At 38.4% G+C, this 143,843-nt stretch overlaps 10 protein-coding genes across 18 annotated transcripts in view; 5 read left to right on the top strand and 5 right to left on the bottom strand.

Annotated features, from left to right (window-relative positions):
• Positions 1-908: 908 nt before the first annotated feature.
• On the bottom strand, positions 909-22,587 carry LOC311306168 (uncharacterized protein; the record flags this gene model as incomplete). Of its 3 annotated transcripts, XR_014630146.1 has the most annotated exons (9): positions 909-1,392; positions 1,434-1,840; positions 1,936-2,266; positions 4,826-5,018; positions 12,221-12,358; positions 12,628-12,813; positions 13,745-13,833; positions 14,118-14,201; positions 22,341-22,587. XR_014630146.1 is itself a non-coding variant. In XM_084434421.1 (8 exons), 7 exons carry the CDS (start codon positions 22,585-22,587, stop codon positions 1,959-1,961), a joined length of 1,245 nt encoding a protein of 414 aa, XP_084290547.1. In that variant the 3' UTR covers positions 909-1,840; positions 1,936-1,958. The 3 variants fall into 3 exon arrangements, 2 of the variants coding, with proteins under 2 accessions (XP_084290547.1, XP_084290546.1); XM_084434421.1 differs by having other exon boundaries at positions 909-1,840; XM_084434420.1 differs by having other exon boundaries at positions 909-2,266.
• Positions 14,325-26,087, top strand: LOC311306169 (uncharacterized protein). Of its 5 annotated transcripts, XM_084434423.1 has the most exons (8): positions 22,958-23,382; positions 23,490-23,555; positions 23,681-23,769; positions 23,866-23,957; positions 24,118-24,223; positions 24,778-24,848; positions 25,023-25,144; positions 25,347-26,087. In XM_084434423.1, exons 2-7 carry the CDS (start codon positions 23,530-23,532, stop codon positions 25,116-25,118), a joined length of 480 nt encoding a protein of 159 aa, XP_084290549.1. In that variant the 5' UTR covers positions 22,958-23,382; positions 23,490-23,529; the 3' UTR covers positions 25,119-25,144; positions 25,347-26,087. The 5 variants fall into 5 exon arrangements, with proteins under 5 accessions (XP_084290551.1, XP_084290550.1, XP_084290549.1 ...); XM_084434425.1 differs by lacking the exons at positions 22,958-23,382; positions 23,490-23,555 and adding an exon at positions 14,325-14,906; XM_084434422.1 differs by lacking the exon at positions 25,347-26,087 and having other exon boundaries at positions 25,023-25,340.
• A 2,875-nt stretch (positions 26,088-28,962) lies between these two features.
• twnk (twinkle mtDNA helicase) lies at positions 28,963-35,686 on the bottom strand. The gene is made up of 6 exons (XM_084434419.1): positions 35,572-35,686; positions 33,692-35,079; positions 33,026-33,266; positions 31,794-31,901; positions 31,316-31,457; positions 28,963-30,025 (listed from the first exon to the last, which is right to left on the bottom strand). The coding sequence occupies exons 2-6, from the start codon at positions 35,052-35,054 to the stop codon at positions 29,681-29,683; spliced, it is 2,199 nt and encodes a 732-aa protein (XP_084290545.1). The 5' UTR covers positions 35,055-35,079; positions 35,572-35,686; the 3' UTR covers positions 28,963-29,680.
• A 297-nt stretch (positions 35,687-35,983) lies between these two features.
• mrpl43 (mitochondrial ribosomal protein L43) lies at positions 35,984-37,608 on the top strand. Its single transcript, XM_084434427.1, has 3 exons — positions 35,984-36,124; positions 36,566-36,672; positions 36,845-37,608. The coding sequence occupies exons 1-3, from the start codon at positions 35,994-35,996 to the stop codon at positions 37,051-37,053; spliced, it is 447 nt and encodes a 148-aa protein (XP_084290553.1). The 5' UTR covers positions 35,984-35,993; the 3' UTR covers positions 37,054-37,608.
• A 4,375-nt stretch (positions 37,609-41,983) lies between these two features.
• On the bottom strand, positions 41,984-68,520 carry sema4gb (sema domain, immunoglobulin domain (Ig), transmembrane domain (TM) and short cytoplasmic domain, (semaphorin) 4Gb). Of its 3 annotated transcripts, none has more exons than XM_084435111.1 (15): positions 68,368-68,520; positions 65,207-65,492; positions 55,306-55,457; positions 55,160-55,222; positions 54,542-54,640; positions 54,334-54,424; positions 54,140-54,253; positions 52,141-52,295; positions 49,225-49,400; positions 46,512-46,650; positions 46,137-46,359; positions 45,455-45,570; positions 45,195-45,349; positions 44,201-44,262; positions 41,984-44,115 (listed from the first exon to the last, which is right to left on the bottom strand). In XM_084435111.1, the coding sequence occupies exons 2-15, from the start codon at positions 65,451-65,453 to the stop codon at positions 43,136-43,138; spliced, it is 2,772 nt and encodes a 923-aa protein (XP_084291237.1). In that variant the 5' UTR covers positions 65,454-65,492; positions 68,368-68,520; the 3' UTR covers positions 41,984-43,135. The 3 variants fall into 3 exon arrangements, with proteins under 3 accessions (XP_084291237.1, XP_084291238.1, XP_084291239.1); XM_084435112.1 differs by having other exon boundaries at positions 41,985-44,115; positions 68,402-68,494; XM_084435113.1 differs by having other exon boundaries at positions 41,985-44,115; positions 65,207-65,489; positions 68,368-68,466.
• A 1,110-nt stretch (positions 68,521-69,630) lies between these two features.
• mfsd13a (major facilitator superfamily domain containing 13A) lies at positions 69,631-81,352 on the top strand. Its single transcript, XM_084435115.1, has 9 exons — positions 69,631-69,828; positions 72,666-72,908; positions 75,329-75,408; positions 75,496-75,945; positions 76,693-76,813; positions 76,910-77,006; positions 77,190-77,361; positions 79,251-79,444; positions 79,937-81,352. Exons 2-9 carry the CDS (start codon positions 72,744-72,746, stop codon positions 80,170-80,172), a joined length of 1,515 nt encoding a protein of 504 aa, XP_084291241.1. The 5' UTR covers positions 69,631-69,828; positions 72,666-72,743; the 3' UTR covers positions 80,173-81,352.
• Positions 81,353-82,784: 1,432 nt separating this feature from the next.
• trim8b (tripartite motif containing 8b) lies at positions 82,785-92,566 on the top strand. Its single transcript, XM_084435114.1, has 6 exons — positions 82,785-84,603; positions 88,587-88,682; positions 89,011-89,244; positions 90,289-90,320; positions 90,430-90,545; positions 90,671-92,566. Exons 1-6 carry the CDS (start codon positions 84,031-84,033, stop codon positions 91,312-91,314), a joined length of 1,695 nt encoding a protein of 564 aa, XP_084291240.1. The 5' UTR covers positions 82,785-84,030; the 3' UTR covers positions 91,315-92,566.
• A 15,367-nt stretch (positions 92,567-107,933) lies between these two features.
• Positions 107,934-110,379, bottom strand: arl3b (ADP ribosylation factor like GTPase 3b). Its single transcript, XM_084435122.1, has 6 exons — positions 110,117-110,379; positions 109,537-109,680; positions 109,314-109,430; positions 109,179-109,229; positions 108,908-109,093; positions 107,934-108,820 (listed from the first exon to the last, which is right to left on the bottom strand). The coding sequence occupies exons 1-6, from the start codon at positions 110,117-110,119 to the stop codon at positions 108,773-108,775; spliced, it is 549 nt and encodes a 182-aa protein (XP_084291248.1). The 5' UTR covers positions 110,120-110,379; the 3' UTR covers positions 107,934-108,772.
• Positions 110,380-113,192: 2,813 nt separating this feature from the next.
• sfxn2 (sideroflexin 2) lies at positions 113,193-120,972 on the top strand. The gene is made up of 12 exons (XM_084435120.1): positions 113,193-113,336; positions 114,618-114,800; positions 114,885-115,055; positions 115,130-115,228; positions 115,453-115,528; positions 115,842-115,927; positions 116,030-116,090; positions 118,384-118,450; positions 118,560-118,609; positions 119,022-119,071; positions 119,180-119,227; positions 120,127-120,972. Exons 2-12 carry the CDS (start codon positions 114,643-114,645, stop codon positions 120,224-120,226), a joined length of 966 nt encoding a protein of 321 aa, XP_084291246.1. The 5' UTR covers positions 113,193-113,336; positions 114,618-114,642; the 3' UTR covers positions 120,227-120,972.
• Positions 120,973-121,293: 321 nt separating this feature from the next.
• Positions 121,294-143,843, bottom strand: part of timp2a (TIMP metallopeptidase inhibitor 2a) — a 25,658-nt gene continuing 3,108 nt past the window's right edge. The window contains exons 2-5 of the mRNA XM_084435121.1: positions 126,377-126,477; positions 126,179-126,290; positions 125,137-125,261; positions 121,294-123,677 (exon numbers count right to left, since the gene is read on the bottom strand). Coding sequence (XP_084291247.1) covers positions 123,480-123,677; positions 125,137-125,261; positions 126,179-126,290; positions 126,377-126,477 — 536 coding nt within the window. The 3' untranslated portion in view covers positions 121,294-123,479. The remainder of the gene's footprint in view (positions 123,678-125,136; positions 125,262-126,178; positions 126,291-126,376; positions 126,478-143,843) is intronic.

Raw genomic sequence — 143,843 nt, forward strand, 5'->3', positions numbered from 1 at the left:
CAGATTGTTTGGGTCGATTTCCATCCTTTGCAATCAATATTTAAACGATTATAAATTGTAGGGTATAAAAATATCCTGAGAATAGAATTATGTTCACAGCACCAGAGAGTAATCTTGACGGCACTCTCAAGAAAATGGATAAGCAGGCTACATCATCAAATGCACAAATATTACACCATTTAAACATTATTAAAAATACATAGGCTACTGAGTTACTAAAACAATCTTTGTCAAAGATGTTACGATCCGCTGTTTTTAAAATGCTCGTTGAAAAAGGGGTAAGCAACATAAAGTACAGTTTGTACTGTACTGTATTTTATTTTTCTAAACTGTTTTAATTATTTCTTTTATTATTTTAATTTCTTCTATGTTAAGCACTTTGAATTGCCATTGTGTATGAAATGTGCTATATAAATAAACTTGCCTTGCCTTGCCTTGCCTTAAAAGGACACGTGAGGCAAAGTGTAGTTTAAACATTTATTATACGGCTAATTAAAACCAGATTTCACCGCTGCGTGCCTCATTCTTTCACACTCTTCTTATATACTCAACAGGAGCCATTAGAGCAATGGGGCACAGGTGCGCCTCCGATGTCCAAAATCCTGAACCATCCCTTTAAACTACTTCTGGTGCTCATAGAGTGCGCAGTTAAACAGATTTCAAATGTCAATCACAATAGTTTATTGTGAGAAACAATTAAGTGTGTGTGTTTGTGTGTGTACTCACTCTAAGTGGGTGTGCTATACCTCTCACAGCAGAATTGAGTGGGTAAATCTTGGCTGTCACACTGGAGTGCAAAAAAGTTAATATAGTGTTACGTGTGTAAACGGGATGATTGCGCAACACTTATGTGAGATACTGTTGCCATGTGCAAGTAGCAGAAACAACCAGGAATACCAGAGTTACGTTGAAAACGTTTAATTTGAAAAGGTATGAATGACGTTACAAAACATGAAAAAATTATCAAATGTAAAAGGAAACCGTACAGTAAGAAAACAAGAGTGTCGCCAAATAAATGAAATAATCAAAACATAATTCCCATAACTTTTTTACCCAAAAGAAAAATGCAGAAACAAAACCCGAAATTGTCAGCATATACGCCGCCTTAAATAAACTACGCTGACTAAATAAAAAACAATAAATACAATGCGTGGCGATCACTCTCCGACTAAATAACATAAAACAATTCTCACTACCGTGGTCTTTAAAGATGGAATACGCACGCATATAGATCACACGCAAAGGCCTCATTATGATTCTGCGTCGAACTCACGCCGTAGCTATGTCGTAGGCTGTGTGTAGCGCGCGTACTCTTCGGCGTACCCTGACATGCACCTCTCCAAAAATGTAACAAAGCGTCAACTCTATGCGGACGCAAGCGCTGTGATTGGTCTGCTAGGACCGCTCCCTCGGGTTTCACATGCTCCCTCTGCGCGCGTCAACGCGGACAACGACGCAGAAGTATAAATGAAAACCAACGCGTTGCCTACAGCGTAGAGGCTCCGGCGTAGGTCCGACGCAGAAGTATAAATCAGCCTTAAACAGTGTATCCCATCGGCAGCAATACTAACAAACCCCCAAAGGAATGTTAATCTCTGAACCCCTATGAAAGCAAAAGCAAAAATATAAATCATAAACAATCGTAAACGTGATCATGATCTCAACAAACAACTCAAGGCATGGGAAGTTGGCTGAGATCTGGCGCTGATCTCCCTCGCTCTTGGTCACTGGGCCTTTTAAACCAGCAGAACGTCTGTGGATTGGTGGAACGTCAGTTCTGATTTTAACGTCGTGACGTCACATCTCTTATGGGCCACCAATGATCACCACCTTGGAATAACTAATAGAAACACAATAGATTTACGTAACAATATAAATGCTTGTTTTTTCAGTTTTACAGTTTTTGAAAGGTCCAAAAGACTGGTGTAAAGGCACCTCTGATTGGTCAAGGGGTGTTCTCATGCTGCCCTGACAGACTTGAGCTTGTGCTGTTGGGCCACAAACTGAGCCTTCTGTATAGCCAGCTGAGTGTCTTCCTCGCTGATGTCCAGATGCCACACAGCCCTGACTGTGTTCCCGGCATGGGGGAACATCAGAACCCGGACCCCTTGTCCCAGAGCCTTCACCTCCTCTTCATCTACACCTGCCATCCGTTCGCAGAACTCCGCTGAGCTCATCTGGCGGTCCCGCAGACAGAACCTCAAAATGTTGCTTTCCACGGTGGTCAGATCCACCCGGTACAGAGAAGGGTCACACTTTATCAGCGCTACAAAAGAGAAGGTGAGAGACGTTACATTAGACTCTTGAAATAGAACTGTGGATATTTAAACTGGACCTGTTCCATGTAACCCAACATGAGACATTAAAAATGATTAAAACAATTTTAAATAGCTCTTTTCAAGGCACTGAATGGGGACTGAAATGTTTAAGCTTCAAAAAGGACACAACAGCAGCATAAAAGTATCATGTGCGTTGTCCGTATGACTAGTGCACTATATTCTAAGACTTCTGGAGTCATACAGTGTCACATGCCTGTCCTGTCTTGTGCTGCACATGGGTGTTTTGTTATTTTGGGCCATGTGCTCGTGTCATTGTCTGATCCCTCCCCCTTGTTATCTGATTATTGTTTGAGTTCATCCACCTGTTCCCTCCTGATTAGTTTTCCCTTTATAAGTCCCCTCTTGTTTGCAGTCTGTGTCGGTACGTTGTCTAATGTTTCCTGTTCCCTGCGATCCTCCAGTACGTTTCATGTTCTGTTTTGGATTTATTAGTTATGTTTTCCCCCTTGTGGGTTTTGTTTTGTGTTTATGTTTTCTTTTGTAAATAAACATCATTCTCCTGCACTTGAGTCCTCGCACCTTTTTGCATTGTACCAGCCGTGACATAACGTACCGACCACATGAGGACTCAGCGGAGAAGAGGTGCGCAACCAGTCTCCTGTTCGCAATGGGAGCGGATGCTCCAATTTAAGGAGCTAGTCTCCCTCCGTCAGCAGGGGACGGAGGTGAGAGAGTTCAGCCGGAGGTTCAGTAGCGCAGCTGAGGGGCTGAACCTTAGCAAGGAGGCTCGTAAGGATTTATTTAATCATGCGCTTGACGAGCCTATGGACTGGCTGATCCGAAGAGCATTTGATTGGGTCAGTTTTGAGGCGATGGTGGAGGGTCTCATTCGCCATCGGGAGAGAATTGCCAGGGAGGTGGTCCCGAGTCCGGTGGTCTCAGTTCCGGTGGCCCCAAGAGGCAGGAGGGGGAGGAGAAAGGTTCCCTCCGTGACTGTGCCGGTGATCCCAGTGCCGGTGGTCCCAGTGCCAGTGGCCCCAAGATGCAGGAGGGGGAGGAGAAAGGCTCCCTCCGTAACTGTTCCGGTGGTCCCAGTGCCGGTGGTCCCGAGACCAGTGGTCTCGGTTCCGGTGGTCCGGAGACGGAGGAGGAAAAGAAGGGCCTCCTCAACGACTTGTCCAGTGGCTCCTAACCCAGAGACCATCCCGGAGGTGACTACCATCCCTGATGCGCCGCTCAGGCGCCCTGCCCTGCCGGCCCCGTCCGAGCTGCTCGCCCTGCCGGCGCCACCCCAGCGACCTGGCACGTCTGCCGATCCGGAGACTGTTCACATCCCGTCTGCCGATCCAGTGTCTCCGGACAAGATGGCCGCCGCCGAGCCGGTGTCTGTTCCTGAGCCGGTGTCCGTTCCTGAGCCCTGGCCGCCCGAGGGAAAGTCTCCGCCCGGGCCGCCCGAGGGAAAGTCTCCACCCTGGCCGCCCGATGGATTGACATTCCCGCCCAGGTCGGTTCCTCCCGTCCCGGAGGGGAGGGGGTAATGTCACATGCCTGTCCTGTCTTGTGCTGCACATGGGTGTTTTGTTATTTTGGGCCATGTGCTCGTGTCATTGTCTGATCCCTCCCCCTTGTTATCTGATTATTGTTTGAGTTCATCCACCTGTTCCCTCCTGATTAGTTTCCCTTTATAAGTCCCCTCTTGTTTGCAGTTTGTGTCGGTACGTTGTCTAATGTTTCCCGTTCCCCGTGATCCTCCAGTACGTTTCATGTTCTCTGTTTTTGTTTTGTATTTATTATTTATGTTTTCCCCCTCGTGGGTTTTGTTGTGTTTGTTTTCTTTTGTAAATAAATATCATTCTCCTGCACTTGAGTCCTTGCACCTTTTTGCATTGTACCAGCCGTGACATAGTCACTTTGTGTGAAGAACAAACCGTCATTTAAGTCATTATTCACTGATGTAATTTTAATTGTAACTGCTGCATTCATTGAGTTAGTGAGCAGAACTCAAGGACCGAATCTGTCCGATTTAATAATAAATAATTAAAACAATCTTTTTTGCCTTTTGGAGCTTGAGCCCTCTGAAATGACTATTGACAAAAGCAAAAAAAACAAAAACCTTTTGTCTACCCTGAAAGAACTTTAAATGGGTTTCTAAGAACACGAGGGTGAATAACTACTGCAATGACTTTTAGTTTTGAGTGAAATATTCCAGTGACTTTTTATTTATCCTAACCTCTTCAGTTCTGACTTTTTTTATGCTTTTAGTGTCCGATTTTTCAGTCAGACAGGTTCAGTATGCATTATTGCCGAATGAGCATAATTAGATGACATACAAAATGGTGGTGCCATTAACTAATTTCAGCTACTGCGAGTAAGAGTATTTTATATGCCTAATATATTCCTTCTGATTCTTTTATAATAATTATGTCCTAAGAATACTTCATGAAAGCCATTCACGCTCAGGCTAACTATTGTAGTAAAGCATCATGTGTACAGCGCTTGTGTAGTGTCATACTGAGGGTTCAAGGAAATATATGGGGTTCTGTCACCTTGAGCAAAGCGTCTGGCGTTCCTGTGGTCCTCCTCCAGTCTGCCAATCATGTCTGACAGGGCAATCTTACCAGCTGCTGCCAAGACACCCAATTGGAGCATTCCTCCGCCAAGTACCTTGCGGGCACGCACTGCTCTCTGTATGAAATCTTTTGACCCACCTAGCATGGTGCCCACAGGTGCCCCGAGTCCCTGCCAAAGAGCAAGTCAGATCAAATGAGCCTTTTTGTTTCTGCATTGTGTGAGATTTCCAGCTCTTTGCATGAAATTTAATAGATAGGGAATTAGGGATAGAGAAAACAAAAGAGAATCTATGAAAGAAAACATTTGCAGTACAGTTCAGATATAATTATTGTATTAAATGGATGCAAATTTACAAATAGCATCCACTTTAACGCATTTAATATGCTGAGGGTCATTCACACAGAATGTTTAGTGTTAAAAAGGTTTTTTTTTTTACTCGCCTAAAAGGTTCATATACTGTACTTTAATTTTATATTCTTCCCGGAAGCTGTTATTTTAGTAGCATTTATATAGTATTTTTATGTGCTTGTGTGCTTGATATGCAATCATCAATACAGATGATTGCATATCTGTATTGTTTGACAAGAGTTTACAGTTTGACAAAAGCACAATGTTGTGTTTTACACAAATATAAGTAGGCTAAACACTTTGCAGTTTTAAGGATGTCCTGTATGAACAAAATGACGGAGTACGTCTTTGTTTCCACTGTTCAATCGCACCCGCTCGTGCCTCTCTCTATCTGACACACAGTAAAGATAGTTTTGCAGTACGATATTCTTTTGGCTATTGTCCCGCCGTGCGGTGTCGTAGACATGCAAATAATATCTCATTTCGTGATTCATGAAACTGAACCCAGTTTCATCTTGACCTGCTTGATTTGTGAATTTTTTCACAGCAAAGCTTTTGTCCGTAAACCGTTTGGTAAGTCCGCTAGACAGGAATTTGTTAAATAGCCATTATTCACGTTTAACATCAATTTATAATAAACACACAGACCCGCTGGATTACAAAAACACTTGTTTTATATTGAGCTTGATTTGTGAAAACTTTCACAGTGCAGTTTGGGTCAGTTAACCCTTCCCTGAGTGTTTTAAATTAACCATTATGATTTGTGATTTTGTATTTATTGTCAACGCGTTGCAGCAGCTGGCAGACCTAGAGCGGGTTAGCCAGCGCGCTCATTGGCTGCTCTGCAGCAACTGCAGCAGCCTACCACTGAGCCCTGCGTGACGTCGCGCCCTCACGCGTCACAGCCCGCCAGAATGGGGGGTGGCTTAGCGTATAAAAGGACGGGCTCGGGGGCTGCTTACCTGATTTTCATCTCTTCAGCGAAGCACTCCGCATCGCTGGATCCTTGGGAAGAAGCCGCAGCCGTTGAACAGCGACAGTGCAAGCCTAGGACAGCACCTGAGGAAGCCAGACGATTCTCGCCGCCTTCAGCCATCCATGCCTGCCACGCTATCCGGCGTTGTATCCTTTTTTCTGCCTGTGTGTGTTCGCCGCTGCGACACACTCTCTCCCTAAAAGAGCGCGAGGCGTTTTTGTCAAAATGCCTCGCATTTCCTGTGGCTCTTGCAGAGTCCCGCTCAGTGACGGAGACCGCCACGTGATCTGCGCTCTCTGACTGGGCCGAGACCACGCAGCCCTCGCCCTGTCTTCGGGCGGCTGCGTCCGCTGCGAAGATATAACTATGTTGACCCTGCGGGCTTAACTTGACATATTCGACGCTGAAGCTGCACCTCCACCTGCCTCTGCTGGACCGCGCAGAAAGAAGCATCGCTCCTAGAGGCAGTCGGAGCCTGCCATGGCCTACAAGTGCTCGCCGGAACTTTCCCCTAGAGCCTCGCTATCTCCCTCTCCGCGCTCCCTTACGGACTCACAGATGCCGGCCGCCGTCTCACTGTTGCCGCCTCGGGAGATGAAGCGGAAGGAGACGCTATCGATGACAGCTGTTCCCTCCTGGCTTCAGGAAGTGAAGACTGGTTGGGTGCTTTCTACCTAGCCACACGCCCGCCTCTAGGTCAGCACCCTTCCTGCCAGAGCTCCACAACGAGCTCGCGAAGTCGTGGAACTCACCATTCTCCGCGAGACTTCACTCCTCCGTCTCCTCGACGCTCTCCCAAGTGGACGGCGCCAGTGGGACGACACGGCGCAAGTCCATTACCCCTGTGGAAGAGGCAGTATCAGCACACCTTTGCCCGCCCTCTGCGGGATGGTGTGCAAAGGCTGCCCTCCCGTCTAAAGCCTGCCGGGCCACTTCAGCTCTTGTCGGCCGCGCTTTCACCGCCGCTGGACAGGCAACTTCCACCCTGCATTCGATGGCAGTTCTCCAGATTCTCCAAGCCGATCTCCTCCGTGAGTGGGACGAGAAAGGCCCGGACCAGTCTGTCATCACGGATCTAAGGAGCGCGACGGACCTTTCCCTTCGTGCTACTAAATCCGCGGCCCAGGCTTTTGGAAGGTGCATGGCCTCACTCACCGTTACAGAAAGGCACCTTTGGTTGATGCTTACAGACGCTGAGGGAGACGGAGTGAGCCGTATTTCTCAACGCCCCGCTCTCTCCTTTCGCCCTCTTCGGCCCAGCTGTGAGCGGAATTGTCGACCGGTTTTCTGAAGTGCAGAAAACCACACAGGCCATGAAGCTCTTCCTGCCTTGAGGCTCGAGCTCCGCTGCAGGCCGCTCTCAAAAGCAGCCTCCTACACGAAGTTCTACCCAGCAGTCCGCCCAGCCTCCGCCTTCGCAACGACGCCAAGGCGCTCGCCAGAGATCGCGCTCGTCAAGCCGCCACAGGCCGCCTCCCCCGCGGGGACCTCGGCCTAGGATTGCGCTGAAACCTGAGCCCACGAAGTCCTAGCAGCCGCAGGGAGGAGAAGATGGTTGAGTCCCGCCACGGCCTGACGGCCATCAAAACGTCTCGCTCTTTCAGTTCCCTTAAAGAAGGCGACTGCAGATGTGTATTTTGCAGCCAATGAGCACGTTGTACAACCCGCTCGCCTGTATCCAAACGCCGTTTTTATGGTGACCCAGAGAAATCTCATAAAGAGTGTAATTTCTGGTTATCCGGCTCACGCCGATGGTGTTTTGAATGTAGAGAATGTGCCCGCTTCCCAGTGTTCACCCCTACACACAAGCACGGTTCCCCGTGTCACTCACTCTTGCAGAGCCCACTCTAATAAAGCTAGCATGTGCCGCTCGAGTGTTAGATGTAGGAAATGTGCCCACGAAACAGTGCCCACACCTACTCACTGCCCGCTTTGCCACACAGTTATCCCAGGGAACAAAACACAAAGCCGACTCACACCGGCTATGTTGTAAACGTTAGGCCTGTGTCCGCTCACGAGCGCTCATGCTTACTGATAAACACAACACGCCCGGCGCTACACACGTGTCCCGGGCTTCTCTCCATGAAATGTTCCCCGCCCAAGGTGACCGGGACATTACATGTAAACAGGCCAGCCGCCGCTTTCAGTGCGCCGCTGTATTCAAGCATCGAGAGCGCGCTCACCGCGCCTATACCTCTGATTCAGGTTCACGGGCCCACGCTGTATGGAGACCGGAACCGAGAGGCCATTCTACCCCTAGCTATGCATGCAAAACCATGGGAAGCGATTCCGGGAGTGTCAGAATGGGTGCTGAATACAGTAAAGCAGGGCTATTCGCTGCAATTCGCCCGCCGTCCCCCGCGCTTTCTTGCACGGACCAAGATGGTGAATCAAGAAGCAGCACACCTACTTCGCGCAGAAATAGCAAAGCTGCTATGCATAGGGGCCTATGCATAATCTATGCATAGATTTTCTGAATGTAAAGCCACAACAGTGTATTTGTGAATTTTGGAGGGCTCTTATTTTGTAATACAACATCAGAATGTCCTGAAGCGGTGCAAGTGACACGGTGAGAAGGTGTACTCTCCATCTGAGGTGAAATTGGGCTGTGTAAACTAGGATTTTTTTTTAATGATTTTCTGAATGTAAAGCCAAAACAGCGTATTTATGAATTTTGGAGGGCTCTTATTTTGTAATACAACATCAGAATGTCCTGAAACTGTGCAGGTGACACTGTGAGAAGGTGTACTCTCCATCTGAGGTGACATTGGGCTGTGTAAACTAGGATTTAAAAAAAAAGAAGAATTTCTGAATGTATAGACACAACAGTATATTATTATTTTAAGATAGATAGATAGACAGATAGATAGACAGACAGACAGATAGATAGACAGACAGATAGACAGATAGATTGATAGACAGATAGATAAACAGATAGATAGATAGACAGATAGATAGATAGACAGACAGACAGATAGATAGACAGACAGATAGATAGACAGACAGATAGACAGATAGATAGACAGATTGATAGACAGACAGATAGATAGATAGATAGATAGACAGATAGACAGACAGATAGACAGATAGATAGATTGACAGACAGATATATTGATAGACAGATTGATAGACAGATAGATAGATAGAGATAGATAGATAGATAGACAGATAGATTAATAGATAGATAGACAGATAGATAGATAGATTGATAGACAGAAAGATAGACAGATAGATAGACAGATAGATTGATAGATAGATAGATAGATTGATAGACAGATAGATTGATAGACAGATAGATAAACAGATAGATATACAGACAGATAGATTGATAGACAGATAGACTGATAGACAGATAGATAGACAGATAGACAGATAGACAGACAGATAGACAGACAGACAGATAGACAGACAGATAGATAGATAGACAGATAGATTGATAGACAGATAGATAAACAGATAGATTGATAGATAGATTGATAGACAGATAGATTGATAGACAGATAGATAGATAGATAGATAGATAGATAGATAGACAGATAGACAGATAGATAAAATAGATAGATAGATAGATAGATCTAGACACTTCGGGGTGGCGGCTGGCTTGACCGCAGTGTCAAATTCGCGTGTATCGCGTCTAGTTCGACGCTTGAACATTTTGAATCCATTCGCGAATAGGACGCGAGCGAGCGTTTGAAGTGACGCGCGTACAGAGCTAAGGTGGGGCTACAGATTAGGTGTCCCTAAAGAACCCGCATTGGCCGCATATGTCTATGTCTATCAGTAGATCCGCATTACATTAATTAATATCAAGTCAAGTCAAGTATATTTGTATAGCGCTTTTCACAATGCAGATTGTATCAAAGCAGCTTCACAGTATTAAATTAAAATAATACAACAAGGTTTGTTTCTACTGGAATTTATTGATTGATAAATTAAATTAAATATCCCCAAAATATCCCTAACTGAGCAAGCCAAAGGCAACAGTGGCAAGGAACCGAAAAAACTCTATCAGGTGACCTAATGGAGAAAAAAAAAAACCTTGGGAGAACCCAGGCTCAGTCGGGGGCCAGTTCTCCTCTGGCGTTTATGAACTAGAGACCGGAATTAACTGTAAGATTAAAAGTATTATATGAATGCCTGGCTGAAGAGATGCATCTTTAATCTAGTTTTAAACTGGGAGAGCGAGTCTGAGCAACGAACAGTATCAGGAAGGCTATTCCAGAGTTTTGGAGCTAAATGTGAAAATGCTCTCCCTCCTTTGGTGGATCTGGATATCCTAGGTATGACCAAAAGCCTCGAATTTAGTGATCTTAAAGAGCGCAATGGATTATAGGGCGATAGAAGATCCGTTAAATAGACTGGAGCTAAGCCGTTTAGGGCTTTATAAGTCAGTAGCAATACCTTGTAATTAATACGGGACTTTATAGGTAACCAATGTAGTGATGTTAAAATCTGTGTTATATGATCATATTTTCTTGATCTAGTAAGAACTCTAGCGGCGGCATTTTGGACTAACTGTAGCTTGTTTATTGAGGATGCAGGACAACCGCCTAATAAAGCATTACAGTAATCTAGTCTCGAGGTCATGAATGCATGAACTAACTTTTCTGCATCAGAAACTGATAGCATATTACGTAGCTTAGCAATGTTTCTAAGGTGATAGAAGGCTGTTCTTGTAACATATGAAATATGATTTTCAAAAGACAAGTTGCAGTCTAGTATAACACCCAGGTCTTTTACTGTAGAGGATAAAGTAACAGGACATCCTACTATGTTAAAGTTGTATTGTGAGAGGTTTTGTGGGCGGTTTTTTGAACTGATAAGTAGTACCTCTGTCTTGTCTGGATTTAATAAAAGAAAATTATGCGTCATCCAGTCTTTTATATCTTTAACACACTCTGTCAATTTGGATAATTTAGCGTTTTCATCCGGCCGTGATGAAATATATATTTGAGTGTCATCAGCATAACAATGGAAACTAATTCCATGTTTCCTTATAATATTTCCAAGTGGCATCATATATATTGAGAATAATAGAGGGCCTAACACAGATCCCTGTGGCACTCCATAGTTTACTGGAGTTATGATCGATTTTTCCCCATTTAAATAGGCAAAAGGATAGCGGTCAGATAGGTATGATCTGAACCAGCTTAATGCTTGTCCTTGAACACCAGTATAATTTTGTAGTCGATCTAAGAGTATTGTGTGATCTATAGTATCGAACGCAGCACTAAGATCAAGTAAAACTAATATTGAGATACAGCCTTGGTCAGAAGCCAAAAGTAAATCATTTGTAACAAGCGCAATTTCAGTGCTATGGTGCGGCCTGAAACCAGACTGAGACTTTTCATACATGTCATTTTCTTGCAAGAAAGAGCCCAGTTGAGCGGACACAACTTTTTCTAATATTTAATTAGAGTAATGTGCACGCGAGTTTTATTTATTTTTATACTGTGTATTCTCCGTGTAAATCCATGCACCGAACCGGGACGCTCGTACCGTTTCGGTTCAATACGAATACATGTACCGTTCCACCCCTAATAGATATCGGATCATATTTTTTTTCTCCCCTCCGATATCCGATCTAGCGTGTTGGGCCAGTATCGGCACGATACCGATGATGTGGATCCGATAGGGACATCCCTAAATCAGACCAAATATAGATATGTTTATAGTTTCAGCACAATCTCTCTAGTCGTATTTGTCACATAATTCTTCAGCATTTTAAAATAAAAAATCATTTTAAATAATGATTAAAATATTGATATTATTTAAAAGTATTATTTAAAGTAATACATTTTTTAAGAATAAATTTTACTAAATCAACTAATATATTAACATCCCCCTCCTATTAATATATAATTACCTTAATATTAGACTTTGACTGCTTAGACTGTATGGAGTACATTTCATGTAGCAGAACTGAATGAACCAGAACAACTATCTGAACTTCATGGTTACATAGCCTGTATAAAAAGAGCCATGCAAGAATAACAGAAATATTATATATTACACTAAAGTGGACACTAAACCTGTGATTGCTTACCTTGTTCAGACACACACTGACAGAGTGGCAATGCTGCAGTATAACAGATGGCTGGACGGCAAGAGCCACAGCTGCATTCATCAGCCTCGCTCCATCCATATGGACAGCCAAACCAAACTTATCAGCTACGGAGCGAAGCTTTGAGCAAGAGACACAGGTATAGACATAAATTCAGTGCAATGCAATTCAATCAATGAGCAAAGGTGTAATATGTGGATGTGCCTCATTTGTCAAATCTAAAGCAGAACCTGTGCGTGCTAGAGTGCTGAATAAATCAGTCTTTGTTTAATCACTCGTTTACTAAATGGAGCGATTGTGTCCTATTGTTCAGAGTTCAGCCCCAGGTGTCTGGCTGCCTCAACATATTCTCTCTCACACATGTTTAATGAACTTAACTAATATCTAACCTCCTGCAGGAAGGAGAGTGGGAGGACGCGCCCTCCCTGAATATTGTGCGTGTTTTCCACACAAACCAGGCGGGAGCGTGGGTAGTGTGGGTTAGGGTAACCGTGACGGATCTTGGAGATCAGCTGGTCTAGGTCAAAGGTGCCATCGCCAAGGGTGGTGACTGTTGCAGAATGGACGCCTGCTAGCTGTGAACAAAAAAACCCACATTTTTCATCCTGCTGATAATGTGGTACACAGATGTTTTTTCAACTATGGGCACTTTTAAAAAAAATAAGCTCTCTTAAAGCACACTTTTCATACCCTGACTAGTTAATTAAATCCTGGCATATGAAATAGTCAGAAAAATCAATTCTTTTTTTTTTTAAATGGAAGTTTATTGAACCGTTAGACACAAAAAAAATCTACAAAAAATGCATGTGTTTTTTTGTTGTGTATTATATTTAATAATATTTTGTATGGCTCATATAGTATGACATCAGTAGAATATGGAGGTCATACTTGACAGAAAAAAAAAACAGCTCAATTTTATATTTAAATGCTAATTTTAAATATGATATTTATATGGACAAAAAATAAGATGAAATTATATTCTTTGTCCCTCTATATCTCCCAATAATATGTATTGGTAAGATTTTATTTGAATGTTTAATTTTATGATCAAAGCACTTAAGTTTTTATTGTGGGCGGCAAAACATATGCAGTGCAATACAATGATGATAGATAGATGCACAAATAAATGTTCCACAAAAGTATTATGTACCATATTTGACACTCACATTTTAACACGGTTTTAACATAAGAGACTTTAAGTAAACAATCTTGCTGATCACAAACTTTTGAATGGTAGTGTACATGCGTCATATAATTTTTTTTCTTTCTAAATCATAATGATAATTTCCACCACATCTCAAATCATCATTGTGTTTAATAGCATTCTGTGGTAGAACATTTAACCTTTTGGAATAAAATAACAGAGTCAGACTCCTTTGAATATGTTACATAAATCACGGAGCTGTCATGCATTACTTAATTCAATTTAAATTGACATAGGATTGCAAGAATATTAAATACAATTCTGAGAAAAAGAATACAAATATATCCCCCATTGGTTCATACCTGTGCACTTCCTCCTTGCTCATAAACATGAATATGAGAGAGATCACCTACTATCATCTCATCACCCCGCTCTCTGCAGTGAACCATAACTGAGAGAGAAAGAAGGAAAAAAAACATGAGGGCAACATATGTGTACATTACTGCAGCATCTGGTCACTAACAATTCCTTGAATAGTGAACTATTTCTGTGAGCTAAAGCACAAATCAGTATTATTTTCAAATATCAGAATTGATTAGACAGAGGCGGCTTTTAGGCAGTGACGCCGACCACAGCCACTGCAAAATACGTGTGAATTTTACCTATAAGCTTTTACCAAGTGACAACTGCAAACAAGTTTTATTAATAGCCCTGGGCACTATCCTGCAATCTCACCTGCAATCAGGTTACTCATCGTTCCTGTGGGGACATATAGAGCCGCTTCCATGCCAAACATATCAGCAGCTATTTTCTGCAGTTCTATAGAAAGAATGGGAAAAATACAATGTATACAATGTATAAAAGTATGCTGATCTAAATGTCTTAATGCATGAACATATGTAAACAACTGTTTTGCATTGCACATATAATCACTACCGTTGAATCCAATGGAGTCGCTGTGTCCAGTTTATAGGCGGGCCAGAGGCGAGCTAAACAGATGACGACAGCGCTGTGACGTCGAAGTCATTAGTAAACAATAGTGGGGACGGCGAGATGGTGTCGATGTAACATCACTCTGTTGTCGCTCTGCAATATGAAGTAGCAAACCTCTTTTTTGAACAATTAACACGAATTGAGGGCTTTCAAATGCTATCCTAATACTTGACAACTCGGAGACTTCTTGAATAAGACATTTATCTGCTACGTGTTTCCTTACTTTTTCGGCTTTTTAAAAAGTTGTCTGAAGTTAGTGGCTAAAAATACCACTTTCTGATAACCTAACGGCTAACTTTACAAACGGACTGTTACTTTTACTCGGCCAGTAGCCCTCGGTTGACCCTCATATTCTTGAAAAATGGACAAAGAGGAAGATATTAGCAGCATTATGCACTCATACGCCAAGAAGGCTCCGCAGGTCGGAGATGGAGGTAACTTTGCCGGAGGGCTCGGACTCGGCGCTACCATTGCCAAACGCGCCGAAGCTGCGAGCCGCCAAGAGAAGTCAAACAATTGATGACAATGAAGGTCAGTCTGTGCCCAATTCTGTTCTGCTAATAATAGGCTTGTTTGAGATGCGCCTTGCCTTGAGATCAAAGGTTGATATCGCGGGATTTACGCTCGTGCTACAGTGTTGCTAATAAACTGGATGTAGCCTAATTTAAGTTCTGTTGCTTTAATATGAAAATAAATATATTGAAGACACCCAAAATACTTATTTAATTCCATTCAAAATACGTGTTTATAAATTATTTTTACTTTAATACGTTTATAGTCTGTAAGGTTATATATATATATATATATATATATATATATATATATATATATATATATATATAGGCCTATGATATATAATATAGGGCTGTGAAAAGATTAATCGCGATAATATATGTGTGTGTAGGCCTACTGTGTATAATTATTTTGTATATATAAATACACACACATGCATGTAGGCTATATATTTAAGAAATATTTGCATACATATACTGTATATATTTATATATAATTTATATTATGTATAAATATATTTTTTTATATAGGCCTATAAATAAATAAAAAAATCATAAATATATATACATGCATGTGTGTGTATTTATATATACAAATTTTATTATACACAGTACACACACATTATTTAAACACAAACTTTTATTTTGGATGCGATTAATCGCGATTAATCTTTTCACAGCCCTAATATATATATATTTATTTATTTATTTATATATATATATATATATATATATATATATATATATATATATATAGGCCTATATATATTTTTTTTTTTTATACAATGACATCACATAACCCATATCACACTGTCAGAAAGGAATATTCACTCATAATTTATACACACAAAAACATGATATCAGAGTTTTAAAACCAAACATTTTAAAAGAGATCAATACATCACGGTTGTTTAAACCAATGAACAAAGGTATGTCTTCAGCAAGTCGTTTCCCATCATGCGTTTGATCAGCGCAGTCGGTGGAGAGCAACTGCGCTCGACTGCAGAATCCGACAGGTGCGCCTTGCGCTCGCGAGAGTGTTTTGACATACGTCAGCATGACATCAGAGCCAGGCGGACCGCAGTCGGACATATTTCTAACCGGCATGCATCTCGCGGTGGTTCTGCGCAGATTTTGCTCATCTCAAACAAGCCTAGTAATGGAGAGTGTTAAAAAAATGCAAGAAGAGTCATTGAGGAGGTTGCAGTCGTTCGTTGGAGGCGACAGTTAAAGATAATAGGCTACTTGCTCCATAAAAAGTGTCACAGACTCTATGGAATATATGTGGAAACAAGTAAAAGAAGCAACAGACAAAGTCAAAACCCTAAAGAAAAAAGTTGGGAGTCCTGGAGAAAGAAAACGGTGTGCTCCGTGACAGGTGCAATCAGTGCTGTGCCTGAACGCGTTCATTAAACGATCGTTCATGAACTCGTTCATATTTTGGGCGAACGTGAATTGAACGTAGGCTACTGTATTACTGCTTGATGAACGTTACTGTGAACTCGAAAAAAACACCCAATCTGGCAACACCAGACACCAGTGTCTACTGACTCTCTTGTTCGATCTCGTTCATCAAAATGAACAAATCTTTTTTCGAGTCATTTCGTACATTTAAGGGGCTTTAAATGTTATACTATTAACTGGCAAATTCCTTGTATAAATCATAAAAATCATTAAAAAAAAAAAATCATAGTGCAGTCAAAAATCGTTTACAGGGAACATAAATATTTACTTTACCTTCCGAGTCTGCAGCAATCATTTTGAAAAATAATATCTCGCAGCAACATGGAAAAAAGGACTATGAACTAGTTCATTTTTGGAACTGTGAACTTAGTTCAAAATTTTGAGTATGAACTGAACTAGTTCATTTTAAAATTTGAACTTTGAGCTAGTTCATGTAGAAAGTGTACTTTCCCAACACTGGGTGCAAGTTCTACAGTAAATGTTAAACAACAACAAAAATATGATTTAAAAAAAAAAAAAAATAATAATCTATAAAATAAAATGATCTAATTCACAAACAAAATAAAAAAAGTATTTTCAAAGGGTTTACCTAATGTATTTACAAAGTCACCCAAGGTTATCTACGTATTTATTTTCTACTTTCGCTAAATTTGCTAGTGTGAATAATTTACACAATAACCCTGTTGTAAAGCTGCTAGAACCTACTATGAGTTGTATAAATGGTAGCAACTTTCTACTGATTGGATGACATGAATATGGGTCATCATCTGTAGATGGATATAGCCAATATAGGCCTTTTTGTTTTCAATAGACAATGCTCTCAATGCTGAATATCATCTTCTGGTTAGGACTTCAGAAAAGGTGGGTAGAACGAAAAAATGAAGGGTACAGATAAAAAGCACAAGATAGAAAGACAGAATGTTAGCCTATTTCCTTTTTTGTATCAAACAATTTCTGCTAGGTAACCAATTAAAGTTACCAGTGGCTCTTGTAGCTATCATTTAAAAATCAGTTCATTGTAAGGTTAGGCTAACGGCTCTTATATAGCCTACTTGGAGAAGAATGTCTTTAAATGTTTTCATCAAAGGACATGGCTTTATTTTGGGGGTAGATTTATCATAATATGTATACAGAATTTACCTACATTCCTTTTGCTAGGTTTTTTTGTGTGTGTGTGTTTAGAGAGAATATTGTGTATTTTTTCAGCTTTCAGGTTATACCTGATATTGTTTTATGTCTTTAATGTCTATTAATGCCAGGGGTCTTAAAAATAGTGTGAAACGCAAGGCTTTGTTTTTGTTTGCAAAGAAAAATAAGACAGAGCGGCTGCACGAGGGCTGATGACGACACAGCTGTTCCACGATTGGCCGGATTCACCGCATGACAACGATCACGTGTGTTTCGTGTTTATTCGAACACCTTTAGTTCCTCCAGAGAATGTCTAATAAGGCGAGAAGTTTCACTCTCAGTACACTTCCGGCTTCTGAACTGGTTGCAGTTCCACTCTGATTCCATATGAGGGCGCTCACAGGACGAGTGCAGAATGAATGGAGGTCTATGGCGCTATACCAATCAAAATCCACTTTTCTCAGGATATAATTTGTCTAGTCATTTGAATGTTGTATTCAAAAGGAGATGCAAAGAAATTACACATTGCTGGGTGTTAGATTTTTTAGAGTCACTTATTTGCTTAAAAAAAAATGTTTTAAAGTGTCAATGACGTCATACACATCGTACGACCAGAGATACTGCTTTACGGCAATCCTTCAGTCACTCTGGTGCTTTCGCGCTCTGCACTTTGTTTTCTCTCGAGGCATCGACAACACAGCTGACACAGGTAAACACACGTGCTAGATGAGTTTCTGTTTTGTTTGTTTCTGGTCCCGCTTCGGATTCCACGATGCCATCAAGCGGTATCTCTGGTCGTAATCAGTCCTTCACTGACCAATCAGCGTTCATTAGCAGAATGCTAGCGTGTTATGGGCAACAACAACTCAACCTGTAAGAAATCGAAAGGACATAAGTACTCGTTCATTCAACTTTCGACCTATAACCCATGTTGAACTTGCAAAACCTACACTCAAATCTGAGATTTCTCAACGGCAATCGGGTGAAAGAGGCAAATTTAGCCGTCTAGCCCCATTGACTCCCATTCATTCTGCACTCATGGGCGATCGCCCCCAGTGAAACTCTGGTGGAACTACAACCAAAATTCGGTACAATAGGACTTAATAGGGAGTGGGCAGGCTCTCCGTAGATGGGCTCTGGTTCCTCTAAAGCTCACAAATAAAAAAAATTATAACAGTAACACTCTTTCATGTAGTTGCGATGGTATATTGTGTCATGTTTATCAAATTAAAACTGATTAAAAAACGTAGACTCCACTTCATTGATAGTAGCCTAGCTTATGTTGAAATTTATTCTTGTTCAAACAGCCGCTGTTTGAAACAAAGTATTGAATGAAAATGTCTCTGAAACATCTGCGTATTATTTGGCAAATATTGCATTTATTTCACTTCAGCTGTGGTAAAGTATGCAAACACCACGTGAGCGGTCACTACGGGAACCAGAAAGTGTCCGACTTAACGTCTCCGTTTGCAGCTCCTCCCCGCCTGCACGCGGCTACTCTCGCCGATCGGTTACATTACATCCAGCAGCAGCCGATGTCAAACACACCTGGGGTGTGGTAGCGCCTCGTACCCAGAGCCATAAGGCTTGTTCGACTTGAACCGGCGCTGCACAGACCGATCGGTGAATGACATCAAAGTACCGCAAAAGCGAATAGAAAGTAGACGGCTCCTATATGCTTTTGAATTGCTCTCGCGGTACTTTGATGTCATAAACCGATCGGTCTGTGCAGCGCCGGTTCAAGTCGAACAGCGACACTCTTTGATGTCGCCGCTATGGCTGTCACGTGGTTCATGTAAGCCTCAATAGTTCCAAAACACACGCTGGCTGTCATGTTCTTCTATGGGACAGACAGCAGCGATTGCATTATTGAACGGTAAATATAAAATAAAACACTCCCAAGTACTTTTTTCAGCTATTATTGCATTTTGTTAATGTCAGTTTTGCATTTGGAGAGGCAGGGTGACAACGAAATACTGTATATTAGGCTACTTAAGTTTAGGCTATATTTTTGGAGGGAAAAGCTTAGTGTTCATGTTCGCATGGGTAGTAGCACTGGCTTTGGCGGCTCTAACTTAACTTTTCCATATCATTCATCTGATGATGGACGTCTCGTGATATTTATTTTAGCACCACTGGGCTGTATGATTGCCGTGATTTTGCTTATAAATTCCGATTCAGCCATTAATGGCCTACCTTCGTGATCACGCAAAGAGGTCTGCCGTGGCGGTCCGTTCAGAATTCGCTTAGAAGCTAGCCCACTTCTTCTGATGAAACTGGCTACCCCCAGGACCACAACGTGAAACATGATCATGTTAAGACTAAGAATATAATTTTAAGATTAAGCCATACATATTATCAAATCTATAACAGATTAAAAACAAATTTACGCTTTTATGTTTGGGGTTAGGTAAGTGCAGAGTGAAGATTTTTCTCTATGGCTCTGGGTTAGTGTACAGAGGCTAAGAGTAAGGGTAGCTGTAACTCAATCCAAGTAACTTAAGCAATTAACTAACACACTTGTAACTTCTGTTACAGCTATTGAGACATCAATTAAGCATGGCTGACAAATGAAGGTTTCAAAATAAATATTTTTTATTAAACAATGACAGACAACAAAAATGTGTTCTTGTGTGAGTGTGTGAGAACAAGAAAAACAAAAACCAGCTGACGAAGTCGCATAGCTAACTAGCAAGCAGGCAATGCTAGAAAATTGGTTGAAACAACCAAGATAAAATATAAATAATTACAAATGAAGACCAGTATAAGCATCGCAAAGGGCCTCTGATACAATATAGACAGTTGACAATTCAAAAGAGGTCGATATTTCAGCAATATACAGTACCAGTCAAAAGTTTGGAAACACTACTATTTTTAATGCTTTTGAAAGAAGTCTCTTATGCTCATCAAGCCTGCAGTAAAAAAAAAAAAAAAAAATAAAAATAAAAAAAAAAGAGTAATATTATGAAATATTATGAAAAATTTTGTGATGCAAAGCTGAATTTTCATCAGCAAGTACTCCAGTCTTTGGTGTCTTATGGTCCTTCAGAAATCATTCTAATATGATAATTTGATACTCAGTTATTATCAATGATGGAAACAGTTGTGCTGTTTAATATATTTTTTTGGAATACTTTTTTCAGGATTCATTGATGAGTAAAACGTTAACAGCATTTATTCATAAAAACAGCATTTATTCAAAATAAAAACATTTCTAACAATATAAATCGTTACCATCACCTTTTATCAATTTAACGCATTCTTGTTGAATTAAAGTACTAATTTCTTAAAAAAAATAGTTATTGTTCCCAAACTTTTGAACGGTAGTGTATATTGTTACAAAAGATTTCTATTCTAAATAAATACACTTCTTTTTAACTTTTTATTCATCAAATAATCCTGAAAAAAAGTATCTCAGGTTATAAAAAAATATTAAGCAGCACAACTGTTTCCAACATTGATCATAAATCAGCATATTAGAATGATTTCTGAAGGATCATAAGACACCAAAGACTGGAGTACTTGCTGATGAAAATTCAGCTTTGCATCACAAAAATAAATTACATTTTAAAGTATATTAAAAAAGAGAACCATTATTTTAAATTGTAATAATATTTCATAATATTACTGTTTTGTTTTTTTTGTTTGTTTTTTTTTAACTGCAGGCTTGATGAGCATAAGAGACTTCTTTCAAAAGCATTAAAAATAGTAGTGTTTCCAAACTTTTGACTGGTACTGTACCTCTGGAACAACTCGACGCGCAGCAATGATGGGGTCCAACGCCCAAATGACACTGTTTGGAACTAATCCGATCTTCAAATTCCGGAAGTAGGCGGTTAAAAGCGCCGCCATTTTTTTCGGTAAAAGGGGCGGATCAAGAACACATCCGGGGATTTGAACTGGACTTGGCTAGATGTGAACTTTGAATTGGAACAGTACTTGGGCAGCGACTGATGACGTTTCACAAGTCCACAAGAACGCATATTGAGAAACGGACTATGGCTCTGCTCGTAGCCATAGAATGTAAAAAAATAGCTCCTACCATAGTATGAAGGGAGGGCGTGGTGAACCTGTTCATCAGGTTCCACGTCACGCAGTACCGCAAACATCCAATAGGAAAATTCAACTGCAGTAGCCACCGTTCAACCTGAAGCACTCAGACGTTTTTACACCATATATTGTAGAATTAAAACACTTTTTACCCAAATGTCAAAAAAGTTACTCGAATCAATGAACAGCACTAATAAAGCCCCATTCTTACTGATCATTAACTAAAAAAAGTTGGTTTGGGGTTTAGTTACCCTTTAACACCTTGTAATGTAATGCTATGTAATCTGATATTAGCTCATGAGAGCTAATCGGAAGAAAAGTAGTTCTTATTTAACAAAAGATGCAGATCATATTTATTCATTATTCATGAATAATGTCTGTGTCCTTGTCAAGTTGTTTAGCAACTAACGTTTTGATTATATTTTTTTTATATAACTTTTAGATTTTTGTTTGAAACTATTCTCAATTTGTTGTAAGATGTATTTGTCAATTATGTAGAAATTATGTATTATATTTTATTTTGTGTTTATCTTTATGTATTCCCTTGGCAATGGTCTTATGTTATTGTTAATCGAGCATAAAAAATAATAATACAAAAAAAATGTAAAAGTGTTTAACTGATGCCATAAATGCCATTACAGAAACAACGGGTAAGAGTAGGCTAAACACACCATGTGAGAGCTATGTGACGTCTATTTCATCTGTTTTTATGCTTTTAACTGATGAAGCCCACTTAAACACGTCTGAAACCTCTTAGTTTGTCACAACAGAAGCACACACAACAGTGACTGCGTGTCAATATCTAACCAACCATTGACCGTAGGGTCTTCTGCGAACACATCGTCTCCGTCCTCAGCCTGGGCCATGGCTCGGCGCATGGCTGCTCCGGGTTTGGTGACGGTGTCGCTGCGGAGGTCCACCGTGCGAACAGCTGATCCCGTAGCCGCCTGCGGAGACCCGGAGTACAGCCGCACCGGATCCACGCAAACAACTCGACGAGGTTTGTGTAAGCAATGACGGACTAAACGAGCTGGAAGCGTTAGTGTTTTGGAGCTCATGTCTACGTGTTTGACTTAGGTAAAGTTGGTTTTATATTCGCGGACTTCCGCGTTCAATAACTCGTGAACTAAAAGTTGTGAGAAGCACCTGGCTGCAGCCTGCAAATTTGGCCGGGGGTGCACCTGTACACCACAATGCTTTTCATTGGTTAGGGGCAAACTGATGACGTCGATAGGGGCGGGGCTGCACGTCTCTTCCCGCCAACATCTCAGGTGTGTTCGACATCGGCTGCGGCTGGATGTAACCGATCGGCGAGAGTAGCCGCGGGGAGGAGCTGCAAACGGAGACGTGAAGTCGGACACTTTCTGGTTCCCGTAGTGACCGCTCACGTGGTGTTTGCATACTTTACCACAGCTGAAGTGAAATAAATGCAATATTTGCCAAATAATGTTTCAGAGACATTTTGATTCAATACTTTATGTACTGCTTCATACAGCGTCTGTTTGAACAAGAATAAAGATAAACATAAGCTACTATCAATGAAGTGGAGTCTACGTTTCTTAATCAGTTTTAATTTAATAAACATGACACAATATAACATCGCAACTACATGAAAAGAGTGTTTACTGTTATAAAATGTAAAATGTGTACCTTGAATGCAATGTAAGTCGCTTTGGATAAAAGCGTCTGCCAAATGCATAAATGTAAATGTAAATGTAAAAAAAACTGATTTGTGAGCGTTAGAGGAACTGGATAAACATGAAACACACGTGATCGTTGTCATGCAGTGAATCCGGCCAATCGTGGAACAGCTGAAACTTGTTTCCAACAGAGGAAAAAACTCAAGACTGAAGGTATGCACAGGACAATGTTTTTTTTTTTTTTGTAGGGCCTTTTTAAGTGGATTGTAATTTAATAGATTTTATTAACTGGTTTTGTAAATAATTATTATCTGTTTTAGTGTGATCCAATAAAGTACAGTGTAATTTTGGGAGCCGTCCATGAGCCTGGTCACTGGATATTGGCAGTAAGACCAAGCACCTTGCTCTGTGCATTGCTGACATTTGTTGAGAGCTACAATATTACCAATAGCTGTAAAACATGACTAAAATGATACTATACAATAATATATTGTAATATAATAATCTACAGGCAATCTTTCCGGCTGAAAAAAGGAGCCTTGTGTTGGATCCCCTGGGCAATGGGTCATTCAAACTCAAACACTGTTTGGAGTCCACAAGGTAATTGTTGTGTCCATATATGCAAGTTGTTCCCTTTTAATTACAAAACTAAAATATGTTTAAATATGTTGGCATTATTTTGTCTTGCCTTTTCAGGGCCTTCGTCAGAAAACGAGGCTGCAATGTTTCCAGGTGGATGGCCAACACAGCTCCACACAGGCACTTCATGTGGTGTATTTGTTCTGAAAGTAAGTTTGTTTTTGTCATGCTGTGTCCACTCTATTATACTGGTGTCTACTTCATTATAGCAGTAAAGTATTTTAAAACAATAGTTTGCTGGTTTATATAGTACCTATGTATTTATTTACTATGCACTAACAAATCAGTTATAAGCATGTGTCATATTAGTATGCAGAGAAAATTCTGGCAGGGGAGCCTCTGACGTTTTCGAACAAGACCTCAGCAGTAAAAGAGTACAGGAATCAGATAGTCATGACACCGCTGAATGAGAGTGGTACGTTTTTTTAATTATGTACTTTTAATTATTAATTAATCTTATACCATGGTCCATGTGAGCGGCTGCACAATAGAAGTGCACAAAATATCACTTGTTGTAAGTCTTCAAGAACTCTCAGTACAAAAATTTGTGAAAATTCAAGACAAAGAACTGAAAAGAACAGAACAAGTAGTATAAATACACAGGAGATAATGAGGTAATTGAGACAACAAGGTGAATGGGATAACTAATCAGACACAATGGGAAAACTGGATCAAAAGACAGGCACTGAACTAAAACAAAATAAAACATAACCCTGACACCAGTCAAATTTAGAGCTCAAAACATCAATGACAGCTTTTACTTTAACTTGTGCTGGCAAATGACCATGGTATAAGCAGGAAAATCCAAGGTGAGCTGTGCATTAAACAATCTGAATGCACTCCTCTGAGCCTCTTTGCCTCTGTCATGTAGCTAGCAGTGGATTATCCCTTACATACAATATGTTATTTAAACGATTAACACATTTTTACATTTATTGATAAGTTACATTTCTTTTCAATGGTAACCAGATGACCTTACCGATTTATGCCACCATTGTTGGGAGAAGAATGTGGTGGAGAAAGGAAAGACAACACCTTGGGTAAAAAAAAAAAAAAAAGAGGAAGAAGCTATTTTTTATATAAAGAAATCCATCATAGGGCTCTGATCATTCTGGGCCTGGCCTGTCTTTGCTAGAGTAGGAAATATATGCATCACGGTTATATTTAACTCATATTCACCCTGAAAATGATCATTATTATCTTTGTTGATACAGATCCAGTGTGATATGTGTGCCCGGTGGTTCCACATGCAATGTGTTGGAGAGCCCGACCCCAAGAATTTCTACTGCTGTGCAGCATGCCAACTTTAAGTTTTCCCTCCCCTCGCTTTTTCTTTGTAAATAGTTTTAATATATTAAATAATTTCTAAATATTTGCTTTCACTCCTGTTGCTTTTAATACTTGTAAATAGTTGTAATATTTGAAATCATTTTGAAATATTTGCTTTCCCTCCCTTTGCTCATCATATTTGTAAATAGTTGTAATGTTTGAAATAATTGTGAAATATTAAAACTTTTGTCTGTTTCTGTTCATGTCAGCCCAAAATGATTTCTACTGTAAGAAGCTGAGGAGGTTCAGACATCATCAGAGTGACTTTGGAGGATTTCACCTTCATTATGGGTGAAATAGAGGAGGGTAACAGAATTTGGTGACCTTTAAAATAGCCTTATCAGATTTGGTGACCCTATACTGTATGTCTGTTTCTGTTCATGTCAAAAAAAATAAAAAAAAATAATAATAATTCTTGTATTGTAGTAGGCCTACCCTCCCTCACCGCCATTCTCATTGACTACTGGTTGGTTCCGCAAATTAAACATATATCCTATAACATAATATCCAATTATAACATATTATTCTGAATAGCAAAACAAACTGAGAAAAAAAAAACTTTTCCTAAACGTGCACGGACGTCAGGGTCGTTCTCGCGTGAATGTTTAATGAACAACACTGAAACACACGTAAGGCTACTCTGAAAAAAACACACATTGAGCTCAATCTGGGCAAGCAAATAATCATTTATGGTGAAAATTACCAGCATTTCTAAACAAACGTGTCGTAAATACTTCACCTTTGGCTTATAGTCAGAAGTTACGCTGTTTGCGTAGATCATGCAGCAGAGTGACAACCGCGCCCACTACAGTCACATGACGGTCACAGAATCTGTTGTAACACCGGTGTGGTGAATTATCCGGTCACTTTGGTGTGATGAGTCCGGGCTTAGGACGCAAGCAATGCGATTGGTTCAAAGCACGTTTTATGGGTAATCGGCTAATCGCTTTAGTGCCTGGTTACAAATCATACAAAATCATTTTATTATAGAAGACGTTTGTACTACGTTTGTACTACGTTATAACAAGTCATTAATGTATTTTAAATTATACGTTTCATATACTAGTATTTAACCAAAGTTATATATTTTGAAATTAAACATTTCTCGTTGTTAGTGTGTTTTTTAGTTAGCTTAGATCATCGGATAACGTTAAAAAACACACTAACAACAAAAAAATGTTTAATTTCACAATCTATAGCTTCGGTTAAATACTAGTATATGAAACGTATCATTTAAAATATATTAAATACATTAATGACTCGTTATAACGCAAACGTGTTCTATAATAAAATGATTTTGTATGATTTGTTACCAGGCACTAAAGCGATTACCTATAAAACGTGCTTTGAGCCAATCGGATTGCCGAGGTAGCCTACCTGAGAAAACGTTTTGGAAAAGACGGGCTATGGACCCAACCAACTCTATAGGAGGGGAGGGGAGAACTCCCTCACATGGTACAACCAAGGGGCAACATTCTCATCTGAAAAATGAAGCCTACCCGGAAGTGCGAAAAACTGCAATACATCGAAAATCCGCTAGGGGAAGGTCCCAAAAGGGAGCAAATGTCCATAGCCCCCATGTTAAAATGTCCGTTTTCACAGCATAAATTCATGTTTTTACAGGTTGGTCCCATGGACTTTTATTGTATTTTTCGATAGGTTCCGAGTGCCTGACAACGGCGAGGGTAGTGAATTTTTTTCTAACTCGTTAGTTCAGATAGTATTTAGATATAAAATGTATGACAATAAGGGCGTGGTTAACTTTGATTGACAGCTTGATTGACAGCTGACAAGGCAGCGCCATGGAGAATGACAACATAAGAAGCGTAATTTTTTAATACAGTTGACATATAATACTGCTGTTTCTGTATCATGAAATGTAGTTTTAAGAGTTTTTCAGGCAGGAATGTAGTTGTTTAAAGCTCAAATCTGTGGTTTATTTATAAAGATTTATGAAAATTGTATCCAGTTGTGAGATCCCGCGATGACCGGGCGCTCGGCGTTCATGTACCCCGCCTGGAACAGTCTTTCCTCGGCTTGTCGTTTGGAGGTTTGCCTCTGTCTCTGGCGTCTCTTTAGTGGTTAAACATGAGATATAATTCGTCTTGTGTATATCTAACGGGCGATTTTTGGTTTCGTGAATCTATCATTTGTTCCCTGGCCAATTTTTTACAGTCTATGGGTACAACCTATTTTTTTACAGTCTATGCCATGGGTACAACCCATGCAGAGTGCTGCGCGTTGCGGTGTCAGAATGCGGAACGTGTGTAGCCTAATGTAACTAATGTGACATTGAAATGTGAGGAAAAGAAGAAAAAAAAATCCTCGACTGGCCCAAAAGTGAAGCGGCCCACCGGGAATTCTCCCGATTAACGTTACCCACTCCGGGCCTGGTTGTTGCCCATAACACGCTAGCATCAGAGAATGTCTAATATGGCGAGAAGTTTCACTCTCACTACACTTCCGGCTTCTGAACTGGTTGCAGTTCCACTCTGATTCCATATGAGGGCGCTCACAGGACGAGTGCAGAATAAATGGAGGACAATGGCGGTATACCCCTCAAAATCCACTTTTCTCAGGATATAATTTTTTGTCTAGTAATTTGAATGTTGTATTCGAAAGGAGATGCAAAGAAATTACACATTGCTGGGTGTTAGATTTTTTAGAGTCACTTATTTGCTTTAAAAAAGTCTTTCAAAATGTCAATGACGTCAGAATGCTGACGTCATTAGCAGAATGCTAGCGTGTTATGGGCAACAACAACTCAACCTGTAAGAAATCAAAACGACATAAGTACTCGTTCATTCATCTTTCGACCTAAAACCCATGTTGAACTTGCAAAATCTACAATCACATCTGAGATTTCTCAACGGCAATTGGGTGAAAAAGACAAATTTAGCCGTCTAGCCCCATTGACTCCCATTCATTTTGCACTCATGGCGAGCGCCCCCAGTGGAACTCTGGTGGTACTACAACCAAAATTCGGTACAATAGGGCTTAATAGGGAGTGGACAGGCTCTCCGTAGACGGGCTCTGCTAGCATTCTGCTGATGAACGCTGATTGGTCAGTGAAGGACTGATAACGACCAGAGATAGGCTACCGCTTGATGGCATCGTGGCATCCGAAGCGGGACCAGAAACAAACAAACAAACAAACAAAAAACTCTTCTAGCACGTGTATTTACCTGTGTCAGATGTGTTGTCGATGCCTCAAGAGAAAAGAAAGTGCAAAGCGCGAAAGCACCAAAGGTCGTACAATGTGTATGACGTCATATACATTTTAAAAGACTTTTTAAAGCAAATAAGTGACTCAATGTGTAATTTCTTTGCATCTCCTTTCGAATACAACATTCAAATTACTAGACAAAAAAATTATATCCTGAGAAAAGTGGATTTTGAGATGATATAGCGCCATAGACCTCCATTCATTCTGCACTCCTGTCCTGTGAGCGCCCTCGTATGGAACCAGAGTGGAACTGCAACCAGTTCAGAAGCCGGAAGTTTACTGAGAGTCGAACTTCTCCCTGACTTCTCTCCTTATTAGACATTAGGCTTGTTTGAGATGTGCCTTGCCTCGCCTGTAATGTATGCAAAGGTAGGCGGCTGCAGAGGAGTGAAAAAAGTGCAGGCAACCCGGACAGTTCTCTCTTCTCGCAGTGGATCTGACACCTGCGAGATCAAAGATGGATATCGCGGGATTCACGCTCGTGCACAGTGTTGCTAAAAAAACTGGATGTAATTTAAGTTCTGTTGCTTTTATATGAAAATAAATATAATGAACAAGACACCCAAAGTACGTATTAAATTCCATTCCAAATACATGTTTATCAATCTTTTTTTTTTTATATGACGTGTTTTCTTTTTAAATAAAAATTACAATGCATAACCCAGAGATCGCATTGTCAGATAGTTTGGGAATATTCACACAACGTATACACATAAAACATGCTATCAGAGTATAATATTTGATTTTTTTTTAAATATGAGGACCTCATTTTAAACCACCACTGATTTATAAAGATTCTACTTTCATAACTGTCTACAAAACACTTTATTTACAGTTTTCACAGCCTTCTTTAAATAGCTTATGTGTGACAATGAAACAGAAATAGATCACATTACAGGTTTCACATTACATAAAATTTATTTACATTAATGAAATGTATGGCTGGATCCCTTCAAATGCAGCTTCATGGGTCTTGTCTCATATCGTTACCCTCATAGCATAATTGCCTACGTCCTATTTAAAAAAAAAAGACCTATAGGCAATTATGCTATGAGGCTAACGATATTTTAAGTGCTTTTTTGCTTCTTAAAACCACCAAATAACAATTTTTAAACAAAAATAATTTGTTTCATTTTGGTGCATATAAAACATTGTATGTATTAAACATTGCATAAAATGTAAGGGGGTCTAAAAATACTAACTATCCACCCAGAACCACCTCTATAAACAAACAATGAAGTGTGTTAACATCATAACATTACATTTTCATGTATTACACATTTTATTTGAATTCATGCAAACAATGATTTCTCTGAGCTACTGATTTTTTCGTTCTCCATCTGTGGAACCCTTTCCTGCTGCTGAGCCCTTAACCGTCTTGGTCTTGGCTTTTGCAGACTTGACAGGTTTCTCACTTGTTTCTTTGAGTTCAATCTCCTCTGTTTCCTCTGTGCTGTTATTCTTGTCCCCTGTCACCTTACGAAGTTTCTGCTTTCCTTTCACAGGAGCAGTGAAGGTAAGCGAGGCTTTATTAAATTCTAAGGGAAAGATCCCCACGTCCCCATCAAAGCGGTTCTTGGCCACCTGAAGGGACCTCCGGCCAGGACACGTCACCAACTTCTTCTCCTGAAGGATGAGCACGTTATCTGCCTCCTGACTGGCCTGATATGAGGAAAACTATACATTAGACCTGGTAGATTTTATTATACTGTAGTAGTAGTATAGGTTTTAATGCCATATCAGCATCTGAGGCTATCTTCATGGCAAAAAATACAATAAAAATAAAAACCAAACAAAAAGAAAGAAAAGTACAGTAGTTAAGATTATATAAGATGTTTTACATTTACATATGATAAAAATACAAAAACCTTTTCTGGTAAAATATTACTAAACAAGTCCTTAAAGAGATAGTTCACCCAAAAACGAAAATAAGCTCATGATTTACTCACCCTCAAGTCATCCTAGGTGTATATGACATTCAGAGTTATATTAAAAAATGTCCTGGCTCTTCCAAGCTTTATAATGGCAGTGAATGGCTGTGTATTCCTGTATAGCCCATCAAAGTGCATCCATTCATGATAAAAGTGCTTCACACTGCTCTGGGGGTTAATAAAGGCCTTCTGAAGTGAAGCGATGTGTTCATGTAAGAAAAATATCCATATTTAAAACTTTATCGACTATAATAACTAGCTTTCGGCAGACGGCCATACGCAAGTCGGCTTACGCCAAAAGAGTAAAAGAGTAACCCGTGGCGCATGTATGACGTAGGATGTAGGAGTAGCGTAAGCTTTGATGCCTCTTGCGGTTCAAACAAACAGAGAATTTAAAAATTCTCATTTTAGACTTCTAATTCGTGGCTGGTGTTTTGTTTTATGCGTGGCCCGCGTTCGTCATTACGTTGTGCGTCAAGGTCTAGGGTTACTCTTTCGCCGTAAATCGATGCGTATGGCCGTCTGCCGGAAGCTAGTTATTTTAGTCGATAAAGTTTTAAATATGGACATTTTTCATTACACGAACACATCGCTTCTCTACAGAAGGCCTTTATTAACCCCCAGAGCCGTGTGAAGCACTTTTATCATGGATGGATGCACTTTGATGGACTATACAGGAATATACAGCCATTAACTGCCATTATAAAGCTTTAAAGAGCCAGGACATTTTTTTATATAATTCCGATTGTATTTGTCTGAAAGAAGAATGTCATATACACCTAGGATAACTTGAGGGTGAGTAAATCATGGGCTAATTTTCATTTTTGGGTGAACTATCCCTTTAAGTGAGCTAACTACATAAAAATGTATTATACATGGAAACTAAGCATGTAAAATTTCGGTGTATGTAAATTGTACAATGACAATAAAGAATTATCTATCTAAAATCTGGATACCAAGTTTACAGCTCAACTGAAGTTGCAGAGGAATAAACATGCAGAGATGGCCTTTATCTACCAACCTTGGCTGTGCCAAAGATGGATGCTGTCTGCAGTTCTTTATCATCCTCCTCTTTCCTAGGGTGGATAATTAAAGTCACGTGACAGCAGCTGTTTGTGGCAAACTTCCTGAATGCTCCAATTATGTGGTCTTGTACTGCAAATCTGAGAAAAATCATTTGTAAGAATACATTATCATTAGTAATCCATATATTAATTATGAATAAAGTTTCCCACACGTTTGGGACAATTGTAATTATTTGATTAATTGGTAAGGATTTTAAAATATATATATTTTATAGAAGTCTGACTCAGAAATAAAAAATTCAAGCTGAAGAAACACTTGATAACTAAGCAATGAGCACTATAGAATTTCCATGACTATTTAAGATTCCATTCATTTCCATGATTTTTCCAAACTTTTGAAATTCCTCTATATTTCCATTTTTTTCAGGACCATGGGAACTCTGAGTAAATAGCGTATTAAAATTGTTGCCTCACTTGTCCAGAGACAGGTTCTCTTGGCCCATCATAAACTGCAGGTTGTCAATGATCACATGACTGATGTCATACAGGTAAACGGCATGCTGCATGGTATCCAAGACAGTCCTGTACAGACATAAAAATGGCATTTCATATTTAAATATCATGAGAAGAAGCTGGTCATCTGCAAAAGGAAAATATAATAATCTATTTACAGGGCTGGTCAGAATTATTTGCCCCCCTGGTAAATATGATTAAAGATGGCTGTAAAATATAAATCTGCATTGTTTATCCTTTTGATATATATATTTTTTTAAATGCACAAATCTAACCTTTCATTGAAGTAAAAGAACTGAAAGTGGGGGGAAAATCACATTATGAAATAAATGTTTTTCTCCAAAATGTGTTGGGAATAATTATTTGCCCCCTTTTATTAAATACTTTTTGCAACCTCCTTTTTCCAAGATAACAGCTCTGAGTCTTCTCCTATAATGCATGATGAGTTTGGAGAACACCTGACAAGAGTTTCTGGACATCTTGTTCAAATACATGGCACCATGGATTCGATCAAATACCAACAGATAAAAAAATCTAAACCTGACAACCTCTGCTAGAAATCTTATAACGGGCCATGTTTGGATCTTCCAACAGGACAGTGATCCAAAAACAAATATCAAAATCAAAACAAAAATGTGTCATCTGCATCTGCAATGGCCATCCCAGTCCCAGACCTGAACCCTATTGAAAATGAGTGGGCTGAACTGAAGAGAAGACGCACCAACATGGATCTGGGAATCTGAAGGATCTGGAGAGATTCTGTATGGAGGAATGCTCTCTGATCTCTTGTCAGTTATTCTCCAAACTCATCAGGCATTATAGGAGAAGACTCAGAGCAGTTATCTTGGAAAAAGGAGGTTGCAAAAAGTATTTAATAAAAGGGGGCAAATAATTGTTCCCAACACATTTTGGAGAAAAACCTTTATTTCATAATGTGATTTTCCCCCCACTTTCAGTTCTTTTACTTCAATGAAAGGTTAGATTTTTGCTCATTTTTTTTAATAAAATATCAAAAGGATAAACAATGCAGATTTATTTTTTACAGCCATCTTTGATCATATTTACCAAGGGGGCAAATAATTCTGACCAGCACTGTAAGAGCCTACATTACAAATCCATATGACTTGCAATACAATACCTATTTACAATCAAACTATGTATTCAATTTTAATAAAAGAATGGCAATGATTTACTTGATGTTCTGCTGTCCATGGAAAGTCATAAAGTAGAGAGGCAGATCCTCAAACTTATCGGCCCACATGTCATATTGGTCCAGGTTCTCCTCCAGCCTTTGCTTGGCAAACTGGGTCAGCATAATTTTGGCCAGGCGCACATTGTTGATTTCAAAGCTGCCCCATAATGTGTTGACACCCTGCATGCACAGATCTAGGGCGCACTCGCTGATGAAGGTGGTCTTTCCACTGCCCGTGGGGCCTGCATATACAAATATACACAAGAATTATTTTTTAATGTAATATTTATTGTTTCTATAATATTTATGCATATATTTATACTTCATTTGTTTATTTTTATATTTATTCAATTATATAAATGTAAAATAATCATATTTATTATTATATAAATTTGTAAAATATAAAAATAAACAAATGAAGTATAAATATATGCATATACAAATATACACAAGAATTATTTTTTAATGTAATATTTATTGTTTATATATTTATGCATATATTTATACTTCATTTGTTTATTTTTATATTTTACAAATTCATATAATAATAAATATGATTATTTTACATTTATATAATTTAATAAATAATAAAAACCTTTGAAGACAAATGGTTAGAGTGTAATTAAAAGCAAAACATAGCAATCCTGCGTTGACTGTCAGACTGTACCTGTAAAAACCGTCAGCTCCCCCTTGCGATGACCTTTAAGGATTCGATTAAGCTCAAGGAATCGAGACCACTGTATACCAGCCACCTGCTCCACATTAGCCAGTTCCCCGTACACATCCTCCCGTAGCTGTTTGAAGGACACAATGGACTTGTGGGCAGCAGGGATGGAAGCCTTGACAATTCGCACCAAGTTCCTGCCCTGGGCCAAAGCCTCACTGGGGCACGGCTGAAACTCCCCTGGCCGGATCAGAGAGCAGCGTTTCAGTCCAAGTTTCCTGGAGAATATTTTTGAGGCTTCCCAGGAGCGCATATCTCCCCCAAGCCACAGTGTGACTTTCTTGAATTGCTCCAGATAAGGCAGGAGGATCGGGGGCAGACAGCTTACACCCCGCGGCAAGGCCAAAGACGGAAGACCGGTAGCCTGACTCACTGCCATGCTGTCCACCTCGCGTCCCGTGAGCACAACCTCACCGTCTTTCCGTCCCATCAAAGGCAGGCCGAAGAGGTTGTGGTAGCTGGAGATTTTTGGTACTGTGGCTTCAGTGTAGACCACCCGTCCATCATCTTTCACGGCAGCAGAAAGCAATTTAACACCCCGGAGGCCCGAGTCACGTCCACTAAACCAGGGGAACACCAGACTCTTAGTGGGTTTGAAGAACCTGACCCCAAATTTCTTCAGTGTGGCATTGGTGAGTTTACCGATCTGGAACATGGCTTTAACAAGCTGCACTTCCTCTTCCAGGAGGTCGGAAAATGGCACGGAGCTGCTCCAAATTCGTTGCACCTCCTTCATCTCCATCTCTATTTCTTCTTGCTCCTCCAAGCTCTCAGGAAAACCCAGCAGCACATTAGGGCTGATGGACTTCTGACCCTCATTCAACATCACCTCAATGCAATCCTGGAGGTCCTCCCAGCTCCCCTCCACTAAAGTCTCTTTACACAGAAACTGTCCGGTGGTTTTATCGATAAACAGCGAGTAGTTTTCTCTTCCAGATCCCTCAGGGGCTGGTTCCAGAAAAATACTCGGAGCATGTAAGCAGCTGTAGCCATCATGGAAAGGGATATCTTTAGAACGAAGATACTGTTTGATATCAGTCACTGTGAGGGGCTGGACAGGGAAATCGATTATAGACTTTGCATCTTTTCTTAACGTTCTGCAGAAATATAAGGCAACAGCGGGTCTTAATCGGTTTGCGAAACAAAACAAGGTTGGCGCCCTAAAAGAGTGCTGCAGGACTGGATTGAGGCAGGGCTGGCAAAAAGATAGATATCTCCAGAGAGAAAGATGAGAGGGTTTACAGGGACTACAGCTCATCCCCTGCAAGAGACAGCCTGCCCCCTTGAGAAACCTGCTCCTCCACATTTGCTGTTGATTCAGAACATCAGACCTGCATTGATTATAGACAATTTGCTCAATTACAATATGCAGTTAAAAATGTGTCTGAAACAGACACTTTCCTGTGATATTGTGATAAAATAATTTCAGTATTTAAACTGTGAATTCCAGTACATTAAGACATTTAGATGAGATCATGAATATGCACTCCATAACAGCAATAACATATAAATCATTAATCCATTCATGTATAACAGGTCATTAGTAGATGTGCATTAAAATAGTTGCAAATGTCATGAAAATATATTTTCATATATGAATGCACATGAACTATTATAATGCTTGCAACGGATTTATTAATTAAAGTTATTATAAAGCGTCACCAAAAATAACTGTATACAGTATATGCATGACCCCTAACGTAATTACTCAACAATGTATTATATACGTGTATCTATAAAAGTAATGAAGCTAGTGAAGAGGAACTTTGGCGGGAAATATGTGTAAGAAACGCATATAGCGTAAATATTTGACATAAACTTACTAAACTGTATGAAGCGCGCCAAACTGCATCATGTGTATGCATGTCCCACTGGTCCGAGCTCCAAAATACTTCCGTGTGAAACATGAAACTCTTGCTGTAGTGTGTTAAGACAAAGCGAATTAGACTGTGTAGCTTTAAATCGTAATGAACATACATTTAGAAAAAAAGTAAGCTGTCATGGTTAAATTCCCTGTAATAAAGTTATTGGGAACTTTCTGTTTGTTACAATATTTCAATCACTTCTGATGCGCAGCTTCTATTTCCACCCGGACGACAATTTGTAACGTACCTGACATTACACATGTCTTCTGACGGCTGTCCTCTAAATCTAATAATTCAACGTGCGTGATATTATTCAAACCAATTCTGACAACAATCAGGTAGTAAGTTGAACTGAATGTTGCAGCTCTGAAGAGGTGGACATGACTGCTCGAGGAACACCGAGTCGTTTTTTACAGAGCGTTCTTCACAATGGAGTGGGCCGCTATGTTTGTCAGCTAAAGCGAATCTCTCTCGTCTTCTCAAAGAAAGGACAGGGCTCTTTAGGAGTCAGGTGGGTTTACATCAACTGTGTTGATCATGTATAATAACATTGTACATAAACTGTGTGATCACTCTGTATGGAGAGTGAATATCTGATTATTTGTATGTTTTAGTGTTGTTTGTGTATCCGAGATAATATAACATCATAGATTATATAAAGTCATAATTTTCAAGAAGTAAAACCTAAAAACTTTATAATAGTAAAATATGAGTATTTATTTTAATATATGACATTTTATTTATTAATTATTTTTAAGTCTGTTAAATTTGTATAAAGATTTTTGTATTATTATTTTGCTGTGGTGTAGTATATGTAATACAGTTCACGTTGCAGATATTTGTGGGGTAATTTAATTTGAGTAGCACGTTTCAGTGACATCCTTTGACATTGTGCATGATTTGTGTCGCTTATTGTAAATCATTTTAATTCTAATGATATATATTCCTCCAGAGATTTCATTGAGGAAGGTGTGGTGGACTTTGCCAAAAATAACCCAGGAACTGTGGTTTACATCTCCCCTCAGTCCTGCAGAATTCCTAAAATAGTAGCGGAATATTGTAAGTCTGACCTTTCCTGATAATTTATCAAAATGATTTAATCTGCTCTGCTGGCTTACAGGTACACCATATTGTTGTTTCTTGCAGTAATGACTAAATGTTTATACAATTTGAAGTTGTCAGATATATATTAAATACCAGTGTGCTCACTGTTTTGATTTGATCTATGCAGTGAACGGTAATGTGAAGGAGGAGATGGTCACCAACAAAACATCTCAGCAGATTGCCGAACTTATAACCAAGATGTCCAACCAGTCAGGACTGGACATCATCCGCATTCGAAAACCCTTCCACACGGACAGTCCCAGCATCCAGGGCCAGTGGCACCCCTTTACAAATCGACCCCCCAGCATCGAGCCAGTGGGCCAACGGACAAAATAAGCATTTTGCTTTATATTTATTCCCTGATTTATGTGCTGACCTGTTGGGTGAGCTGTGAACTTCCTCTGCCACAGCATGAAAATCAGCACAAATTCAACAGTACTATGATCATTTAGATGTTTTAAGCAGTGAACTGTTACTAGACTGTTAAAATCATGCTTTTCTGTTTGATCATTTGTGGCTTGATAAAGTTGATATAACAATTAAATTCTTTATAATATGCCCATCCAACTGTTTCCATTGGGAATTTTTTTAACCTAAAATGTTTAAAAGCAGAGGGTGAGTAATTTTTCCACTTCTTTATAAGCTTAATAAAAGCCTACTTTTAAAATATCGCGTTTATAGTGCATATTCAACGTGTTTAGCGTGGCAAAACAGACTGGACCGATCTGTCTTCCTCTTTATTACTAGTTATAGCACCAAATAAACGAATGACCAAAAGAAAGTATGTTAAAAGATTTAGTATATCTTAATGAAATGTATTATGTCTCATGTAATTGTTTAATGAGTATTTCAAAAGCAGGAAGACGTCAATAAAACAGCTTTCGTAAAGCCAATGACTATAGCATGTTAGGAAAATGAACTCAAGAGAGGAGCATTTTCTAAATATATGCACTATATTACATATTTATTATATTTTTACTCGTCATATCGTTAAAAAACTATGGTCACACTTTAGATTAGGGTCTGATTCTCACTATTAACTATGACTTTAGCCTCAATAAACTCCTAATTACTGCTTATTAATAGTTGGTAAGGTATCTGTTAAGTTAGGTATTGGGTTGGATTAAGGGATGTAGAATATGGTCATGCAGAATAAAGCATTATTATGTGTTATTATAAGTATTAATAAACAGACAGTTTCCTAATAATATGCATTCAAATACGTAACTAGTTAATAGTGATAATTTGACCCTAAATTAAAGTGTTTCAAAAATATTATAACTTTGTTATAAAACTACATTATATCAATATTGTAGGAATAAGTTGTTAATATTAATCTTTAATAATACCATCTGAAAGGTATGTATGTTTACAGCATTAGTTGAGAGAGATTTGTTTCCTTAACATGTAGGCCCTAAACTGTACCTGATAATTAGTCAAATGAATCAATATTGAATCAAGTGAAAAGTTCTTAAAAGAACAATTTTTTTCTTAATGTAGGCTTACATTTTTATATACTAAGAACCATTTTCTACTATTTAGTGCAATAAAAAGTTTCCTTGGATGCTAAAGGATCTTCATGGTACCATACAAATAAATGTGTGTGAAATATGAATTATAATTTTTTTTAAATCAATTGAATGATTTTGTAGGCCTTACAATGGTGACAACTGGCAGCTGTTACACAGAACAGAAACTTTGGGTCAGGAAGTACAGGAAATCATACTATTGCTAGCATATTTCTGATTTTGTGGGACGAAATGAACAATAAAAAAGCTTATTGGTTGATTATTAATCTGAATATTAGGGCAGAAGGGTCATTCTGAGTCAAATCAACGAAATATTTGATTTTGGTCATATTTTTTTCTGTAGAAAGACTAACATAAATAGTGATGAAAGCCAAAATATTAAATGTCACAGTCACAGATGTATATTTACTTAGTAATCCACTACTTTGAAGATTCGTCAAAATGACAATTTTCACCAAAGATTTGGAGTCAAATTACAGGGGGGTAAAAATGACTTTAGAAAGATGGAAGCATCATTATTTTATTTTTACACAGAAATTGGTAGGTCTATTAGTTAAATCTGTTGACTTTAGCCATCTTTGTTTCATCATATGCCATGCAACGGTGACAGTTCAAAAATGGCAAAAAGCACTTCTTGTGTTTTGCACGCCTGTAACTCAAGAAGTCTTAAAGATATGTTAATATCCATTTAGATTCTGGTTCTTAACGAACTTTCCTTTTGGAATCTTTATTTTAAATGCCCTGGTTCAATCCCAGAGATATGGAGATGCGACTCCGTGAGTAAATTGTACACATTTTCAGTGGTCAAAAACCAAATGTGGGTGACTTTGCATACAGCTGATATTTTTTTCATTTAAAAAGGCATATTTGAAGAACAAATAATGTTTAAACTAGAAATGTAGCAGTGTTTTTTATCAACACAATTGCATAGAACATATCTGTCTAATGGCTCCAAAAAATAGTGAATTAGGCTACTCAGTAAATATCCATGACATTTCATATTTTGTCTTGTCTTCAGAATTTTTGAGCCGGTTAGTTGAGCCTCTGGTTGAGTTGACACGGAATGACCCAGAAGTGTTTCCCCCTCAGTCTCTAAGTTGATTGCAGCAGCTGAGAAAGCAACATGCATTGTGTGCGTTTAATCTACAGTGACAGCGACACAAAGCTCGAGCGCACGGGAGAAAAGCTTTTCTCACTCCCACGTATTACTGGCAAAAACGCAATAAACGCAGTATGCCACAGACGTTGATCATGTTGGGGGTGGGAACATTAGAATATGTTGGCTGTAATCAGCGTTAACAGTTTTGGCTTCTTCTTTTTTTAAAAAACAGCACGTTAAACTCCGTTGACAAAACGGAATACATTCAGAACACAATATGGCTTCTTTAGGCTTAGTTGTTTTTTTGCTGCCGCTTGAACAGCAAGGCAGAACAACATAGATGAATTGGTTGCTGGGTAGTAACCTATAGCAAGATAGCCCGAGGCTGGGCATCTAATCAATGCAAGCCATGTTTTAATGATTCAGTTCACAAGAGAAAAGTATATTTATTATGTCCCATTTATTACAACCAGATGAGACTAGTGCTCTGATCACATCTTTTCTCCCCAGTGAAAACAAGCTTGACCTATTATGTGGATTAAAGAAAGTTCTAAATTAAGAGCTGTGTTGCTAAGTAACAGATACATTGGGGACATACTAAGAGGCCTGATACAGATGGGGATCTGGTTAAAATCTCCTACTGTGACAGTCAGTCGTGAGGTTTCTTTCTTGCATGCAGAATGATCTTTAACCTTTGGGTCGCACAAGATACAGAAGCAGTAACAATGATAATAAATGCTTTAATAGGATGTAAACATCAGATATCGTTTTGTAAGAATAAGCTCTAAAATATTGAAACAATATGTACCCGAATACACACCGTGACTGACATGTAAGCATAGCAAAAACTTTGGGAAAATATTAAGTGCAAAAGGTTTTGTGCGATTATAGGGAAGGCAGTGGATATTCACAAACACAATGACAGCAAACCTCTAATATTTAAATTATGATGAATCACAGTTTATGACTAGAAGTATACACCATAGACATACAGCACTTAAATACATGTTAATACTGAGAACAATTCATCAGTGCACGCTATTCCAAAGAAAAAAAGTTTATCTTCGTAATCTCTTACTAAAATATAACTTCACCTTTTCATCTGATGTCCCTAATGCTTTTATGCACAATTGTGCTCACCAAAGTTGCATTTATTTGATCAAAAATACAGTAAAAACAGTTATAACAATTTAAAATAACGGTTGTCTATATAAAATTTAATTTATTCCTGTGAAGTCAAAGCTGAATTTTCAGCATCATAACTCCAGTCTTCAGTGTCACATGATCCTTCAGAAATCATTCTAATATTCTGATTTGATGCTCAACAAACATGTCTCAGTGTACACACACACATATATATAAAGTGTGTGTATATATATATATATATATATATATATATATACACACACACCTATATTATATAAACAAAAACTTTTGTTAGATGTGATTAATTGATTAGACAGCACTACCAGACACCCAATAAAATTTGTATTATATTGACTTGTATAATGTATTTATATCAGTGAAATACATACTGACGCTCATACATGCAACAGAAATTAGTTTAAACTAAGACGGATTAAAAAATGTCACGTAGATCAGACAAGTGGTTGAAGTTTGGGAATGCAACATAACATCTAAATGAGAAGGAAAAGTGAGAGATGGTGAACAAGAGACGAGCTGAAGCACATTTGAGTCAGTGAGATGGCACTCATGTTAGCATCATGACTTCTGGCCAAAAACAAGCACATCATGCGTCTCTTCCTCCTCTTTCTGCTGACACCACTGCTCTCTCTGCATCTTGATGGAGTCCTTGCAAAGCAGTGCTGTTCCTGTCAGCAACACTGACGAACCGAGCAGCACGAGCTGGGAAAGCCACTGGGGAGCGATGACAAGAGCTGACTCAACATCTCTGTGTAACACTGTTTACAAACCAGCGCAAAACCAGGGTCACAATACACACGGAAGACATAAAATATACAGCTATATGGATTTTAGGCCTGTCAATTTAAATGTAATTAAATTAATTATGATATGCTGAATCAAATTAATCTCAATTACTTACAATTGCTCCCAAATGAAAATAGTTCAGTCATTATAGTAGTAAATCAATAAACAGACATCACAAAAAGTTGATATGTTGTTTAATTTGCAAGTACAATTAAAAAAAAAAGTTTTTATGTTCGGTCAGGTGGCATAATTAATTGTTAAAAATGTCATTAATATTAACAACTGTTTAAAAGTTTGGGGTCAGTAAGAGTTATTTATATTTTTATAAGAAAAATTAATACTTTTATTCAGCAAGGACGCATTAAATTGATCAAAAGTGACTTTTACATTGTTAGGAAAAAAATTCTATTTCAAATCAATGCTGTTCTTTTGAATTTCTATTTATCAAAGAATCCTGAAAAAATGTATCATGGTTTCCGCAAAAATATTAGGCAACACAACTTTTTTCAAAATTTGTAATAAGAAATGTTTCTTGAGCAGCAGATCAGCATATTAGAATGATTTCTGAAGGATTCTGGAGGAATGATGCGGATAAAAAAATCTGATTTGCCATCACAGGAATAAATTAAAATATGTTTAAATAAAGAAGTTATTTTAAATTGTATTGTTTTTACTGTTTTTTTTTTTTTCAAATAAATGCAGCCTTGATGAGCCAAAGAGACTTCTTTCAAAACTGACTGAGACCAAACTTTTGAATGATAATGTACCGTATCAGATTTTTTTCAATTAATTGTTCTAAATTACAACATTAAATTGACAGCCCAAAGATAAATACATTTATATCTGGAGTTTAAAGCACCGAATTAACCAGGCATATTTGATCATGATTAATGCAGTAAATTAACTGAATGCAAACTCATTATCTTCCAATCTCTTGCTTCATTTAAACGTTAAAAAGCATATGCCCTCAAAGCTGGACAGCATTTGACAGGGAAATCATGTATCAGACAGAGTCATTCTTCCATTCTGAAATCCATTCACTCCATCTGACACACTGCCAAAGAAATGCACAACTCATCCCTGAAAGAAGCGTCGAGTCCTACAGCTGAGTGGATCTGAAAATGACCACCTCTGTATCTGCAGATGTCAATGATGCATGTGCTAACGCTCCCTGCTCCTGCAATCTGACTGCAATCTAGTGTGAAATTGTGTTGTTAAAAAGTCCAAAGCTCAAAAACATGTGCCCTCACACTCATGAATTGTTGCCAATAGTCTCAAAACCCCAAACTCCTTCTGAATTTTCAATGAACGAGCAAAGTAGTTTTGAAAATGCTGTGACTATTAGTTCTTTGATATTAAAATTATCATTATTTACATCAGGTGCAATTAGGCAAAAAAAAAAAAAAAAAAATCTGTAAACATCTGCATTTAAGCAATAATACCACGTTGATTATGTACAAATATGCATTGCTTTGCTGAGAAAGTCTTTGGACAGTGTTTTGAAGTCTCTTAATTCTCCTTTAAATTGAAACTTATCTAAACTCAGTCTTGCGTGTTCTTGATTGAAGCTCATTTTGTGTTTTTTTACACTCCAAAGTTCACAGTCTAGGAGTCTTTAGCTACAGTTGACAGATGTAAATTTGACCAAACTCAGAAATATTTTCACTAACATATTTTCAAATAAATCATGAGAGGATTCACAAAGGCGCCAAGCCAAGTAAGTTGAAGTTGTATATCGGAGATACTATGAAGAACTTCACAACACAGTTCTCTTAAGTCTTATACAAAATGTAAGCCTCCACACCACATGAGGGCGATATAGTAACGGTGTGAGGTCATGCTACACCGAGCTCTCATCTGGTTGGATGTCCAACTGTGTGTGTTTCCTCTTTTCTAGAATCCTGTTGAGCTCCTCGGTGAAGGAGTGGTAAAGTGGAGACGTTGTTTCTGAGTCCGACTGCCCCAAGAGCACATAGCTGTTCCCGTTCATCTTTCTCAGCACACTGGGCAACGTGGCCGACAGTCCGTTGGCGTATTCCGAGGCGGGCAGGGGCGGTGGCATAGGAAGTGGTGGCGCGGGCGGAGGCTCCTCACTCGGCGTGGTCTGGATGTCCATTTGAACGATCTGTAGAAACTCTCCGTCTCTTGACGTCGTTCTGCTACGCCCCTCCATTCGGCCATTGCAGTGGCTGGAGATGGTTTTGAGCTCAAAGTGCGAGCTCCTCTTTCTTTCGCTTGCCGTGGTTATAGACAGAGCTTGCTGGGAGTACTTCCTGGCATTGGGAGAGTTGTGTGCACAGAAGCTAACGTACAGCAGGACCACCGTTAGTACCAGACAAAGCCCGCCGAGTACAGCCACCAGAGAGATATACATGGCCTCCATGTGCCTGTAGGTCTGGAACTCCGGCCCAGAAGGCAACGGGGCCGGTGGGGGTGACAGGATCTGCTCAACAGGACCACTGGAAGGACTCGGAGTTGGCACGGTTTTGGTGGTGAAGAAACTTTCAGGTAGAGCTGTCGGGCTTCCCGAGAGATGTGATGCAGGAGGCGGAACAGGTTGCACTCGAACCACGTAACTTCGAACGGGAACCCAGACGCCGTTCTCCACGGCGTAACAGCGGTAGTGTCCGCTTTGCTGGTTCTGAGCGCCGATGATGAGGAGGCCGTCGTTGCCTGTGCGGTAGCCAAACTCTACGCCGTAACCCTGCAGCTGCTGACCGTTCAGCGTCCAGGAAGGGGTGGCCAGGTTAGAACGAATCTCACACTGTAACAGCACATCATCCCCTGCCATCACTGCACGTGTCCGGTGCATGACGAAACCTGGCAAAACGTAAGATACATTATTGCTCTATTCTTAAATGTCACCTGACTAGGCTGCTCAGAAATAATTCCCATGCAAACACACCATCATTTGTAATATTAGTACAGCCTCTGCTTCCCATCTGGACGTCCTGGACGAGACTGGACCTACAAGAAACACATATTCACAGTTGCACTGATTAAAGCCATTAATCGAAGCACGCAGAACATACTGGGACACTGGGTCCAAAAATCAACACTCCCCAAGAGCCAAATGGGAGTTAAAATTGGTTTTAGCCAGAAAAGAAAACACTTTCCTGCCCAGTTGGGTGGTAACTTTTTAGGAACTGTAACATTACATGGTTTAAATCACATTGTAAGAACAATAATCTGACCCTCGCTGATGCACGTCTTCAAAAACTTTTACATTAGAGGAAAATTTACTTAAAGAGGTTTATCTGAGACACCCAAAGTTGCTTATTTCTCAATATTCCTCATATGTGACTCAAACTTTTCATTAAGAGATGGATGACCTGCAATGTTTATCATACATATGCAACACAATAACAGCAAAATCCATTTTCATAAAAAAAAAAAAAAAAGTTTTATAAAAATAATGCAAAATACAGTTTCATGGCGGGTAAGAAGTATTTATGATATTATTATATTTGTATAACATTAGAAATATTTCATTTCAGTGTTTTTTTTATTTTTAGGAATGCACTAATGCACAACTGATATAAAAATTCTGGGTAATACTGGGTAATAATAAAGTTAATTTAGGCATAACAACATTTCACAGCATAAAATCCAATAATATCAATAAAGATAAATATTCATTTTTAAATCTGCTATAGCAAAATGTACACTGTTTGAATGATAATTGTAAGCAGAGATAATTATATATCCAATATCAACCTATAAAAATCCAATACTGAATATATAAAAAAGGCTGGTATCTGATAAGGTGCAGTTATATCGTCCATTCTAGTAATGTTTCTTAAATCTCCTGCCATTAGGTATAGCAAAGGAAATTACTTTTGGGAAACATATATAATACATACATTGTGCTGTTGAAAACACATAATGTCTGCTTTTACCTGTTAGCGTAAGATGTTATCTCAGCACATGTTCTTCCATCCCAACCACAGAGTGGATCTCGTGCAAACACACAATCATAACAGGATGTGTAGCGCTCACAGGATGACAGGGGTACTTGCACCAGTCCAGAGGGGGCGCTCACATAGATACTGTTCTGTTGAACAAAAGCACATCCATATTTTGGGATACACAAGTGCTTGTATTGTACGCTTGGATTTAATGCTGGTTTTAAACAGTTGCTAGGTGTACAACAAGCTACCTGTTTTTGTGATATCACCATGTTATTGATTGGCTGTTTCTCGTCGAACAGCTGAAGCTCCTCAATGATATGCACACGGTCTCTGATCTTTACAGCCCTGTGTAACCAGCCCTCATCTGGAGAGAAACACATAAACCAAGTTTCAATCAAATATACACTACCCTTCAGAGTTTTGGGGTCAGTAAGATTTTGTTTTATTAAATAATGCTTTTATTCAGCAAGCATGACAGTAAAGACAATTTTTTTATATATATATTTCCTATAAATGTTGAAATCCTGAAAAAAGTTTCCACAAAAATATCAAGCAGCACAAATATTTTCAACATTGATAATAATAAGAAATGTTTCTTGAGCAGCAAATCGGCATATTAGAATGATTTCAGAAGTATCATGTGACACTGAAGGCTGGAGTAACTCAGCTTTGCCATCACAGGAATGAATTACATTTTAAAATATATTAAAATAGAAAAGTTTTTTTTTTTATCAAATAAATAAGTATTTTTATCAAATAAATGCAGCATTGGTGAGCATAAGAGACTCCTTTCAAAAACATAAAAAATAAAATAAAATCTTACCAACCTCAAACTTTGATAATCTTAATATCAAAATCAAAATAACCTTTTTAATCTTTATATCACAACAATACCTAAAAAAAAAAAAAAAAAAATCAACCCTTAGGCACCTGTTCCAATAAAGAGCATGTCATAGATGAGTCCATCCAAACCCACAACCTGTTGTACAGCGATCTTGGTGTAGTCCGCGCTCCTCTGGAGCAACAGAGGATGTCCTCCCACTGGCTGGATTTGTTTGGACATTAAAGGGTGTCTCCGAGCAAAATTCAGTGTGTTGTCAGGGAGATCCCGGGAGGAATTTAGAAGCAGGGCACGATGCTGATCAGTTATACACTAAAGAGAAAGAAGGGCACTGTTATATAACATTTCACATAAGAGTGATACAAGTGCTCCAATATACCCAAAGAGCTGTCCTACTGATTTATTATAACTAGTATACTAGAAGGGGGCAGTTTATGGGACTATTTTGATTTAGTGCATCTCACCGAGCCAGGCCTCGGATCCGGAACTTTCCCAGTGTACTCCATCCACTTGGAGTCCTGTAGTTCCATGTAAGGCCCATCAAAAGCTGTCTGAACATCTCTGAGTGAATACCGACACACTGCAGACATCTTGACATTTCTCCTGGCAATGAGAAAGAGTAAGAAAGAGGGAGAGATTGAAGGAATTTCGGTTTACTGCTCATCTTACTCCTTAAGAATCACTTATTGTAGTGCTCATTTGTAAGTCACTTTGGATAAAACTAAAAGCATCTGCTGAATGTATAAATGTAAAGTAAATGTGAATTACCAGAGAAAATCATTTTGATTTGTGCCTCAATTTATAAAAAATCATATTTACAGCCATACACTTATAATGCAAGTCTATCGGGCAAGGCATTCCGAAGAGTTAAAAGCGAGTGAAGCTTATATATTTATTAAAGTGGTGCTTATATTATCCCTGAATAAGGAAATTATAGTAAGAAAAATCTTTCTAACATCAGATTTCTGTAGTAATTTACTGATCACAGCATGTAATTTTAATGTAAATACATTTTTCCACTGCATTTATAATCTTTGAAGGATTTCTAATGATTTCTGTATTACTTCATGTTTATAGGAAGGAACGGTTTAATTTAACAGTTTGTGGTAATAAAAGACAATGTCAACAAAGAAGGAAACCAGGTTATAAATACATACTTTTAATGTTTAATGGTTATATACATATTTAATGTTTAAGTGTTGTGTATAGAATTTCAAATCAACGTGTATTAATGTTTCTTCTAGTATAATGCCTTTCCTCATTCACTTCCATTGTACAAACATTACCGTACGCACAAATGTTTTTAGTCAAAATTGTTCTCTGTGGTAAATCACAGCATTTCACAGATATTTCTTTAATAATTCTACTGTAAATAAACACCAAGGTTGTTATCCTGAGTACCAGTGACACCATCATTGCAAACATTGGTGAAAGACCAATTCTAAATGCTGTTGGGCAAATTTTGTGAATTATTTACTAAGTTGTTTGTGTGTAAAAGATGAAGAAGAAATCGACCTGTCATTTTTCTAGCAGTGTTGTCTAAACTTACAAATGACTTGAACCTGTACCTTTATGGAGAAAGGCAGAGCTTCTAAAACACAAAATCACGTTGCGATTTTGTCCAACTGTGGGACGTAACACTATAAAGCCTCAAAATGAAATACTGATGTTATTAATCCTTTTAGGACGATAAAGGGTTGCCACTTGCCACTCAGTGCTCTGTCCTGTTTACTACCTGGAAATGGGTTTGATGGGAGAATTTGGTCCCCAACTAGTCTGTGGACATTTAAAGGACAATTTAATATAGCATGACTCTGCATGCTCTATCTCTCTCTCTCTCTCTCTCTTTCGATTCTGCCAATTCAAATACTGGCCCAGTGCCCGGTGTCCTATTGTGAGTATCCCTGCTATAGCGAGCAAAGCACATGGGAATATTTAGAGATGGGCTCTCATGCTAAAATCCTTCAGTCAAAAAACCTCTGAGAATGAAGATAACAGGGTCACATGCTAGAAGATTAATGCCGCTCCTGTTCAAATCACATTTAATGAGACTGCAGCACCCCTCTCACAGACTAAAACATTTCAACCCTTTAAAACTGAAGGCTTATGTTTAACTGCAGTCTTAAATTTGATATAAAATCAATGTGGTGCCAAAGTTACTGATGAAGAAAAACAAGTTGAAACTACGAAATGCATACAACTGAGTAGAAATTGTCACCTATCTATCTATCTATCTATGATAAAATTGCATTTGAATTTCAATTTATTTTAAAGGGATACTCCACTTTTTTTGGAAATAGGCTCATTTTACAACTCCCCCAGAGTTAAACAGTTGAGTTTTACCGTTTTCGAATCCATTCAGCCGATCTCCGGGTCTGGCGGTACCACTTTTAGCATAGCTTAGCATAGATCATTGCATCGGACAGGACCATTAGCATCTCTCTCAAAAGAATGACCAAAGATTTTCGATATTTTTCCTATTTTAAACTTGACTCTTCTGTAGTTACATCGTGTACTAAGACCGACGGAAAATGTAAAGTTGCGATTTTTTAGGCTGATATGGCTAGGAACTATACTCTCATTCCTGCGTAATAATCAAGAAACTTTGCTGCCGCACCATGGGTGCAGCAGGCGTAATGATATGACTCAGCGCCTGAAAATAGGTCTAATAGGTTAGACAAACTTAGTCCCGGTCACGTTGGGAGTTACCGAGCTGGGGACAATTTCAGGCGCTGCGTCATATCATTACGCCTGCTGCACTCATGGTACGGCAGCAAAGTTTCTTCCGTCTGTCTTAGTACACGATGTAACTACAGAAGAGTCAAGTATTAAATAGGAAAAATATCGAAACTCTTTGGTCATTTTTTTGAGAGAGATGCTAATGGTCTTGTCCGATTCAATGATCTATGCTAAGCTATGCTAAAAGTGGTACCGCCAGACCCGGAGATCGGCTGAATGGATTCGAAAACGGTAAAACTCAACTGTTTAACTCTGGGGGAGTTGTAAAATGAGCCTATTTCCCAAAAAAAGTGGAGTATCCCTTTAAATTGTATTTCTTTGCGTTTAAATTTAAATGACAATTCTACATCCTGTTTGCTACCCTAATTTAAATCTGAATTCTGTTCTCAATTCCCTTCACAATCAAATCTTACATTCTGTCTAAGTGAATTTTCTCACCACTCAAGTCCAAAAATGCCATAGAAGACACTGTCGTGTACGTTGCTTCCCTCAACGACAAAAACGCTGCGCAGGACGTTGAATTGAAGCTCATAATCAGGGATGGCGCACACCAGCCTGGCCTTGAGAAAGGACGTCCACTTCCTCTGAAGAGTCCTCTGCCCTCCAATGTCCCCCTGTGAACGAGAAACAAAAAACAACGGATATGAAAATCATAAATTACACAAAAAAAAGTATTGCTCATTTTTATTAACTCAGCAGAGCAGTAGGAATGACACAATATACATATGTATTATGCGTAGTCTGTAGTTCTTTGAAGAAGTTTCCTCAGGGGCATGAGTCACACTAAAGTAGCTGTAAAAATATGAACAAATAACAAACATAATATCCCCCCATCTTACAATCTAATGGTGTGTGACAATTGAGTTTAAATGACAAATTATGATTATGTAGCTTTGCATCACACTGCAAATGTCAAATCAAAGGTACATTGAAATGAAAAATCATATTTTCATAATCTTTTCTAGATTTCTGCAAACCTAGCCCATGCCTTTTTGCATTATTCACATATAACCTTGAGAGTAGTTCACAGCCAAATGCACCAAGATCTGTTATGTTAAACTCCTGAATTAAACATTTAGCTTGAAATGACACAGTTGTGGGCACAAAAAGCTGTCCTAAATGTGCTCAGAAACAGGCTGGATCAGGCTCTAGTAGTAACACGAGGATCTTGAGATGGCTCAAATAAATGGCATAGAGAGGAAAAGAAAATAGATACTTTTGTACGGTTTCTCCATAATAAAAGTTATCAGCAATGCTGTCACATGATACAAGTATCAGATTTTTGTGTCACTGAAAATAGCTTTTCCCATAAGATCCAAATAAACAGTAATACAGTCATGGTTTTGAAATGTTTTACTTTTATTCTTTTTACCTCTAATGGACTTGTGTACAATGCCTTTAGAAAAAGAAATGCAACTTCCAATTTGGTATACAAACTATATTGAAGTTGAAATGTAGAGAAACAACAGAGAGAATGTACAATGTTAAGTTTGCTTATGAAGGCGCCTGAGCATGCTCAGTTTGATCACCAATACGCTGTCCTGAGGAGGACTTCTGGGGCAAAATATTCCCCCCCCTTCTCGTTATTGCCATGATCACAGAAAGGCATGGCTTGTTTATTTGGAGGGAAATATTTTCTTAATTAATATGGAATGCATTTATGATGTATAATCACTGTAACGCAATGTTTACTATAGGGTATCTTATACATAAGAGCTATTGTGGACAACATGTACTTTTGCAAATATTAATTTTGTGAATTTTCTCTGGATAAGCACTATAAACTTCATGTATCTGCTACTGTGGTTTGTGGCTGATGAAACATCCATAATCCCTTGCGAATTAACATTTTAATGTTGTATTTGTTTTCAAAGCATGGTGACTTATGGTGACACTACTTAGTATTAATAGAGCTTGCAGTAGTAATTAGTGCTTTTGATGAACTTTTATTGTTGTTTTGTGCAAAATCACAGTTAGGGTGATTAGTGTTCCCCTTGGTAAACTTAGACCCTGCTTAATTAAAATAATTTCTCACCCAATGAACGCAACAAGATTTTTTATAGTTTAATAAGTAAGAGTTGTCTACACTTAGAAGACAAATTTGACTAATATTGAACAACATCTAGGAAAATTGGTGAACTTAGACCAAAACTTGTTTATTAGGGTTGGGTTGGAGTATTTAACCCAATCTGTTTAAAGTCTTAAGTAAGCCATCTATTCAAAGTAACCCATCTATTTAAAGTTTTGAGTAAGAACATGAATTTTATTGAGTTGCTTAACTTAAAAAGACTGTTGAACTAGTTACTAAAACATTTTGAATAAGTTATCTTGAATATTCTTATATGTTACCGTTTAAAAGTTCGGGGTCAGTAAGACTTAATACTAAAAAAAAATACTTTTATTCAGTGACAGTAAAAGTGACAGTAAAGACATGTATAATGTTACAAAAGATTTTTATTTCAAGTAAATGCTGTTCTTTTGAACTTTCTATTCATCAAAGAATCCTGAAAAACTGTATCTCAGTTTCCATAAAAATGTTAAACAGAATAACTGTTTTCAACATCGATAATAATAAGAAATGTTTCTTGAGCATTAAATCAGCATATTAGAATGATTTCTGAAGGATCATGTGACACTGAAGACAGGAGGAATGATGCTTAAAATTCAGCTTTGCATCACAGAAATAAATTACACTTCTAGTAAATAGAAAACAGTTATTTTAAATTGTAATAATATTTCACAATATTACTGTTTTTTACTGTATTTGTGATGCAGTCTTGGTGAGCATAAGAGAAAGAAAAAAATCTTTCCGACCTCAAACTTTTGAACAGTAGTGTATAAACCTGTATGTGTACAAGTACATGTGTTTAATGGTGCGTATGAGCGTGTGTGTGTGTGTAGTGTGGCCTACTTTGGACTGGAGCTTCTTTCCCTCCTAACTCAGTAAGTCAAACAGTAAGGGACCTGACCTGCTTCCCAGAGCTGTGAAGTGTTAGGTGAATGCAGGCGTGAAATAAATGAAGATATAACGGTGAGGGGAAACTGTTGGGTGGTTTATCCGAGCACAGTGAAGATGCTAAATGAGATGAGAATAATGCAGGTGGGAGAGCATGTGTGGGAGAAAGAAAGCGAGTGAGAGAGTTAGTTTGGGTAGTGGGGCTTTATCTGCCCGGCAACAGTAGCAAAGCCATAGAACCTCCAGAAACGTGTGGAGAGATGAGGTCAGGCTGGCGACTTAGAAGTCTGTACATAGGAGTGAAAATGTTTTGTTAATGTAAGTTTTAAAACCACATTTGAAAAATACAGATCAACAGTTAAGCTCAACTCAAGATAAATCCCCAACCCAGCTCTTACTTTACACACACGGGCCACCCTGGCCACTTTGGTCTGGCTGGAGTAAGCCGTCGGTTCTGTGTTCCTCTCCGTGAAGAAGAAGTAGAGTTTGTCATCATCCCCGATGGAGCTGTTGATGCTCTCTCTGAGTAAAGCTGAGCCGACAAAATCTGACTCTACGAGAAAAAACATCAGCATTAGCTGCTGCCCACACCACAATGGACCAATTATAAGCCTTACAGATCTTATTGTGTCAGTGAGAAGTTTCAAAGTACAGTCTTTATTGATTCAAAAATAGTGAATCTTTTGGGATCTACTGTTCCTTTTAATAATATTTCTTACTTTTTTATTTAATAGAAAATGTTTCCCTAAAAGTATTGAATTATTAGTGATGCTTTCTAAGGCAGGAGTGCTATTACTTCTCTAAGCAATCAGACTTTTTGATTCTGGCAGATGATACGGCGAGTTAATTTTTCCATTACACGGTAAGTACAATCCATGTACTTTCTTCTCTGAAGGGAATTTATCCATTGTATTTGTCACAACAAGAAGTTATCGCGTCCACATCTGTCAAATGTCATCCGGACTGTCATCCGACAGCCGGAGTTCCGGTCTGGAGATATTTGACTCGGTGAAGAAAATACACTGATAATATTTTGGGATTTCTAGGCGGTTTATTTGATGTCGCATTTTTATTAGTCTTTATTTTTCATAACTTGTGTGCTTGTTCTGGGTGATACGGAGTAAACTGCGGTGCTAATAGAGTCTCATGAACGCGCAAGTCGCGTAGCCGCGCACAGAAGACCAGCGGTAAAGGTCAGGATTTTCGTTAAATAATACACTAAATTTCAGTTCGTTTTTCACCAAACCCTAAGTCTACCCTACCCTGGCAATCCAGAGTTCTCACGAGAGCACAAGTTGAATTTGCTCAGCGAGTTTACTCTGGTGTCGAGTAATGATGCTCATTAAATATTCCCCCTCGATCTGAGCTGCACCAATCACATCGGGTTATCTGATATAGGCGGGCCAGAGGCGAGCTAAACAGATGACGACAGCGCTGTGACATCGAAGTCATTAGTAAACATTGCAAGATGGCTATGGATGAACACCAGTTGTTTGAAACGGCTTTTGCCGCTACAATGAACGAGTTAGAGTTGGATTTTTATCTAAAACAGGAACAGAAGACGCCGCTCGAATCGTTCCTTTGCAAGAATGACGTTTTTGCTGTTTCGCCAACCGGATACGGTAAGAGTATAATCAGAGAATGTCTAATAAGGTTAGCTCCGCTGGTAGCTAAGCGTATGGGGTTTATTGTTGTGATTGGTCGTAGTGTTATCCAATTGCGTGCAGCGAGATTTTCAAATGCACGCTTGGTGCCGCCCCTCGAGCTGGCCGATTTTCATTAGTCGACGCCAGACCATTAATCTTTTAGATTTAGGTCTGGATTTCCAGGCTAATTCTACCCAATAAAGACCCAAGACCTTCCCAACCCCGAAACCTAATCCTACTCACTTAACCCTAAATGTCCATAACCTAAGCAAAATAGCCCGATCTAAAATTACACAGGGTAAGAAAATCCTCATGTAAAAACAAACGCATAACATATCAACCTTAGAGACAAAGTTCATGTGACGAGGTTGTTTCAGACTTCCTTCGTACTCTTTTGATGTAGGAATGGACAGTGCACAACCAAGGGTTGGACCCTCAAGATTCTGTGATCTTTTGCATTTTTTTTAAAGCTTAATGCTGTTCACTATTCACTGCCATTATGTGGATGAGAGTGAGCGGGACATTTGTTTTGACATTTCACATTTTGTGGTCCAAAAAAGAAAAAAAGTGCATACGACATTTTAGAGTGATTTGACATAGGCCAGTAAACAACCAATCAGAATACCCTAGCAACCAAATAGCAATGTGCAACCACTCAGAACACCTCAGCAAGCCAATAGGGATGCCATAGCAACATGATTGCACAGGAAAACTCCATCACATTCTTTTTTTGAAAAAATGTTCAACTAACCCAGCAGCCATCTTGTTGGAGAATCGTCCGTCCGCAAATTCGGGAAAGGAAAGTTGCGTCGTATATCAGGGATGTCACGAAACTCATACTGAGATGCAGAGTACATCTCACCATCTGTAAAGGCAAATTATAGTCAACTGAGAGAAAAAACAGAAGAAGAAACATGCACGTTATGAAATATGGTTATTATGTACCTATTATAAATCCAGTGTAGCTCTTTGTAGGGTCATAAGGACATTTCTCCTTTCCCTCCTCAAAACGCACAAAGGTGAAGCGTGCCACATCCTGACAAAAACAGAGATATTTAAGTACCATGTGCTATCTTATAGCAGAACATAAAACATTTACAATAATAATTCCTTTGCAATATGACGGACAGAATGAGAGCAGTAAACATCTCACTATGTAAGCACAGCGTGGTCTGAAGGCATGCGTCCCGCAGGTGTACAGGTGAGTGTCGTTGTATCTGTCCAGGAATCGCACGTGATTGTAGCATTCAGTCTTTGACGGAACAAGCAAGAAATTATTGTAACATTATTAATTATTCCAAAAATACAGGTACATTATGCAGAAAAATAAGCAGAAGTATAATAAAAAACGAATTAAAAAATGTTATGAAATATTTGTATTTCAATAATACTATAATGTCAATGAAATACTATAATAAAAAATCTTTTGTGGGCAAAACTCTTACATTCTTAAATAGCATTTTTTATTATATTCATGCCACCCTCTTCTTTACATCAGAACCACCATTAATTTTGACTTTGTCATGAAAATCAATGTGCATCTTGTTTAGTTTTGTCTGCACACAAGAATTAACACTCAACTTTTGAACATGTGATGCGCTTATATCTGTATTTCACAAAAAACTAAAGTATATATTTTTATACTGTATACATTTGGAAGAAACTCAAACATTACATTTTACCAGTGTTTGTTCCCTGGGAATCAGCACATAACTTAATTCGAGCTATGGGATTTAGGGGAGGATATTCTACACATCAAGAATGGCAATACCTGATTGTTCTTTCCTTTGCTCAGGCACTGCCTCTTCTGTTCAGCAGATGCTGCCCATTCCAGCTGTTATACAGATATGGACAACAACTATTAGGTGTGCATATAGAAACATAATAGAAACTTAATGTGACTGAGACAGAACTCACCGAAAAAGAGATATTGGTGTCGGAGATGTTGGCGGTGTCCAGTTTGTAAATGGCCTCTCTGGCCCCAACATACAGCAACCCAGGCCCATCCTCCAGTAACAGAGAGCTGTAGTTGACTGCAGCTCCATAGAAATGATTACAACCCAGCAGCCCTGCAAACACAGAGAGAGACCCAGTTAGAAAAAACAGGGACAAACATGATTAAATTGTGTCAACAGCATAGAGACTCAGCCATAGCTCTATACACTCTTCTGTAATTTATTGGAAAACTTTTTAACTGAATTTAAAGAGCTGAATTCTCACCATAAACTATGAATAAACTGAAAGGCAACAAAGAAAAATAGAATAATTAAACAAATCTTTGTGGGTGAGAGAAGAAGAGGAGCAAGAGAATACATGGCATGATTTGCATTAATTAGGCAAAACTATTTCACATTTAGACATGTGCCGGTATACAGAAATGCGATACGTCACGATAATAAACATGCACGATATTGTTATCGTGGGCACTTCAAAACACAGTGAATAATTATTCATTCTGAATTATTCAGATTTTTTTTTAATGCATTTCCCATCAACTGGTTAAAATGCTCAACTCCGCAGTATGCTGTACACGGTATACTGTACAAAGTATACACTCTGATGTAAACAAGCTCAATACGAATGAGAAGCGAGGAACGAGTGAAAGAGACGATGAATGAAAATGCATATGCACTCTCTGACAGCAGATAAACCCATAAACCCCAATAAACAAAGCAGCTGTGCTACTTTCTATTTCTGAACAGTATTTAAAGGGGTCATATTTATGCATTTTTACAAAGTCTTGATTTTGTTTTTGGGGTGTACTTGAATATGCTTTCATGCTTGATTGTTCAAAAAACACATTATTTTTCACATATTTTACATTATTACAGCACCTCTCTACCCAGTCTGGTTCGAACGCGTCGTTAGTTGCAGTTTTAATGAAGTTTGAAAAAGCTACTTCACCCAAAAATGAAAATTCTGTTATCATTTACTCCCCCCTCAAGTTGTTCCAAACCTGTATCAATATCTTTGTTCTTCTGTACACAAAGGAAGATTTTGGGGAGAATGTTTGTAACCAAGCAGATCTCGGGCCCCATTGACTTCCATAGTATTTTTCTTTCTTACTACCGAGACATTTTTTATTCATTTTAGTTAATTTCAACACTTACTAACACCTTATTAAAATCAGAAGCTATAACTGTATTATTTAACGGACCTGAGCTAACATGAACTAAAAGTTGTAGTAACAATATGTAACAAATGTAGCTTTTGCTCATTGCTCATAATACATTAACTAACGTTAACTAATGAGACCTTATTGTAAAGTGTTACCTATAATTCTTTTGCGCTTTAAACTGTTTGAAACATTTGTTTACTTTATGCATTATAAGAAAAAAAGTTATTAAACCTGTTATAGTATGACAACATCATGATATAATACCATATACCGTGATAAAAGTTTCAGCAATTATCGCAACATGAAAATTTGCGACAATTCACTTGCCTAGTCACATTAATCTAAGATCTAACTTCACTGTAAAAAAGAAATGTTGGCACAATAAAAAGAGTGAGGGAAAGAGAAAGCAAATTGGTGTTTTAAGAGTAGTGGATTAGTGGAGTAGTGTCCCTCTAAAATATTAAAACACCATTGACTTATTTGGGTGGTCTGCCTCCTCAAATTAAGGGCATAAAGTAAACCCAAGCACATTCTGAAGAGAAAAGGATTTGTTTTGCACGTCTACAACACTGCAATCTGAGATTTCCTGCCCCATACTGAGAGATGGGGGGGCTACACTGATGAGACTTGGCAGTATTAGGCCACATATCAACCCCTCAAATGCCCTTCCCCTACCTCTCAAAACACCCAGCCCCCCATACACGGTGCTAAAGTCTACATTGGCAACAATCTACAGTATATCCAGTATCCAAGCATGGAATATAAAGGAAAATTTGGAATCAGAAATTGAAAGTGATTTGTGCCCCATCACATTTTTGAGACAGGTAAAAAATGTCTTTGTTAAAAGTACGCTGTGGAAGAAATCATGAATTGGTCCATCCAATCAAGTCAGTAAGCAATCACACACACTTGCAAATGAACATTCAGAATATCTTAGCAACCTCATTAGTGTTGGAAACTGAGAGCTATTTCCATTTATGGTTCTCACTCATGCATTGTTTTGCCGATGCGGATGAAGCACAGACTAAAATAAATCACGAGTGAATTTTCAACACAAAACAGAAAGTTTGACCACTGTATTCCGGTTACAGAACAAATGACTCTGAGTCTGTTCTTTTTAGTGAACCTAAAGCATGCAGAGCAACCAGTGTAGTCCGATTCCCAAATGAAGGACTCTTATGAAGCTGTTTGTTTTTGTGAATTTAACAACAAATGTAGTAAAAACAGTGTAGTCTGATTACCAAATGAGTGACTCTTTTGAGCCGGTTCTTTTTGGTGAATCAAAAGCATAAAGAGCAACCAGTTTATCCCAATTCCTGAGAGAATGACTCTTATGAAGCAGTTCTTTTTAAAGAACTAACAGTGTAGTCCAATTCCAGAACAAATGACTTTTGTGAGTCGGTTCTTTTTGGTGAATCAGAAGCATACAGTCCAACAAGTGTAGTCCAATTCCCAAACGAGTGACTCTTGTGAGCTGGTTCATTTTAGTGAATCAAATGCATAATACAATTCCAGAACAAATGCCTCTTGTGAAACAATTAATTTTAGTGAATTCAAAACATACAGGTGTAGTCTGCTTTCCTAACGAATGACTCTTGTGATCCGGTTCTTTTTAGAAAAATCAAACAAGTACATGTCTGAGACTTACATCAGTTTAGTTGCTGACTGGTAATTCATATGCCAATGCTTAGAGATACACATTATGAGTTGTGTCAGTAGTACTTTATAACTATTAGCTGTTCACAGAGCAAACCAAGCAATACTGATCTAGTGTTTGAGCTAGTGTGAGAATGATTGGCAGTATAACCCTAAAAGTCAAGGCCATGAGGATCTAAACTGTCAATCAAAGAAAGGTCGGAACAGACCTACGGGTTGCTGTGCGCGTGGGAGGGCCAGAGGCTAATATTACTCATAACAGGAAAGAAAATATTAAGTTATGCAAACACGATTTAAGACCTCAGGCAAAGTGACGACATCCTGTGTGTGTAGTTAATCCTTGTGTCTCATTGTGTAGATAGAGAAAGATAGTGACTGTAACACAGTGATGAGTGCCGAGCTGATAAACTGAAAGATCACACAAAAGCCTTTGAGCTCAAAGCACATAGTGTGTCCTTGGACCATTTACGCACACAGACACTCATACACACATCCGCAGCCATACCAATATTGCTCTTTAGTCTTAAATAACAACATATCATGATTTACGGGAAAAGGGAAGGCCGACAGAGTATTCATTGAGACCTGCCAATTATCAGAGAGCACTTATGCAATGTGCATCTGACACGTTTGTCTCTTGAATATTTGATTTTAATTAGTCAATCGTGGCACTGAGTAGTCAAAGAATTTTGTATAATGACTGCTAAACCAATACATGGCTGTTACTTTCATCTTTTTTCCATATCAATGCAAGTTAGAATAGTAGTAAAAATGGCCTCGTAGTAATTATTTTATTATTTGGGGAGTACAAAACTGTTAAAAAAGGTTAACAATCAAAAGAAAATGAGGGATGCCGTCTTTGTCAATTATGGCCAAGTTATAGAGCACATTACCTATAGATAAGGAAGAAAATGTTACTTTGACTTTTAACTAGCAAATGTTTTAGCATTATTTGTATTGTTTTCTTTTATTATTACTTGGTTTTTCATTTCCATTTTTTGTTATGCACATGTATGCTAATTTTATACTCTTTCATTATTATTATAGTGGGTTTCATATTTAATCTGATATTACGTTAATTACGGTATTTTGACTTGTTTTCGTGCTTATTGTAATGCTTTTTTTATGTATTGTGAAGCACTTTAAGCTGCATTTCTTGTGCTATACAAATAAAATGTATTATAATTAATAAAAAAAAAATGTCCAGATGTTCTAAAGTCCCCGTTTAAAGCTAAAAATAAAACATTGGAATGACATTGCAGCAAATCAGCTTGCAATGTACAGTATATTGCGTCCATGACAAAAACAGCTTGCTATTGCTGGCATTATTTTGTGTTAAGAAATTTCTTTTTATGTGTAAATCTCAACACTTAAAGCTACACTGTGTAGGATTTTCTCCCATCTAGCGGTGAATTTGTTTATGACTACCAACTGAGTATTACTTTCTAGCCCCTCCCATTCCGAGGGCGTTTTAACTCCTACGGTGGCCGTATTATTCTGCAAATCTGCCGGTAGTCGCGAGTAATCTCCCCCTCGCATTCGTCACGGTGCCACTGAGTGTCAAAGCGCGAAAGGCGAAGCTTGAATTTCCAGGTATGTCCCTCTTCGGCTAATGTATTTTCAAGATGGAGGCGCAACATGGCTGCCGCCATTCGAGCGACTCGCTCGTATGTGTTCTAAATGTCAGATTCTACGCTTACGAGAATACTTGATTAGTTGGTATAAGTAATTACACATTAATGAGTACATATCATTTTGAAAGAACGAAGTGTTTTTTGCAAAGAATCAACTTAAAAAATTACATAGTGTAGCTTTAAATAAACAATACATTTATGATATTTATTTTTAGGCTATTTGCATTTATGTTTAAAATTAGGGGACCAGGAAGAGGGTTCACACATAGGCTCAACAAAAGAAATTACAATTACATGACATGCACACTGTGCGTCAATTAAATACATTTTCATCAAATTATTTGTAACACTCAATGATCACAATTTTTTATCAAAACTTTATTTTGGAACTGTTATGGAATAACAACATTATCGCAATTGGGTCTAATGAAAAATAGCCCGTTGGCTGCTAGACACTTGCACTAAACGCCCTACCGCACCAGTCTATAAAAACATACTGCATCACTGAGGGAACAAATCCATGAGCAGAGTCAACACAGCGCCCAAGGCCTACTGTTGTGTTCTAGCAGTGTGTGTGCGTGCGCGGTTTGTTTACTGTTCCCTATAGGACTGGAACTAAGTTTCAACCACACAAACTTTGTGCCAAGCCTCTAATATGCAAATTGTGCACACAGGCACATACAGTGTCTGTATGAACTAAGAGCATAATCTTCTTATATTAGAGAATATTTGCGCAGTAGTGACTCCTGACCGTAAATTTAGGGATGGGGGGCAGTAGTTTATAATTAAAATTTTGTACGTTTTTTTATTCTAATCTCTAACACATGCAGACACACTTTTGGCAGAGGCTGTGTTATTCAGCCTGAGGGTGGCGCTCTAATGTTGACTGACATGTTTTAAAGGGATAGTTAACCCAAAAATTAAAATTCTGTCATCATTTACTCACCCTTTAGATTGCTCCAAACCTGTCTGTTCCAAACCCCATTGACTTCCATAGTATTTTTTATTTTTCATTCTATTGAAGTCAATGGGGCCCATCAACTGTTTGGTTACACATATCTTCTTTAGTGTTTAGCAGAAGAAAGAAATTCATGCAGGTTTGGAAAAACTTGAGGGTGAGTAAATGAACGAGTCTGAATTGGAGCGTGCTGCAGTTCCATTATTCACCACAGATTCACACTGGAAAATTGTGGGGAACTGTAGAGCTCGAGAGGGCTCAGGGCTTCAGGCACCCTCTGTCCCGCTTAGTATCATAATGCATGCTGCCTGCCGAAGCCATGAGCTAAATTTGAATACATCCAGCTCACTTTATGACTTAAAACTGTATAAAAAAATTCCAAACCCATATTTGTTGCAGAATGCTGAACACATTTACAATTATTGATTTAGTATATATTCAGTCTTTGTCTTGGATGAATACTTTGGTGTGGCTCTACCTCAACTGCCCTTACAGACGAGCCACCGCTTTATGCAAGTATGAATATATGACATATGTGTGTGTGGGTGGCTGTGTAAATTGCCCAAGGACACACAACAAGAGGTAAGTATTGTAGCTCTCACATCATGCTAAAAACCAATCTATTTTCGTCGCATTTTCTTGTGTGTGACTCGACTGTTGACTCACGACAACCCTGGTCCAAACAAACTTGGGCGGGCGGCTGTGGTGGTCATGTGTCCAATCGGAATCGTGTTTGCTAAGGGGCAAGCTCTGACTAAATAAATACTGACACTGCCGGGTGAGAACAGTCAGCTGCAGACGTGATCAACATTAAACAGCCACGGTCAAGCTTCGCCAGGATTACAAAATATATTAAATCCCATTAGCAGCACAGTACCACAAAATACTGCTTTAATAATGCACACACTAACACTAATAAGGATCTGTATTGTGTTATGTACCAAAACCATGTAATATGAGCCCAGAAATTTTGCACAGGCTGTTAAATTGACATTAATCAAAACAAATTTGAGTTTTATATATATATTTTTTAAAAACCTGTTAAGGTTAAAACTATACAAACTTGATTAAATGTAACTTGGCATTTAATAGTTTTTTCACTTCAAATAATTTAAAGTGAACTAACTTCAGTTCTGCTCCAGAAACCTTTTGATAAACATCTTTCTCAAAAATCAATAATCGTCACTGATTGGTTCCAGTTCTTGGCATTGAACTGATCATCAACCATGTGGCAACCACTGAGAGTTCAGAGTCCAAACCAATCATGAACCAAGTTCCCAATGATTAGTAATCTGACTGTCTGCACTGAAAGTGAAAATGCTGTCAATCACAGGCATTCTGGAATTCTAGACCAATGAGTTTTCACAGTGGGCGGAGCTACCAGGTGAGATGCAACAGACATAAAAAAGAAGATAATAATAACAGAATGCAGGGGTCTCCAGATGAGTTTTAAAAATAACTTGACAGTGTCATTTGGTGTTAGCATGCAAATAAACAGAACTCACCTAAGAAATATTGGAACAAGAAACAATAAGAAAAGTTTTAAATATTGTTTCTAGGCAAGGAAATTTAGTTTTTGGTTGGAGAGGTAATCAAAACTGGTTTTAAAAATGGCCTCAATGTCGAGGAAGCATATGTGGGGGGAAACAAACCCAAGCAATCCTCTACTAGAACAATCAAATAAATCTGAGACACACCAAACCATTTCTGCATAATGTAAGATAGAATTTGTTGCATAATGCAATGTAAACAAATCTGTGTTTATTATTGATATTATTTCTGTACTAAAAGAAGGAAGTAGATGCCCATGCTCAAATCCTGTCACCAAGACAACAGCAACCCCCACGCAGACAAAACCCCCTCCATCCGAGGGCTGGATTCTGTGGGTTTGGATTATCAAGAATCAAGACTACCTTTTTATTGGTCTCAGAGGAGAGCTATTACTCTTATAGCATGTCGAAAACACAAAGCGAACATTAGATGTGCATTTCAAATCACTTTTCTGCGATCCTCAGTGTTTTCAAGAAATGTTACCTTGCCTGCTGAACAGTAACAGATATAGCTCTTTTCTACAAGCTTCCTGACCTTACACGATAACTCTCATACTGTGAGTCTTTTTATCAGACGTTCAGCAGAAACTACCCACACCTTTTGACCAACGAATTTCCATGACTTTTTCCATGTCTCTCGTGATGGCCGGATAAGGATGTATTTATACACACGCATAGCATTTCCACGATTACAATTATTTCTACAAAAATTACTGTTTAACATCTCAAGGTCTTTAGACATTCAATAGACAGACACACAAAGTCAGAGATAGACTTTATCTCCAAAGACCCCAGATGCACTTTTCCCCTTGATCTGCTACCCCAGACGAATTACACATGTATACATATTTCATTTCCGCATTACTTCAGGTCTGCTAAGCACTACAAAAACCAGACAACCACAAACCCAATGACCTGAAGATAAAAAGAAAACACTCAATGTACTCAAAACCACTACAGCAAACCATTAAAGCAAGTCAGCACCTTTTGTTACAGCCTCAAAATGTGCTTTTTAATTAAAAATGTTAACGTTCTCCCTGTATAGACGTACCATGAAACACAAGTTTGATTTAGCAGAGAAATAATACTCCTACATTTATGTCTACTCTCCCTTCTCTCTCTGTATGCTCTAGCTCTCCTTCCCTCTCATCCCAAGAGAGCCCATATATAGGTCAAGGACTAGAGTCAACCAGGGCAAGGAGAAAAATACAATAATGGAGACAAAATTACACGAACAAGATCTGCAGTGTCTGAGTGTATAAGCTATTAAGAAGCAGCAATCTTTAGCAACACTTTGGTTTAAGCAGCTGAGTGGGTAAAGATGTATGAAAGATGTCATAACATGCTCAATCGTTTTATAAGTATGTCAATTATCTTACATGCAATGAAGTAAAACCGCGACGTACAGTAGCTGAGTGGGTAAAGATGTATGAAAGATGTCATAACATGCTCAATCATTTTTACAAGTCAGTCAATTATCTTACATGCGATGAAGTAAAAAAAAAAGTGACGTACATAATTTTAAGATGGTTAAAAAGGCTTTATATTCAGATAGACAACTTAACTAGAAATCATTCCTAGGCTGATTGATTCCACCTAAAAATGTGAACACTGGCTCTGTGAGCACTATCAAAACATCAGTCTATTTGTTCAAGCACCCCGACTGGCCAGAAATAGCTAAATTGGCTTAAACGATGGTGTGAGTCTGTGGTGATGAATACACATTTATCATTAAGCAAAAAGACAACAATCTGTGATAGATTTAGGAGCATCAGGGAGGCCCTTCGATGATGGGGGCTGGCTCACAATCAATGATCAATGACTTGTCTAGGCTTCTTAGTTCTTACACACAAACCATTTTACTAGTTACTTACTGACCTCTTAAGTAAACCACACATCTTTGGTATGTAATGACCACTATGCCTCCAGGATACAATATAGTTCTAGTTTAGTTCTGGTATAATTTTGTAATGTTTATGAAAAATGTATTAATTTGCAGTCTTGCGATCAAAAATACAGTAAAAACAGTGATATCGTGACATATTACAATTTAAAATAACTTATATCTATTTAACTATATTTACAATGTAACGTATTCCTATGATGAGATTTTTAGCATCATTACTCCAGTCTTCAGTGTCACATGATCCTTCAGAAATCATTCTAATATAATTTGGCACTCAAGAAACATTTCTTATTATTATCAATGTTGAAATGTTGTGCTGCCTAGTATTTTTGTGGAATTTTTTTTTCAGGATTCTTTGATGAATAGAAAGGTCAAAAGATCAGCATTTGTTTAAAATGTAAAACAATTTTTTTTAATGCATCCTTGCTGAATAAAAATATTAATTTCTTTCAAAAAACTAAAAAAATCTTGCTGACCCCAGTGTATATACTGCAAATGAGATACATTCACTATTGGGTATGTACACAACACAACATGACAACTACCTTCACAGGAGTGAGTGTGACCTAACCTCACTTTATATTCTCACAGCATCTGCTGTGTGAATCTCATGAACTGGCCAGGACAAGTGAGAAAGGCCGTTTAATTATATCCAGAGAACTGATATTGCCTCCAGCACTACAGGCAAAACAATGTCAAACACATTCAGCACAGCCCATGAATGAAGCAAAACACACCAGCTATTGACTTTGGAAATCTATCATAATGTGTAATATTTAAACAAATCTTATTTAATAAGAAAATAAGCTATTAAACCATACCAAGTGCATAGTGTAACACTAAAATCTGATATTAAGGTAATTGAATTCAGACCTGAAGAATCGGCTCCGTTTCAATTCATGAGTTGGACTTTGGAGTGACAAGAAGAGGAATTTACTGAATTGCAATTCTGTTCTGAATGATGCACAACACAGAACTACATGTAAAGAGCCTTACCATTGACATGTACAGTTGTCCTGGGGGTGACATCCATATCAAGGACAGGTCCAAATGGAAAACCCCAAATGACAGGTATTAGGCATCCGAGCACCACCAGCATGAAGTTCGGCGGTTTGGTCTGCTTCATGATCAACAGGATGCACTGAGGTTCTGCCAGGTCCTTCCAGCAACTCTGCTGAAGATAATGTTGTGTAATTGATGCTGATTCACTAGAACAGGCTCCCGCTTCCAGCAGTGCAGTCATGGGCTGCTAACTCATCCTTGCTCAGTCAAAGGTTTCCTGCTGCATTGGCAAGAAGAAAATGAGTAAGTCTTTTCCTTTCATACATACATACATTCCTTTATACATATAAAAAGCAGATGGGTTGATGAGAAAACACATCATACCCAAATCGCAACATTCCATTGTGCAATGCACGTCTACTGTATCAAATGCTTTTAACCAACTCTACAGAGATCTCAGGCAATCACATAAAAATGTGCAAATAAATTAACGTCACTGTAGCTGGTACAGCGTGGTGCAAGCAAGAAAAAACCCATGGATTTGTTTCTCTGGAAACACACATCCTGATTAAATGCAAAATTACAAATGTGGATTGAAAGAACATCATGCAACTGATGCATGCGATGCACTTTAGAGCAACGAACCCATTTTCTTCACTTTCCAAGTACATGATGCATATAAGACGGCAATATAACGGTTAATACTGAAGGAACGACAATAAAAACAATACAAATCTTTTTCTTGGTCACGCTGTGTCCAGGCAATCATTTTAAAATCGTTTTCTGGCATGGATTCTGGATGTGGAGGATGCAAAATTTTTGGCTCTGGAGAACTGCCTCAAAACTTTAGTAGCTTTTGATTCAATTTCTAGTGAGTAAACTTCATTTTAAAACATTTCGAGTCACAAAAATGTTTTGCATATTATGATGAATTGCTTAAATGTGTTTGTTGTCTAGAAGCACAATTATGTGGCAGTGAAATGGATATGCAGTGGATATACAGTATGATACAATATAAGTAGGCAGTATAGAGCACATTGAAGTGCATATTAATGGCTTTGCTTTGCACCAATTTCTTGTACCTTGCTGGAAAGCTGCTTGGTTAATGCATTTCACACGGTTCCTTCATAAACACATATGTGTTAACACCTCTCCTGTTACAATAAGCACCTCGCTCAGGGTAGCATGGACAAGCGAGACATCACCCTAAACACATTACATGCTGGAAAAGTACATTTGCCTCAGGATTGCCAGGTATGCGTAATAAAACTAGCCCAATGACCACATCCCAAATATCAAAATGCAAAATATAACATTAACATGCCTAAATACATATTTTAAAGCCACTGTTATGCAAACTGAAAAGCACTATATTGTAGAGATCATAAACACAGCTCAAAGCCTCCCTACCAGTGGCCCTTCTTCACAAAACTTAATATCTAGAAGTTTTAACATTGGTAGAATGAAGCATTTCAGTAAAATATAATTTATGCCAACCCTTAAACCCGTGGCTAGTACTGGCTACAGTTTTCTAATCAACCCTGATTCGCCTGCCTGCATTTAGTACACTATATCCCCAGTTTCACAGACAAGGCTTAAACTAGTCTAAGATTAGTTGTAAGATTCCTGGCTTAATCTAAGCCCCGTGTGCGAAACCGGGCCTACATTCTGTTAGTACAGAAGCATCAAGCATAGAAGGTCATAAAATAAGGAATCATTTCTGATATAGCCATCTGTCAGGCAAACAATATAAATACTATATTTCGAGTCTGACATTTCCACAGATGGTGAAGAAATACCTCCAATCACCCAAATGTAGGATTTTATGGTGTTTCTCACTAATTCGCCATCTGCACTTAATCTAGTTTAGCTGCACTGAGAGAGTCGTGATATTTTTAAGTATTTTCAAGTCTAATTTCAATATCTCTCATAAATATTGATTACTGCATGCCAAAATGCCTTACATTGGTTTTAATTTATAATTTATCGTTACTTATAATTATGCATGTCAAAATAGTTCAAGCATCCATTCCATTATCACTAATCCTCCTGCAAAAGCGGTAGGTTTCGCATTCAGGCTGAGATACTGTATGTAAAATAACATGTTTGATTTGAAGTAATGGAAAGAATGAACTATTCAAGAATGCACTATAGACAAGATTAAGAGACAAAGTTACTTTGATGGCATTAATGAGTGCATTATCTGTCTACGGTTAATTAAATCAAAAGACAAGGGCACTGTGTCTGAAGATGTTTTTATGGCTTGCTTGTCAAAGAAATGACATGCACCAGCTTAGGAAGGTTTTGTGCCAACATCCGTTAACTGAACTGAGGGGAGGTCTGTGAAAGCCCGTGAGAGTTAAGACATTCCCTAATGAGAACAAAACAATCAAAATGGGGAATGTTGTTGTTCGGTTTCACTGAATTCACTCAAAAAAATTCAAATTTTCATTAGTGACTCAAAGCTGATTTTCTGTCTGAAATTTCTAAACACATCTTTTAGTTACAGAAGTAACCTGCTCCGCTCTTTCGTCCTCTAGCACAGAGATGCAATTTTACTTGTATTATTAGAAAAATTATTACAAATATTCATTTATTCCAGCATGGAAAATGAAGGACATAAACACTCCAACCTCTGGCCCAAATAAATACTGCACAGATCAAATGCATGCTAGTAGTTAAGTTTTATTAATAATTAATATTATTTGATCAGGGTAGAATTAATTCATTTTACATTTATGAATAGACTTGAAATGCTAAATTGAAGCAAATTTTGATTTTACATACAACTTTCAGAATAAAAGGGAGATCTCTGATAAATATGATAAATCACTCAGAAACGTCGCACCTCATTTAAATCATGTCTCATGGCAGATAGATAGATAGATAGATAGATACTCGACTTTTAAGATCATTATATTAAAAAAAAGTGTTTTAGTTTGTTACGGCGTGTGGTCTACATCAGATTGCACACCACTGCGGTATTTTAAGGACACTTCTGGCACTCATTCCCAGTCACCTTCACCTGCGTGTAGAGATCCCAGCAGGCTCCGCATACATGATTAGAGGAACATATTATGCGCAAAGATACATACCAATAACTGCACAAACGTAATAACAAGCACATGCAAAATCATACACTGTAGTTACATTACCTCAGTTGTTTCAGAAAAAGTAAGCATCAATCACCCTGTGTTTCCATAGGATTCACCGTTGTGCTGCTGATGATGATGCCTCTGCTCTGGAGATCTGACTGTGTACTGCGTTGCACACACATGCGGTTCCTCAGAGCAGACTCAGGTGAAGCCAAGCCACGCCTCTCTGGGTAATATTCATGAGCGGCCACGCCTCCTCTACTTTGTGTCGCAGCGTCACTTCTCTAATGGCAGATTTACAGCAATTTATATTGATTACAGTTTTTTGAGAATGCAATGGGATTTGTGCATTTATGGGGGATGGAGGGTTAAATGTGCGACCGTTGTGACACGGATAGAGTCGATTCATTTGTATTGGTTGCCACCTAGAGGTTAGTATTAAAAATGCAACATGTAGGGGACGCTGGGGCTAGTTGTCAAATGGAAATTGAGAAAGCTGTATTTCAGCAACTATAAGGTTACGAATCAAAAATCCATTTACACAATTGCTTTTTTTTTTTTTAAGTGGTTTCTGAATGATTTTTTTTTTGTGAATTCTGTCTGCCAAACTAAAATTCCAAAATCATATTTGTGCTCGGTCTATATCTGTTAGATAAACAAATAAACACAAGAGATACGTTTTTAAACAAAAAGTTGATATTTTTAAACAAAAAGTCGTTGTCCAAAACAATGTTTTTGTAAATATTATTTCCAGTATTGCCATTTCAGAAATGTTTAAACTGTTTAAAATTTGCTATGTAGTGCATTTTAAATATTGTGGTATAATACGTTTTAAATATTTATTTAAATTGTGGAAGATATATATATATATTTTTCATGATATCTTCATTTTTCTTTTCAAATAATTGTTAGAAGGTTCCCATAAAAACAAATAGTGTGTTATAATAGAATTGACTGTTAATATGTTCAATAGTTTTTTTTTTTTTTTTTTGTCGAGCATAGGTAGCTTAGCTTCTTACTAGGCTATAATCATTGTTCTACAATACAGATTGAAGACTAGTGAATTCTTATTGTTTGAATGGATATTATGAGAATGGTATTCATCAATGTATAATCTAAATTTAATTTGGTTTGTTTGAAATAGACCTCGCTCCGTGAGACCTTAGCTTTAGTTGCCACTTGCTCACGTGTCCATACAAGAAGAAAACGTGCCTTTTAGAGCTTTGGAAATTTGCATTCATGCATTTCCTCCTTAATTATGTTACAAACTTTACTGCTCGTCAGAATAATGTTAAATTTACCAAATGAGTGCGTGCCTGTCTGTTTGTGTGTACGTAGGCAGCAGGCTACGTGTACAGATGGCAGCTGGAGTAATGGGGAGGAGGAGGAGGGATTTTCGTGACGTCACGGGCTTCCTCATCCAACACATGACATGTTTCGATACAACTGTGAACTCTAGAAACGTTTATAGCGTCTGTTTTGATCATCAGGTGACTGCAGCTTTGACATCAACTCCACATGGTAAGTGTCCAACAGCCTAACGATCTAAAATCATATGATCGACTGATATTGTTGTGTTCTCTGTCTGATATAACTGGACTGGTTAAGTGTCTGTCTGCGGGCTGTGACTTGAAACACGTCGCATTGCTTGATATGAAAGCGGATAGCCTGCTAGCGACCTTAACTCAGAACAGGATTAGTAGTAGTTTAAAGGGTTATTTTAGGTTTAAAGTTTGACGTCTCTGATCAAACTCATAGTTTGACGAGGTAGGCTATGTGTGATTTTTCCTTCAGCTCATAAAATTCAAACAATCTTAACTCAGCGTTGTGAATTACAATGAGTGAAGTCGCTAATGTGAGCGGCTAGCCCAGATCTAACGTTAATAGTGAAACACTGTATCATTATGCCCATGAGAATGTAACAATATATCAGTCAAGACGAAAACATTCGGTTATGGAATGTGTTCTAAACAATTATTCAGAAATATTCAATCTAATATCAAAGCATAATCGTCGAGTTAAAGCAGTCATTGTCATAACATTCCAGCATTTTCATTTTCATTTGCCCTTTTGACATATCCGTGTTTCGGTGTTTTGAATTGGTCACTAATATTGGATATTTATGGATATTTAGTGTTTACTTACAGGTGTCGGGAACCTGATAGTGTGATCATGGTCTCTTTTAAAAGAGCTAATTAATTAAGTTTCGTAACAGGGGAAGATGGAGTACATGTTTAGAAATGACTATTAGTTGCATTCATATGATTATGGAACACAGGCTACTAATTTTTTAAAAAAAATTTAAATGGTGATTAAAGACAAACTTAAAATAGGTATTTTTAAAACAAATTAAGGATGCAACAATGACTAAATTCAGATGGCCCCATTCTACTCAATAATAGGTTAACCAAAAAATATTAAGTACTTATATTTCCATATATTACAACTTTTTTGTTGATAACATTTTTTTTAATATATTGAAATATTAAGTACTTATCAATTTATATAAATTGATAAGTACTTAATATTTCCATATGTTCACTTTTTTTTTGTCAACCTATAATTGAGTAGAATGGTGCCATCTGAATTTAGTCATTGTTACGTCCTTAATTTGTTTTAAAATATATATTTTAAGTTTGTCTTTAAATGCACTATAACTAACAATACTTTAATAAATTATGCCTCCATTCTAAATTAATTATTGTGCCCATGAATTAATTAATGTGCATCACTTTTTGGGTTTTGTAAGATGTCTTATTCCACCCTAATGGCCATTTTAAATTGGCTACGGACATTAACATCTTTGTGCTGACGGAGTACAAGAAAGAGAGTTCTGTGAAAAGTAGCTGTTTGACTGTTGGTTTTATGTATGCCAAAGCATTTGTGTTAAAAGAGTGTGAACTGAATGTTACGGTCTGTAAATGAGAATAGTTCCCACGCATCCTGTTGCTCTGGAGAACAGACACAGGTGGGCAACCTGTCATTGTAACACAGCACTGCCAAAATGTTGGTGTTTTGCTCCATGGCACTTGATCTCGTGTTGGATCAAAGATTGCTGAATCGAATCTGTTGGGAAGCAGCCACCTGTCCTTCAGAGATGAGATGAGAATCACTGTGTGCAATTCGATCCAGTGAGGTGCGCTTTGCTTCACTGCTTAGAAATCATATGTTTAGGGTAGTTTAACCGCCCAGAACTGTAATCCATTGTTCTCTCAAAGAGCTGGGGGGCAAGGTTATTTTTAATGTTGCTTTAACTATAAGAACAGGTGCTTTCAAAGAATTCAAGGACTTGTGTGAGCTTGCACAGTATGTGAACATCAGGAGCGCTGCCTACCAGAACGAAGCCAGAAAGCAATTTAATTTGCCTTTTGATATGCCACGTAAACCAAAGTAAGGTTAGTGATATTTGCAAAAGGTTGTCACGGATGTCTGGCTTTAAAGCAAGAGGGATTCTCTGTGCGTAAGGAAATTCACATGACTTCTCCGCACTATTGGAAACTGTTCAATATTTGATAGCAAACACAGGCCTCAGCCTACACTAATGGTGCTCAGGTTACATCTCTCATTCACCCCTGAGAAATCTCTGGACTAAATAACAGTGTTTGTTATCGTCAGCTTTGAAGCTGGGATGAGATCATCCAAGCTCATTAAAATCTAAGGTTCATGTGCAATTAGACTTCACACTGGGATTTATCATCATTTTTCCTGTTGGAAATCACTTTTACAGGCACAATATGGAGGTGTGACCGGAAAGTACTGAATAACTGCTCACACGACACTCTGTGAAGAAGTCCAGGCTGTTTTTGTTATTATGGATATGGAAAATTGGCTGCTTTCATCGCTAATTCCCCATAACACTCTCCATGGAAACATAACGGAAGCCCTTTTTTAAGAGATCTTTTCACTGTGGTATTTTCCCATTCTTTTTTGATTTGAGAATGATCTTGTATTGAAAAAATAATAATAATAATTTCATACAAAAATAACCACAATTTCCGTGACTAACTTTGTAAAAGCTGTGATTCATCTTTTGTCCTGTTTTTCTCCCAGCTTTCCCCCACGTTGTTAATATTTTAGCTCAGAAGAAGGTTTTGTGTTAGCCTGTTTTTCCAGATTCATATCAAGCAAAGTGCTGAATCATTCAGATGAAGCCAAAGCCACTTGATTATGTGGTACAAATGCTCAGTTTTCTCATTGGCTTGGCCATTGTCCAATTATGCTCTCTGAATCTAATTCAAATAATGGTAATTTCCAAACTAAAAACAGCTGGCAGACATTACCCAGCCTCATATTTCACTGAATAATAGACTGCATGGTTTTGAACTGGACGGTTTGTGTTGGTGTCTGTCTGTTTGCAGGGGCGGATGGAGCGATGACCCCACCCTGCTCGGCCTGTGGGACGTGTAGAGTGCTGCGTGGGAGAGAAGAAGCAAAGGATGGGAAGGAGGGTATGGGGCCTCTGCCAGGGCGTCTCAACAGCTATGCTCTATGGCTCCCTGGCTCTGTTCGTCTCCATTCTCCACAACGTCTTCTTACTGTATTACGTGGAGACCTTTGTGTCTGTTTACAAGATCGACAAGTTGTCGTTTTGGGTGGGAGAGGTAGGTTTATTTTATATAGTACCTGTCAATTATTTAAGATTCTTGAACTTAAAAAAAATCATACATTGTTATTTCTAAATAATTATAAAACAGGTAAAAAGTTTGGTGTCAGTAAGTTTTTTTTTTTTTAAAGAATTTTTTTTTTTTTCAGCAAGGTTGCATTAAAGGGACTATGTGTAGCTTTTTAGGTATTTTATTATCTAAAATCAATATTTTTATTAATAAATATGCCCTCAATGGTGTACAAATACCTATGCCAATGATCAGACTAATCCTCGTAAACGAAGCATTTATTATCTTTATATGCATGGGACGGGTAGGTCCACAGGAGGCTTCCATGTAGTTCCGCCATCTTGAAAAACTATATAGCAGAGAGGGACAAAAAGTACTAGGCCAACGCGTTTCCACAACGCGTTTTCGTTCAGAACCAGCGTCACGTGACTGAAGCCAGCAGAAGCGGAGGAGCAGAGCAGAGAGAGGCAAGTTTAAAAGGCTGCACTGCACGGTTATTTATACACCGTTCATTCATACATATGCTGAGTCACAGGATGAGTCCTCGTCGTCGAAAAAGTCCAAAATAGACCGTAAAAGGAAACGTGACCGGAGATTACAAAAACAAGGGTTAATGTCGGGATAGCTAATGCAGGAGAAAGCTTTCAAAAGAGACCCTGAAGTTGCCTGCTTTCTTCTCGACAGGTAAGTCAATGTTACGGTCTTAATTACAAGCTTTTTTTTCATTGCTTGGTTGTGTACTTTATTATATAGACAGTAGAACATTTATAGTTAAAAGTTAAACAGGCTCTTTGATTAATAGCAGCTATTGAGTAAAGTAAGGTTAGAGAAGGCTCTGATGATGATGATGATATCTAACAATGCACGTACTTCAAAAAATATAACGAGTAAAGAAGGCATTACTACTAATTACCATAGTTAATGTTTTTCACAGTCAGTAATTCATACTGTAACATTCTTTTTTTCGTTGTTTCAAGTTTCAGTTTGTTTTAAATAACAAACCTGTTCACCCGAAGAAAAACTTGAAGTGCTATTATATTTATAAGACATCCTGTCATAGCTTTTTAGTACATAACGGCTACCATAGATGCAACGCGCATTTGAAAAAGTGAGACGCTGGAGAGTATTATTCGTTTGAATGCAAAACACAATTTCACCACTAGATGGGAGAAATTCCTACACACAGTCCCTTTAAATTAATCAAAAGTTACCATTAAGACTTTTATAATGTTGCAAATGCTTTCTATTTCAATTGTACCCTGGTCTGTCCTGGTGTGCATTTTTCAAATATGCTGCTTTCGCTGAAGCCTACAAACACACAGAGATCAGAGATTGCGGTGTGCACACAAACACTTTCAGGAGCACAGAAACTGGTTTTCAATGCTGCTTTTAATAAAATAGCTTTGCTACTGAATCCCTACATTATATTTCTCAGCAACTAGGGGGTAGCATTGCTGTTTTTGAAGGAATTAAACTCACAGCTTCATTGTTAGTAGAGAGAGAGATGATGCACAGATGCAGGTAATTCACACATGCATCTCTCTCTCTCTTGATAATTCAGATAAATGCTATAATTCATTCATTCAAATAAATGTAATCTTATTGCCCTACTATATCTCTGTCTGATTTAAAGTGGGCAGAATGCTAGATCTAACGAGCCATAATTAATTAAAATAACCATTATTTTTATCCTTCCGATCAAATATTGCTCTGCAAACATGATAGCTTTAACTTGTCAATGCTGGCAAATGACCATGGTATAAGCGGGATAATCCATGACTAGCTGTGCATTAAAATATTTGAATGCACTCCACTTCACATCGGGTGCTTCTTTGCCTCCACGTCATGCATTAAAATCGTTTAATGCACAGCTAGCCATGGGATTATCCCTTACATAAATACTTTCTAATCTATTCTATTCATTTTCACAAAAATATTAAGCAGCACAACTATTTTCAACCTTGATGATAATAATAAGAAATGTTTCTTTAGTACCAAATCAGCATATTAGAACGATTTCTGATGGATCATGTGACACTTTCCCATCACAGAAATAAATTACACTTTAAAGTGTATTAAAATGGGAAACTCTTATTTAAAATGAATAATATTTCAAAATATTACTGTTTTTACTGTATTTGATCAAACAAATGCATTCTTGGTGAGCATAAGAGACTTCTTTTAATTTTTTAAAAAAAATCTTACTGACCCCAAACTTTTAAACAGTAGTGTATATTCAAATTATTTGAATTACTTTTTAATTATTTGTCTAAAAAGCATTTAATAATTAATTTGTCGGAAGCCTTTAACATATTATATATGTTACTTTATATAATCTTTATTTAGAAACTGAATATGAGACCAGTTATGTTTTTGTTTTGTTCATTTTGTTGTTTCTTTTTCCATAGACTGTGTTTCTGATATGGAATAGCCTAAACGACCCTCTCTTTGGCTGGCTGAGTGACCGCTCATTCCTGAGCTCTCCACAGTAAGATTATTCACTGGAACTGGAAATCCACAGTTCGATAGGACGAGTACATATCTAATGCATCTCTCTCTGTGTTTGATTGCTCAGGTCTGGGTCCCAGATCACATCCCCTGAGGTGGTTTTGAAGCGTCTGCAGGCACTATCTCGTAGCGGGCCTCTCTTTGCCCTCTCGTTCCTGGCCTTCTGGGTGTCCTGGACCTGGCCTGGACTGCAGTTCCTCATCTGCCTGTGCCTTTACGATGGCTTCCTCACGGTGGTCGACCTCAACCACAACGCCCTCCTGGCTGACCTGGCCGTATCTGCACATGACCGCACGCGCCTCAACTTCCACAGTTCCTTGTTCAGTGCGATGGGCTCGCTGTCCGTTTTCCTCTCTTACTCCTTCTGGAACAAGGAAGACTTTTACTCCTTCAGGCTCTTCTGTGTGACTCTAGCCGCTCTTTCAATGCTAGGCTTTTACATTGTTTCACGTCTCCTGCAGCACCGGTTTCAGAACGAAATCCTTCTACGCAAGAACGAGAGCCAAGCGCTTGCTGAGTAAGAGTTATTGTTTTTCAGTGCTAAATATTACTTGTCGTTTAGCAGTTACTTTTCATCTGAGGCAATTTACACCACACTAATTGCAGAGCCGGTCCCCGTGGAGCAACCTGGGGTTAACTGCCTTGCTCAAGGAAGGGATGTTGATAGCGCTGGATATGAACATGCAGTATTTGTTTCCTGCTTCTTTATTCAAGGAATATTTGACTCTTTAAAATGATTATTTTTGGCATAATTTACTCAACCGCAAATTTTTCCAACCTATATTATTTTCTTTGATGAAAAGGGAGTTATTTTACAGAATATCAAAACTTAGAGTTGCTGGACTACAAATTTCAGCCCTGTGAAATGCTAACATTGTAACAAAGTTTATAGATAGACAATTAGCTTAGCTGTAGACTATTTATGGTTGCAGGTAGAGAGTTTTATTAAAGGTGCAGTAAGCGATTTTCTGGTATTTGAAATCACTAAAACAAACACGCCCCAACCCAAAAGGATCGCTCTACTCCCCATCATGAGTGCATACGCCTCTTACTTACTGCTGATTGGCTACACGTGTGTTTTGGTCCACATTTCAACAGCGTTTTTCAAAAATCGCTTACTGCAACAGAGATGCTCATTGCTCATCCAATCAGAATTTGTCATCTTTTTATTATATCTATTTTTTTATTGTAAGAATTTCTCTTTAACTTTTTTTTCTTTTGTTTCCTCCCGTTGGATTGCCCATCCTCCTTGACGTTCTTATAGACTGAGTGTCGGTCAAGCTCCTTTTACCTCACCTGGGAAGCCAGTCACTCTTGGAGAATATCTAAAGCAGCTGTCATGTCACAAGAACTTTATGTGGTTTGTCTCTATGAACCTTGTACAGGTAAATGTAAAAACTTAAAAGTTAAAGTGGTATTGTCTAAAATCATCCAATTAGAGAACCGATTTATATATATATATATTCCTCTACCATCCGCAGGTATTCCACTGCCATTTCAACAACAATTTCTTTCCTCTGTTTTTGGAGCACCTCCTGTCAGACCGTATCTCTGCCTCCACCGGTTCCTTCCTGCTGGGTAAGAGAGAAAGAAATCATTCACATGGCCACAGCACATCAACAATGCTGGCTATGTATACCTGCTTGTGGGAACCTATTGTGAGGTTATGATTTGCGATATATATACATGTATGAGGATAAACGTGTGCGTAGGTGTAGTAAAATTTGTATTTTACTAATTCTCTATTTTCCTGTGACACAGGCTTTTCTTACATTGCACCTCATCTGAACAATCTCTACTTCCTGACGCTGTGCCAAAGACTGGGTGTCTACCAGGTTGTCCGTTGGCTCTTCCTCTTAAAGCTGGGCCTCAGCATAGCTATGCTTCTAGCCGGGGCGGACCAGGTGTACCTGCTCTGCATCTTTATTGCTAGGTGAGAAATGAGCTTCTTACAAGCCCTTCCATTTTCAGAAGTTCTGAAGGTTCTAAATGTGTGGGTTTAGTAGTTTTTGTTTAACCTGTTAACTGTCAGTCCCACTTTTTGAGCATAGACCTGAAAATGACTTTTATATTTTAAATGTATTTATTAGGATTAACCCCATGAGATGCACCATCTCATTTCCGAGGGGGTCCCAACATACAGCGTAACACATTCACTACATGACAAAAACAAAACAAAATATAAATTAACAATACATATAAACAGTATAAACAATATAAACAGTGACACCTTCAATGATAGCATGTCCAACGCAAAATGAGATAAAGAAGTTTGTTTAAACATCCTAAATGATGTAATAGATCGAATATCCGCAGGTAAATTATCCCTGTCTATTGGGGCTTTAAACATAAAAGCTGTTTTACCAACAAAAAAAATTTTACCCAAAGAACAAAAAAAAAAGTTTGGACAGTGTGTCTAACTTGATAATTTAAAGAGAAAGGTACAAAATATTGTTGTAAATAACTAGGATATTTAAAATAAATACATTTGAAAATAAATTCCAATGAATATGTCGTCTTAAATGCAGAGATGGCCACTGAAGTGCATCATACATTGTACAGTGATGAGTAAAAAAAGATAATCCCAAAATAAATCTGTGAAGTCTATTATATACTGTATTAAGTGGAATAAGATCTTAAGATTGATTATTGTGTACACAATAATCAATGGCATTGGACATATAAGTTGAGAATCAAGTTTCTTATGAACACTGTATGAAAAACTATTTTGAGATCGATGTAAAATACTAATTATATGAATAAAATATGATTAATATGTCATTTAAAGGAAAGTTCAGAATCAAGCCATATACCAAGGTATTTAAAAAAATCAACTTTATCCAAAGGAGTACCGTCTTTACATGATACTACACAAGAACAAATTTTGGATTTAAGTTTCTGTCTATAACCAAACATCATAATACAAGACTATTATTAAGCACTCGTTAATCCAAAAGCCAATCTTGTAAAGTATTAAAATCATACTGAAGAGAATTATATACATCTATAACGGTGTCATCAGCATAGAGTTGAACATTTCAGTTTTTTTAAATTGAAGTTAAATTATTGACATAAATGGAAAAAAAGAAGTGGTCCCAATATTGAGCCTTGGGGTACCTCTTGGTTGAACCAGAAAATCTGATTTATTCCCATTTAATACTAAACATTGTCTTCTATTATGCAGGTATGAATTAAACCACATAACTACATTTTCAGAAAGACCAAAAACATGGAGTTTGTCTAAAAGTAAATATCGATCAACTAAATCAAAAGCTTTAGATAAATCAAGAAAAATTGCACCTGTGAGTTCACCATCATCTGCAGTTGAGAACACATCATTAGTAAACTTAAGTAAAGCAGTAGTGGTAGAATGATTGGTCCTGAAACCAGATTGAAATGGTGATTAAAATATTATTAATGCATAAATAATTTGAAAGTTGTTTATAGATTTTTTCCAAAACTTTAGAACATGATGAAGATCAAGTACATCACCTGCCTTGTGAAGTGGAGTAATACGTGCAGACTTAAGTTTGGTCTCCTTTTAGGGAACACTTGGCAGATTGCAAATTAAGTATTAGCTATTTAGAGTATTTAATTAAAATCTGTTAATTGTGATAATGTGCATTTCTCTTTTTTTATGCTATTCTTTATCTTTGACAAAAAACAAACATTTTCTACATTTATTAAGTTGACAAGATTAACACCGATTAATTAATAAAAAGATGCACATTAGCCTCTGAGAACAGATTCAAATAATCTTTCATCAGCATTGTCTTTTATCTATTTTTATTGTTTAATTGTGTTGTTTGAATCTCTCCGTAGTAATCGCGTCTTCACTGAGGGCACTTGTAAACTTCTGAACCTGGTGATCACAGACCTAGTGGATGAGGACTTTGTGTTGAACCACCGGCAACAAGCAGCTTCTGCCCTGCTCTTTGGCATGGTTGCCTTGGTAACCAAGCCTGGTCAGACCTTTGCCCCTCTCATTGGTACCTGGCTGCTGTGTCTCTACACAGGTGTGTGTGTGCTGTGAATAAACCTGCATTGCAAACAATAATCACATAATTCACATTTAATCATTTAGCAGATGCGACAACAAAGCATCTCTCTCATGCATTGCACTTGTTTGACCCAGTACATTTTAAATTAGATGGCAAAATATTAAACCAAGTGGCTCATCCAGGCTGCATTTATTTGATCAAACAATAACATTATTGCAATTCACTCCAGTCTTCAGTGTTAGATGATCCTTTAGAAATAATTCTAATATAATTTCTTATTATTATCAATGTTGAAATCAGTTGTGCTGCTTAATATTTTTGTGGAAACCATGATAATTTTTCACGAATAAAAAAAATTGTTTTATTTGAAATCTTAAGTAACTTTGTAAATGTCTTAACTGATTTGATATTTTGTTCAGTTTAATGCATCCTGAATTTAAAATACATTTCTAAGATTAAAAAACTCAAACTTTTAATGGAAATGTATCTTCAATTGTCTTTTTCCAGGATATGACATCTTCGAGAGGAACTCAGTGGCAGAAGCACCGATTGCAGCTCCTTCTTTCCCTGTGCCACTGCGTCAGGGTTGCTTTTACCTGCTGGTGTTTGTGCCCATTTCCTGTGCCCTTCTGCAGCTGCTGGCATGGTCTCGCTTCACTCTGCATGGGCGAAGGCTACAAAACATCAAGTCCCTGAGGCAAGGTGCCCAACACAGCCACCTCATTGATGTCAAGGCTATCTAATACTCCTATAGGGAGGGGAAGAGGAAGGAGAGATGAGTCATGGACATTCCCCAAGCCCAGGCATTCTGCCAACAGGCCCTGAATGGAGAATGGTGACGCCAAATACTGCAAAAGACACTTGAGAGAGAATGTAGGTCCCATCTTATTGAAACTTGCCTTAATTTGCTATGTTTGCTAACAATTGGGTATTTATATTGAGTATGTGACCAAATATGAAAGGACAGTTCGAACAATCTAGTGGTTTGGGACCATATTGAACAGTACTGCCACCCAAACTATCTGTTCTGAAGTTTCAGTGTATAGTTGTATGGGTTGATAATCAAGCCAAATCTAATCACATCTCCCTTGACTGTATGTTTTAACTCTATGTAAAGAAGAAAGAAAAAAACACTGTGTTCTGAGAAAGGGCAAGTTTACACTAAGTGTTCAGCGGCATTCCAGGGATACATGATATGAAATTGCATGGATATTTGTGGTGTTTTTAATACTTTCAGGACTTTGAAACAAAAATACATTGTCTTTGTAATTCGACCAGCTGTTAAAGTTTTTTTTTTTTTTTTGTGGCTAAGTAACATCTGTTTTATAAGACTTTTTGAAATTCATTCAGTTACTCATTGCTATCGATGATTATCATTACTGAAAAAGTATGTATATTATAGTTCACATGAACGTAAATTTGTTGTACTAGCGTGTATAACTAACTTATTTTTGTACCAAATGTCCAAATTCACTTTATTTTTGTGTTTTACAAGCAGAGTTGTCAATTTGACTGATGAGAAGCAATTAATTCCTTGGCCAATTTGACGTTAAAATTAAAAAGTTACCGAAATAGTTTTTTATAAGGGTTTTCCAAATTAAATTTTTTATTGACAAATTTATATTCTTAACTTTTAGTAAAGATTAAATATTTGTGAAAGTTCATTTCAGAATTTCAACTGTATGATTTTTGCAAAACAAAAAAAATTAAACAAGAAGACACGTCTTACTATTTTAGTCCTTAGATGGTTACATTTTCTGTTTATCAACTACTGGTTGGTGCACAGCGGGCACATCTGATATTTTTGTCGTATTTTAGGGTTATTTATTTTAGGAAACGTGAGTTATTAGGATATGTGAGTTTTAGTGCTTTTGCTCACTGTTCAAATCATTTTGCTTGCAAATAAATGTTTTATAACATTAATGTCTTTATGTGATGTTCTTGTATTTAAGTAGTTACTGATTCAGCATTGACCAATATAAACTCTAAAATATAATAATTTGTACAGGCCTAAAACCAAACCTTTTAAAGGATTCAGTTCATACATTGTTACCCTGATTTAGCCATTTAACACATTTTACATACATTATAAATTACAATAGCAAAACCAATGTGCACACACCTGGTGTATACTACATAAATGTCTGAATGATCCACCAAAACGAGGCACCACATGACTAGGTAGGTGCAGGTTTCAAATTACTTTTGTGTAATTGGTTCCCATGAGGACACATACAGAAGCCTCTAGAGATTTCAGCTTTCTGTCTCTTTGTCTAGAAGACCGTGAGATATAGCATAGTTAATTGCTAATTATGATTATGTTGCTCACATGTACAGCAGTAGAGCAAGTGCTCGTCGTCCTCCCCTTAAAAACACTCTTTATTCTTTACTCAGAGATTCTGAATGTGACTCTTTTTCCTGTACTGTGTGTACGTCACCTGTCGGATGTTTGAGTAGTTTCCTATGTGGGAAGGACTGGATTATGTCAGCGAATTTAACAACTTCGTGTCATTACAGCTCGAGTAAGAAATCCCCGTTATCCCCCCCTTTCACATAATTCCCTGAACTGATCATGTTTTTGGTTATGACGAAGCTCCTCTTAAAAGGGCAACCCAGTCAATGAAGCTATGAATGGAAATGTAAAACTGGGTATGGGTTGAAAATATCGATCTTTTCTGTGATAATTAAGGTCTCTCAAGAATAAAATAAATAAAAAAATAAAAAATTATTGACAGGCTGACAGGTTTTCTAATAAATAAAACAAGGAAACAATGACCTGTCAGTTCGCCATATAGCTGGGAGGCTAATTAATAAGGGTGGGTTCATAATTTTAATTTTATTTTTTTGGGTGGGTTCATACTTGTGTAAATATAAAACTATTTTCACATCACGCTCAGAACAGAGTTAGCCAGGGATGGGTTTTTTTGTTAGTGAACGAATCATTGTTTTTTAATCGAATCTTTTGAATGATTCGTTATCATTCACTTCCGAACAGTGTCTCATATTTTCTCTTCCTTGAAGTCTCCCTTATGAAACCCCCTCTAGACACGCAAATGGTAATAAATGATAAGACTTGTGAACAATTTGCCTCGTAAATCATAATACACAAAAAGACACTCGCAGCTGGTCGCCGACTTCTGATAAATCTGGCATGAAAACACTGATTACTGAAAGTGTATGATTCTTTTTAGTGAATTTGTTCAAAAGATTCGAGTCACTGGGCTGAATCAATATTCCCCTATTAATCTTCGCGACGTAGTTGCCCTTTTAAACAAAGCCCCGCCTAGTGGCTCGAAGCACCTCCTTTTTGCATGTCAAAGCAGGGATGAGTCACGTGATTGGCGGAGTGGTCGTTGGGAGGGGAGGAGCGAGTGTGAAGCTCTGTGTGTATTGAAACTCTCTTTTCTGTCCTTGCATTCCAACCCTCATCAAAGCCTGGACGAGAGAAGAGGAAAAACCATAAATAATACCATGGTGAGATCGGCTCGTTTTGAGGATCGACCCATGGATGCACGTTCTCAGGAATCAGCCACGATAGGATTCGGAACCAGCGAAGAAACGCACGCCTGTAATCCACTTTTAATTTCTTTTAAGCACTAAAGCGAGAGAGGCTTGATGGGGGCCAAACAGAGACGTTTTCTTTTTCATTTTTAAAGAGGGACGCAAGATGGCAGATGACAGACTCCAGTAGCAAGAACCACTCCGTTTCGCTGTCTGTTTATTTTTGGAGGTGTATCGGAATAAGACTTCATTTATTTCTCGCCTGAAGAGATCAAAGTGAAGGCACTTGGCAGTCCAGTTTTCTCTTGACTTGGTTAACGTTACATACCAGTGTATGTTCGCTCTATGTTCCTTTGTTATAATGAGGGGGAAGTCTAGTATGCGCGTAGTCTACACATATGTGTAAGAATTAACCGATTGGTCTGCTTAAGATCGTTATTTTCTATGAAATTCAACTATAAAACACGCTTCGTGGATGTGAGATATGAATATTTTAGTGTAAAGTGTAATGCACGTCTGTATGGAGAACCATTATAATCCTCTTTGGGGATAAAATCCATGTCAGTGTAATGCTATGTCAAAATAGCAGCGGTAAAAAACAACAAAAGCCTTGTCGTGAGAATTATAATTTACTTTTCAAAAGCTTTTATTAGTCTCTCGCTCGAGGCTGTTCTCGAAAAACGGCCTATCAACGTGTCTTTACCTTGTGAACGAGAAGCTGTCAAGCTGGTCGTCAGCAGACTGGATTATTCATAGTCGTAATAGATAACTAGTGGGCGAACCAGAGCCACACATGTAGGATATGAACAAGTGTGTTGGCATTTAAAGTCACAAGACAGAAAAGTCCACTTTAGTGCTGTGGCAACACTAAATTCTCGAGACGCCTACAGTTGACACAAACGAATGAAGAAGTGGGTGGTGTAATGATGTTTCCTTGAGCTAAAAGTATTCTCAGCTGGAGTATTCATACTCTCATTGGCACAAAGTTGAGGTTTGTGGGGTAAAACAAGGTCCTTGTGGTTCCCACTCCACCCATTTCAGGTATCGCCAGAGGAAGGCCTATTTTATGCAGTTTTTACCTTGACTTGTGAGCATTAAAAATGGCTGAGAACTGGAAGAACTGTCTCGAAGAAGAGCTCATATGCCCGATTTGTCTGAATGTGTTCTCGGAGCCAGTTCAGCTCCCTTGTAAACACAACTTCTGTCGCATGTGTATCAATGAGGCCTGGTCTAAAGATGCAGGAATGGTCCGTTGTCCCGAATGCAACCATGCCTACAGCCAAAAACCAGCTCTGGAGAAGAACCACAAGCTGTCCAACATTGTGGAGAAGTTCAACGCGTTAAACGTTGAGAAGACGCCAGCAGTCTTGCACTGCATTCTGTGCCGGCGTGGTCCTCCGCTTCAAGCCCAGAAGGTTTGCCTCAGGTGCAATGCTCCCTGCTGCCATTCCCACGTACAGACCCATCTCCAACAGCCCTCTTCCAACGCTGGACACTTGCTGGTGGATGCCGAGGACGTGCGGGCCTGGAGCTGTCCACAGCATGACGAATACAGACTGTATCATTGTGAAACCGAGCATGTGGCCGTCTGCCAGTACTGCTGCTTCTCCAGATGTGCCACCAACCACGGCCATGCGGTGTGCGATATAGAAGTCAGACGAAACGATATCAGAGTAAGTGGCCACTACTTCTTCACATGCTATGTTTTTTTACTTCCAGGTTCAAGGCTGTGGTTCACTTCTGGATTTGGTGGATGAGACGGTGAGGTTTATCGATGCAGTTGCTAACTATTCAGTCCCCTTCCCCCTTTTTTTTTTCCATTTGAATGATAAACAATTGGGTAGAGCTGCAAACAATACCGAAGCTCTCCTCTGGGCTTATCTTCCCAGCACAGGTGCATCCTTGCGTGGCGTTTTGGGGAGGGGGAGGACTGCGACTGGAGAATTTAATGATGAGTCTTATTTTCTGTGGCACAGATGAGGGAAAAGGCCAGATTTGGATTTAATTTACCCTTAACAACCCCTTGCATTTTCAAGGCACGCTGCAACAAAACAACCTGGATTTTCTTGTTTTAAATCATCAGCAATGCACAATGCTATAGTAGATGTTTTTTTTAATTCTTTTATAGGCAATTCATGAACCTAAAACCAAATAAAATTCAGTGTCACAGCCAGAGTGGTGCTTCAATATTATATTTGCTCCTAATGTTGAAAACATACATCTTTAGTTAGGCCTAATACTGGATGTGGCTGAGAGTTACATATTAGCCTATGCTTTTTTCCTTTACAGTAGCTTTATGTTTATAAAAGGTCAAGCAGTCCTCGCGTGCCTCTAATTTGATTCATGTGCTTGCTGTCAGCATAATTTCCATTTATGTTGATTATATAAATCAAATGCCATCAGTTATCTCAGGCATTTCTGTGACAGGACATGCAGGCAATGACCAATCAATCTACAAAATGAACTCTAGTTGTTGTGTTGCCCAAGCTATTTGAAACTGAAACCATGTTTGGGATGTTTTGGGATTTCCATAGTTCTTTTTTGCAGGTAGCACGTGTTTGTGAATCTAATGTTTACCGCCTTTGATGGACACCGTTTGTCTTTCCACATTCATCTGCTACAAGGCAAAATTGCTCTGTCTGGGGCTGTAGCTCAGGGCAAGGTTGCTATTGCCTCGTTCACTCTGACCTTGGCGGAGGAGACGCTGGTTTGAAATGACAGTGATTTTGAGCACCCTACCCCCATTCCCCCTTGAGAGAGGTCCGTCCTGGATGGCAAGCCAGCACCGCTGCCATGAGGTATTAGGTTCCACCCTCCAGGCTTCTGCCGGCAGCCCGAGCTCATCAGTCACTACAATTAGGCCATGGTCTTAGATCCTAGAGCTTCAAAGACATTCTCTGTCTCCATGCGGTTTTCTGCTTCTTGACCTTTCTTCTGGTCCTGATTGTTGATGTAGAATATATAAACACCAATTCAATCTGTAAAGGAGAAGATGGCGAACTTGTGTTTTCAGAAACCAGTCATGTATTGTTGCCCATTTTGACGCGCGTCACCACCCGCCAAATTCATAGTATTTCAAAGGGTAGTTCATCCAAAATTACAATTTTGGAAAATGATTCACCCTCCTGTCATTTCTTTCTTCTGCAGAACAAAAAGAAGATATTTTGAAGAACATTTTTGTCCATACAATGAAAGTCAATGGAGTCCAAAACAAACCTGGACCCCATTGACTTTCATTGTATGGACAAAAATGCATTCAAATTTCTTTTGTTCCACAAAAGAAGGAAAGTCATACAGGTTTTCATGCCGGACATGAAGGTAAGTAAATATGATTGACCACATTTTTATTTTTGGTGAACTATCCATTTAAAATACTGTATTAAGCAGCTGTATAGGTTGAAAACGGCTCCATATGGCTTTTAATAAAGTATCATCCCTGTAAAACTCTAAATGAGGAAGATCTCCAACCGGACTGAAGTGAATATTGCATATCTTGCTGTAAATATATGGTGTATGTAGAGAGGTTAGTGTAGTCTGTATGAGTCTGATTCACAGCCCAATACAATTCCTTGGATCCAAATCTTAAATTGAAAGAAAATCAAGTTGATGGACAAGCGAGATGCGCAAAAAGAAGTCAGTTTACCCAGTACCATGTGATTGTGGATCCAATTTGTCATGCGCTCCGCAAACAAAATCTGTTGAAAGGAAAAGGTTTGGCTGCGCGCATCATCGGCAGTGATTGATGTAGTTCATTTGGCACAGAGGGTACAGTCAGCTGTTATAAGCGTCTGTCAGACGGTGTGATTGAAGATCATTAGTTTGCAGCGCATCCCTCTCTGGGTCTTGCGTTTGTCCTGTACTGCTGCATTCGGAAGACTGACATTGATTCCCTTTGTTTTTTACTCTTTGTAGCTGAGATGAATCAGAATTATATAAGAGTGTTACTCTCAAGTATGAAGAAAAATAGCAAAATTGACTTCTTTGCTTCTATGAAGAATACCTGTTTTGTTTAAGCTTTCATCCCATGCATGTGAGGTTATTAAAATTTGACGTCACGCTACTGAATTAGACATGCCCTCAGTCAACTTTGGCAGCGCAAGTCCTGTTTTTCGCCTGTAAGCTTTTGAGCATAAGTGGCTTGATGTGGTTGAGGTTTGTCCTCTTTCTACAGGAAGCAGTTTTATCTGTGAGCTAGCCTGCATTCATTACGGAGCTTTGCTCCAAAATACACACTCACAGGGTCAACACGATTTGTCTCTGCCTCGGACGCAGACAAAGACAAAATGGGGAAAGACAGTGTGAAATGAGCCTTCGTTCTTTCTCTTTGCTCTCCTCTATGCTGTCTTTCCTTCTCCTCCTCCTTTTTCCTCCCTCATATTCCCCTCTGAATATACAGATATGAAAAAAAGAGCTTTGTTGCCATGACAGCACCCCCACCTTCTTTTTGGTGACTGCCTCTCGCACGCGGCGTTTGTTTAATTAAAACTAATTTGGTTTGTTCCTTAGGTACCACTGAACTTCTGTGAGGCGTCGCAAGTCGTTTGTTGATTGTGTTTTTTTCTTTCTTTTTTTTCTTTGTTTGCCATTGAATATGAAAGGAAAATAATTGAAATTCCTCTTCAGCCACCAGGCCTTCTCTGCGGGGCCTTGACAATTGCATTCATTGAAAAGAAAGAAACAGGAAGTTAGCAAAGTTACATTTGTCCCATCACAACAGAACCAGTCTTTTTTGTCTCAGTGCCACATTCTCATATTCTTTATGTAGTTTTTAAAAGAACTATGCTAGTCAATAATATAAAACGCTAGATTGTCTAGAAATAAAACGAGACTGAAAATGATTTTATACTATGAAGAATTCTTAGTTTATAGATCAAACGGAATTTATATTCCAACATTACTAATGCAGAACATGGATCTTGTCGTCTTTTATTTATAGCATATAGCTTGCATTCTACTCATTGTCATTTATATTTGATCTTTGGACTGAGATAAATATTGAATATTCATGATTTTTTTTTTTTTTTGCTCATGTATAATTCAGCAACATTGTTAATATTAGGATGTATTAAATGCACATTTTAAGTTTCCTTAGAAACATGTCATTACAGTAGCTTTGTGATTCTTCCTTGCTTTATTAACAAAGTCCAACACATCATGCACACAGGAGAATTATTATAATTTTGATCATTTTCACCAAAGTGTCATTTCCACTCCACCTCAGGCCATGTAGGGGTTTTCATAACAAATGACGGTGGTGGAAAAAAATACATTTTTAAAGCGAGGAATAAAATTGGCTTGGGTAATATCTTAGCTCGCATAATGTGTCATTAATATACAAATAATATGTTTATAGTTTTTGCATAATTGCATACAAATTGCTTTGCAGATGCAGTACATATATATATTTTTTAACCTTATTTCATCTTAAGTATGGTATGCTTTGAAAACTAGGAGCAAATTTGGTTGGTTGTGGTAAAAAATGGTTTATGATTATTTCACTCTTCTCTATTTTTTTAAAATGTAATTATTACTATATTTATAATGAGTTACAGTACGGTTATCGCATGATTTTGATTGTCTCAACGTTGCCAGATATTCTGATATATTAGAATAAAAAAAAACAATGTTGACCTAATCAGTTCTTTTTGTATTGCAGCAAATGCTGATTAAACAGCAGGATCGGATCGAGGACCGTGTTCAGGACATAGAAGAGCAACTCTACAAATTAGAATCTGACAAATGTCTCATGGAAGTAAGTGTGATATGTTCAAACATTGATGAGCTAAATCACATTATTATCATTATTAGCAGAACAACTGCATCCTTTGCTTTGGAACCAAACACTTAGCTTTTTAATACAGGACGCTCTTCCTATTAATGTGATTAATGACCACATTAGTACATTCATACAGGTTTGTGATAAAGGTTATGCCTGGTTCTTGTACCACAACAAATCCAGTTCCTCAGTGGCTCTTCCTAATCATCCACATCAGATGCAGTCTCTGCATAACCCCCATTGTTAAGACACCGCAGGACTTGCATAGTAATTTATGGTTTTGTGCTTCTCTGTGGAACCTCAGGACAAAGTGCAACACCTGAAGGAGGAGGTGCAGCTGCAGTATCAGAAAATGCAGCAGCTCCTGGAGGAAGATCTGGGGAAGACCCTGGAGGTTTTGGATAAGGCCCATTCCAAGTTCTGCCAGGAGAACTCGGCACAGGCCCTGCAGCTTCACCAGAAACAGCAAGAGGCAAAGAAACTGCTCAGCTCCATTCAGATGGTTTTCGATAAGGCAGAGGAAATCGGTTTTATGAAGGTGACCTGACTTTTATTGCCATTGTCAATATTACATGGCCTGTGTTTGTTATAAATGGTGACATTTAGCAGTGTTTTAAAGTGCCTTTGCCTTTTATCATGATGAGGATGATGGAGATATTCTTTTTTTTGCCAGGCTGCTATTGGTGAACTCGATTTATAGCAAACTATAACAGGTGCCAGGAAATTATTATTTTTAGCCCCGTGCCGAATAGGCATCCATTTTTCATGTGCTAGATACATAGGTCACCTATCTGGAATCCAGGAAATATAAAGTGACATTTTTAAAATCAGATTCAGCTATTTGTTGTCCTTGAGGTAAACAGTGTGATTTTTAGAGATATTCATCAAACGAGACATCAGATGTTTAGCATGGGGTTGAACAAATACCGGTTAGCATAATTTCTATTTCTATTGGAAAAATCAAGAAATATAGATTTGGCCATCTTCTCCTAGAAGTTTTTTTTTTGCTATTCACAAACTGAATAAAAGTCTGCTGCAGACATGCACGTGATCGCATGCATCTCTTATCATCTTGTCCTTGGATCGCCTTGTATTCACTGCAGTCTTATTTTAGCTTCTTACATTCAGTTGACTGGCAAAAAATCTGTTATGGGATTTATTTATTTTTTTGGCTTTATTTTGAGTGCCAAAACCCACACAACAACTTTGTTGTGCAAAAACCCTCACACAACACTGGTGGGTTGGGCCAGCTTGCTGTCTGCATCTTTTATTTATCAATATTTTTATATGCCACTAAAAAGCTGATACACAAACTTCCATTTCTGTAGATTTATTTTTTCTAGGCGAAGGCTTTTAATATATTATTTGCATCTTGACTTGTAACTTTTACTTAAATAATGGCATTCTTTAATTTTTTTATGTATTATTATTATTAGAACAATGTGAATGGAAACAATGCAAAACTACATTCCACCTTACTTTGGTTTTTCTTTTCTTTTTTTATCCCCCCCCCTACCATTTATTTATATTGATACACAATTTCATATATTTATATACAATGTCTTTTTTTTTTTCTGTTTAGAACACAAAATCTGTGAAAATACTAATGGACAGGTGAGTCACTGTGTTTTCATACATGAATCATTATCATAAGCTTCATTAGTCATCATTCCTGTGCTGCTATTGTGTTAAGTGTGAACATTAACTTGGTTTTGAACTCTAGGTCTCAGTCGTACGTGGGCATCACGTTGTCACCGTACAAAGTGGGCAGCCTCAACTCCAAACTCTTTCTCTCTGAAATCTCGAAAAGAGAGAAAAACCTCTGCAAGATGCTGGAAGGTATGTATGAGAAATTGCACATATTCAAGTGTTAATTATATAAAACCTTCTGATGTTGTATGCTCTTTTCTTTAATAATTAACCATTTCCATAATCATTTTTTAATACTTGGATCTCATTTTCAGCTCCGTTCAGTGCTCCCGCAAACTTTTTCCAGAGTATTCCGGCGTATCTGTGTGAGAAGCGCAGGCACTCCGTGGCATTCCCCGAAGGTAGCGGGAGCAGCCGAGCGGGCGCTAGCTTCATGGACTCTTCCACCTCATCAGGTCCTGGTGCTGCCAAGCAGCCATGCCTGAGTCTCACTCAGGGCTCTGCCCCAGGCGAAGGTCAGTCCTCCCAGCAAGCTCTAGGGCCGTGTGGCTCCACCCAGCATGTAGGAAGCAGCAGCTCAGCTTCCGGCTCTCAACCCCTACCGCACTCCGCCTCGGTATTCCCGCACTCCCATTACCCAAACGGCAGCGCCTCCCAGCTGCCCCAGTATGGTGCGCGGAAGATCCTGATGTGCACGGTCGATAACTGTTACTGCTCAGGGGTGCCCTCCGTGTCCAACCACCGTGGACATCCACCCTACCCTCGCTCCAGCTCCTTCCCCTGGCCGGTGAGCTCGCAGGAGTACTCCCACGCCCCTCTGCCCTCGGCCCCGGCCATGTCCCAGTCTCTCCAGAGCCTGTCCATGCGCGACTGGATCGACGCCTCTCAGTCGCACAGGCACACTGACTTCTACAGCCTCTACGGCCAGTCTTCCACCAAGCATTACGTCACCAGTTAACCTTTGCTCCAGTGACTGCTGCCAGTCACCAGTTGGGGCGTCTTTTTCCACTTAGAGATGTCTTAAAGAGATGCATGTGGGGCACTTTTGTATGCAGATCTTATCAATCATTTAGAATGAACTGCTGATGTCCGAGAGCAGCGAGGGGAAAACATGTTAATATCACAGTCAAGCATAGCTTTGCACATTATTTAGGCACTAATGGTGTTGTGATTATGTACCATGAACGCAAGTTGCTCTTCTAAAAATAACACTCACTGTTTGCAAGAGACGCAGAAATAACGGAGAACGCTGTCATTTGTTGAATCATCAATAATGTTGCACTTTCTTTGTAAGATCCAAATTTTTCGCAATTACCGTTGACTCATCGGGCGAGACGATGGAAGTCAGCAGTGAAACCATTAAGTCAGCTGTTAATGAAACTTAAGGCGAATTACTGTTGAGAGAATTGTAGCCCACAAAGTTTTATTAACTTCACATGGTTGTTGTTTGTTAAAACAGCCATGTGCAAAAACTCTGTATAGTTTTCCCAGCCCTTCCATATTTAAGCTTTCATTTAGTTTAAATTGGAGTCTGTGGTCTTATTATTCATCACAAATCGCACAAGCACATGTTAGCTCAGTTTTTAACAGACCCGGAAACTGGAACAGCACAGCATTGTCATCGCCGCCATTGTTCATTTGGCTTGACCTTCCCTACTGAATGCAGCTTTTAATGGAAATGTCCTTCACCTTGGTTCGCAGTCCTCTCCTTAGGCTAACCGAGAACGTGCCTCCACCCCCAACCTTCAGTCTGGTCCCCATCCAGACGGCGCTGTCTTTCTCTCTCTCTCTCACGCCCTTCAAAGCCACAGAAACGCACCCTTTACATCCTGTATGTTAAACGCAGGGTGCATTGGTTTCACATTCTTTCGTGTTTACCGTGGCCTCTCATTATATCCTACTCAACGGTGGCTTTAGCGCAAAGTGTCAGCCGAAGACTAAATGGCCTGTGTTCAGAGGGTCATGGTGCACTTGATGCCTCTGCATTTACTGTCATGCTGTAATTGTTCTTCCTTGTGTTTCATGCCATTTCCGGCTCCAAGCAACGGAGCCTCTGGCTTCCTGTTTGTTACTGAGTGCATGTGGAAAAGAGTTTATGAGCACTCGTAGAAAAATAATAAAACTTCTAGCAGTTAAAAAATGACTTTTGAAACAGGGAATGAAGATTTTGGTTTGTTTTATTATTATTTTATTTTACTTTTTTTTTTTTTTTTAACTACTTAAGTAAAAGAAAAATTGACCAATGAACGTTACGAAACTAACTGAATACTTGGGATAAAATGGAGGGATTTTCTGTTGTAAATATTTTGTGAAATGAAAAATACAGACTTGTAATTTGGAAAGAACCTTGTTCAAATAAATGCTAATTTCAAGTTTAAGAAGTTCTTCTTTCTGTTGTTTCTTTTATTTAGGCTGTATCATAAAAAATCTCAACCTTAAGGTCTGGTTTCACAGACAGGTCTTAGACTAAGCCAGGATTAGGCCTTGGTGCAATTAGGACATTTAAGAAGCTTTTATCAATGTACCTTAGAAAAAAAAAACATTACTGGTGTGCATCTTGAGACAAAACAATGGCATTTGACATATTTTAAAGCAGAACTTGGTAACTTTTTTAACTTAATAAAACTGTCTAGAAATCATTTGGATGGTTAAACAACCTGTTCTGGTGATATTGGTGACTTTCCCCGCTCCCCCCAGCGTTCCCAGGCGGAAAACCAGCCTTGCAACCTGGGGACTACCGTCCCGGCAAGATAGAAATTGGAAGTCTCGTGAGAAACGAGAGCGAAACACGAATTGCTTTACGGCAATTCGACATAAACACACACGCATGTATGATGTATTACCAGTTTACCGGGATTAACGTTACCCACCTCGGTAGACATAGCTCCACACGATACAGTTGGCTTGCTCCGATCAAAACAAACGCACATGAACAGCGGTAGAGGTGGAGGAGGCCGCCGCAAGTAAGTTTTTTACGACCGTGTTGTGAAATATACGCCCACCACAGCTGTATGAGCTCGTGGGGAAAACATGCGACAACAAAAGGGAAAATCAGCGAAGAAGTGACTAGAGTTCGCTAGAGTTGCCGAGTTCTGCTTTAAGATTTGTCAGTGCAAGTTACTTTCAGTTAAAACGGATCAAACGTGCATTTTAGTCTGAGACTAGTCTTAACCCTTGTCTGTGAAACCGGGGGTTAGCTAGACCAGACTTAAGAAATGTTGCGCAGATGCGAATGAATTTGAGAAACATGCACATTTTGTTTTTGTTTGCTTGTTTAAAAAAAGAGAGTCAAGCCATTTTCAATGCACAGAGGTTGTGGTGAATAAGATCTATGGGTTAAATCTATAACCAATCAAACAAAACGAAAGTGGAAACATGCAAATGTTCTGTGAAAATGCCCTTTGCCTCATTTACTGATTTCTAGACAAGAAATTTAGGTCAACGGTGGTTAGATTCTCATTGTTTTCATCTCTCAACTGACAGTGACCCACTCAGTCTTGATATGACTTGAGCACTTCAATAAGAGCCTTTTTTTCTTTTCCCTATTAATGTTTTTGCTACTGCTTTCTATGCTAAATGTGTGATTTTATGCAAATTCACAAGCTTTAGCATAAAATAGACACTGCCACCTTTCAGGGTGTTCACAATGGCTTGTGAAAAATATATAGTGAGGCAAATAGTGAAAAGCATGGGTGTAATCTGCATATGCTGACATTTGCTGATTCTGCTAAACCAGTGGAAATAATTAATGTATGTCTTGCAAGTTGCAACTGACAAAAATGAAGGCCTCTTGTTCAGTCTGGTTTTTGTGTGTGTGTGTGTGCATGAACAAAAACCAAAGATTTATTAATAATCTGTGTGACTAAAGCCGAGCAATCTGAATTGGATGCCTGCCGCTCGCATGTGGCTACATGTGGAACAAGGTGCTCTGCGTATGTGTGTGTATCTGCAAGAATGAGTCTTCGGTGATGTTTGTATAACCCGAGAGTGAGCAGGTTTCGTCTCCCCCTCCTCGGCTTTTCTTTCTTGAAAGAATGTCAGATGCCTGACTCTAAATAGCAGCTCAGCATTTTTAGTGCATCACAAGGCAAACAAAAAAGAAAGGCAGATATATTTGTAGGCTGAAGCACAGAATAGACAAACAAAAAAAAGAATAAGAAAACATCTGGCTTCTCTGAAGGCTGCACAGTTTATCAGTGCACTGCACAAAACAGCCTCATTTCCTTATTGGAAAAGACTGTAGATGACTTTGTTTGCTACTAGCATAGACCAAAGCGGTCACACCGATGCAGAACTTCTCAATCTAATGCAAGTGTGTTAGTGTTAGCGATAGCATAATCATGACATTTGATCAGTTTAGGGGGAGCAATTAGCAAAGAGTAGCCCTATTATTCTAATTTAGCTGTATTTTTATCAGCATGACAGTAGTACAGCTGTTTTCAAAATATTTGTCCAGTGACAAAATACTTTTATCCAAAAAATAGGTGTGTAGCTATTAGTAAAAGTAATAGTAACAGTTCTCAGGTTTTTATATCATGTAGATGATCAAAAAAAGACTTTTGTAGCAGATGTAGCTAACAGGCTAAGTGATAAGCAATGTTTCAAATTACATACTATACACTATGCACTTAAACTACACAATATGTGCTCTACCATCTAGTGAGTGAGGTTTCTAGGGTTATCCGGATGTCATCTCGCATCTGAAATAAATTCACAGTGTCCAACATTACACACGTTTTTGTTTTTTTGGATAATTAACACACTACTCGCACTATGCAAAATGGCACAGTGAATAAGTACTAAGATAGCAGGCTAATCGGTGTGTAAAGGTTGGCTAATATTTGTTAATATAGGCTGAAAGAAAACTGTGTTCGGAACAGCATACTACTCTTACCATATTTTTATATGGCAGAAATATTAAGAGTAGTATGTTATATAGTTATGATTTTAGCAAATGACAAATGTTTAATTTGACCATGTATAACTTGTAGGCTATGATAAGTGACAATTTAAAAATATGTTAACTGTTATATTTACATAGTTAAGATGACATGCATAAAGCAATGTTGCTATTTATTATGATAGTGTTGTTAAATAGCTTCAGTGTAGTTTCGTTTCTTTAGTAGCCTAGCTTGTAGTGTATTTATTTTTCAAATGGTTAGCTTGGCCAAACTTTCCATAACTTAGCTTGTATCTTAAAGGATTAGTTCACCTCAAAGGTGCTTCAAAGGGCTCTGCATGATCTCAGCTGAGGAATACGGTCTTATCTAGCGAAACGATCGGTCATTTTCTAAAAAAAATTTTTTACATTTATATACTTTTTAACTACAATTGTTCGTCTTCTGCTGGTCTGCGACACGCCAGGCATTACGTAATCACATTGGAAAGGTTACGCTGGACGTAGGCGGAAGTACCTCCCCATTCTTTACAAAGCAAATGAAAAACTCCATCTCATTTTCTCCTCCTCAAAATTGTCCGACATCATTATTTTACCTTTTTTGTTAAAGTCCACATGAATTCAAAATTGACCATATTTACTTTGTTTGCCTAAATTGTTAGTTTTGTGGTGAACAATTCATCCATGCAAGTCAATCCACACAAAAACATTTTTTGGCTTTGTAATCTTTAATCAAAATCTGAAAATGCCCCTCCCCTCTGCATTGGAGGACCTTCCCTGATGACGTATGCTTGGTTTGGGAAACGCTTAACCACTCCCCTCAAACCGTTAGTCTGCTATGAGCGAGAGATGGAGAGGAGGAGCGCTAGAGTAAAACCCTGCCCTCTGTTCAATATACCTTTTCACTGGGAAATACGTCACAACACTGGAGAAAAGTCGTTTGCAACTTCCGGTTCACGCGGACTTTAAAGGGCGTTTGTATTAGTCTTCGCATGTTAGCTTTGTAAACAATGGGGCGGTACTTCTGCCTACGTCCAGCGTGACCTTTCCAACATGATTACGTAATGCCTGACGCATCGCAGACCAGCACAAGACGAACAATTGTGGTTAAAAAGTATACATATATATACTTTTTTTTTTTTTTTTATGACCGATCATTTCACTAGATAAGACCCTATTCCTCAGCTGGGATCGTGCAGAGCCCTTTGAAGCACTTCAAAGCCCTTTGAAACTGCATTGATTTGGACTTCAACAATTTGGTTACCGTTGAAGTCCATTGTGTGGAGAAAAATCCTGAAATGTTTTCCTCAAAAAAATTAATTTCTTTTCCACTGAAGAAAGAAAAACATGAACATCTTGGATGGCATTGGGGTCAGTAAATGATCAGAACATTTTCTTTTGGAGGTGAACTAATCCTTTAAGAAGCTACAGTTAAAAAAAAAAAAGAACTCCTTTTTATGTTGTCAAAGTGACTGAAAGCTCAGTTAAATCCTTCTATAGTTATCGTTCTTGGTTTAAACAGGCCTTAAGAAGTACATAATAGTATATACTTTTCAAAGGCCTGTTCACAACAACAGTGATGTTGTCTGCCACTTTAAATTCTAGAGATTGGGTGGATTCTGATTGGCTGTGAGTGTTAAATCGTACATCAGCTGGAGAAAAAAAAGTTGCAAATGCGAATTTTCCGCTCACGGGCACCAGGGGGGTGCGAAACGACCACCATTCAACCCGAAATAAGTAATATAACCATTCCAATGACTCCGAAGCTGTTCAGTTAAGGTAAAAAAGTTACTTAGTTCACCTTTAAAAGCTCAAGCTCTTCAACATTGGGTGGATTCATCGTTTGCCAGCTGGGAAAAAAAAAAAATTCTGAAGGTAATTCCATTGATATCGTTCTTCTTTGTCGTCATCATTATAGCTGTGGTGTGGAGTTCATAATTGGAATGAATATTAAAACTTTATAGTTATCGTTATAGTCATCATCCTTGGTGTGAAGAACGGCCCTTTACTGTTTGTAGCAGTGATTAATCGTAGGCTACAGCTTTTTTCCCTGGGTGTGGCACTCTGAAATATTTCACAAACAGTTTTAATGCCTCAAGTGACTGCATTGCGCTCTTTTGGTAAGAGTTATCATATGGTTTCATGGTTTTATATTCAGTAGCTGCTTTGGAGGCTTATTGTAACCAGACCTTCTATTAGAAGGTCTCAGAGGAAGCTGAATGTCTATTAGATTAATGGAAAGTTTTGCTCTTAGGCAATAATACCCTCTTTTTCTCTCTAAACCGGTTTTCACAGTCCAAAATATCTCAGCAGTCCACTGCCACTGTGATTTTGTGTGTGTGTTGGCTCTCAGTGTTCTTGTAAGCTCCCTTAGCTGTGCTTACGAGAAAGAAACAATCCTGAAACTATTTTACAGGAGGAAACTTTACCCACAAAGCCAAGAATATCTTTGTGCACTGGGCTATTTTAACTGTGTCTCAAAGTGCAGGCACAGGTTGTTTTCCTGAAAGTCCAGCTGAGCTCAGGTTGACATGAGAACCCTGGCCTCCAGCGTGTGCCTTTTTTTTTGCTGATTCCTGCCTCAAGACAGTCCTCTTCATCGTGTGCCCTTTTCGCGCCCTCAACGGCGCTGAAGGAGGGAGTGTGTGTCATATCTTGTTGAAATGCCTTTGGTCATATTTCAGAGGAATCTGTCTCTGCTGGCACCATGAAATTATTCGCCTATAGCCCCTGCAGTGAGTTGCTCGCAGTGTGTCTGAGTGTATATGTGTGCAAGGACATTAGCAAAAGATGTTTTTACGACCTCAGGGCGTTTCTCCATATGAATGAATCAATGTGCATGTCAATGTTTTGTCTCCAGAAAAAAAAAAAGCTAGTTAGAGCCTGGTTGCTTCCTTCTGAATGATCAAACTTGTCATGCCACCACGTCTGCCGTCTGCCCACTTATGCTGGGAATGTGTTGATGGGAGTCTTGAAGAATGACGGGGGAGATGGTCGTCATGACACGAGAGGCTGAGAAAGCCGCTCTGATGTCTCACGGACGTGACAGCGGATCTGATGAAAGTGAGTTTGCCAGATGTCTTAACTGGTGATTTGCTAGCTCCAGGACAGATGTCTAAGCCATTGAAGCTAATGATTTAAGACATTTTTTAATAGAAGTGGTAACGACATTAATCAAAAAGATGCTTTTGGTTTGTCATAAATGTGCAGTGATGATACTGCAATGTTAAAATGCTGAACATTACTGCAGGGAGGGGGCCAACAGCCGCAAGGAATGGTAGATGAAACTCAGTTCACCATTTTGACACACACACATATATACTGTATATATATATAATATACACACATACATATATTAAATTATAAAGACAACAAAATGAAATAATTGTTTCCAAAATAACTTTTATAATTTGCACTATAATTGTACGTTTTTTATATATATATATATATATATATATATATATATATATATTTAGCTTTCATTTATTTTAGTTTTAGTTTTAGTATTATTTTATTTCCGCTAGTTGTCAATTAAAAAAAAAATTTATTTCAGATTTATTTCAATTAACGAAAATGATTTGTAAACGTTTTGTTTTAGTTAACAATAACAACTAAATATTATTATGAAAACATTTACTTTTCATAATGTTTTGTGTCAAATCCATATGCACTTTTTTTTTTTTAGCGCTGTCATAATTGCAATTAATCTTATGATTTTGACAAATCATGTGAATGTTAAACATACAGTATTGCATTATTGTTTTCAGCATTAACTTTGACATCCCTAAAAATACATATTTTTTCCTTTACATTTTTTTGCCTGTACAATATGAGGTCTCCACAACCGACTGCTACCCAACAGCATTACGTCAAATAAGTGTGGACTCGAAGGAGGACCACAGGGCTGAGAACCGCGTTTGGTACAGGGCCAAGGAAAGTCGTTTCAGAGGTGGAGCGAGTTATTAAATTTTGATGAAATATAATGAAAAAAACATGCAAAGATGAATCATATATTAAAAATGCAAATAGAGTCCATTTTGATTTCACATTGACTTTAAGACTCAATGAATACTAAAGCTTCAGTTGAAAATAGAAGAATGCCAGTTGCTTTTGCCTCATTTTGGGAAGAAGGGATTTGGCAATGCTCAGTCTGTCATTAATACTTAATAGATCTCTGCTTTTTATCTGTGACCCTGGCTGGATTAATGTCCTGGCTGCTGCTTACGGAGGCTGTTTTCCCTCTCAGATGGTAATAAATGTGACTGTTGTTTGATTTGAACAGACAGGGATTAGTTATTTCCAGCACATGGAAGGGTTGCACTATTTTACAGATTTCCAAAAGAGATTGGACGTTTTTATACTTTGAGCTACATGCATTTTAGCCTATTAGTGACTGTACAGCAATTTTCCATTTAATTTCTCACTTATGTCACTGTAGATGTTTTTCAAATATATTTATGGCACATAAATTTTGCCCGGGCTTTGTGAGTGAGCTCTATTCATACCGTACCTGCGTGCCAGTGCTGTTTCCTCTATTTTCCCCTGTATTTCATGTCTACCGAGAATGAACAGCAGGATGGTGGTGATGAGCTTCACTCCCTTGTGTGTGTCAGTGGAGATGCTGGGAACCCTGTGACCCAGATCATCCCTCCACACAGGCCCACTGTAATTTAACACCAGCCTCTCTCTCCCCCCTCCTCTCCTCTGCCAACCCTCACTGGGCCCAATGATCTGACACAGACACCTGTGTGCCTCTCCTGGCGTTGCTTTTATTTCTTTCTCTCTCCCGCCTCTCCTCCCCCCGCATCTCTTTCATCATTCCTCTCCCTCTGTCAGTTTGACAGCCTCAGTGATGCTAAAGGGGGTGAACTAGCCAAAAAACTTAGAGAAAGAAAAAGTGAACTCAAACACTTTTGCATGTTGTTCAGGTTAAAGATGCATGGTCTGTAGGCCTAAAATTGTTGGCATTGCGTGTGACACAACAGGTTTTGTGGGAATGAGCTTTTCACGATAAACAAGTTTCCAGTGATACGCAATTCGCCCGTCTATACACAAAATATGAAAGCAATGTGCAGTTAGTGGATCAGAACATATTTGATGTTTAACATACAGAGTACTGAAGGGATGATGTATTTTTGTAGACCAACCAAGAAGTTAGCATCACCCTGGTTCCCTTGACAAAAACCCAGTAGGATTTTTCCATTGGCTTTTGGATTATTGCAGAAAATAAGTTCTGTGGATAACTAAATGGACTGCATTTATATAGCACTTTCAACAGACCCATGGCCACCAAAGCGCTTTACATATGGCCTCACATTCACCCATTCATTCACTCACGGCATCAGCCATGCAAGGCGCCATCCAGCTCCTGTCTTGCTCATGGACATCTCGACACTTGGTCAGGTGGAACTGGGGATTGAACCACCAACCTTCCAGTTTGTAGACAACCTACATGAACCACTCATCCACTGCTGCCTATAAGTGAATGATTCTTACATGTTTTGTTCATGTTGATGATAATCTTTTTTAGGAATTTTGAAACCTAAATGCAATCGGCAAAGGCTAAACATAGGCTATAAACAAATTACTCTAGCATGACTTCAACTTCACAGTTCGAGCTATAATAGGTTGCAAGAGCATGATTATAAACACCACGAGGCTTTGAAAGCGGACTGGTGAGTAGATGGCTGTGTCCGAAATCACATACTCCCTTGAGTTATTTTGAACAAGAAATTACTTGGCGACCGCCAATAAAACCCATTCACAAATCCTCTCCCGTGGCCTCATGGAATAGTAAAATGTCCACTGTATGCACACTTCAGAATCTCGCTAGAAGTAGTTAGTCATCTGGGTACTTTGTGCCTGCTCTATTATGAGTACTGTGAATTCAGAATTCAAGTGTGCGATTTTGGATGCTGCCGATGAGTTTATCTGTTCGGCTGATGGCATTTAATGTCCCCGACAACCTCTCTAGTCCCATTTAGCCACATGTTAGCAACTGTCTTTTTCAAGAGAAGTAAAAGCTATAAAAAAAAAACCATCACAAGAGGGTATTACTGATGAATTTTATGTTGTAGAATAAAACGTGAATATACACTCACCTAAAGGATTATTAGGAACACCTGTTCAATTTCTCATTAATGCAATTATCTAATCAACCAATCACATGGCAGTTGCTTCAATGCATTTAGGGGTGTGGTCCTGGTCAAGACAATCTCCTGAACTCCAAACTGAATGTCAGAATGGGAAAGAAAGGTGATTTAAGCAATTTTGAGCGTGGCATGGTTGTAGATGCCAGACGGGCCGGTCTGAGTATTTCACAATCTGCTCAGTTACTGGGATTTTCACGCACAACCATTTCTAGGGTTTACAAAGAATGGTGTGAAAAGGGAAAAACATCCAGTATGCGGCAGTCCTGTGGGCGAAAATGCCTTGTTGATGCTAGAGGTCAGAGGAGAATGGGCCGACTGATTCAAGCTGATAGAAGAGCAACTTTGACTGAAATAACCACTCGTTACAACCGAGGTATGCAGCAAAGCATTTGTGAAGCCACAACACGCACAACCTTGAGGCGGATGGGCTACAACAGCAGAAGACCCCACCGGGTACCACTCATCTCCACTACAAATAGGAAAAAGAGGCTACAATTTGCACGAGCTCACCAAAATTGGACAGTTGAAGACTGGAAAAATGTCTCGATTTCTGTTGAGACATTCAGATGGTAGAGTCAGAATTTGGCGTAAACAGAATGAGAACATGGATCCATCATGCCTTGTTACCACTGTGTAGGCTGGTGGTGGTGGTGTAATGGTGTGGGGGATGTTTTCTTGGCACACTTTAGGCCCCTTAGTGCCAATTGGGCATCGTTTAAATGCCACGGCCTACCTGAGCATTGTTTCTGACCATGTCCATCCCTTTATGACCACCATGTACCCATCCTCTGATGGCTACTTCCAGCAGGATAATGCACCATGTCACAAAGCTCGAATCATTTCAAATTGGTTTCTTGAACATGACAATGAGTTCACTGTACTAAAATGGCCCCCACATTCACCAGATCTCAACCCAATAGAGCATCTTTGGGATGTGGTGGAACGGGAGCTTCGTGCCCTGGATGTGCATCCCACAAATCTCCATCAACTGCAAGATGCTATCCTATCAATATGGGCCAACATTTCTATAGAATGCTTTCAGCACCTTGTTGAATCAATGCCACGTAGAATTAAGGCAGTTCTGAAGGCGAAAGAGGGTCATACACAGTATTAGTATGGTGTTCCTAATAATCCTTTAGGTGAGTGTATCTTGAGCTTGTGTTAACCACATACCTTAATTCTGACATAACCAAAAGCCCATTCAGAAAATTTACTTCTGGACGATGAACCTAGAAGTGCTAAATTGCTAAGTAATTTCTAGGTTTTGGCCTACAAAAATATGTCATCCCTGCAGCACTTTATCATAGGCAGGATTTTGGGCCAGTTGGCGTACCCAGCGCAATGCTTTTTCAATGGCATTGTTTCCGTTAGTATTTTTTCCATTCATTTTCCCCATAGGGAATACAGTATGCAATACAACCTTTATAAAATAATACATTCACGGGAACATAATAATAATTAAAAAAAAGCATTATAAGCAATGAACCAAACCAACCAGTTATGAGGTGAATCTCAACATTACAAACTTTTATTTGAAGCAAAAAAGTATTTGAAAATGTATCAAAAACACAAAGACTGTGACCTTAACGATTTTAGATAGGGAAAGAACTAAAGTCCCATGAAGCATTGCAAATGACAATCAAAATATAAAACTATTCCTTAAAAGTTGTTGATTATGTCAATACATCAAAAGTTTATTGCAAATATATTATATAAAGTTTGCAACATCAAAATATTGCAAAAATAAGCTGCAGAGTACATTTGATTGGACAAAAATCTGTGCAGTGCTACATAAGTCATCAATATAGATGCTCTGACTGAACATTATAAAAGCATTTATTTGGTCACAAAACTCTCATTTTGATTTCATTGCTTCTTTTTTCTGTTAAGTCAAAAACAGTTCAGATCTCTGCATTCTATCACCTTCCGCCGCATCTAGCGGTTTTTGAACGAGAGAAGGCGCTCTGTGTGAACGGCTCCTGTAAGGCCTCAGGGTGGGTCTATTCATGCAGCAGCTGCAAAACAGCTGCCAGATTCCCATCAAAATGCACAGTAAAAAAAAAAAAAAAAAAGAACAAAAAAATGACTGTGCTAACTCCTCCCCCTCACCCCACACACACTTGTGTACGGTGGCACACGGTCAGGAAAACCAGCTATCGACCCTCTTAGACTGCACATCCAGAACAGCGTAGACTTAAAGAACATTCCATGTGTTTCCAGAATGATAACGCTCCCATTAGGTGCACATCTGAATCTGCTGAGATGATCCCGATGATCTACGGCACCGTGTCCCGTGTGGCAAAGCTTGACTGCACCGTGCAGGAAGAAGAGATCTGTGTGGGTGTTGGGCCTTTTGTGTCTGGCTGAGGTGCATAATTATGTCTCCTTCACTGCACCCCTCTGACAGCCAGTATTTTAATGGCACTCAATAACAGAGGTGCTACATCCTGAACTGACGATTAAACCACTGCGAGTGTTTGAGTCTGTGACTGTGCTGATAAGGCCATGCAACAAATCTCTGTCCACAAATCCATGTATATATATAAATGGAATAGATATAGATATAAATAGATAGCAATGCACTGAAATGTATAGTAATTTTATACATTTAGGTGTTCAAGTATGGAGGCAATCTGTGAAACTACAAAGTCTTTCACTGATAATATCTCACTGAGTGTGAATAAATCTAGCATGGTCCGAATGGTTATAAATGAAGCCAAATGAGAAGACTGTCCCATCAAGGAGATAAAAATCAATGTTGCCCTTTTATTTGTGCAACTTTAAAGGCACAATCAGGTCCCTCTGAGTTGCTATGGTTACATAGACTGCAGGATGTTATTGCAAGAAAGCTGGTCTGAGCCTCCAGATCTTAGATAAGGTGTGATCGACCGCTAATCCAACCCTGGACTATTGCATTTCTGTCATATGAACACAGATGCTGAGGGGAACCAACCGAGCAACCGCTATTTGAGGAATTTAGAACAGGCATGTGGTCTCGTGTGGTTTAAGTAAGGGATAATATTGTATTCTAAAACAAAACTAGACAAAACTATTCATTTGAAAAACAGTGATTTAAAAAACAGAACTAAAATTTAGTAAAAAATGAAACAAAACAGAAGCAGAAGTAATAAAATAAAATAATGATACATATAAAATCATTTTTGGGTGAACATGTATCAAATGACTTATGTAGGAAAAATCATCCCACCTACAGATGGCAATAGAGTGCTTCCTCCTGGGAAGTTCGTTTTTAGGTGTTTACAAGTAAAAAATACACAAGGTTTTTTTTTTTTTTTTTACTCTATACTTCTATAAAATGAAAAACAAAGGATGAGCATCTGGTGTGTTTTACTTTTTATGTTTTTAATGAATTTAGCAAGCTTTATCGTTGCGCGTTATATTACAATGCTGTCATATTTTGTGCAGACAATTTGCTTAATATAATCTTTATTTAAAAATATTGAGTTAGAATAGTTTATATACATCAAATTGCAAAACTATAATAACCTTTCTGACTAAACATAAAAATGACATACCTGATCTTAAAATGCTTGCATTTCATGAACTCTCTGGCATACAGGCACAACTGTGGCCTCTTTTGAAAGACGATGCTTGGAATGGCTGCGCATTTCATTTCCGTCTCTATCTGAAGCCAGATTTAATTAAAAGGAACCAAACAGACCAGCATAATGCTAATTATGCCCCTTTCCCTGACATTTCGCTTTACTCTCCATGATAATCCATTCTCCCAGAACTTTGTTACCCATCACGAAGATATCTGGCTGCCTCCATCAAAAAAAACGCCCACACTTCAAGACTACCAATTTAAATCAGAGAGAAAGGGGCCTCTCAGTTCAATAAGCAGAATTCAAAAACCCACTGTCTTTCTACTCTGGCTTGTCTAAGGGCCAGATGGAAGGAAAAGCCTGTGGATAAGAATGCTGGATGAGGGCTGGGTCCTTCACACTAGGATGCAGAAGGAGGTATGGAGGCCTGTCTAATTGCCTGTCTCAAAGAGCTGGCTGGCGGAGGATTTATTCAGGCTTAATAGAGCCTGCTCGTTTCACTGTGGGCGCACGTGTCAGCTCGTGAATGTCACTCAGAGATGCCGAGTGCAGGAACCGGAGGGAGTGGTCGGGTGTGTTCTCATTCAAGCACACTATTCAGCTAGCATGGCCGCCACTCACGGCTCTCTCAGCCTAAAAAAAAAAAGTACGCTCAGGATTGAGCAAAGGAGAAGGGGGGAGGGAAAGGGTAGTGGTACAAATGTTTCTGCTTGTCATCGGCTGCTTTTTACTCAAACATTAAAGACAAAATGAGATTCTTCTCTTTAAGGGACAGAGCCTGTTTTCTTCATTAAAGATCAAACCAACTCATTTTGATTTAATTAACTGGAATTGATTCAATTAAGATTAAGGCTTGCGTTTGGGCCATTAAAAATGTAAATGCAAAAGAAAATGTACTGACGACTGGCAGCTTTGTAATCACGGTTTGTTAAAAGTTTTTAATTAATACATTTGTTGTCAGTGGCAGCAAACAGCAATTAACATCACATTAAATAATAAGTAAAATAGAGAGAGTGTGTTGTTTTAGCAAGGTTTTAATACATATTTATTAAGTTGCAAGTAGAAAATACAGTAAATATGTACCCACACACACAAAAACTAGAACAAAACGGCTTCTTCAGGCAAAAGTCAGTATTTAGTGTGACCTCCCTTTACACTAAGCACATCTTGAACTGGTTTAGGGAGACTTTCCTGGAGTTATGAAGGTATCTTCTGGTATATTACAACAGGCTTCATTCAGTACTTCCCAGAGTTCTTTAGATTTAGGCTGTCTTTTTTTTTTTTAATTTCTCTGTCCAGGTGATCCCATACTGCCTCTATAATATTCAGGTCTAGACTCTATGGAAGACTGTCAGTGTTTTATCAGCTGTTTTTCTCTCCAAATATGATTTCACTGCATTAGCAGTGTGCTTGGGATCGTTATCATGCTGAAAAATAAAACCATTCCCAGTCATGCACTTTCCAGAACGAGTGGCATGATGAATTAAAACCTGTCTGTACCAAAACTATTGCAGAAATGCAGCCCCCCCACCAGGAAAAAACCCTCCATGTTTCACTGACGACTGCAAGCACTCATTCTTCCAACACTTCTTCTCACAGATTGTCGATGATTGGAACCAAGATTGTCAAACTTGGATTCGTCTCTCCATAATACTCTTTTCCACGGATTCCAATCTTCGTGAGCTTTAGCATATCTTTTAGCACTCTTTTAAAAAAGTGGTTTCTTGGCTGCTAGCCTTCCACTTCGGACATCACTTCATCCCAATGAAGCTGCCAGATGCTGAGCCAGGTCCTTGCTGGACTTCTTCCGGGCTCTCAAAGAAGAAACTCTTGAGAAACTTCTCATCAATCCTTTTTTCCTCTCCTATCTCCTAATTCCTCACATTTCTTTATAACAGCTTGAATACAACATTTTGAGTTTCCAGTTTGTTTGCCCTTTCAGAGTGGCCTTGCTGATGCAAAATTATGATTTTGTCCAAATTCTGTGATCTTTGGTATTTTGAATTGAATGGCGTGGTTAAACGTTGGCAAGCTTCCAAGGAATTAAACTCCAACAACATGTGTTCAACTCAAGCATGTCTTGCACAAACCTTGTGTAATAGACCTTTTTCCCAGCAGTCATTTTGACATGAAATAGTAGGACAAATACAGGTGTTACCAATTACATGAATTAGGGTTCCATTCCATTTAGGTTTAAGAGAGCCGGGGTCCTGCTATTGCTCAAGTGTAAGGGAAAGTCACACTAAATACTTGATCCTTTAGCCTATAGAAGCTGTTCTTTTTTCTGATTTCCCCCGTATTATTACCTAACCACAACCTTAGCTTTCATTTTGATTTGAGTTTTGATACTGTGATATTCTCTACTGTGTTTGTGTGACATTGTTAAGCACTTTGGTCAACTGTAGTTGTTTTTAAATGTGCTACAAATAAATTTGAACTTGAACCCTGTATTTTCTGGTTGTATTCTAATAAAGAGGCTGAGAAATAATTATATATGGTCATTATACCATTGCTGAAACAACAAATCTAATGGTGGACTAAGACTTTTAGCACAGTACTGTTTATTTACCATTGGAAGGCCAGTGAATAATAGAAAATCAGGAACTGAACTAACAAATTAATACCAGGATGGTAAACATGGTCAATAGTGCCACCTATACCACATTTATGTATTCTGAAAGATCAGGGTTGTTTTTTTTTATTATTAAAATTTGCCTTTAACTGGTAATACAATAACACAACAAAACACCATATGGTTTCAGAATGGTATTGGATAATAAGCAATATCATGTGAGTGTAGGTGTATGTGAAGTGTGTCGTTGTGAATGTGTCAACACCATATGTTGTGAGGGTGTGTGTCTGACAGATATCCAAATCTAATGTATAAGCATTGGTGCAGTGACTCCATTTCAAATCAAATAAAGAAAACAAATAAAACCGAAACATAATTGTATGATTACTTAGTCTAAAACAATTCTCAGCCAATAAAACTTCACACTCGCACATATTTTCAGTGTTTTACTTAGTATGCTTCAGCAATTTCACACACATGACATTCGTAGACACTACAGAAATAATCTTGGTGTGATGATCACAAACTTCCTCTTGTACTCGTCAGTGTATAGATTACAGCTGTACAGGCCACTTACAGTATAGAGCTCTAAGAAATCCTTAAATGCTGGATTTGTACAATTCAACAGTATATATATGCAGAAAATAATTTGCTATGTGGAACATTATTTACATTTAATTATCAAAAATGTATTTCATATACTGCCGATGGTTCCCTATTCTTCTGTACATACTGATGTTTCTGAATTTGCGTACCGTAAATTCATTCATATCTCTGTTACTCTCAGGAGAAATGACCTTAGATTAACTAACAAGAGACAGCAGTTGAATTGAATGATGAAGGCTGCCACTTCTACAAATGTCTCATTAACAAATTCCACTAAATAACTATAACGTTTATTATAAAAACACAAGTCGTTCATCTCAAGAAACGAAGGCAGAATGAATTAAGATCTGAAATGTACTAAAGAAACCTCAAATCATGGTTGACTATAATGTGAAATCACATGGATGTACATTCTTAATTTTGAGTTTAAAAGAAAGAATACTATTATCTTGAACTCATTGTGTGAATACAAGACCATAGCAGACCCATTAGGAGAGGCAAAAGTGAGTTTAAATAGTTTTGAAGGGGTGCCTTCATTTTCTGTACCTACTGACAGTTTTTTCAAACTCATTAACTTTTATATATCCTCTGCACGTCCAGGGTGAAAGCCACAGTGTCTCTCTCTATTTCCTCTTAGCGTTCACACTCTTGCAGACCCAGTTCATGCCATCCTGAAACACAACATTTGAGTCATTTAGTCAAAATTGTAAAAATGGACAAATGTCAAATTTTGCTGTCAATATGTGTACTAAAGTGACCTGGACTCCTTCTCCGGTGAGGGCAGAACACGACTGGATCTGCCACACTCGGTCTCGGATAGTGTGCAAATTCAAACCCTCGGCTATCTCGGACGCAGGAGCTGCTGTGAGCAGGTCTTGCTTATTTGCAAACACTAGGACTGGGACACCGCTCAGCTTTTCTTCATCAAGTAATTCAGCCAACTCCTGCATGCAGATCAATTAATTTGTTTAAACACTGAGAGCAGACATAGTTTGTAATAGCAAATCAATCATGACAACAAAGCATCACCTGTCCCGTTTCCTCAAATCTTTTGCGATCTGCACTATCAATGACATAAATCTGAAATAAAAAAGATCCAATTAAACAAGTGTTTGGAATTTAAGTGGATTGTGGGATGACTGTTAATCGGACGGATGATCTCACCAGTACATCTGTGTTCTCAAAGTAGTTCCTCCAGTAGGGCCTGATCTTTCGTTGACCACCAATATCCCACACATTTAATTTGAATCCTTGAGATTGGACGCTCTTGATATTGAAACCCTAGAACAAAAAAAGAAACAGTTACGATCCCGTAATTTGCATATGCATTAAATCTAATTGGCTTTCTTCTGAGATGTGAATGCAGTAGTTACAGTAACCGTGTCACCTGTGTTGGCGTAATATGAGTGATGTCTTCAGATGCCAACTGTTTCAGTAAGGTGGTCTTGCCACCGTTGTCCAACCCTAGAAGCAATATCCGCACCTCCTGGTCGGGGGTACTTTTCAGTTTCCGTAAAATTGATAACAAACCCTAAAAATCAAGTAAATAGCGCAGATTATACAATGCTCTGAGTTTATGCAATGCTTGCATCATGACGTCATACGCACGAGCATCAACAAACAAACAAACAGGTTTCAAGAGAATCAATTATTACTAACGGGATGTAGAAAATAAATCTTGATGTAGTTTCCCCCGAAAATAGGCATAAAAAGAGACATAACATTTGCTTTAGCGATTCTCGAACAGTCGTGACACTTAAACAGTCCTTGCAAGCTAATCTCATCCACGACCGAGAACCGCTGCTCATCTTTATTACCACTCGATTACAAAACAAAAATCCACAATTCTCCTCGGACAACACGGCTAACATGACTGAATTTCACAATGTGACGGGGAGTATAATGTTGAATCTCAAGCAAAAACGTCTACAGGTAATAATTCGTTTATTGTAAGCGCTTTAACTCACCATCTTGTGATTCTGCCTCCCTGAGACGCCGCGGAGGGTTACTAGGGGGAAGAGAGGATGACGTAGTACGCAATACCTACGTGCATTTTCAAAGGGAGCAAATTGACGTAGTTCACGGAAAAAAACATTTTAGTTTTGCTAACTGTTTTAAAACTATGATTTAAACTAACAAAATATAAATTTTAATGTTAATTAATAACGTTATAAATTATATATTTTGATACAGAAATAAAAACATATATTTTAAAAGCTAATACTAACTCAGTGACCAACTCCATATGAGATGGTTTATGTACATACAGATTAATTAATGTGAGGTACTGTATTAATGATGTATAGAATATACACGACGAGTTTTGAATCAATCAATCAGTGGCGCCTCCAAGGGGGGGCCAGGGGGGGCCACGGCCACCCCCAAAATGACACTGGCCACCCCATTGGCCCCCCCAACCAGAAAGAGTGGAGTTTTTAGTATAGTGATTTTATTTTATAAATTAACATAGTTATTAATGAAACACTATATTAAAAAATTAAAATAATAAACTTGTATTATATGAGCTGTATAATACGCTCTCAACCCCTCCCCCTCTTTACGTGCATTGCGGCAACTTCGCGCACTTTACACGTGCAGCCGCCATAGCCGCAATACCGCGAAGCATGCAGCACATGGACATGGTTCGTTCAAGTTCAGGAGGATCAAGCAACGCAGGAGAGGAAACTTAATGTAAGTAAAACTTGGTTTTCGTATGTCATATAAAAATTCTGTCATAATTGCTCACATTCGTGTCATTTCTAAACGTGTAAGACCTCCGTTCATCTCCAGAATGCAAATTAAGACAGCAGAGTATGACGTTCAAGGCCCAGAAAAGTTCCTAGATGATCGAAAAGGTAGTCTATGTGACATCAGTGGTTAAACTGTAATTTTACGAAGCTACGAGAATACTTGTGCAAATAAAACAAAAATAACAGCTTTATTCCACATTTTCATCTCTGTCTGCGTCACTTGTGTTGGTGGTGGCGCTGACCGACTCGATAGATTTCATACAGCGTGAGTCTTTCAATTAAATTTAAACAGCTTAGTTAAACAACAAGTTTTAATTTTATTAAATTGAACAAGCGCAACATTCAGCATTCAATCAAATAGGCCTATTCTAAAAGATGTAGGCTATTATTAATAATAATTTTATTTCAACACAATATCTATAGTTATTTCGAAATAATATGTGTGCATGCATCTGTAAATCCGGTGACGCGTGTATTGATTTTTATTAATAAACAAGTGTTTTCTCTAAAAGTGTCGACTCGGCTGCAAAGATGAAGTTGACGATCGCCATCTCTGTGTGAACGCGCCTATAGAGAGAAATGCACATAAATAAGCCTAATGGATTACATAATCAGAGAGTAGCCTTTTTCTTTTTTCGTTTTGAATTATTTCGTTTAAAGACATTTCAAGCTTTGTGTATTTGATTTATTTGTCATGTGAGGCATACACCGAGTTTCGTTAGGATGTGCTAGTTCACGTACAATGCAACAATGCAAGTGAGCGCGCAGGCGCCTCCATTATATTTGTTTCGTAGCCTATTCATTAAATACAGGCAATTGGTTGATGAAAAATTGATTAAAATTAAGATACAATTTATACAAAACGAAATTCACTTTAAAGAAAGGCTTTTCTACAAAACAACTTCAACTTCAACGGTCAAAATCATGTCTGACCCGCTCCATGTCTCATATTGCACATCCTTACTCGCTCGTGTTGTTCTGTTCACTTTTCATAAATCAACATAAATGGAAAAAAAAAATAACATTACATTATTTTAACAAATATGAAACTAAATGCGTTTTTTAATGGCTACAACATTATAGTAGGCCTACATACCCTCTAGTTGTACAAATTTCTGCACATTCATTTAATTCTGAATTTTGCACAAGTTGAAAGGTATTTGTTCAAATCAAGTTCACGGATAATTACGCGTGCATTTATTAATCATTATGATACTAAAATCCTAACAAATAGGCTATGCTATGTACAAAAAATCGAGCTTCCCCTCGATGTTGTTATTCAACAGATGAGCCCATAATATGAACGCATTTACACGTTAAGCATTTTCCTCCCATATAAAATCAATGTGGCTTAATGCAGATTAGAATATCCCCTTATTTTTTTTAAATAACGAGATATTATGTCGATACTAGGCTGTGTCCACCGCGTGGTCTCCTTTTTGATCAGCGGAAACGATTTTTGCTTGTTTCGGATCTGACTGTCCAGCGTATTTGAAAAAGTTAAGCAAACTTTCCTGTCTTTTTTACATTTTTCCTCTGAGTGAAACGATCGAGGCTATACAGCAATCTCGACTCGTACAACAAGCGCGCACGTCACAAATATTGAACACTACACAAAAAGTAAAAAAAATGTTTTTCATTTAGGCATTTAATTTTAGTGACACGGGAGTTGCCGGATGATGGATCCAATAAAAAAGTTTCCGGATCCAATGTCGGAGGTGACGGAACGTGTTCCGGCTCAAATTAAGCGCTGGTATTGTGCCACCCTAACATTTTTGCTGGCCCCTTTCGGCCACCCTATGAAAAAAATCCTGGAGGCGCCACTGCAATCAATCGGCTGAACCTGCTCTGAACGATTTGTTCACGGATCCGATTCCTTAAATAATTTACTTCGAAAAAGCAAGCATTTACAAATTTTACAATTTCTATAGTATTTTATTCCTACATAACGTAAATATAAATATATAGAAAAATATAAAAGCAATATGCTATTCAGATTTCAGCTAACGACTCACTCTGAACCGAGAGAGTCGCCTCTTTCGGACAGTCCGATTTGAAATGAGCATTTGGAGTGAAATGAACTGTCAGTGGTTATATATGCTTTTGCCTTTTTCGTCTGCAAATGGAACTGGGATGCACGAAATTGCATTAATAAAAACTAAATAGTAGAAAGTATAATACAAGTAATTTATGCACACACGTTAGAAATGCTTTACTGGAAACATTTAGACACAGAGCATATACTGCCAGTGCTCGATTTGCGGAAATGAGCCAGACTTCCTCCTACCACTAGTGTAAGGGGAGGGAGATTCTTCTCTTCAGGGATTGGAAGATGGAATGCCACGTGCTCGTCTACTGTTTCAAGCCCACATCATCACTTCATTGTTTTTTACTACTGCTGAAGCGCCACGAGATATAAACAAGTCGCTAAATAAAGGTATTTTAATGTGGCATATTTGATATTTATGGTTTTGTCTGATTTGTTTTGGCAGCGCATATCCGGGTGCTTGTGTACAGTGAACATGAACTGATGCAAGCTGCTAGACAACTTACAGCCTTTCTACTTTGCATGATTCTAATGTCATTTTAATGCAGGGCTGGCTTTATGAAAATTAAAACTTCTTAATGTTTGAGAATTATTTATGTTTTAAAAGCGCACGCATGATTTGTTATGCCACTTTAGAAATGACATGGCGAGGTCTGTTTTCCTTTAAGCTTGTTGGTAACAGCCTAGTTTGTATAGTTAGCTGTGCATAGTTGTATTAGTTTGGTGATATTTTATTTTAATTAGAGTGTATGTTTTAAACATATTCCTGTTAAAATACCACTAAATCAGGTTAAACCAGTAAGGAAACAAATTACTTGAATGAAAATGGTCTTGACATGTTTGGACCTATTGAGAATCAGTCTTTGCCTGCTTGTTTTGTGTATTGCCTTTTGTGCACTTGTGCTTTCAATTCACTGCTGTAAATAGTGATGTTACAAATGTCAAATCTGGTCCACCATCACCTGCTTTGCTCATGCATTGCTTTACATTTGATAATACATACTGCATGTTACTTGTTTAATGCAAAGTACACTTGATGTTGCAGTGTAAGGATATTTATAGTATCCTCAAATTGTTTTTTAAACCGCCATATTGATTGTGAAAAGTTACTGTTTATGTAAAAGTTTCATTTTGAACTAAACTGATGATAAGTTGGTCAGACACTCAGGAGTCCAGCTTTTGATTTTACTAGTCAAGACATTTCCCAAAAGCATTGTAAGCCTAAGTTGATCGTAGAGACCATTGATGGTAATTGATCTTTGATCAACTTAGGCTTACGATGCTTTTGGGAAACGCAGCCCTGGTTTGTTTTGCCGGATATCCATACTTCTGTTTGCATAGCTGGCCTCACCGTGAGAGCTATGATTTTTGGCTTTTCTCATAGCATTTGGAGATACCCTGCTTTGTTAGATGAGAAACCAGTTAGAAACAAAATAATATATCAAAATGGGGAGATAAAATGAGGCCACATTTTTTAGGTCACCCAATAATATAAATTCACCTTTTGTGAATAAAACAAAGTGCTAAACACACTTTCAGACCACTTTAGTCTGATCACATGACTTTAGTCACATGATTTTCGTTCTATGGACCTTAGTTTGATCTGTTTTCTGTGGACTGGAACTGGAAACCATTGATGTATTGAATATTTGTTTTTTTGTTTTTACCCAGGCTATTTGGAAGGAGAGAGAGAACCATGGAAGCTATGAAGGGCTTTGATATCGACGCCCCACGCTGGGATCAATCCACGTTCATGGGCCGTCTCAAACACTTTTTCAACATCACTGACTGGCGCACAGTTGTGCTACCTGACTCCAGATTAGATGAAGCCAAAGTGTTAGTGGAGAGCTGCAGGTGAAGAAACAGACTGATTTGATGAGGTTATCTTTATGCTTTTCTTCCTGTCTCTTACTTTCTGTCCCTTCCTCTTTCTCTCAGAGCTGGCTCTATTCCTCCAGGCACAAGCGAGGAGCAGCTACACTATGCCAAAAAGCTGTATGACTCGGCATTTCACCCCGACACGGGTGACAGGATGAACCTGATTGGGAGAATGTCATTTCAGGTGCCTGGGGGTATGGCCATCACAGGGTTCATGCTTCAGTTTTACAGGTCAGCATTTAAAATGTTTTTCTAATATTTATTTTATTATAAAGATTAACCAATCATTTTGTATGGCCATGTAGGACAGTTCCTGCTGTAGTGTTCTGGCAGTGGGTTAACCAGTCTTTCAACGCTCTGGTCAACTACACCAATCGCAATGCTGCCTCCCCCATCACACCAAAGTAAGTTAGGTTCCTTTGACTTGTTTCTTTCCATGAACTTTACTCTCTTATAAGAAGAATTGGGTCATATGGTAGGTATGCAAAGTGTATACCACTTAAAATGTGACTGTCCCATGATATCTAGCGATTTATTAACAGATGTCTGGAAAGGAGCTTCAAATAACAGATAAGCTTCAGTAACAGAAATGGGTTTTGGTTGTGTTGTGTGTATCTTCTTTGCCCAGGCAGATTGGAGTAGCTTATGTGACGGCAACAAGCACAGCGCTGGCCACTGCAGTGGGGCTGAACCTCTACACAAAGGTATTACCCAACCTTAAATGAACACTTAAGGGAAGCATCATGTGACACTGAAGACTGGAGTAATGGCTGCTGAAAAATCAGCTTTTCATCACAGGAATAAATTACATTTGAAAATATATTAAAAAGAAACCAGTTGTAACAGTGAATTGTAACTGTATTTCACAAAATTGTGATCATTTTGTATATTAAATAACAAATGAAAGTAAAAAGAATTAAAAGTCTTTTATCTGTCTTATCAGTTTTTACAGTCTTATCTGCAGTGGTAATACATCATCCATTTCTAATTCAGCATCTTTAACCTTTATTTCCTCAGAAAGCTCCTCCACTGGTGGCCCGCTGGGTGCCGTTCGCTGCCGTGGCCGCTGCTAACTGTGTGAACATTCCAATGATGAGACAACAGTGAGACCCTCTTTTTCAATTTCTAGTAGTTTTGATGGGTCTTACTCAGTAGGTTCACATGTCAAGATATTAGTATATTCAGGTTTATTCTTTCCTGTATAGGGAGATTTTGAACGGCATTGCTGTGACCGATGAAGATGGAAATAAACTGGGCCACTCAAGGGTGAGGGACATTTATTGGTTGTATCAGGGTGTATCAGCAGCTATCACTCTGCAGCTCTCGCCTGGTCGCCCACTGAAGCTAAGCAGGGTTGAACTTGAGCCTGGTCAGTAGTACCTGGATGAGAGACCTCCTGGGAAATTAGGTTTCTGCTGGAAGAGGTGTTAGTGAGGCCACCAGGGGGTGCTCATCCTGTGGTCTATGTGGGTCCTAATGCCCCAGTATAGTGATGGGGACCATATATATATATATATATATATATATATATATATATATGTACCACAGTAAAACCCTGTAATATTGAGTTAATACATATAAAAACACAAACCAACGCATTCTCACCTGTGAAAGGTTATCCCATATCTTCAGGAATTTAAATGTCGGCGGTCGACTCACCGAAAACATATCTATGATGGGGACACTATACTGTCAAAAAACACCGTCCTTCGGATGAGACGTTAAACTGAGGTCCTGACTCTCTTTGGTCATTAAAAACAAGATTGAGTAGGGATGTAACCCTGGCATCCTGGGCAAATTTGGCCATTGGCCTCTATCCATTAAAATGGTCTCCTAATCATCCCCATATATACTGATTTGCTTCATCATTCTATCTCCCCTCCACCAATAAGCTGGTGTGTTGTAGGCGCCACAATTGAAATCTCACAGCTGCACTAACCAAAGTTCAAAACTGGTTAAGTCAAACTTGTCTCATTCTTAACACCCAAAAAAACCTGTGAAGCCAAATACTGTAAAATTTGACCGTAAGACGTCCACCAAACAACCACCAACAAGAAGCAGATCTTCTGTGTTTTTGCGAGGAGAGGAACTGGAGTTGGTAACTCAGTTCAAGTACCTTGGGGTTATACTAGATTCAAACCTCACTTTCAAAAACCAACGCTATAAAATTTTATTTACAAAATTACAAACAAATCAGGCCCTTCATTACAAAAGAGGCTGCTAAATCCTATCTTCATTGTATGATTCTTTCTCACATCGAATACTACTTCACAATCTGGTCGTTTGCTGGTGTCACTGCACTAAACCACATTGATCAACTCTACAAAAAAAGCAGTTAAGGAATTTGATAGGAAACTTTTATTTAAATTTTAGAGAAGTGTCAACTCCTAAACTCCTTTTACTTTCCTAAAAGTATTTAAAAGTAGCTGTCTTATATATATATATATATATATAGATCAGTGAATGGAATGGCCCCACCGCCCTTGGAGGGTTTTATCAAAAATAGAAACAGCGAGAGTAGTACTAGGTCAACTACTTGGGGGGGATTGTGAAGTACACTTTAGAAAGTCTACTTTTGCACAAAACGTCCTCTCTATTAAAGGCTGCACAAGTTGGAACGCTCTGCCAACGGTAATTAGAGGTAGCCCCACTTTTGTTTAGTTTAAGAAACAGCTTAAAAGATGGCTGAATAACAATCAAAACTGTGAACGTTAGGTAAGAACAATGCATAGGCACTTTAAAATAGGCACATTTATAACAAGCACTTTAGAGTGTCTATGCACAGGCACTTTAAAATACGCACTTTAAACAATTATTATAACAAGCACTTTATTTAAGCATAGGCACTTTAACTCTTTTTAGCTCTATACGTCTGTTTGGTATTATTTTACATGTCTGGGACTACAGATGGAAATTAGCATTGTGCTAAATCCGGCATATTCCCTTCAGTTTATATTGTACGTTCATCAATATGCATTGTCCCATCCAAATAAATGAATAAAAAAATTCACATTAGTGGTGATTGAGGAGATTCCCCCCCTTTCATATGTAAAGCGCTTTGAGTGCTGAGAAAAGCACTTTATAAATGTAACAAATTATTATTATTATCATGAAATAACATCCCATGATGAAAGTAGTTACATTTCTGCTCTTAACATTCCCCTTGCAGAATCTGTAAGATGTTTATCATTTCTACAAAATGATATATCATAAAACATGTTATTCCTTTAGTATTGCTCTGAAGCTGCATATATTCCAGAAGATTAAATTGAATTGAAAATGAATGACAGAAATTACACAAATGCCTGTTTAAATGCCTACATAGTTTTTACATGATGTCCTTAATACTTTATTATTATTATAATTTATAGCCACTGCATCATACATGCCGATGCCAGAGTGTGTAAACTTATGAGCTGAACCGTCTGTTTAAACAGATTTCAATGTGTTTAGTGATTATAATAATCAGTTTAATGATCAGATGTCTTTCTACACTTTAAGCATTTCTCTGTTCTAAAGTTGCTGAATAAATGCTGTACACTGTCTGTGTTTGTCATAGAAAGCAGCTGTCAAGGGCATCACACAGGTGGTCATCTCTCGAGTTACCATGGCAGCGCCAGGCATGAGTAAGTGCAGAGAGTGTGGCCAGCGTTATCAGATCTCAGTGCTAAAATAAACCAGCCCTCACCCAGCGGTCAATGTTGAATCCTGAGCCGTTTTCTTTGTTCTTTCCAGTCATACTCCCCATCATTATGCAGAGGCTGGAAAAATACCGACTCATGCAGGTGAGCGTTAAGGTGTTCTGTGTCCAAGGAGCACGCAATGGAATAAAGAGGCAATAAAATAGCCAGTTTATGATCTGCAGGTGTTTCTGTTATAAATTCACTCTCTCTCAGCCCTCACTGTCAGCTATCATCAATGCATACAGGTCAATAATTGTTACAAATGTTACTGTTGATCCAGAGAATTTAATGACACTTCTAACTATTTGAATGAACATTAGATAATGATTTAATGTGCAGTGTGTAGCATAATAATGTTTTCAAATAAAATTATTCTAAAGTCTTATTTGTTATCATTCATTATTTTATGTTGGGATTCCTGGGTCTGTAAAGGCTAGAAACGCCTAGATGAATGCTTTTATATATAATTATATATATATCTTTGCATTTGTTCGTTTCTTTAAATCTGTTGCAGAAAATCACATTTCTTCATGGGCCACTGCAAGTCATGATGGTTGGCGTATTGTAAGTGATCACATTTCTTATTATGAAAATAGTAACGATTGATATGGCAAATATATGAGATCTTATTTCAGCAAAAGAAATGACAACATGCCTTACTCTGCTTCACAGTCTGATCTTCATGGTGCCCGCAGCGTGTTCACTGTTTCCTCAGAGATGGTAAAGTTTGCATATAAAGCATCTTTTTTAGGGGGATAGTACCTCTTTAAAGTAGCTCCTCAAATATACACTACCGTTCAAAAGTTTGGGGTCGGTAAGATTTAAAGAAATGTTTTTGACATTAGTCTCTTGTGCTCGCCAAGGCTGCATTTATTCTATCAAAATTCTGTATAAACGGTGATATTGTGAAATATTATTACAGTCTTAAAGAACTATTTTTTTTATTTTAATAGATTTTTAGATGCATTTTATTCTTGTGATGGCAAAGCTGAATTGTCAGCATCATTCCTCCAGTCTTCAATGTCACATGATCCTTCAGAAATCATTGTAATATGCTGATTTGGTGCTCAAGAAACATTTCTTATTATTATCAATCAATTGTTTTATAAAGTTCAGAATATCAGCATTTTTTTAAAATAGAAATCATTTGTTGAAAGACATCATTTACTGTCACTTTAAATCATTTTAATGCATCCTTGCTGAATGAAAGTATTATGCCCGGTTTTCACAGACAAGGCTTAAGCCTAGTCCCAGACTAAAATGCATATTTAAGGAACTTGCACTGACATGTCTTAATATGTCAGTGCCATTGTTCTGTCACAAGATGCACATTTAAAAAAAGTAATTTAACTAATTTAACCTATCCCTGTCTGTGAAACCAGGCCTTAATGTCTTACTGACCCCAAACCGTTGTAATTTTCTTTAATGCAAGTTTGAATTACCAGAAGTGACTAGAGCAGACAATTTTGGAGCTTCACAGATTCATTATGGCATGAAGCTTATTCACACAACCTTTTTTTTGCAGCTGCTTTAATCCATTATCTTTCTCAAAAAAGCTCCAATAACTGTGGTCTCTGAGCCATATCAGACTAATCAGTCATTTGCACATTGATTTGCAGTTCTATGGCCGTTACCAAGCTGGAACCTGAGCTCAGAGAGTCCATCATTTCTCAATACGGGGACCGTGTCAGTTACATCTACTTCAACAAGGGCCTGTGAGTGTGCCAGCCAATCACACTGTCCTATCCAGACTGGATACATGAGCCCATCGCCCAATCAGAAGCTCTTTTTCTTTTCTTTTTTTGGCTAAAGAAGTTGCTAAAAAGAAGCTTTTTGAATTGAGGCTTTGTTTCATGACACATAAAGAAAGTAATGCACTAAAGCATAATTCATGGACAGTTTTTGAACATTTGGCCCTGATTGCTGCAAAGAATCAGTTAGATTTGTATAGATGAGTTACAGAGAGTTTATGGACATTGGATAAACCTGATCTATCATCTGTTCCTGTTGTATATGACCTGAATAATTGGGAACAGACTGTAATAGCTGAGAACTATTTCCCTCTGATGGCAAATTCCATCATTTACCACAAACATCTCTCAGGAATTTTTTTTTTTTTTTTTTAAAGTGTAATGCTTTAACACCCTCTAAAGCCAACAGTGAAGTTATTTTATCAGGTTTTTCTTAAACTGTCAGACATTCAGGAATATACAGTCAGATCATAAACGTTTATGTTTGAAATACCAGTTATGAGCATAAAGGGGGGGAAAGAAGAGTCTATTAAACATCAGTTTTAAAGAGCATTTCACAGTTAGTGTGCCTTTAATTTGGAAGAAAAAAAAATCCTGCCCTCGCTGTGAACTATCTGAGTTATGTACTTGTTTTCATCATTATAAGATGATAAAATAAACAGACAGCTGTCGAAATAAACCCCCGGTCTGTGATAACTCATGGGTGTTGAACCAAAGTGGACCTTGTGTTTATTTTATCTAGGACTTTGCGCTCGCTATTCATTCCTGCCACATGAGGGCAGTATCTGATCATTAAAGTTTTGTGAAGGTACATATGCAGCACTTGACAAATGTTCACCCTGATGGGCAAAAACATACTATAAGGCCAAGTTTCCACATTTCCACAACATCAGTTAACAAAACAACTGTTGTATCTTTGTTGTTGTGTATGTATTTTTCCTGCATATATATGTACACATGTAAAATCAATTATATAATATATATTGTATAAATACTCATAGACTTAAAAAAAAAAAAACTAATGGGACGAGCTGATGTAGTTTAATGTTTTATTTGGTAATACTGTATATTTATCCGTCAAGTGAACATCCACATGGGAATTACAAAAGCATCAAAGACATGCATAGTCTGGTTCTTCTACCACAACTTTTATCATGTGGTTCAGACACTAGGTCTCACATTCTTGCTCTTTTCAGCAAATCATAAAAGAGAAAGACAAAGACTGGTAAAAATGACACAATGATCATATAAATCAAAGGTAATAACACATTTAAAAAAAAAAAGTAGAAACGTGGAAACAAAATCATTTAACTTACGCCATTAAAGTTCAATAACAATTAATACAAAGCAGTTTAAGTAGTTATAGCTCGATGCATATTAAACATTAACCTTGTAGATTTATATAGCCTATTCGTAAGAGTTCAAGCTTGTTTATGACAATGCTTCTGGTATGAAGAAAGAAGCGAGGATATTGAAACAAAAATCTTAATTTAAATTACACTTAAGCAAAAAAAAAAAAAAAAGCTTCATACATTTATGCTGGAACACTGATAGCCAAAATAGAAAGGCATGAATAGAACGATTACCCATAAGAATGCTCCCTTTGTCAATACAAATGATCTCTGTGTTGATTTTATACAATGATTGTGATGCATTATATCGTCCAAATCGATCAACACTTTTATTGTTGCTTTCGTCAGTTCATCAGCGGTCTGTCTACTCCCTCTCTCTCTTTTTCTCTCTAACACTATGACCACATCGGGCCACATGGTTCAGCCTGACGAAGCGCCTAGCAACTAGTATTCAAACGCCTCACCCTCAGTCAATCACGTGACTTGGCAACGCCCAATCAGGGGACAGTTGCAACAACCCAACTCTGTGCCTTCTTCTCAAGCTGCCAATAAACTCCTGAGTTTATTGACATCACAGAAGGAAGGAACCTCGCTCTTTGCTTCCTCTTTCTCGGCGCATGCTATAGGCCTGTGTCTTTGCATGCCAATCCAATCAGCCTTGTTTTACTCTAGGGCAAAACGAAGGGTCTTCCCATTGCCATGGCAACTAAAGTCTTACATACCTCTTCGGGTATATAATCTAATGACACATAAAAGAACAATACGGAAGGTAAAAGAGCTCACTAGGATCGTAGATAACTGATGCTGTAATGCTTAAAGCTAAAGCATTTGCAAAACAAGAACGAAAGCATTGAAAATGAGAGTTACAAAAAAGAGGAGAGGGTCCTCTTGGTTTTGTCTTTAAAAAGTGCAACAAGTTTAAATAGTATCATCACTGAACTATTAACGGAGGAATAAATGCATAAAACTGACTCATCGTAGGTGTTTGAGACAAGTTAAAGGTTCAAAAAGGTAAACAAACATACTAAAAAAAACAAATTAGGGATGATTGATTCATAAATGTGCATAAAAAAAATCGAATTAGAGGAACTTATTGTATATTGCTAATTAATTATGAACTGTCGTCAGAATAATAGATGTTGACATAGTTATTCCTTCATTTTTCATATATATATATATGAAGGATGCACCATGAAACGATGATGAAAAGCAGTGGAGGTGAAATGAAGAACAGCTTCATATACAACAGTTCAACATTCAATAATTTGGTCAGCAGCAAAATTTTGTTTCCATCACAAATTCATGTCTAACGACATCGACTTTGGTCTTTAATTTTTGTTGTTTTTTCCCAAACCCCAGCTGTCTTAAGTTCTTTCCAGGTCCCTGCACATCTTTGAACTATCTGGGAAGTCCCGCCTCACCATTTATCTGAGTGGACCAATTGGCATGGCTTTGGGAAATTACACTGCCTTCAAAAGTAATACTTTCACTACCACCCCGGGTGGGTTTGGACCAGAATACCAGAAATTGAAAATGCGAAATGAGCTGAGAGACTGCAGTTTTGGGAGATTGTGTGGAGATTGTTCAGTCCTTTTTGCAGAGAGAAACCTAAGCGCTGTTTTGGGGGGCAGAAAGTGCTCTCGTTTTAAAGATTGTCCCTCACACGATGCCTTGGGTGGGGTCGTTACTTTCGCTCCATTCTATCTCATGTTGCGATATCTAATGAAGACTGTACACTAATCTAGCCTTAAGATGTTTAAATTTCAATTTGGTAAAGTTTTGTCTTTATGTCGATATTAACTTACACCTTATCTATGATATTTGTAAGAATCTCAGATTGGGTGATGTGGAGAGGGAGAGAGAGATACTTTAAGGGTCTTCTACGTCCAGAAACTCTTTCTTGGGTGGCGCGACTCCACGGTACCAGGCGCAGGAGCCGTCTCCTCTCTTGATGCAGGCATAGTGGTCGGACTGGCGGCCGTGAATTATCTTCTCCGTCACCCAGTCTGTCCACAGACACTCTTCTGGGGCGTTGATCTCGCATGGGAAGGTCGCACAGCGTGTGATCTGGGTGTAGCAAAAACAATGTTTGTTAACAGGGTGTGATGCTGAAAAGTATTTTTTAACCAAAATATGTTAGGTTGGCTTTGAGTTGCTTAAATATGCAAGTGCTAAATATAAGCTACATTTTATTATTATTAAATATTAGCTACAGTAAGTAGGTGCTTAAGGGACTCAACTCAGGAGTAGTCTCTAAGTGTGTTTTTTGCTTACTTCTGTGATATTCTACGCAATTTTGTAGTATAAATAGTGCAAGTAGTGTGTTAACACTATGAGTACCCAGATGATGTACTAAAGGTAACAGCAATGCATCAGGTGTGTTTAAAAAACTTTTTTTGCCCACAAATATAAACAAAAATGTTACTATAAGTGTATATTTCTTACACTTTTTTTGTCCAACAGGTGAAAATCAAAAGCTTGATCCGCTTCAACAAGCTGCAAAATTTGGGGTAACATTTCTGCCCATAGCAGATTATACCTATTTCATCTAACTTATTCTTGTGTAACTCAAGGTATAAAAGTTTAAAAAGCTTTGAGGTTTGAAGATTTAAAGGCTGGATGGATAGATGAACAGATATACATATAGAAAAATGAATAGATAGATGGAATGTTAGATAAAATGGGTGGATGGAATGATGATAGATAGATAGATAGAATGTTAGATACAATACATGGATGGAATGATATGATGGATGGATGGATGGATGATAGATAAATAGACGAATGGATGGAGTGAGTGGATGGATATAGATAGATACAATGGATGGATGGATAGATAGACAAATTAATGGAGTGATAGATGGATAGATAGATAGAATGTTAGATACAATGCATGGATGGAATGATATGATGGATGGATGATAGATAAATAGACGAATGGATGGAGTGAGTGATGGATGGATGGATATAGATAGATACGATGGATGGATAGACAAATTAATGGAGTGATAGATGGATAGATAGATAGATAGAATGTTAGATACAATGCATGGATGGAATGATGGATGGATGGATGATAGATAAACAGACGAATGGATGGAGTGAGTGGATGGATATAGATAGATACAATGGATGGATGGATAGATAGACAAATTAATGGAGTGATAGATAGATAGAATGTTAGATACAATGCATGGATGGAATGATGATAGGATGGATGGATGGATGGATGGATGATAGATAAACGAATGGATGGAGTGAGTGATGGATGGATATAGATAGATACAATGGATGGATGGATGGATAGATAGACAAATTAATGGAGTGATAGATGGATAGATAGATTCCTCCTCCTGTCATTCTAATTCAATTCAACTTGCTGTGAGTCATGACCAATTCAATTCAGATTAAACCCATGAATTGAAACACAGCCAGTTCTTCCCATTCTGAATTTTACACAACCCTGGTTTACGGCATGTTTGACACAGTAATGATTATTATTTGTCCACAGGAGAAATATACTCGCCTTGCAGTCACACCCCATCTGGTAGCGCTGACTGAGGCTCTTCTTCTGGGTGGCACTCATGGATTCCCAAGGCATGATGAGATCACACAGAGTCACGTGCATCTTGCCGTTGACCTCCGCCTTGCCTGGAAACACAATGTGCAGACAAAACAATCTTGAACCGTCTACGCACATCTGATGATAGTCACGGGCACGATGAGGCCCAACAGACAAAATAACAGCACACAAGAACACGATAACAAGTTGCCACGTTTACCAAATGTTGTTTTGTTTAGGAACAAACTACCCCCCTGTTAGTCATCTATTGTGCTGTCCCACGTTATGGAGGTCACTGCAGAGTCACAGCCTAGATTTAGTGAAAAACACTACATGCAAAAAGCTTGTGAACCCTGACGGTGGACCGCGGACTTCACCGAATGGGAGGGGACATTCAACGACATAAACAACCTCAAGATGGTTTCTATTTTTGCTTAAAGCAAAGGTCTCTAAAAGTCTGCTCTGGTTCAACCTGAAACCTGGGAAGTTTCTGCTCTGTGTGGAGAAGAGAGTGTGTGCCTTGAAAACACAACCTCAGCAGTTACTCCGCACTACAGGATCAGCTCTCTCATTATTTTACCTCCCCTCCTCCTCTAAAACTTCAGCTTTAAAGGCAATTGCTACCCTCCACAGACCTCTGCCTTGTCAACTCTGTAATTTGGGCTCTGCTGGAATGATCCGAGATGGGGAAACCAGAAGTTGTCTGTGTTCATCTTTTGACGTTCTTTTATATTCTGTGTTTTTTCCCTTCAGAGTTGCCTGCTCAGCAAGTTCATTAGAGAGAAGAGAAGAGTATTGAAACCCAGCTGTAAATTCAGCACACTGTACATCACCAAGTCACGGTTTGTAAACTTCTGTCGAGTTTGAAAAAGGATCACCTTGAGTGGAGAGTGTGCCAACTGGCAAGTGCTTTGCTGTGAAGGCTGTAACCAATAGCGTTGTGTGGTTAAACTGCACATTTATTTGACCAAAAAACAAGAGCTGCAGAAAAATAACAAGCTTTTACCTGAGATGAGGTACTCCTTTTTGCCGTTAGTGTCCAAATTCGTCACCCCACACACTGCAGATGAGGGTGCGGTGAAGATCACGTCAATGTGGTGGTCTGGGCCTTTGAACATCTGAAAGAACAACAGATCCTCTTTCAATTCAATGCAATTTGATTGTAGCTAACATGTGAAAGACAGCCGTCATCTTCATCCCTTACCTTGATCTGCTTGATCTCATATTGGATCCGCTTGATAGGGTTCCCATAAATATCATTCCCAGAATCCACCTCTTTTTTCCCAACCACCTTGGCCCTGATTACTGCAGAGAAAAGATTAATAAAAAGGTAAATTTCATGAATTAATAACTGCATGGATTATTCGTGTTAAAACGCACAGGAGAACTTCTCATGAAAAATACTACCTTAATTCACAACACTTGCGTATACACATGAATTTGTTCTTAACCTAATTAATGAACAGTAGTGAATCATCCTCAAAAACGGAAAATATATCCCTCTTTGCATATGCGCATCTGTGTCTTTATATATATCACTGTAAAAATTGTTGTTCCAACTTAAAAAAATTAAGTGTTCAAGCTGCCTTAAAATATTACGTTTAGTCAACTTGAAATGTGAAGTTCTGACAACTTGAATATTGTCTGGTTACCGTTATTCTTTAAAATATATTCTTTTGTGTTCAACAGAAGAAAGAAACTCATTCAGGTTTGGAACAACATGAGGGTGAGTAAATGATGACCATTATTATTTTTTCCAAAGTTTGAAACCACTGTCAACAACTAAATTAAGTTCAGCCAAAGAATCATTTTTTGATTGTGGAATCTTCTCAATGTTTTTCCACCGCTACTTGGACTCAGTAGAATATACAAACTACAGCAAAAGGCCTGTAGATTCTGTAGCATCATCATGAAAAGATGAAAAGGCACATGACTCTTGTACTGTACTTTCTCCATGCCACCTCTCATCTGAGGCCTTGTCTAAACACCATGGAGCGATCACTCTCATATAAAGAGAGTCATGCCCCCAAACCCAAATCCCATTTCCTGAAAGTTGAGCGTTTGCAGCTGTCCAGCTTCTCTGTAGCTCTCTTTGTCAGGTCAGCCAACATGCGGCAGAGACGCCTCTCCTAAAGAAGCTGACACATGACAACCTTGCGCTGACTCATTCAATCTCTTGCCTTTTATACTCACCCTTATTTTCCTTAATCATTTTTAGATGGCTGTTATTTTTTCACTGAAGTACTGCACGGAAACATAGCATGGAAGTTAAGGGGACAAAAATAAGCATCTCAACCACTACCACACGAAAAGCCCTTTACTCTCCACAAACCTCTTCCCTGTCCTCCTCATACAGACGTACTCTCCTCATACATTTACTTTGACAGAAGTGTACACAGAGCTGCAAACCTTCTAACATAAACTGTGCATCACATTTATACAAACTTTGCTGCTTAAAGGGTTAGTTCACCCAAAAATGAAAATTCTGTCAGTAATTACTCACCCTCATGTTGTTCCAACCCCGTAAGACCTTCGTTCATCTTCGGAACACAAATTAAGATATTTTTGATTAAATCTGAGAGCTGGCTCACTCCTCCACAGGCTTATGGACACTATAACTGGCTGGCCCAGAAAATGTATTAAAGACATCGTTAATATAGTCCAAGTGACTCCAGTGGCTCAATCTTAAGTTTATAAAGCGACGAGAATACTTTTTGTGCGCAAAAACAAACAAAAATAACGACTTTATTCCACTATTCATTTCCTTCTCTCTGGGCCTCGAGTGAGTTCACGTAGTGTTTTTGCGCAGCGCGTCTGTGTTGCACGTCACCACGTAGACTCACTATTGGGCGATGCTGGTCATGTGTGTGATGCGTGGTGACGGAGAGGAGAGGACTTTGAATGGATTGTACATTTATAGATTTAAGCCCCATTCACACCAAGAACGATAACTATAACGATAACTATATTAGCATCCACATCAACGCATGATAATGTTCTGTTTGTTATAAGTACGAGCTGCAGTTTTGTCGTCTGCCACTTTAAATGCTCAGGCTATTTAAAGCAGGATGAATTCTGATTGGTTCTCTGTGTTTTTGTCATTCATCAGCAAAAAAAAAAATTACAACGATATCGTCCCTCTGGGCTGTTGTCTTTATAGTTGTGATGTAGACTCTGCTATTTTTGTTGTTGTTGAAACTATATCTTTATTGTTACCTATTGTCCTTCGCGTGAATGGGCTTTATGATGATTTCTGTCATTAATGAGGTCAAGCAGAATACATTCTATTTGTTATTGATGGACGGGGGTGGGGGGGGGGGGGGGGGACTACATGAGAAGATCATGAGAGTTTTCTGATTGATGTGTGTGACAAAATCCTCGGTCTAAAGGCCATTCATACCAAGGGCGATAACTAAATTAGCATCCTCACCAGCGGGCGATATTGTTCAGTTTTTTTTTCCAAACACATGCTTGTCTGCCACTTTAAATGCTCAAGCTTGCTATAGTACGATTGATTCTGATTGGCTGTCAGTGTTTTTATCGTTCATCAGCTGAATAAAATTGTTCTAAAAATTATTCCAACTTTATAGTTTCTCTGTGCCGTTATTGTTATAGTTGTGGTGTGAATTCTGCTATTGAGAACGATTTTTAGAACTATATATTTATCGTTATCTTTATAGTTATCTTCCATGATGTGAACGGCCCTTAAGGGTCCAAATCAACACTGGACCCTATTGACTTCTATTGTATGGACAAAAAAACACAACTCTGATCAAAATGCCTTCTTTTGTGCAACCCAAAAAGTCATACAGGTTTGGAACGATGTGAGGGAGAGAAAATTCATTTTCATTTTTGGGTAAACTATCCCTTTAAGCAACACCAAAAAAATGTAGGGTGTCTTTGCATGTATTTGTAAAGAACTATGTATGCAATCACCGGCTATTATTGCAAATCACTGATTGGGTGATTAGGTCATTCTGAAAGGGTGTACTTTGCAATAATGACCAGATGAATATGCATTTTCCCACTTAAAATAAAATAAATGGACATGAAATATTGATATTAATAGCATTAATGAGCATTTAACTACCACAGTAAACGATATTGGTTGCCTTGGTCAATGGTCAGCTGTCATTGACTGCAGAATGCTGTGATTTGACCAATTAGATTCAAGTATTCCAGAGAGCTGTGTAATATAACAAACTATCAAACCAGTTGCCATTTATTTTAAAGAAATATAGCACATACACAGACTTCAAGCAAAACATTTAAAATAAATTTGTTTGGTTTTTACATTATAGAACCATAAATATTCTATTCAAGTATTTAGACAATTACTAGTTGTTAAATGTTAGTGGAAACCTTTGTATTTGAATGATTTTATGTTTAATGTTATGTTTATATTAATGTGTTCTATTTAAGTTTTGTGATAATATTATTCATAATTCTATGATTTACATGACATATCTAAATTCAATTGAATCCAAATACGAAACACACTTCACCAATGGGCTGTGAAATGTACTGCTTATAAGCTATAAAATGAAGGTGTTGTTGTTTACCTGTTGGTCTTGTCTACATTTGCCTAGGAAACCAATGAGGAAGCAATTACAGGCTAATGTCCACCTCAAGGCTAAACTTGTCTCAGTAAACGTGTTGATCACTTCGCTGCTTGGCAAACTGTTTATTAAGTTGTCCAGAAATATACTGGAAGTCACACTTTTTGCGATGTATTCACCCAAAAATAACCAGTCCTTTCCCCATGTCCACAGTGTAGCCATTTGGTGACCTAAAATGAGGAACAGTGTCAATATGCAACATTTATTTGTGTTTGCAGTGCCTCTGGCAAGAACAAGAAAAGGGAACAGATATTTTAAGTTTCTAGGGTATTTCATATGAAAGTCAGATGCACATTGCACAAATTCAAACCGACTTCACAGAGTTCTGTTACCCTTTTTTAATGCATGGTCTATTGGAGTTGTTCTCTACAGTTCATTAAAAATAAGTGATGACCCAACACAGAAGCAAACCCATATTTAATGCGTTTTATTTTCTATTGTTCAAAACTTTCTTGGATGAAGGGAATGTCACACAACCTGCCCATGTTGGCTTCTACCAACCCTGCTGGCAAGACCAGCTTAGACCATCATGAATTGGTCTTTTATGCAAGTTAGTGCAGGTTTGGTGCTGGTGTAGCTGGTCGACAATCATAACTATGCGGTTTACCATCAAAACTTTCTGATGAAGTCAGTCTTGTCGGTTAAGATCGTTAAGAAGCCGGATAAGATGGTTAAGAAGCCTGGTGGGGATGCCAGCATCCAAAACACAACATATGTGGGTATTTTTAGCACAGATACTGAAAAGTCTGGACACTACATTCACTTTACCAATAACTGAACACACTTTAGCAAGAAATGGTGTTTGAGTGATTTGCAGTAAAAGTTTGATTGGACGTAGAACTTGATGTCAGTAACAAAAGATACATTAAGCATTTTCATCTCCCTTTTAAAAGGTAAAGCCCATTTATTTTTTATATTCTAACTATACACAATCAGTTGCATTTTATTATTCACTTAATCATTGTTTTTTTCTCTACTGTCTGCATCTTTTTCAGAACGGATGTGAATCAGCGACCCATTTTTGAGCAAATGGCAATCCATTGGAAATACACCCAAAGAGAACTTATGAGTGTCTGAAAGCTGTCCCGTCGACTGAACCCAGGAAAAACAAAAACAGCTCTAAAAAAGGAGAAAAGATTTACGGCGCACAGTTTCGTGTTAATCAGCTGCAGATGAAAATGAATTGAGACAGCTTCTCAAGTAGGCCTTCATCCGCAGCAGCTGTCTTGTAAAGCCGACCTCCAATTACAGCTGCTGAAGTTACGGCCTACCCAAAGCAATAACACCTCCTCTGCTCGAGTCAGAAAAAAAACATATTCAAAGAGTTCTGAAGCATTAACATATTAGCCAGCGCTGCTCCTCCTTAACCCCACCCTGTCCTTTCATAAACAGGCAGTCTTTCCGTAGCATCGATTTGCTTTGCCAGCTGTTTGGATCTGCTGTGTATTTTGTTAGGACAGCTTGTTTCAATCGAGGTATGCTCAGGAACATTTCTGCAAAACTACTTATACAAATGGAGCACAGTTTATGAGACAAACTGGATTTTACAAGTTGAATTAGACTCGCTGCTTAAAATCTCAGGGCTAATTGAGGTTAAAGGGATAGTTCACGCAAAATTGAAAAATCTGTCATCATTTACTCACCCTCATGTTGTTCCAAACCCATTTGACTTTTTGGTTACTCTTTATTTCGATGGTCCACTTTAGACATTCTACTTACTAGTAACTTTGCAACTACATGTCAACTATCTCTCATTAGAGTATTAGTAGACTGTAGTAGACTGTTTAGGGGTATGGGTTAGTAGAATGAGTTGCAAAGTTACTTCTACTCAGAAGAATGTCTTTTGGAGGAGCATCACAATAAAGTGTTAGCAGGTATTAATCAGACAGTCTACTAATACTCTGTTAGTTTACACAAAGCTGCAAAGTCACTTATAGTTAGTAGAATGTCTAAAGTGGACCATCGGAATATAAGTATTACTGACTTTATTTTCTTCCGTGGAACCAAAAAGTAAACGTTTTGAAGGATGTTACTGCTGCTCTCTTTCATATAATGAAAGTGGATGGGGACCAGGTGCCATCAAGCTCCAAAAAAAGTTAAAATATTGCTTGTCTGCAATGGACACCATTCATTTGAATGGTATAGAAAAGAGGAGCTTGGGTAAAAATGTGTCCTTTTGTGCTCCAGGGAAAATCAAACGTGTTCTGAAAAGACATGAGGGTGAGTAATGATGACAGAACTTCTCCTTCAAATGTGAGGATAAAAAAATAGATGAATGATATCACAGGACAGTCAGAGATAGAAATGGAAAAACACACAAAGTGTAACTGTTGCAGTTTTTGAGCCACTTGCTCACCATGGAAAATATGAGCCCGGGGATATAGGATGCAGGGACATAAAATAACTAGAAAAAGGAAAACGCACACACATACACACACTTACAGCCATTATTATACACCCATGGGCTCACTTTATGGGCTGGAATAGACGCAAATATGAAGGGTTCATTGCTCTTAAAGTTAACGATAGCCCCCTCCCTCCTCCTGTCCAAGTTGCATGCTTTTCTGTGTACGTCAAGGCTTCTTGTGTTTATCCGGGGAACCCGAGCTATAGGGCACGCTAACACCGTGCCAGCTTGGTGCCAGAAGATCAGTATAGTCTTATTCTAAAACCAATTTATTGTTGTTCCATTGTTAATGTAAGCCAAGCTAAGAGCTGTTTTGCACCTAAAATTCCAGATGCCTAAAACAGTTTTGAGGGCAAGGAGGCCTCGCTTCTCCTGGTGAAGTAATCAAGCAAGTCTTCATAGGATTCTGGGAGCATCCGGTGGTGAGGAGCAGAAACACAGTGGCAACTGCCTGACTCTGAAGACGTCACTCATCGAGAGAGCATTCTGTTATCAACATCACGAGACTGGTGAGGATCACCCAGGGGGTGTGGCTAACCCAAAAGGGCTGTCTGCAATAGAAATCAATCAAATTTTTCACTAATGGATTTGTAAGGCCCGCTATATTGGTCCAACGCCGGTTCGCCAATACACGGGGAAGGTTATCACGTGTTCTGTCCTCACTCATGCAAAGTATTGGTTGGTTAAATTTGTAATACATTGATCATATGTATTTACTCATTACTTCATCTGACTCCATAAATGAATGGTTTTAATAACATCTGTGCCTCACTAAAAGTGAGCGAATGTATGACTATTCCTTTTAACCATTAAATGAACAATGTCAAAATCAGTTAGAATAATCACATGTAACAATTTAATATTTCAGATATCAGAGATCAATTCCACAATCAATTCAAATATCTAGAACATGGTTATACATTGGTTACACCAAATAATCTTACCCAGCTTGTACCAGAGAGAGAGAGAGAGAGAGAGAGAGAGAGAGAGAGAGAGAGAGAGAGAGCACCTATTCCATTCACGTCCAGCAAAGAAGACCCCAGAGAGAGCGTGAACACCTTCTTTTATCCTGTTTGACCAGGTGACATGGGGGATGGGGGCGACCACCCTCAAATGCAGGTGATATGGGGGATGGGGGAGACCACCCTCAAATGGCTCTGAACCAGTTTTCTCTAAACTTCTATAAACCTTCTTATTACCTTTTATTATATCTATCTGGATATGAGATATCTGTACCACTCACTTGACACCAAAAACATAACAGTCAATGATAAACATTCACATTAAACCATGTTCTTGTACGAGTTCTTAGTAGTTTGTGAGAGGAAGTCAGGCTGTGTGGGGGAGGTCGAATGTTAATTAGCCATCAGGGCCCTTTTGCCTCATGCAGGCCTCAACCAGTATTTTCAGTCTTACAGATTATTGGCTATTTAAGTGTCACATGTAGAAGAGTCGTGGTCGAGAACCTATCAAGGGATAGTTCTGTTTAAAATGAAAATTCTGTCATCGTTTGCTTACCCTTCTGTATGGCTTTCTGGTAACACTTTATTTTGATGGTCCCCTTTAGACATTCTGTTGACTATAAGTAACGTTGCAACTACATGTCAACTAACTCTCATTAGTGTATTAGTAGACTGTTAGGGGTAGGGTTGGTTAGAAGAATAAGGCGTTAGGGTTAGTAGAGTAAGTTGACATGAAGTTGCAAAGTTACTTCTAGTCAGTAGATTGTCTGTTAGGGAGCATCACAATAAAGTGTTAGCAGACAGTATATACTAATACTCTAATGAGAGTTAGTTGACACGTAGGTGCAACGTTCCTTATAGTCAACAGAATGTCTACAGGGGACCATCAAAATAATGTGTAACCGACTTTCTTCTGCAGAACACACACAGAAAGTGTTGTTTATTTGTCCATAAAATGAAAGTTATTGGGGTCCTTTGTTGTTTTAAACCTCATTGACCTCCAATGAATGGACAAAAACATTCTTCAAAATATATTTTCTGTTTTGAAGAAAAATTTAAAATCTTCAATTACTGATTTGTATTTACATAAATAAATAAAAACTTTAAATTAAATGCAGTTTGCCCCCCAATTATATATTTATAATTTGTTTCCCGATATGTCCAGATGCTCACCCCCATATAATGCGACTACTCCAATCTCATCTAAAACTTCAAAGCTTGTCTAGATATTTTATATCAGGTCAGTCTGATGTTTTTGTGCTGATGATATTTATCCTGTAAAATATATTGCCAATATTTCTTCAGTGAATGGTGAAAGGTTTCCGTGAGAGAGTCACCTGTAGCTGTTGTAGTCAGTTATTCCCATTGTGTTTATCAAGATTTTTTTTTTTTGTGATTTAATAATTCAAGCATCAGAAGGGAATTATATCTCACAGTTCAAATGGAGTGATGTTCTGTCGTGTCTGTCTTCAGCTTTATTCCCACTGCTTCATTTTTCCTGCCTGACCCACATTCCTGTTGCCCGATAATCAAGCATATCCCACAACGCCTGCTCCATCCATAGATGACTTACACACTCTTACATATGCACATATCATAATCAAAATGTCATAGTTTCCATGAAAACATACCCACCACAAATACTAGCCACATCCTGAGTTTCCGTATGCCTGCACAGCTTTTAGCAATCATGACCAGCTCGGAGCCCAGGCAGACCACTGCACCAAAAGTCCCCAAACTCCTCTTCCACTCCTACCTTTACAGACAGCACTCACTGACTTTACTGAAGGCCTACAATAACCAGAATATACTCCACCTCACAGGTATCAAACACAACATTATTTTAAGTAATACAAAGGCCATTTGGTTGTTTTTACCTTTGAACATTTTTTTAAAAGACAGACCTCAAAAGTTCCCTAAAATGTAACATTATAATTAACATATAAATATATATATATATATGTGTGTGTGTGTGTGTGTGTGTGTTATAGCCTATATGCTTTTTCCCCTCTATGATAAAGTTCTTCCAAGCATGCAACATAAATTTAAATCATTTGCTAATTGTGAAATTCTTACCACGCATTATACATTATAATAATTAACAAAAGATCCAATGAGAAGGAAAATATATGCTTCACAAAATATTTTAACTAAATGAATATGGAACGACCACATGGCAAGTAATTGTGTAAACTGGATCTCTTACACCACAGGGGTAAAACCTGAGCTGGAGAATGGAGCTGTTCTCCTTCCACTCTGGATACTCTCTGCCTGTGGTTTCTTTGAACTCATTTCTTTCTTTTTGAACTCCTGACACAATTCCTCACTGTAATAGAGAACAACAGTTGGGTTACGGAAGTTAAAATCCCATTCATTTTCTCCATATACGAACTGCTTTTTAACGATAATGTATAAACCTTCTAGGAGCTCTGAGGTTGTTAAGCGATAGCATATGCTCCTCTAGAAGATTTTGGATTTATTTATTTATTTTTTAAACTTTATTCCACGGCTGAAAATCATGAAAAGAGTAATTGTACACTTTAGAATATATTTTCTGTATATTTTTTACAATTTATTTTTAAAAATAAATTACTATAAAATCAATAGATTTATATTGTACCATCATTTTTGATTCAATATCAGATTACGTCATTCACAGTGTTTGTAAGTATTTCCTTAAATAACTTAAATACAATTTTCATTGCTTAGAACCTATATTGAGTACATTTTTTAAATATGAAGAAAATGAACGGGGAAATACTTCTGGATTTTTAAAGGGGATTTAAAGAAATAGTTCACCCCAAAAATGAAAATTCGGTCATTATTTACTCTCCCGTCATTCAAAACCCATATCGTATGGTCACTGCGAACTGTATCAACTTATATAGATGTCTATGAAGACTATTTAATATCGAACAGCAATTACACTGGCTGCGTCCGAAAGCTTAAAAATGCTGCCTTCGGAGGCTGCATGCCAAGGTAGGTCCAAATCCGATGTTAGCTTCACTCCCTGGCTCCTGAAATACCTTCATCTGATCGATTTTTAAAGGCAGCATAGATGTGTCCTTTTCTGACTTTGATATCCCACAATCCTGGGCGTTCCATTCTGTGATAGCTGAGCTAAAAAATAAAGATGGCGTCTAAAAGTTGTGTTTGGTGGTCAGTTTGTGTGGAAATTACACGTCACATGACCATTCATGCACACTGCACATGCCTCTCTTATTTAACACACCTGATTCAGATCATCAGCTCATTAGGAAAGACCTCCATGAACTGAAAGGTGCAGTATGTAATATTGACAGCTAGCGGTTCAACTGGGTACTGGAGTCAAAATATTGGAGAGAGTTGTTTCCCCACCCTCTCCTCAGACTCGACGCTCACGCGGGTTGCCAGATTGAGGACACACAACAGGAACAAGCTTTGCGCCAACCCGGGGTGTCAAAATACTATTGGGTAAATGGGCAGTGGGCGGAGTCACACAGACCAAAACAAAAACAGACACTCCAACAGGGAACTCACATTTAAAAGTAGAATAACTGGCAGTAGCATTGTTTTTCAGAGAACAACTTAGCATGTTTCCTAAATATCTGCAGACATTAAATGGTATTTTAATGCTTTAGTACAGTTAAAATATAAAAAAGTTGGGACGTTTTGTAAAATGCAATAAAAAAACATAATCTGTGATTTAATTCTCTTGAACCTTTTTTTAACTGACAAAAGTAGAAAAGATTCCTAAAGTTTTCACTGACCAACATAATTGTCTTTTGTAAGTATAAACAAATTTTGATTTTGACGGCTGCAACACACTTCAGAAAAGTTGGGACAGAGGCTAAATAAAATAAAATAAAATTATAGAATGTCCAAGTTAAACTCTTGTGCAACAGTCCACAATGAGCAGGTGAATTGGTAATAGGTGAGGATGTAAAAGGAGCTGCTCTGTCTTTGCAAGCAAAGATGGGTCACTTTGAGCCAAATTTCATGAGAGAATTGTCAAACAATTCAAAAATCACATTTCTCAATGCAAGATTGCAAAGAATTTATGTCTTTCACCATCCACCATACATAATATTGTGAAAAGATTCAAGGAATCCAGAGAAATCTCAGTCTGTGTGGGGCAAGGTAGGAGGACCTCCGTTGAATGTGCATGACCTTTGAGCCCTCGGATGGCACTGCATGAGAAACCATCATGCTACTGTGTTAAATATAGCCACATGTGCTCAAGAGTACTTTGGAAAACTGTTTTCAATGAACACAGTCTGACGCTGCATCAAGAAATGCAACTCAAATCTCAAATGTTACACAAGGAGAAAGCTATACATCTGTTCAGTGCAGAGATGCTGCCGAGTACACTGGGCCCGAGCTCATCTCAGATGGTGTGTGTAGTGGTCAGATGAGTCCATGTCTCAACTTGTTTTTGGAAAATATGGACATCAAGTTCTCAGTCCCAAAGATGAAAGGGACCATCCAGACTTTCATCAGCAACAGGTGCAAAAGCAAACATTTATCATGGTATGGGGGTGGATCAGTGCAAACGGTATGGGTATGACTTGCATTTGTGTGGTACCATTGTACCATTGACATGGAGGCATATATTTGGATTGTACAGAGACATGAACTGCCATCAAGATGACATTTTTCCAGGGAAGCAAGACAATAGGGGCTTTCACACCGGATAGTTCTAGGATCCCCGAGAACTAATGGTTCCCATAGGAACGTTTTCCTGGTTGCATTCACACCGCCAGTAGGAACTCTGAGGTGACGTAAGCCGCGCTAATTGTTGTGAATTTTATTTTGACGGCGCTGAGAACGCCAGAACCTGAGCACAGTGCTCGCATTCTCCGTGTTCATTAGTTTATGATCTGTCTAACAGTCCTGTCTAATGCGTTATTAGATAGAACTGTAATACATAAGTAGACAGTAATGAAAAGTTATTAGCGTATGGTTTCGCTTGGACCCCTCAAAGTCGCGTTGGATTTTCTCCTCAGCGTAAAGGTTTAGAGGCCCATCTATCACTGTTTTCCATGTTCGTAGAGTTCGTTTCTGGAGTAAATATATAGGCTATAATCTGTGTTTACACAGCCTTTTTTTTAAATGGCGGGTGCTGGTGTTTGGCGTGCGTTCGGCCAATCAGCGTATACTAACGTCACGGATAGTTCCTATAGTGCTGGTTTAGATCCTACTCTGAAGTAGGAGCTAAATTAGTTCCTCCAAAAGGAGTTCCTAGGACTAAGATACATTCCTAGTTCCTGGGGTGCGAACACGCCAAAAACCGGGAACTACTGCCAATAGTTCTAGGAACTATGAAAAGGTTCCTCCGGTGCGAAAGGCCCTAATGTGCCAGGCCTCATTCAGCTTGTGCTACAACAGAGTGGTTTCAGAGACACCATAGAGAGGATGTGGATATTGAATTATTGTCTCTTATTGAAAATGAATGACCCATCATGAAAAGGAGAATCAGACAACGGACTGTTGAGCAGATGTCTTATTTCAGGATGATGTCTTTATAAAAATTCCAAAACTGCAACAATTAGTATTCTCAATTAAAAAGTGTAATTAAAAGAAAAGGTGATGTGACACAGAGGTAAACATGCCTCTGGCCCGACTTTTTTGGAGTGTATTGCAACAAAATCAAAAGTTTGTCAATGAAAACATTGGAAATCTTTTCTTTGTACTTTTGTCAGTTAAATAAAGGTTCAAGAGAATTAACAAATAACAGATTCTTGATTTTATTGCATTTTACAAAATGTCCCAACTTTTCTGGAAACGGGGTTTGTACATCACCTTGAACTGAGTGTGTCAGATAAGGAGGACACAGCATTTGTTGGATTCACGTGCATCATCATAATTGTTGCTTGTACAAGAAAGCCAGTGCAAATGTTCTTAGATTCTGAGGTTTACCAACATGGAAAAGGTCAGAATTGGACAACTGATGGTTGGATGCTGCCCACTGCTTCAGGCCTGGGTATATAAACAGGCAGAGCGGGCATGGCAGGATGTGGAGAAAGGCTGGTTTGTGTGAGGTTTGCTGACTGCATTTAAATGCCATTCATTTCCCATTTTATCAAAATACATATGGGGAAAGATTTCACATTTGGAAGTTTTTTTTGTCAGATATTTCCAGCATTTGCTGTGAGGAGGAGCAACCACACAAGAGGGAAGATCGTCTGACATGAAGCTTTCAAAAGTCACATCCTCACTACAATCTGACGTAAACTGCAGCATGCTGTGTGTGACCCACAAAATGAGGTTCAGGTAAACAAACGTGACGCACAAGGTGATTGTAAAGAGCATTTCATGCTCGTGGGACGGTGGGAGGTTGAAGATTTCCTGGAACAGACTTGCATATTTAAATATTTTTAGCTATCTAACTATCTGTTTTTGATAACTGCTCTTCTCTTTCTTTATGACCAAGAGAAAAAAAGTGCTTGGCCATACAAACAACGCTCAATGCTGTTTTACCTTTAGTAAATTCAAAGAAAAGCAGTATGAGTTCTTCTGTTTATTGCTTCTGTCTGGGACTATTAAATGTGGCAATGAGCTCTTTCATATTTTACTGAGCCAGGGAAGAAGATGACAGTTTCCAGACAAGATCAGATGAGATCTTTATACTGCGTAGCAGGTGGAACTGATTGGTTTGGTTATGACATTAAAGCAGCAATTTTCTAGTTGAGAACAAGGTATGTTTGAATTGAATAAGCAAGCTAATAACCCTGTTCTCTTGGGACACATCATTGAATCTGTACAGACAAACGTATGTTTATAATAGTACGGAAGAAACAAATGTTATACTTCAAAAAAGTTTGCTAAAATGCTCACTCTTAATATACAGATTCTTTATTGACATTTAAAGATTCCATGAAGAATTCATGAAACTTTTCCATTGCACAAACCAAAAAGGGTTATTTAAAAAATTGTTCACTGAAACCCACAATTCTTTACGTCACATTGGTTAACTTAATTTTACAGCAAAATGTATGGTTTATGGAAGTATGAATTACAATTTACACTTTAAATTAGTCATATTTAGTTTATATTTATATTAATTTTACAGTTAATAATTGCGAGTAAAAAAACAAACCATCTTATAATTTACTGTGAAAAACTGTCACTGTGATTATAAACTAAACAAAATAACGTAATTTACTATAGCGTCTGACAAAATATTATTTGCTGAAGTCTATTTAAAATGTTTAATTAATTTAAAAAAACAAACAGTTTGAATGAATGATTCAATGACTCAATCATAAATACTTCACTTGTTTCATTACTGGATGAATCATCGTTTCTGAATAAACCTCTTGAATGAATGATTCAATGACAAATACATATTTTAACAGTCTCTTGTCGCCACCTAGTGGCGTAACGATGTAATCAATACAATCGTTATTTGAAGCGCTGGGTTACTTTTAAATGGTGATTTGCTCTTTTTTGATTGCTTTAGTAGACATCAAGTGTTTATATCCAAACTATAAACTTTTATTGGAAATAACGATACTGAGTGTGTGGTTGAAAAGTGTGTTTTATAGCCTAAGTGCATTCGCTGAGTCAGCAGCATCGCATAAACGCAGATCAAAATGTTCCGGTGGGATTTCAAAGGTTTATTAGACATGGACGAATCGTTGTCATTTAGGAATAAGATCATGCGGTTGTTTGAATCGAGATTGCAATCTTTTAACGATTAATCGTGCAGCTCTTAGCTTTGTTCGTGTAACCCATTGTAGGCCAGTTTAGTCAGGCCTGTTCAAGTCAAGTTTAAGTCAAGTCATTGTATGGTTTTGTTTATTTGTATTTGTTCACGTTTGCTTTAATAAACTGTGCATGGGTTCGCAACTCTACTCTCCTTCGGTGGTCTTAACCATTAAACAAAATTCCGAGAACGTTCCCTGTTAGCTGGGTTATTACTAGTAGGGCTTCACGATTAATCGCAATTTACATGAAATCACACTTAAACCGATTTGGCTTATGGCGATTATGAAATCGCAAAGGCTGCAGTTGGTTATATCCGTGACTGGTCGAGTGGCAGGCGCGGTGACAGGCGCATATATCCGTGACTGGTCGAGTGGCAGGCCCGGTGACAGGCGCATATATCCGTGACTGGTCGAGTGGCAGGCCCGGTGACAGGCGCATATAACGGTGACTGGTCGAGTGGCAGGCCCGGTGACAGGCGCATATAACGGTGACTGGTCGAGTGGCAGGCCCGGTGACAGGCGCATATAACGGTGACTGGTCGAGTGGCAGGCGCATATAATGGTGACTGGTCGAGTGACAGGCGCATATAACGGTGACTGGTCGAGTGGCAGACCCGGTGACAGGCGCATATAACGGTGACTGGTCGAGTGGCAGGCGCATATAATGGTGACTGGTCGAGTGGCAGGGGTGACTGGTCGAGTGGCAGCTGCCCCTAGCGGTGACGGGTTGAGTGACAGGTCGAGCGGCAGCTCCCCCTGCCACGCAGGGATTTTACCCCTACTGGTAGCTTGTCATTGTACGGCTCTGTAAACGCTGCTCCATCTGAAAGCACTGTGAGTTTGAGTCACTTATAGCGTGCATTTGAAAAAGCAACACGCGTCAAACATCTTTCCAAACATGAGAAGCATTTACATATAACCTCTTGTCCAACAAAAGACAACATTTAATAAAATGTTTTTACACCAAACTAACTTCATAATGACAGTTGAGCATCCTTCTGTGAAATGATGTGGCTTCTTAAGGCAGTCGTGTATTTCTAAGTCATGTTTAATCAAAGCGTTTTAATCTTCTGTTTATTCAGCTTAAGCGATGATGCCCATATGGATTTCCTAGAATGATGTGCATTATCCTACTTCTGCGGCGGGGCATATTTGGTGTGTCTGCGTGAGAGCGCCCTCTGGCGTTCAGATGGAGCAGCATTTACTACCGATCAGCCGCACTGCACTGAAAAGCTGCGCATGAAATAATCGCAGCCTTTTGCCAAATCGTGTGCGGTTTCATTGCGATTAATCATGCACCCCTAATATATATACACACAAATATTGTATAAACAAAATGTTTTATGTTATATGCGTTTAATCGATATGACAGCACTAGTCCGAATACGTAGTATTCGAAAAATAGTAGGCGAAAAGTACATGGATGACCTACTACTTCCGCCGTGATTCTGGAGTGTGCATTCGATGGACACACTTTACTATCCCATGAGCCCACGGGAGAGGCTTTTTACGAATGGCAGTGAAGTGACGCAACTGATGCTGGTAGGTAACAGTAACAACATGGCAGATGTAGATTTGTATGTATTTGTATTGTAGTATGCGATTTCAGATGCAACGTTAGTCTCACTGCTCCTTGACATTATTGTTGTTACTCTACATGAATGACCACCATTGTTTTAGTGAGCTCAAGTACTGCAGTCAAAAAAATAAATCTTTGGTCCTACACTAAACCTTTTCAAAGGGCTACCTGTGAGAAATGTTTGTACATTTGGCATCCTCCACTGGTAATTCCTCTCTTTCCCCCCCCCCAATTTATAACTTCCCTCACCCTCCACCAAAGGAATCCTCACCACTTCTGTATTCAGGAATGTTCAGCACCACACCCCGGCCCGCTCTCTGACCCTTGTGACCCTTACAGTCTATACACCCTTGATGTGAAACCAGGCTCGTCACTAGACAGTTTGCCAAAAAGGTTCAGGCTAGACTACGGTTCCAGCCTGAGTGCATTTGAACAGATAAATATTTTGAGCAGATGACCACTATAATTGGGCCTTCAGTTGGGAAGTTTATACAGTATAAACAACCGTTGGTACACCAAAGAAAATGGGGCGGTTTAAATCCTCAAAGCCCGTAGAGTCAGCATGAATAGTAACCCATTTTATCTGCATAAACTGACATTTCCATGTAAAACAGGATATACAGTATCTCGGTACCATATTAGCTATCAGTTGATATTGGAGATTTTGTTATATTTTTATTAGATATTTAATTAATTTACTTTATTTTTACATTTAGATGACCTTAGCCATCATCTAACGCTCACTTAAAGTTAATCTTTAGCTAATCTCAAAAAATGAATATTGATTTTTCATACTGTACATTATAATGTTGTGATCCCTAAATTCACTGACAGATTTTAGTTTTTTATTTATAGTTTAATTAGACAAAATAGAATAGAATTTCAATATCGATCCTGTTGTTGGCCATAGCATGAACATAATCATTGGCTTATCTGTATCTATATTTGTAATATTAATGCACCCCTAATGTTCAGTGTAGGTCAAGACTTGATTTTATCCATCAGTAACTGATTAAAGATTATGAAAACAGTTTTTATTTTTGAATTACATGAATCATTCACCGTAAGATCAGGAATGTGCACTAAAAAAACTTGAGAGAGTTGATTTAGATTTAATGTTGACTTCTCACAGGTTCTACTGGCTGCTAAGAAAAACAAATTAGATTCATTCCTACTATCTTTTTCATTCGTTCTGCGGGCAAACAAATATTTTGAGCTTTGGAATGCATTCTGGACAACAGACTTTAAAAGCTCAAGGGGGAAAAAAATCTAGTGGCACAGCTCATGTTACAGTTTTCAATCTTGAGACAATCCTGTCACTGTTCAGACTCTCTAAAAGCATGTTGTGCTCGTCTATGACTCAATAACAGTGAACTGCTAGGTAAATAATGGGACTGTGTCACTCCCATAGGGAAC

Source organism: Rutilus rutilus (assembly GCF_951802725.1).
Source record: "Rutilus rutilus genome assembly, chromosome: 16".
NCBI lineage: Eukaryota > Metazoa > Chordata > Actinopteri > Cypriniformes > Leuciscidae > Rutilus > Rutilus rutilus.

Bases quoted from the DNA above. Each gene is read 5' to 3' on its own strand.
- mfsd13a (XM_084435115.1), top strand. From the start codon at position 72,744: ATGGGAAGGAGGGTATGGGGCCTCTGCCAGGGCGTCTCAACAGCTATG. The intron at 75,946-76,692 runs GTAAGAGTTATT...ACGTTCTTATAG, and splicing joins GAGAGCCAAGCGCTTGCTGA to ACTGAGTGTCGGTCAAGCTC. The intron at 79,445-79,936 runs GTGTGTGTGTGC...GTCTTTTTCCAG, and splicing joins GCTGCTGTGTCTCTACACAG to GATATGACATCTTCGAGAGG.
- sema4gb (XM_084435111.1), bottom strand. From the start codon at position 65,453: ATGACTGCACTGCTGGAAGCGGGAGCCTGTTCTAGTGAATCAGCATCA. The intron at 45,571-46,136 runs GTGCCTAAGGGT...GTTTCTCTCCAG, and splicing joins CATGCTCTTTATTGGAACAG to ATGAGGGCTGGTTACACAGG. The intron at 45,350-45,454 runs GTAGCTTGTTGT...TTTGTTCAACAG, and splicing joins TGGTGATATCACAAAAACAG to AACAGTATCTATGTGAGCGC.
- LOC311306169 (XM_084434423.1), top strand. From the start codon at position 23,530: ATGAGCCTGGTCACTGGATATTGGCA. The intron at 24,224-24,777 runs GTACGTTTTTTT...AATGGTAACCAG, and splicing joins GACACCGCTGAATGAGAGTG to ATGACCTTACCGATTTATGC. The intron at 24,849-25,022 runs GTAAAAAAAAAA...TTGTTGATACAG, and splicing joins AAGGAAAGACAACACCTTGG to ATCCAGTGTGATATGTGTGC.
- sfxn2 (XM_084435120.1), top strand. From the start codon at position 114,643: ATGGAAGCTATGAAGGGCTTTGATATCGACGCCCCACGCTGGGATCAA. The intron at 115,529-115,841 runs GTATTACCCAAC...TTATTTCCTCAG, and splicing joins GGCTGAACCTCTACACAAAG to AAAGCTCCTCCACTGGTGGC. The intron at 115,928-116,029 runs GTGAGACCCTCT...TTTCCTGTATAG, and splicing joins ATTCCAATGATGAGACAACA to GGAGATTTTGAACGGCATTG.
- twnk (XM_084434419.1), bottom strand. From the start codon at position 35,054: ATGTGGAGGAGCAGGTTTCTCAAGGGGGCAGGCTGTCTCTTGCAGGGG. The intron at 31,902-33,025 runs GTAAATCATTGC...ATGTCTGTACAG, and splicing joins CATGGACAGCAGAACATCAA to GACTGTCTTGGATACCATGC. The intron at 30,026-31,315 runs GTTGGTAGATAA...TCCTCATATCAG, and splicing joins CCATCTTTGGCACAGCCAAG to GCCAGTCAGGAGGCAGATAA.
- mrpl43 (XM_084434427.1), top strand. From the start codon at position 35,994: ATGACTGCTCGAGGAACACCGAGTCGTTTTTTACAGAGCGTTCTTCAC. The intron at 36,125-36,565 runs GTGGGTTTACAT...ATATTCCTCCAG, and splicing joins CAGGGCTCTTTAGGAGTCAG to AGATTTCATTGAGGAAGGTG. The intron at 36,673-36,844 runs GTAAGTCTGACC...TGATCTATGCAG, and splicing joins TAAAATAGTAGCGGAATATT to TGAACGGTAATGTGAAGGAG.
- trim8b (XM_084435114.1), top strand. From the start codon at position 84,031: ATGGCTGAGAACTGGAAGAACTGTCTCGAAGAAGAGCTCATATGCCCG. The intron at 88,683-89,010 runs GTAAGTGTGATA...GTGGAACCTCAG, and splicing joins CTGACAAATGTCTCATGGAA to GACAAAGTGCAACACCTGAA. The intron at 89,245-90,288 runs GTGACCTGACTT...TTTTCTGTTTAG, and splicing joins AGGAAATCGGTTTTATGAAG to AACACAAAATCTGTGAAAAT.
- arl3b (XM_084435122.1), bottom strand. The intron at 109,431-109,536 runs GTGACACGGTTA...TTTTTGTTCTAG, and splicing joins CTCATATTACGCCAACACAG to GGTTTCAATATCAAGAGCGT. The intron at 109,230-109,313 runs GTGAGATCATCC...TTTTTATTTCAG, and splicing joins TTGAGAACACAGATGTACTG to ATTTATGTCATTGATAGTGC.